A 144,179-nucleotide genomic window follows, 5' to 3' on the forward strand; every position below is an offset into this window, starting at 1 on the left:
ATTATAGGTTCTTTTTAATGCAATGTTTAAATAATTGTAATAATCTGAGTAGTTTCTTGGAATTCTAGTATGTTTTCGTGTGGCATTAATGTGAAAAAAGGTCAACCTCCTATTATGCATTAATTCATTTATTCAGTACTACACTACTCTTTAGTGTAGTTTCATTAGTAGTATGCATTAATTCATTTATTCAGTACTAGTACTCTTTAGTGGTACACTAGTACAATATTTCATTTAAACGTCAGGCTATCATTGTGAATCTTTTTAAAGATATCAATTCAATAAATTATGCAGTAATTAATTTCGCTAGAGCTTATTTCACTCGTTAATTCTTTTTTCATTAAATTAGGAGTGAATTTATTTCAGTCAATATGTAATTTTGTAGACATTGGATAATGAATTATTTGAAGTGCTTCATCCAGTGCTGACTATATAAATCTCTCTTTAGTTACTCTTGTTTCATATTTTTTTTAATATATAGGGGAAAACCTCTATACGGTTGTTATTTGTATTGTTAGCACAAGTGATGTTTCTTATTGCAACAGGTGACTCTGCATAAGGCTGTTGCACTGGAGAAGAGGTGCATCCAAGTGTGTATCAAGAGCCGAAGACTGAAGAAACTGAAGAAGCAAAAGGCCTGGACCCATGTTGTATTCATCAGTGGACTGTGAACTATTTTAGTGTGCTTTTTTATTGCTGTGGGCTTCATTGTAATTTTTTTATTGTAATGTGTTGTTTTTTACAGCATGGAGGGAATATAGGCAGGAGAGTAGGAAATTAGATTCTTAAGTCGTCGACATGTGTATCTTATCTACTAGGGGATGAAATAGTACCGACTTCGTCCTTAGATGACATAGGTAGGGGCAGTAAATCAGGTCCGTATTATTTTCGACATTAAGGATCGCTGCGATGATGGGTATCCACTTTAGATTATCATTGGGTGTATCGTAGGTGTGTGAATGTTGTTTGGTATGAGTGAGTGAGTGAGTTTGTATGCTTGTAGTAGTAGAAGTAGTAGTAGTAATAATAGTAGTGTTAGTAGTAATGCTAACACTAACTGTCCCTTCCTTTACTGTCAATCCCTCCCCCACCCTCCCTCCCCCTCAAATCCAAACTGCTCCCTCTACGTGGAGAGGGGGAGTAACAGAGGAAAGTCTATACCATACCATTGGTAATGTGAATGAATTGTTTATTTGGGTTAATATCTTGATTGGTGATAATAGACTTTCCTCTGGCTAAAGCAGTGTGGTATTTTGTGTCATCTAAATGTCTTTGTAGGTCTCTAGTGACAGTTTTTTAGTCTAATTCTATGCATGTTCTGTGTACTTTTTATTTTTTATTTTGCTTTTATTTTTTTCTCTTTTAATGTTTCCTTTTGGACCGTTTGCCTTGTGTATTATTTAATGCTTGAAATACGTTTTATAATTATTCCAATTGTTCACTTTTGTACTTTTTTCCTGGCTTTTACACTTTCTATGTATGCACCAATTTTTGGTTTTTAGTTTTTTTTAAATATTTTCTTATTACTATTATCAGGCGAATAAAAGTTATTGCATTTTTATAGGATTTATCTAATTTGCAATATTTATACTATAATTATTTTTCACTATCTCTGGAATCGTATTCCAACGGAGGTTTTAGTGATACATTTATTTTAACTGCTCTCAAAAATATGATAATGATATGTGATAGTATGTTTAAAATAAAGGGACGTTTCCAAATTTGCTTACCAATTGAATATGTTTTTTAAAACAATTTTTTAAACCTGAGTTTTAGTTGGTTGTGGACTATTTTCATGATCTATGTGGTTCATTATAACAATTATGTTTATATTTTGCCGGCCTCGGTGGCGGCGGGGTAAAGTCCTCGCCTGCCAACCCGAAGGTCGCGGGTTCGAGTCCCGCCTGGGTAAGTTACCCTTATCCAGGGCATGGATGTTTGTGATTGTTAAATGTTATCAACCCCGATGTAAAGGCCAAACAGTGCTGTTTTCGGTGGTGTGTGAAATAAATAAATTATCTTCCTGCGTCCTCCTTTCTGTAAGTATATGCAGAATTAGCTGTAAAAATTAAAGATTTGAAATACTGCGCTTTTTCCATTTATTTTTGCCTGATGGCTTTTCTTCAATGCTGTTATTATTTAACCAGTCTGAGCGTGTCTCCAAAGCACTGATGCATCTGAACTATCCAAGCATCATTGTTCCATTTTTCAATTGTTTTTCCATGTTTGCAGTGGCTGAAGTTATTTTTTATGCATTCATGTTGATGGCTTTGGTGGAAAATATCGACATTGCACTATTATTTGAATGGTTTTGATTGGTAAGAAATACATATATTTGTACAGCTTTTGCTATTTAATTAAAAAATTGCACAGTAGAAAGGTAAATATTTCTGACCCCATAATTTGGGTGCATATGTAAAATTTTATTTAACTTTTTTTGTTTTGAAAAATTAAATCCATGGTACCGTCCGCATACCAGTATTTTCAGCTTCATAAGTATGACGTCATGCGTAGGTCTAATTTCTACGAGGTTTCTTCCGCACTATCTGGACAACCATCGAAACTAACCAAAGGATTTTAGATTGCCAAAGTTATGGACGAGGTCCATAGGTCCCTCTTGTCACCCGGTCGACTTCCAACGGCTTGAATGAGGTCAATGGTCTCTAAAGTATTAGGTGGAGTATACGGACAACCATGGTGTTACTCTCTTCGTTGTTAAGGATGAAAAAGTCAATATAGATGTCCTTAGATCATCATAGACTATCATTTGGTCATCAGCTGTCGAGCAAGGCTATCTACCATAGTGTTACTGAGAATGATTGAAGTTATTTTTAAAGTGTTTTACCGATTCAGGTAGGTTTACATGAAGTGTTGAAGAGGTATTTTGGCAGTGCCCCTTCCCTTCACTGTTCCCTCTTATAAATACGGCATCAAATTGCTCTCGAGTTGATTTCCGATAGGGAAATAATCAAGGGGAAATAGGGAATGGGTAAGACGCCGCTATTCGGTAGCGAGGAGAATATGAAATTGTAATAATCAGTAGTTTCTTTCATTGCTTCAAAATGAAATTACTCCGTAGTTCTAACCCAGTTATTTAACTCGAAGTTTGGTTGAATTGGTGAGGATGGAGATAAAGCCACGTACATGCGAATTTCATAATGAGGGGGTGAGAAGCCAAAAATGGATACAAGTGATTTTTTTCTGGCCCACTACGAAAATGAGGGAATGAAAACGAACGAGTTCAACTAGATAATATTTAATAGTGCATTTTATTTTCCGATCAGTGTCATCTACATCTACAAAATACCCTGCGAGCCACATCCAGGGTGTTTGGCAGTGGATGAGAAATCATCACCATGCAGCATGCAATTGGACTCCCACATGCACACCACACGATCCAATAAACATCACGCACACTGAAAAATTGTACTACCACATGCCGTTTTAAATAAAAATAATATTGAGTAACATGCCATATAGTATACATAAGTTAGTAGGCTACACTACAAGTCATCTAATCTATTTATGAGTGCTAATGCTGCCGTTATAATCTCTTATTGATCGTGGAAAAGAAGACATTCTGAATCTGTTCGTTCTACAGGCTATCTCTCTTATTTTATTTGTATGGTCTGATCTTCCATAGTATGTTGGCGTCCGTAAGATATGGCTAACTTCGTTAGAAAAGACACTGCCCCTGAATTTATCTAGAAGGTTTAGTCTATTTTTCAAACTAAGGTCTGACAGAGGTTCCCATCCGAGTTTATCTAAGAGGTCAGTGACACTAACAAGGCTATCGTAACGACATTTCACGTGCCTGTCAGCTCTTCTTTGCACGCATTCTAACTCTGTCATTAAACCTTTTTCATGAGGGTCCCAAACACTGGCAGCGTATTCTAAATGGGGTCTAATGAGAGAGGAGTGGCTAATTTCTTTCATTTTGTCGTCGCACTTTCCTAATATTCTTTTAACAAAACCCGTTTTACGATTAGCTTGACCGGTTATTTACCGAATATTTTTATTCCACGACAGATTACAATTGAGTCTCTATAACTCCTAGATATTTCACGGATTCGTTCGTTAGTACATCTATATCTTTGCTGGAACAGATTTCTCTGAAAACCACAGCGTCGTCTGCAAATAATCGTAGCTTACTGTGTACTATTTGACCAATGTCGCTTTTATAAAGAAGAAATAGCAGTGGCCCAATGAGACTACCCAAGTGTACTTAGTGACTCTAACCTCGTTGGGGACTGCACCATCTAGTAATACTCTTTGCACGCGGTCGCTCAAAAGTTCTCTTATCAAGGAAATGGCATCTTCATCTAGGCCATAAGATTTCAGTTTTATTATAAAATTTCCGTGGGGAACTTTATCAACTGCTTTTTCCAAATCAAGAAAAATCGCGTCCGCTGGAATGTTGTCTTCTCCGGAGACTAAAATATCGTGGGCGAGAAGCGCTAACTAGTTTGCGCATGATCTACTTTTTCTAAATCCATGTTGAGTTCTCATTAACAAGTTATGCGCGTCTAGGTGTTCCATTACTGAGCTGACTGCGATGTGTTCAAGGGCTTTGCACGAGATGGACGTTAAAGATATCGGTCTGTAATTAGATGGCTGTTCCTTGTCTCCTCTTTTGAATATTGGCGTTACTTGTGGAAGGTTTACTCGGGATTTCCACCGAGTCAGGTTCTCCAACTCCATCTCGGCCGACGTTTCGATGAACGAGTTGTCCATCTTCATCAGGGCATGTCGAATCTTGGAAATCGTCCGCCTTATAAACGGATGACGGCGGTATCAACCGGGGCAGATGATTGGTCGAGAAATTCCCGCCTTTTTGCTCGTTCCTCACGAATGCTCCTCAGCACCGGGTTTCATGAGTGTAGCCAGTGTCACGGTTCATGGTGGTGTCGAGACGAATTTCAATGGCCTCTCTTGCCGGTCCTTCCCAAAATTTGTCTATCCAACAAAAGGACCTCGGTCTTCTCCCAACAGATGGCGTGGTCGGAGGAAATGCTGTGGTCGGCTACAGCCGATTTTTCACGCTGCCCGAGTCTGAAATGTCTTCGGTGTTCTTGTTTACATGATCCTCCCTGTTTCTCCCAGGCCCCATTTGCATGGTAGATACCCGGAGTCTAAAGTCCACAAGGGTCCTTGGCCGTCACGGGTTGGCCTCTTAGTTTAGGCGGCGGGCGAAGATAGGCTTCAATTCCATGCCTCTTGAGGATTCTGGCCATTTTTCCTGAAACGGTGGATACGTAGGGCATACCAGCCCTGGCAATGAAACTTTCCCACATACACCTAAAACGTACTTCTATCACTTGCTTATTTATACGGTCTAAATGCCAAGTTTTCTTCCTCGCAATTAGATTCCTATTCATACGGACCCTCCCCCGGATTTCTATCACACCCTCGAATCTTTCTCTCTCATCATGAATGATGCATTTCTCCCTTGCGAAGGGCCACAATCCTTCCATTCCGTCTCCTTTAACTGATCCCCTCTGAACCTCTTATTCAGTCACCTCTCTCCTTGTTATCTTATCCATTTCACAAAAAGCCTGTGTTCTTTGAGGTGTATGGCTCAAGTCGGGTTTTTAGACAAAAATATGATACATGGGGGACCCGGGGCAGAATGGGGTATCAAATTCAAAACATGAAAAAACAGGTACGGAATGGTTTCAGAAAATTACCTCTCATTTTTAATTGACCTTTTGAAATGTACTGAACAAAATAAAATAACACAATGGAAAAAATCTTAATTATATATTATTTCCCCAAATAAAAATAATATGTCATTTGCCCCGTACTGCCCCAGGTATGGGGTTGAATGAGGTACTGTGAAAATGGATTTCAAAAAGAAGATAAATATGTGACACAAAAGAAAAATGCAACTTGTATGTTTTTTTTAATTAGAATGAATTTTTAGGTGCAATGCACTTTTGCTAAGTCTTTTTGGAAGCCTCAGCACAACATTCAATCACATGTACAGAATCATCTGCTTCGCTGTCCACTTCTCCTCACGAGTTGTGAGCCGATTCCTACAAATGGAACCAGCGACCCCGCCTTCAGCTGATTTTCAATGAAAATCGTCGCAGTATAAACATAAAAGAGTTGTTTCTTCATCCCATCATTCTTTTTTCTTTCATCTCCGTTTCGCCCCATGAATACGTTTACACTTACCTAGGGACTGACGCTCAAAGATAAAGTTTCTTCAGACGTTCAATTACATTAAACTAACGATAATAATTAGACGTAATTTAAACACATACCAATAATTATTGTAATTTAAACGCTTGAATATGACTTACCATCGACTTAAAATCTTTAGCAGTTAGAAAACAACGGCTAAAATTCGAACAGCTCACAGTGTAAATGTTAACAGTCAATTAACTGAACCAACATGGCTACAGAATGAACATGAATGTGGGGGGTTTACGATTTATAATGACCGAGCGAAAGTTTTTTTAGTTTTTTAAATGCTGTTTTACCATAGCCATATGCATCTGGTAAAATTAATCTTTTATTAAAGGCAAAACAAAACTATTATATGAGCATTGTATATTTACCTGGTATATTATGGTGAATGTTAACGAGGGAGAAATATATTTAGTCGCATGGCCTCGTTAGAGCTAAAGTGGTAAAAAAATGCGAGGAACTAATTGGTTAACCTAGTTAATCTGCTCGGGAAGTAATATTCGTTGTAGTCAAGTCAGGAATTTATTTTGATACTCATTGAAAAGAGGGAACGAAGTCTATTCGCTCGAAATCGTTTCCTGTTTCCTTGCATCGTTAGGTAATTTTTTCCTTTACTGAACGCAAACATGTCCACAACGCGGCGATGAGCGATCGATTAATTCCGAATGAATGCATTTTGGATTGGAATAGCATCGAAATATCATATCGTCACAAATATCAATTTCGGTTTGCCATCCTCGTTATAGCTTATTTTTTTCGTGAAATTCGGATCTCTCTGCTCGTCAGGGACGCGAGTGACGACTATTGCAAACACATTTGAATGGGCGGTATGTTGTAGCGTTACATGTAAAGACTGACTGTGGAATCCTCATTTGTAATATTATCGGTGATACCTTCATAGCAGCAAAAGCAATATTCGTGAGTAGGTCTACTCACGGATATCACCATGATGAAGGGTTCTCCGGTTGGTCTCTGGATATGTTGTTAAAGTAACCAAATCACGTGTTGAAAATGGAATGATAGTTAAAAATGAAATGAAATCGACTTAAAAAATAATATAATGGCAGAATACGTGCTGAATATTTAAATAGCTGTGACTACGTAACGAGCTGAGCGAATTGTGTATAAATTAACATTGGAGCTCATGTGTGGAGCACTAACTTCCTTCGTCGACAGCACGTAAGCAATGGCAATTAAACCAAAGAATTACTACGGATTGCAAAACGTTTCCGCGATGCATTCATATTTACTATACGAAGTTTTATTTCAATATTTTACATGAGAAAAGTTCCCCAATGTAGGCTTTCAGGGAAAATGTAGGCTTTCCTATTGTAGGCTAATGTTCCAAGCTTGCGATAACCCACTGACATGAGTTACCGCGTAATTCAATAATAGTTATAGCTTTAAATGAAAACGAATAATACTATATGTTTATATTAGCGGTTCATTTTCTCTAGTGGACTGCAAATACAAATAAACACTCCTAGTCGCAATTGTTTTCCACACATTATTCGATACCTTCTACAAAACTGGAATTTATGAAAATATAATTCGAGAAGTCGACTGGAATTGCTTACTTGAAAATAAAGGATTTCTCCAAGTATTAATAGAGTTTCCGAACATGTATGATACACCAGAGAGGTTTAATGCCATATCCACGAACTACATAATGCAGTATTTATCATGTGGACTTCAATACAAATTATTGCCTCTATAAGCAAGACTGTTTTTCACACTATTTAGATTCAGTTTATCGGCACAGTTTGGGGCCCATCAAAATTTTTCAATAAGCATATTAGAATCAGCTGATACGAAAAAAATAATAAGAGGTGACACAAAAGCACTTTCCGCATGATTCACTAGTGTTAGTTTCACCTGTTCACAGCTGTTCCATCCTTAAATTCACCATCACCTCCCCCTGCTTTTTCCAAATATGTGGATGACACATTATGAGATTATACCATTATTATGCATGAAAGTAAAGGTAATGTCGCGACGTAACCTACATTTCCTAAACAAAGAATAAACACTGAACATTACGGAGTCATATATGTGCTATAAAGCTATCATTAGAAACGCAAGCTACTAGATCATTCAGTCAAGCCATATCGTCACGAATAACACTACCGAAGAAGATTAAAGCGTCAAATTAAAATTTACAGACAATATCCCAATTTACTTTTATTTCTATAAACGACTGCTTTCAATTTTGACATGAAAAAATAAACAGACGCCGATCCGAACACCATTACGAAGAACTTCAAATATCTTTTGTTTTCAATGCTTACTTTGCATTCCACTCATCTTACGTTGGACAACCGAGCGGATATGGGTATTATGTCCATATTTATTCCCAATAAATATTAATTATTATTATGAAATAATGGCTTAACCCACCTGTCCGAAGCAATTGTGGAATATATCAGAACAACAACAAACCTCTGATTTCCAGAATAAGATTTTCTAAGCGTATTATAAATATCCAAACATCTACATCAACATCTACATAATACCCTGCGAGCTACCTCTAGGGTGTTTGGCAGGGGGTGATCAATCACCAGCATGCAGCATGCATTTGGACTCCCACATGCACACCACACCGTCCAAAAAACGTCCCGTATACTAACAAACTATACTACTATATACTGTTTGAAATAATAATTGAATTAAGAAACATACATTAATTATTACATAGGTTAGTAGGCTACACTACAAGTCATGCAATCTATTTACGAGTTCTATTGCTGCCGTTATAATCTCTTATTGATCTCAGAAAAAAATGACATTCGGAATCTGCCTGTTCTACAATCTATCTCTCTTATTTTATTTATTCCAAAGGTTAATTCCAATATATTTTATTCCAAAGGTTATATTTATATTTTTTTAAATGTAAATAAAGCCAATACTTAATTTTGCAAGTCAACATTCGGTAGAATACAGAAAAATATATAAAATCTCCTCTCCCTCATAGGTTGCGAAAACTGTTCAGAAAGTTTTTCATACTGGAAAAGGCGGAGTTTCCAAATTGCTCGCGCGAAAAATAGTGCAGTGCTATTCCGAAGAAATTTATTACACCCAGTTTGGGGAGGATTAAAACTATTGTATGCTTTCGACTTATATTAACTACATCAGCTCAAAGATAAAATTTTGGTGCTAAAATGATGTAAAATGTACTTCCAGTCATGTCTTTTTTTGAAAAATTCCCCCGTTTGCCTGAGAGGGGGGGGGGGGTCGCCACGCCAGGGCCATCTGGTACTCCCAAAGCATATTCCTAAACAAATGCCATTGATTCCCCGCTATCATTCAGAATACGGGTCGGTGTAAAGATGACCTACGAAATGGAAACCGCTATTTATTGCGACCCCTTATCGAGAATAGCAGCGTTTTTTATCTCGTTGGGTTTGCCGTATTCAGCGTGTGGATAGTGAGTAATCGCGCCCACGCTTTCTACGAGAGGCTTCCGCCGGATGGGGAGAGGGGAATCCCCCGGGAGGGGAAGCCGGTTTTGGCGGTGACCCCTCCCCTCCCGCTCTGATGTGAGGCCCCACTCCCCTCTCGTTCGCGCCCGCGCGCGACGGAGTCACTGCCAGTCGGACGAAGTGAGTCTCGGAGCCGTGCTCTCTCGTGTTCTTCCTTCGTGGGTCATGCTTCGCCAGCAACATGCTCAACAGGTGAGCGATGTGCACACGGCACACTGCCCCCTCCTCCTCTTCACGCCCCATTGGATCTTCAGCCTCTCTTTATTTTCTCGTCATCCGCACTCGACTGGAAAGCTCTCTCTCCTCAGCCTGGGTGCTATTTTAGTCGCGTCGTTTGGGGGCCGTCCGCGTTAACGGAGCTGAATTGGACCTGTTTTTCCAAATATCTGTAACCGTTACCACTACTCGATGTATCGATATAATTCAAGACTAGAGTGTCGAGCGTAAAAATTAAAATTTACTGACAATTTCCCAATTTACTTATATTTCTCATGACGACTGTTTTCAATTTTGCATTATATTTAGGTGGATCTTGAATGCCGCATATCTCACGCTAAGTTTTCCCTCCGAATACTACCTTATTAATTGCTAAGCTGTTAATCCATAAGCCAACCTCAAGAGTGTAGGCGCGAGAGCCCACCGAATTCGTACGTTGCTGCATTCCGTTGTGTTCGGTGTTTCCTTCCTCGGCTTTTGCGTGTTTTTGTGGCCTTCAGTCGGATGCCCATGGAAGCAACACCTTTTGCTCAAACTTATATCTTCCTTTTTTATTTATATTTTGAAATGAGAGTGTAATCATACGATGTGTAAGATAGTGTCTCATTCCAAAATGTGCCTTCGGTGTATTGTAACATCGATCCTATGTGCACTTAATCACCGTTTATTTGCTCCTACTTCTGCTTTCTTATCGGATTAATATTCCTTTTCCTCTCCTGTTTCCTTTCCTTTTAAATATCGTGCGCATGCGCCGGTCGTGCCTCCATATACGAACAGAACGAAAAGAGGAACTGTGAGCGAAGTTTGGAAATTACGGCGAAAAACCTGTACCCGTGGCCGAATGCCCGATGGGAAGATGAGGAATTGGGGATGAAATCCCGTTCAAATGTTGCGCGGAAAGAATTTCAGTCGCAGAAATTCTTTTCGGGTTGTCATCCAGGTGAATGTATCTATCTCCAACTTTTCGGCGGCTCACTCTGCTATCATTTTCAGAGGTGAAGAGTGCTCAGGTTGAATTGCGGGGTGAGCTGCCGAAACTTCGTCGATGGAGCCATTCAGCCAGTCGGCAGAAACGCAATAACAATTTCTGCATATCCAATTCTTTCCACGTTTGTTTTTCGCTGGATTTCAACCCATATTCATCCCTTCATACCCTAGTAGGGCTTTCTGCCGAACGAGCAAATCAAGACACCATCCTTAGAATCGAATCATGTGACCATATCGATACTTTTAGCCATCCGATTGCATTGCATTCCGACGGTATATTTCGTCCTCCTTCCTCTTCTGTACGAGGAATCTCGCGCTCCGCATCGTCTGACGTCATCATGTCTGTGGAACCACCGCTCCGCGTGGATTCACGGACACGCGGAAGCGGTGGGAAGCAGGTTTCGTGCGCCCAGTGAAACGCCGCCTTTTTTTCTTTCACCTTGCGCCTCCTCGCTGATCGGAACAATTTTTTTCAGCTCGTATTATTCAGATTTGATTGGGACTGGGAGGATAAGTCCCTCACCTCCCTTGCGACAGCTTTTGTGCAACAGAAGGCACAATTCTCTCATCGCAATAGGGTGGTTTCCTATTATTTTTTTATTGTCTTAATCAAAAGATTGTAACTCCTGGAGTACGTATTTCACGCTTTTAGATTTTTAAATGACGATATATATTTTTCGCGATTAAACGAAAAGTGAACATTTTCTAGCGCGCGAAAACGCGATGGCTAAGTAGGAATGATGGGAAAAGTCCGTGTGACGTCGTTCTGGTTCCCGCTCCCGCAAGTGAGGTGACCTTGGGGCGAGGCTTGAGCGCTGATACGACGCAGGCTACTAGCAGGTAGCTGAGTACCCCGCTAGCAGGTAGCGCTTGGTTTAAATAAGGATTACACTGGACGGTATGAAAATCGGCCCTGACACCATTCCTGCTGATTCTTATGTAAAATGACCTCCTAAATCCGAATATGAACTCCGTTTTTCACCATCACCCACCATTTTCGGGGGAGCTCCCCCCCTCCAATTTTTATGACTTTTCGGTCATTTGGATGAATTAAAAGGATTATTTTATTATTGAAAAATTTTCTAGGGGTTGTGAGGGGTGGAAAATTCTAAAAAAAATTAATATTTATGGTAAAGAGGTAGAGGAGTATGGTAAAGTACATCTATGGATTGGCTCTTGAAATATCCGATAGAGGGGCTCTTGTCATAAAAGTCTTTAACATCAAACTTGAAAAATGAGCTAGGAGAGGGAGACATTCAATTATATATTTATATATCTAACGGAACAATACCAAGCATTCCACCAAGTGGCTGATAGTGAGGGTTACTGTTTTTGGGTAACATTATGTTCTTCTAGAAACTTCAAATAATGACGTTTTTGGTGTGTTTCTGGTCTTAAAAAAGCCATTTCAGCTTTCACAACACATTGATTCAGTTCAAGAAGTCCAATAGCCCTCACATTTCCCGCAAGAGTTTTCAAGTGAAACGCCCAGCACTGGACATGTATATGACGTTAGATAGTACTTTTATAATGTCAGCACTGTTGTCACGCAGGGGGCAGAGTCTGTTGTGAACGAAACTACATTTTGATGGTCCACACTTTATTTAACTAAATTTCTACCAAGGATCGAGTACACTCTGAGTCTATGGCCCTCTGGAAATCTTTAAAAGCAGCAATGAAAAGTTTGCAGTCTCCCTCAATCGAAACCACTTAAATAGGACTACAAATACGCACTGAACCTTTCAGTCAGTGGTTTCATCGCTAAAAATCTCTATCTTTCTCCCTTTCTCACTACCTCTTTAAGTTTTACTTCATCTTCCTCTCCGATGTTTTTTAAATGGACATCCCACGAAGTTTTATAATGAGGAAAATACCTACCCCAGGGATATATTTATCCGCCCGCTCCCTAACAGCCGGGTGATAAACTTTAAACTAAAATATATTAGCTTTCACAGAATGTGCCTTTTTTTGATTGTTCTTTCCCTTCCTAAGAAACGCAGTCACAACTTTAGGCATAATAAACCTCCACAAGTATTTATGGATGACATCAAATGAATCTCTCCTTTCCGCCTTTCCCACTTTCCACAATACGAGTTGGACCTCTTACCCCCTCCTTTTTGCTGTTTTCTTTCGAAGTTCTCCAAGTGATACAACTGAAAAATGCTCCAAATTCAATACAGCTACAACGAAGTTACCGACATGCATTTGTGTGAATAAGTTTGTCGAGATTATTATTATAGTATTCTTATAACGATTTAGGTAGGTTTGCATGGAGTACTACAGAAGTGATCTGGGAACCTCCCTTTCCTTCCAGCGCTGCCTTCTACAATTCAGTCTAAGGCCTAAACCCTTTCAATCTATCTAAAAATCTTATTCTCCTCCTTCCCCTCCTTCGTTTACCTAACATTCTACCCTCTAACGACGTTTTCAACATCCCCTCCCCGCTAAGTACTCCCTTCATCCACACCTTCTGTCTCCTCCATATCTCATCTAAAAGCTGCCTCTCCTCACCCACCATGTCCAGCACTTCGTCGTTCCTCCTTCTCTATGTCCATTTCGCCTTCTTCATTCTTCGCCACAACCACATCTCGAATGCCTCCAATCTTCTCTCGTCTTCTTTCCTCAATTTCCACGTTTCCGCACCGTTGAGAGCTACACACACCGGTATTAGTTGCACCTAAACCCCCTCCCCCAGCCTTAATTCCTAGCTGCGCCCCTGTATCTAATATCTCCCCATCTCGCCTGGACTTCTCCTCGTGTACCTTCGCCATTTGTGATTATTAAACCACGTGCTTGTGATGAATAATTTTTTTCTCCTGCAAAATTCTGCTGATTTCTCTCCCTGTAGTTCCGCATTCCTAGTCCAGAATCTCCTATTTTCTATCTTATCGCTTACCTGGGGCCAGATTCTGGTTCTTTCTAGCTATAGTCGACGCGATTTGTCGAAAAGATTGGCGAACGGTGACTGGATTTGTATTCTCATTTTCATTCGCTAGCTATTTCGCCAGAAATGCTTCGCTTCGTCCCTCTGGCGGCGAAAACGTTATTCTCGTTCTGTCCGTCGAGCATGTAGTGAACGTAAACATCAGCCAAGAGCGAATTTTGCTAGCGACGACAGTGAAGTCGCTCTAGCGACTTGGCGAAAGAATAGATGAGAGAACGACTCGTGATTTAATTACAGCTAAACACCATTATTTTGTCATATTTTTGATCCCAATTACTTTAATTGTTATTCAAATGCCTGGCATACAACCTGTGTGTTGTTTTATTCGTCTTGTTGTTCTACGTAATTCAATAGATGGGCTTAAAAGTGGGTTTGCATTTGAATGAACCGTAAAGCTTTTGTCTGGCAAGCGTTTTGTGTTATCGTGAGAGTGCTGTTATTCTGATCATATTAATTTGTTGGATTGCCTGAGAAAACTTGTTGTTTCGGCTCTGATGCTCGTGAATGGTTCATCGGAAATATTAAGAAAGGGACTGACCGGAGTTTTCTTATGTAAGAGCTTTTCTTCTAGTAGATGAAGTAGTGGTGTGATGGATATCACGGTCATCTACCAATCTCAATGCCATGAGATCAATTCCTGCCATCGTATCTTTTTTTCTCTCCTCCACAAGAATAAGGTTCGCATACTATGGTTTTAATCTTCAGAGGTAAGTCACTTTAATTTGCCAAAATATTTCCTACGCACAGGAAAATCTATCATTAGTTGTTCAGCTCATATAAAGACTTACTGAATTTCACCATTGGGCTTTATATTTATGTCCGGCGGAGCTCTAGGCAGCATAAGATGTGTAGTAAGCTGTTATGCCGCCTTTGGTGTTTATCCAACATCAGCAAATTATGTTTATATGAGAATATTTGACTTTATTCCTTAACTATTCTTCCATAATATCTTATGCTTGCCTTACATAAGTTCATTAGCGTACGGAAAGGTGCTTATAATTTTCTTCCGTAAGTTAATCATAGGAAACAGATATCTCTCTTATTTTGTGCCATTTGGGTTAGGTTAAAATTGAGAATATCAACCCATAAGTTTCACCAGAATGACTTTTGGACTCATCGTTTACATCTACGAAAAAGATGAAAAAGAAAGAGATCGGTTTATGTTCAAGTATGGAAAATGACTAATGAATAAGCAATATTGTACAAAAATACTTAATGTAGCAATTTCATAGTCTCACTCAATAAACAAAACATGGCATAATATATTTTAGAAATATGATTTGAACTTACCAACAAGCTTGGCGCTCTTCAATTGTTTCGGGCTGCCGAGGCAGTGTGTTGATCGCTAAAGCTATCTCGTGCCCATTGACTTATGGGTATTCATTATTGCTTACGTCACAATCTAACCATCTGATCGTTGGATTATTCTTCCTCATAGAATAATCCTCCAAGATCGTTAGAACATTAATTGCTTATGCTTGGTTTCTCTATTTAGTGGGCCCTTTTCGCTTCTATAGCGTTGAGGTGTTTTTCCCCGTCCCGTCCCTTCCGCACCTTTCCTTTCCCAGAGGCGTCGTCGGGCTCCTATCGCGGCGGCGCCTCTTTCCTTTTCCCTTCCTCTCCAGCCTCTCCCCGGGTGATCGGGAGTATAAGCCACTGGCTTGGTTCCCGGCCCCGGTGCGTTGTATCCTCGAAGGGCTCCCCTGAGCCCTCACACGTTGCTTACGTCATAGTATTTCGCCAAGAGAACGAAGTTACCCGAACTGAAGCGATAGGCGGGGCGAAATGAACGAGAATAATCGCGAAGAAAATTTTCGCTTCGCTTCGAAATGCCGTGGCCAAGCGAAGACCCGGGCGAAAGGAGAACGAGAATCACCGCCCACTGTTCTATACCTACCACACGCTTACCCATCTCCCCGTTTAATATTAAAGCTACCCCTCGCTGGCTTTCCTCCCCACCACTATACTTAACCCTATAACCATCTCTCCAACCACCATCCTTCCACCTCACTTCGTATAATCCTAAGATATCTATCCTCCCTTTATCCATTTTCATATTATCTAACTTCCCCGCCCTCATCATTGTGCTCACATTCCACGTCCCTACATTTAGAGCCGACTTCTTCTTCTCCATCTTCTTTGTCTTCTTTTCTCTTTCTTCATTGCTGCTACTGCTGCTGATGATAATTCACTACAAGGATTTCGCATGTTGACGATTCCAAGGGCCTTGATGACCTCGCTGCCATGAACGACATCCGCCCTTTGTGGACAGGACCCGTTCGATGAGATTCCGTGGTTCATTTGCTTGTACTACATATTTCAGGGGAGAGATAGTTGGTAGGGTTTCCCACTTCTATTCCAACAGTGTTTTTTACGTGACAACATCACGTGGACTACCTTTCGTCTGGCTCCTACCCTTCGACCTATCTGGCATGGGTGGCCCTACCGGGAATAATTTATAATTAATACCGCCAGCGCAGCCCTAGGGGTTATAGGAACTCGCAAGCCCTTCCACAGCGACAAGGTTTTAGAGTCTAAAATAGATTCTAGATGTTTTAGACCCGACTTTAGACATTTAGACCAAGGTCAAAAGTCGGGTCCAGGTTTAAAATTTAGACCAAGAGAAATGGTGTGTCGAGTACGAAAGCGAAAATCAGCGCTCGTGTGTGGACACCGGCGTTCAATGTGGACATGCGCACCGCTCTTGTGAACACGTTTCATATTAACACTTCAATTGAGCATGAAACCCTCTCACTTGCCAAACCACCATTCACCATTGGCATTCACTGAACTACTAAGGATTCATAAGGATTTTGCGATATATGTGAGGGAAAAAAGAGAATATTTGTTCTGCGCGCGCGCAACATTCCCCCTCCAATAACGCTTCCTTCCCTACTTCGGTAAATCCCCTGTTGAATACAGATACAGATCGCAGGTAGTTTTACACAGTTAAGACATTTTCTCCTGCATTTTTGTTGTGATTGTTTTTGCATTGGTGGTAATATCCCAACTATCGTATTTCTGTGCTCACTTGTTTTGTTCTTCACCGAAAATTTTTCCTTTTAATAAACCGAAGTTTCGCCATGTTTTTCAACACGTGTGGTCGTTCTCATTTTCTCATTTATAATTCCTTGTTGATCTCTAATAATCGTCCGCCCGATCAATTATTTATATCAATTTTTGATTAGCTCTGCTGGAATATCATCTATTCCTGGGGCCTAATGCTTCGGCAAAAACCCTGACCCCAGAGAGTAGAGATAGAAAGAGGCATCAATTGGCGGCTGAAATCCTTTGATGGACTTCTCAGCACCGCATTCCGACACTGCGCTGCTTGCCCACAATGCCGTCTGATTACTGTGTGCGAGGAAGCGCTGCTTTTTCAAGTAGTTTACCGTGAGTCCTCTAAAGCTCAACTCGCGCTTGCGAATTTTTTTAAGCGTATTTACGAATGTCGACCTTCACCAACATTCTGATGCTTAGGAAATCTTTATTTACTCTGGATTATATTTTTTACGAATCGAATTAACTTTTCCGAAAAGTGTCCGACTCAAATATTTTCGGGCTAGTGATGGTGATGGATATCAATGTGATAATAATTGATTCTGTATTTACATATCTGGATTACCCGTGAGACCTTGGTTCGTGTAAATATGCAGCATTAACCATTTTGCGGTACCACGGTGAAATAAACAGCCTGAAATGCCTTTTTTGAACATAGATAGGTCATCGTAATCGGTAGGTGATATAATATTATCGCTTTATCGTCCCTCTAATTTGTCTACGAGCTTCAATTCAATTTTTAATGACAGTGAGGAAATTTGCGAAGAAAATATACATGAAAGTTGCCAGGAGGCAAAAGAAGATTTCAAATAGACTACATTTTTAGTGCAACATAGGTTTAAAAAACAGATAAACGTCTGCAAATGCTACCCAGGGGAAGATATCGTTAGTGATCATAATCTAGTGATGATGAAATATCATCTGAAATTCAAGAAATTAAAGAAGTCAGCGTAGTACGCATGGCAATACGAGAAACTAAATGCGCCAAAAAATCAAAAGGTCTTTCAAGTAGCAGCGTAGAGCAAAAAAGGATTAGATCAGACTAAGAAATCAGCGGAGAAAAGCTGGTCAAGTATCGAAAGAGGGCTTCAGGAGGCTGCTGGAGAAGTTCCAGGGGGAAGAAAATGTGTTAAGCGGATCGGGTTGATATGATGGCTAGAGTGTTGGCTTCCCACACCGTGGGCTCGGGTTCGAATCCTGGCGGTGGCAGAAAATTTTCAGAGACTGCCCGATCCCTGCTTGAATGTTGTGTGGAGGACATTTCAAGCGCAACACTCCGTCCGTCGGATGGGACGTTAAGCCGTGGTCCTCTTGGCGCCTTTCGTTAAGAGTCGACGCCGGGTTTCTCTCCACCCTTCCTTACCTATCCTTCCCTCATGGCGCAAATGAGCTAAGTTGTCGGTCGCCTCCTTCAAATGCCATACCAAAATGTGTTAAGAAAAAGCCTTGGATCAGGGGTGAAGTCCTAGACCTCATAGTAATGCCAATATTGAGCATGGACAGGCTTGCTTCAAGAGAATTAGGAACGAGATTAGGCGCAAAGCGAGGAAAGTTAGAGAACATTGGATGATGAACGGATGCGAGGATGTGCAAAATAACCTCGTGCAAGGGAAAATGGAAGCGGTCGATATAATAGTGAGGAACAATTTCAAGGAACGGAGTAAAAGATGGAATACAATAAGGGACAAATATGGAAATAATTTAATTGAAAGTGAAGACGAAGCCGAGAGATTGAAAGAACATCTGGAAGAATTGTACAACGGAAGCTATCGATAGTGATGTGAAAGGAAAGTGAAGTAGAAAAGAATGACATGGGAGCCAGCATCTTAAAGCTGCGTTTACACTGAGTAATACGCTATATAAACGAGTTACATATAGCATGATTAACGAAAAAGTTGCAAATCCGTGTAACATCTTACACGTAACATTGTGTTATATGCCAAAAAATCGTGTTGTACAAAAAGTTTTTGGTTTCCGAAACGAAAATTTTGTTTAATAACATAAGTGTACACGAATTTGTAACTTTTTCGTAAAACATGTCTAATGTAACTTGTTTATATAACATGTTACTCAGTGTAAACGAAATTTAAGATAGGAATTTGACGCTGCAATAAGAAACCTACGAAAGCATTAGGCCCCAGGAATAGATGATATTCCAGCAGAGATAATAAAAAATTGATGTAAATAATTGATCGGGCGGACGATTATTAGAGATTAAAAAGGAATTTTAAATGAGAAAATGAGAGCGACCACACGTGTTGAAAAACATGGCGAAACTTCGGTTTATTAAAAGGAAAAATTTTCTGTGAAGAACAAAACAAGTGAACACAGAAATACGATAGTAGGGAGATTACCACCAATGCAAAAACAATGACAACAAAAATGCAGGAGAAAATGTCTTAACTGTGTAAAACTATCTGCGATCTGTATCTGTATTCAACAAGGGATTTACCTGGTGACTTCGAGAAGAAAATCAATATTCCTTTACCCAAAAAGAAGAGAAGAGTAGAGGAGTGCGAATATTTTATAGAACCATAAGCTTGACGACACATGCGTCGAAGATTCTGACAAGAATCATGTACAGGAGAATGAAACGAAGAGCGGAAGAATTCCTGGATGAGGACAAATTCGAATTTAGGGAAAGCAAGTCCACAAGAGAGGCAATTTTGGCTCTTAGGCTGCTCACAGAGAAGAGAATGGAGAAAAACAAACCGAATTTCATAGCATTTGACGATCTAGAGAAGGCATTTATTAATGTGGAATGGAATTCAATGCTTAAAATTCTGGGAGAAATTGGAGTGCTCTACAATGATTGTAGAATTGTTCAGAGCTTGTATAAAAACCAAGAGCCAGTGATCAAATGTGGACCTAACTGCGCAGAAGCAAGAATAGGAAAAAAGAGTGAGACAAGGGTGTGAACTGTCTCCCCTAATTTTTTATGTTTACATAGACAAAACCATCGATGGAATCAAGTAGAAGGCTTTGGGAGTCAATAGCCACTGAGAAAAATTAATATGTTGTAATTTGCTGACGGCATAGCAGTCATAGCCAAGGCAGAGAAGGATTTGAAGAAGACTTTGACAAATATGGAAAGGACAATGACCAGATATCAGCTGATAATCATCAAAAAGAAGATTAAGATATTAGTATGCAGCAAAAGAGAGGAGGTTAAGACAAACAACCTAGGAGAGCTTAAGCTTGAAGAGGTGAAAGAGTTTCCTTACCTGAGAAGCCGAATTACCAACGCGTGTACGAAGCAAGTAAGAAATAGTGGAATAGCGCAGGCAGAGAGGGCGTTCTACAAAAAGAAGAATCTTGTTACAGCTGAGAGTAGGTACAAGCACATTAGTAAGGAAACATTTCATCAGATGGAATATATTTCTCATTGAGCCTTGGACGTTGAGAGAATCAAACAAGTCAAGAGTGGAAGCGTGTGGTGCTATTGCAGAATGTGGTGCTATTGAAGTATGATGAAGATAAAAATGGATCGATCGTGTACCGAGGAAGTGCTAAGAAGAGTTGGAGAAAAGAGATTTCTTCTGAAAATCTTAAGGAGAAAACGGGAAAAATTGGTTGACCATATTATGAGGCATGATGGCCTGATGAAGACAATCGTAGGAGGACAGGTGGAAGGGAAGAAGGGCAATGTACGGCCCCGAATGAGTTACATAGGACATATTATAAAGGATGTAATAGAGAAGGAATGCGTCGTTTTGGAAAAGGCTTGCCGATAAGAGAGAAAAATGGAGAGTTGCGTTAAATTAATCATAGGATTGTTGGCTAGTTATGATGATTTTCCCTGCGGTAAAATGTACGTGTACTTCGCCAGGCCGCTACTCTCCTCGTTGTTCGAGTGAATTCCGCGATCGTTGTATAGGCCACTCAAAGCCATGACGTTAATATTGACAACGAGAGAAATTAAATATCATTGAGACAGAAAAACATTTCCATCCGAGGTTGAGGAGGCGTTTGAAACAAAAAGAACGACGAAATGCTGAGAAGAGTGGGAGGAAAGAGAAGTCTCCTAAAAACCTTAAGCAGAAGACGGGACAACTTGTTTGACCACATTATGAGGCATGATGAAGACTATCGTAGAAGGACAGGTTGAAGGGCAAGGGACGGCCCCAAATGAGTTACTTGCTGTCGTCGTCAAAATGATGTGCCGCTGTGATTTATAAAATAATAGATTATACCTAATTCTAAAGAAAAGTTTGTTCTAAATTCCGATTTATTTTTGTATTATGAAAAATTCAATAATGTAGACACGCCAGTGCAATAAATGAATCCGCGCGAAAACGTTTAAATATTATCAGTCCTACAGTACAGTCCCAAAAGGAAAAATAAAACTGATAGAAACACTTTTTAATTAATTCTTAATTTTTTATGATTCATAATGTATAAAAATATCGATACATATTTGTGAATGTAATTAAATTTTATTAGTGCCATGTTACCACACGGGGCCGCGCAGGGCCACTACCAGTTCTCGGGAAGCAATTACCGGGGAAGGCGTGCAGGTTCGTTGAGCCTGCTCCGGCCGCGGATCAGAGAAATACAATGTACCTACTCAACCCATTTATTATACATGTAAAGTATTTGCTTCCACATTACATTGACAATACAACCGTGCTTAAAGGAGTAACAATAGTTCTTATTTACGAATCCATGAAACGTTATCCCTCTACCTCTAATGATAATAAACCGACGGTCATCTGTTAAGCCTTCAATTCAAACAACACAGTATCATGCATTGCAGCATAAAAAGACTGCTACTTCCAAACACCGTCGATATCGGACCGTGACTTGGGAGCACTGCGATTAAGACATAGCAGTGAAGCCATGGCGATATTAGCAGCACCGGAACGCACTTTCCTTAACTTTTTTTAGAAGTGAGGTACTACTCTGTTTTTTATTGCAAGTTATTACATTTTTTTTGTTGTGGTTACGAACGTATATATTAGATATTTTAAGCAAAAAGACTGATAAAAGTTTTATTTGAGTATTATGTCTTTTGTAAACCACCATGACATTACTGATGAATATAAAACTAATAAACAATATTTACTGGGTGTAAATTATTTAAAATTGTTACCTTGAAATAATTTAAACCCAGTAAGATTCCTCATAGTTGCGATTGCAAGTGCTGCTGCTCTCGTCTCCTAAGTCACCAAACGGATAATGGATTCCATGAATTACTCCACCAAACGGTCCTTTAATTCAATAGTAGTTTTCTATGTGGTTGGCGCCGCACCAAAATTTCATCGCAACATAATCCAGAATGACACTCGTAATATTTTATTGATTCGTAGGAAATACATTCACTGGTCTACCACTCGCGGATTTTCAATACTGCGGGCTAATTTTTTAATTTTCAGAATGAGAACCCCAGCCTTTTTTTAAAACCACCTCAGCATTTGACTGGGGTTTTATATGGAAAATCCTCTAAACCCGACTTCAAACCATCCAGTTCTTTGATAATTGTCGGAAATTCTTTGACAACCTATGAACCATCTTATCCTCTAATGCCAACAAAACTCCGCGGAAGAATTCCTTATCGTTAATAATGCAAGCGTTTAAGATTTTTGTCTATTTTTTGGAGGGATAGGATATGCATATATAATTTGGCGAGGACGTCTTACGTGTCTCAGCTTGTTCTTTATTCAAGAAAATAATCGCTGACTTGCCAACTGTGTACCCTTGCAGAGTCACTCAAAAGTGCTCGCTAAGTTTGAGAAAACCACCGGGGAAATATCATTTGCCTGGACCTGGAACCCTCAGAAGAAAAAGCTGCAGAGGCAGATACTTGGTAGATCCAACTCGGGAGATCCGGAGTCGTATCCCGGTCGAGGCGAATGATTTCTCCTCGGTGGAATTTCAGCATGGCTGTGGGAGACGCCTTTAAGGTATTGCGTGGCCGCTGGCTGGTCATTTTCTTGGACGAATCCATTCGCGGGGTCGCCCGCCCGCAACGGGCTCTTTGCAGTTTGACCTTCTGGCGAGGAGATCCTTCTCCACATAGCAGTTATTCCGCATTTCCTTGTGTTGGCTCAAATTCGGATGGCCTCGCAGATTTAGCGAACTACGGGCGTTGTTTGGAAGTTGAATAAGGGACCGCCTAGGGCGCGCGAATTACGGTTCACTTCCAGTGCTCACATCTCGGGAACGGTTCATATCCGTCGTGTCATCGTTGTTGCTACGACCAAAGCATGACTCATTGAACGATTCATTTGGTGATCCGGCAGCTCTCAGAACTTTGTTGATTTTTAATCGGATGTACAATTGAAGAGACCTGTGACCATCTTGCAGGCTTTCCAGCGCAGAGGATTACTACAGCGCGTACTCAGTGCCCGTGGGCAGCGATGACGACGATTGGTCGGAGGGAGGGTACGAGACAGCGGCGGCCGAGGAAGATGGCGCCGCGCGCAGCATCGCCTTGGACGTGAAGACAACAGCCAGAGGGGAGGAACGCACGGAGCCCAACGGGTGAGAGCGAACACTCATCAGATGAGGAGCACATAATATGTGGAGTCTTAGAGAATGGAGAAAGAGTCAACCTCAAGGTATACCCGACGGCTGCGCCACGTACGGCTAATATTGGTACTGCTTCCATTTTCTAATTCCCGTTTTCGCAATAAATAAGACTTATTGATGAAATCTTGTAGTCTACCAGAAAGGTTGACTCTTTCTGTGGTTTTCTTTTGATTACATGCTGTGGAATTGATGAAAGGTAGTAGTCTACCAAAAAGGTTGACTCTCTCTGTGGCATTGTTTTGATTACATGCTGAGGAATTAATGAAATGTAGTCATAGGCGGATCCAGGGGGGGGGGGGGCACGGGGGCACGTGCCCCCCCCAGACCCTCAAAAATATGCAAGATTTTTAATACGGTCCCATTATGATTGCGTTCGTTTTGTATTACGAGGTACCGTTGTGCCCCACCCAGAACAAAATCCTGGATACTGCCTTGCTTGTGCCCCTCCCAGAAAAAAATCCTGGATCCGCCCCTGAATGTAGTAGTGTACCAAAAATGTTGACTCTTTCTGTGGATTAGTTTTGATTAAATACTGAGGAATTGATGTCTATAGGAAATAGTCTACCAAAAAGGTTGACTCTTTCTGTGGATTTGTTTTGATTACATGCTGTGGAATTGATGAAAGGTAGTAGTGTGCCATAAATGTTGACTCTTTCTGTGGCATTGTTTTGATTAAATACTGAGGAATTGATGAAATCTAATAGTCTACCAAATAAGTTGACTCTTTCTGTCGTATTGTTTTTATCATATATAAGAAGTAACTGATGAAATCTAGTAGTCTACCAAAAAGGTAGACCCTTTCTGTGGATTTGTATTGATTACACACTTAGGAATAGGTCTCTGGACAAAATTTTAATATCCCTTCAAATACTAACTAAAAATCGTAAAATATAGTAAAATTGTCCTAAAGGCCACTTTAACGCACTTATTTTACATATTTTCTTAAGAATTTACAAAAGAAATGACCGAAACAGTTCCAAAAAACACCCACTTCAAAACGTAATTCCATTGGCCAGCCGGAAAGTGACGTCAGCTCATGCAATCGTGTGGGAAATCCAGTGGCGTTGCGCATTGTCACCAAATTTCTCGGCTTATTTAACGACTTTAAGTGAGGTTTTATGTCTTATATATCTTTCGGAGGTTTTATCGTAAAAAGCAAACGCCACGGAACCTGGTTTCACCAAGGCTGACACCGGAAACTTGCCGAAAATGACAACGGCAGCAATGTTTACTTACATAAGCAACAGAAATTGCTACATGCATGCTGAAAGCCGGGGAGTGAAGATGCATAGCTATGGAAATATAATACCACCGGCTCTTGTAAAATACATATTAGATGTGTTTATGAAATTTAACAATGAAATTACATTTATTAGGGTCGGACGAGAATATTACGCTGACGACGCCATATGTTTACATATGTTTAGACTGCCATTGGTTGCGTGCAAATTATGCACAATCAAAACGAATGCATCGCTCGAGCTCGTGTGTGCCCCGAGCACAACCTATTCTGTGGAGGCACGAGTTTTTGAGGAGGACGGTGAGGTGGAAGTTAACAGCCTTTCTTGCAATGATTGCATAGCTAGTTCTGAGAGCAGTTCAAGTATTATGTAAGTAGGGCTGGGCAAAATTGTAATGCACAATACCAGTGACTTGGGAGTTTGAAATCTAAAACAGTATTTGAAATACTTTTTGAAAAAAAAAAAACATTTGTAAGCCGGCCGGTCGACGGCCGACAGGGGATTCGGTAATATTTTTACACCTTCCCTAGGTATTTCGCTGGAATCCTCATTCCATGGACAGGTGAAACTTATTTCAGCTCCAAAAAATGTCCTCAAAAAGCAAACCACGGCATCACCTTATTCATTAATCTCCAGAATTTTCCCTACATAGTGAGCAACTGACTTTTTGCTGCTGAATCTAGCCAGAATCCAATCTCCACTTTGAATGTTAGTCGCCGATTTTGTTAAGCTTTTTCGACTCATGCTATCTTGTTTCAGGCATTAATACCATGTCGTCTACATCCTCCTCGTCAGAAGATATATCCAATGCCCTATCATAATCAATCAACTAACTGAAGTAAGCTATCTTTATCAGATAAACCTTCAAAATAAAAGTTGATGAGAGGACTCTAATTAAAAGACCTAGTTTTATAAACTTCGGTGTTTTGCAACATTTATTTCAGAAAGTTTAACGCAAGAACTGCCAGACAGAAACTAAAAGTTTAACGCAAGAACTGTTTGACAGAAACTAAAAATTCAATCCATACTTTTACCCCAGGTAACGTGGTCGCACTTGCCCCGGAAGGTAGGAATGAACGGTTACGACGGGGAAAGTGCGACCCCCCATCTAAACTAAATATAATGACCCGAGTTCCTAAATTTAAAGTAAAGCAATGAAAGCCAATCCATGAAGAAGAGAAAACAAGATATAGTTCTTACCTAACACCTCCGATGCGTTGATTCAGAGGGAACTGCGGTTTAGCCTCTCCTCACAACCAACTAAGACTACGAGATGAACGGACGGGTATATTTCCCAAGCATGTGGAACGAGAAATTAAGGGATAAGTATTACAAAGTCGTTGGCTCTGGTTTCATAACAATGTGTGGAATATGTTGCACGACCGCCACCTGCTTCGAGAACGGAATTGCGATTTTCCTGAAGGGGGGTCGCACTTACCCCACCTCACCTCATGGAAACTGAGAGATCTTAAAAAATATTTAACCTGTTTTTGCTCGTAAGGATAGTTACAAATAGTACACGAGAAAGGTATGTTTTAAAAATATATATTTTATATTTTAAAGTAAAACTTCTCAAATGTTGCTCTATATGGTTGCATTAGCCTCCGCGAGGAATACAATTTTTTCAAAAAGTGTCGGACAGAGATCCCCTCGAAGTGGATAAAGCCAGCAAGTGAAAAAACTTTCCACTGGTGAAGATGAGTAGGTATAGGATTGCGTCAAATCTGATAAACAATGCGTTAATATTAGAATTAATTTTTTTCATTCATTCACATTCGTCGGCATTTTCTCATCCGAATCAATCTTCGTTCTACGTCTTGGGTGACCGTATGAAAATATTTATTTGGAGCATTTCTAGTCGTATTTCTGCACTTAGGGTGCGATTCATAGACGACACTGAAATTGCTCACTTTACAAAGTCTCTCTTTACGGTAAAGTGAGGCTTTAGCTAAAGTTCGTTTCAGAGTCGTTCCAAGGATCTCACTTTATAAAGTGGAACTTTAGCTCCTAAAGTCTCGATCATGCATTGAAATTTTTGAGTGTTGGCAATGAACGCTGCGAAAAAGTGAAGAAAAAGATGACACACGATATTAAATGCGTACTTGTTTACATGTTTCTGGCGACTGGGTTTTCGTGTTGTATTTTGCTAAGACTTATTAAGCTGTATTTTCTCGTTTTCTCATATTATGTGCAAATGTAAATGAATACTGCGTCATTGAAAGCTTTTCCCCACTAGCTTTTTTGTACGTTAATGACTGAGTTGGCTGAATAAAAGATCACTTTTAATTAGCTTCGTGCATTGGTAATGCCCTTCGATGTTCCCAGCGAAGTAAATATTCAAATGCTGATGTTTTCACGTCATTTTATGATCATTTTCTATGATTAACTGCATACGGTTGTTTGGACTACATGTTAGTCGAAGTTTGATGGTGTACGTTCATTGAAGGTGGGTGAAATAGTGAAATTCTCTCGCGTTAACTTGAAACTGCCAATTAATTTGAAGATTTACCGATCAGTGGTAGTCTCAGTTGGACGCATATTTTGAATGAGGTATGGGTGTTTGTTGAATTCTTTTGTGCTTACCAATATTTTAATTCTTGGAATGTTGACCTAAGGGGTTATATATTCTAGAGAAATCGACGAGAATGTACAGTCAAGAATATCTATATCATCAAAACCAATGAATGAATGGCCACGCAATGAAACATGTTGAATGTGAGAATGGACTTATATCAATAAATATCTCTTTGTCTACTTTAAAAGATGCCTCGACATATGTGAATACCTAACCCGAGTATCCATTCACGAATTTTGTAGTAAAAAATGTCAGTGAAGTCTGTGATGCTGCGTAAATAACATTTCATAACAATCCTACATCCTCGAGAAAACATTGTTTTGCTGCTGATAATATGGCTATGAAGGAAAGTACGTTTTACTTTTTATTGCTGCCTTTCATGACGAGATCTTATATCATCATTGTAAACATGCAAATGTATAGTCGAAAAACGAAACAGAAACTCGACTCTAGTTTCACAATCACAGAAACATGTTAAGCGTGATATGGAGGCATACGGAAAGAGTACATTAAGCAAATATTGAATGAAAACGCTTAAAATGCAATTCAAGGTGTAGAAACTAGTATTTGGCTGGCCAAACGATATGAAAATCAAGTCTTTGTTTACAAAGGCTATTGACGCCAATGTAAACAGAATTTTGCTATCATATTCAAGTATCTTTAAGGAAAATTCTAGAATATGAACGTATAAATAACCTAAGAACTTAACAATTAACTTGTATATAAAATCAACATAAATTATGCCAACCTGTTCAACCAATTACTGTGTTGTAATTATCACACGACCGATAGAGTTTAACTTCAAAATATAAGAATTGGGTCATCTCCATCAATACCGACTCGATATATATTCAGGGAAAAGACATATAGTACTTGTATGGTTATTTCTTGAAACGCGCCAGTTTGCTGCTGAGTTCTCACCAAAAAATTAGTTCATATTCATTTCCGTAACCCAAATATCTTCATATTTCAACTTCAATAACAGCCGGTGCAGCCATATTTATTCATCCGTAAAGGACACTTTAGCCCTAAAGTGAGCTCCGGTTGGGCACTTTACGGTAAAGTGACGATTCGGCCATTTTTCCTCTAAAGTGGCGTTTATGAAACGGAAAAAGCAGCCTTTAGCCCGGCTAAAGTATACTTTAGCCTAAAGTGCCGTCTATGAATCGCACCCTTAGGCACAATGCAGTACTTGAAGCTATACGCTGCGACATATCGAGGAATAACTACGACACGAAAAATACGGCGTAATAACCACAATATCTCCACTGTAAACTTCAATAATGTGCACGGTCAAGGTGGTTAGGAACAACACTATTGCATGAGCTGACGTCATTCAAGATGGCGGCGGTGCGAATTACGTTTTTCCTTGATGGCTTGTAAGACGTATTTTAAATGCTCATAATAAAAAAATAGATGACATTACAGGCATATTGTTATAACTTTTAGCTTAATAATCACACCTACTTTTCAGAAACGTCTTTACCTAAATAGGTGTTCAGAGACCTATTGATAAAATATAGTAGTCTACGAAAAAGGCTGACTCTTTCTGTTGATTCATTTTTATCAAATTTTGAGGAATTGATAAAATCTATGAGTCTACCGAATATGTTGACTCTGTCGATTCATCTTCATTGCATTTATGGGGAATTACGTATTTGTTTATAGTTGAGCGAATATAAAAATTTAACTCTTTCATTCAGATTGTAATAGAAATGTACTTCATGTCTCTACATACAATATCTTCGTTAGCATGTTTCATTCATTGAAATGTTTTCTTATTCCTCTGTAACCTTTCGTCCATTCCCCGCCATTGCTTTATTATTGTTTGTGTGGTTTCCCTGCATATTTTCACGTAGTTCTTTAATTATCCGTTTTGGCGCTGCCGTCGGGTATACCTGACGGTTGACTTTCTCCATTCGGAACGACTCGCACATGTGATGGTATTTCGAGAAACCGTGCCGCGTTAAAGGCAAAAAACTTTTACTGATATCACTTATACAGACTGTCCCTAGTCGGGTCGGGTGTCATTTTTGACCTGTAATTTTAGTAACTATTATTTACTAAGCAATATTCATGAAAATTGGCACACTTATGGGGAAAGGTCCTACGTTTTGTTGAGTGCAAGCAAAGTTTTACAATTTTGACCTTTTGACCTCACAATGTGGGTCCAAACAAAAAATTTGAATTTGCCTTATGGGGTTTCAATGTTAAAAAAATCGAGATAGAAAAAAGTCTGAATTTCATTGACTAAGATGTCAATTCTCAGGTTTTCGGACACGAGAAACCCGAAAATGACATTTTTATAAACGAAAATTCAACTGTTGAGCCAGTAAGGTCACCGTAAAGGTCATAAGGGTGGCAAAAGGAATAGCATACCAACAAAGGTGCCGATCCATGGGTTTTATAGGGTTCCTAAGTCATTAGTATTGTCCAAATACCCGTATTATTCAATAACTGACCTCTGAGGGTCACCATGGGGGCCAAAGGTCATAAGGGTAAGGTCGGGCCATCATGACAACCAACGTGTCAAACCATAGGTTTTGAAGGGTGCAAAAGTCGGTTAGGCAGTTCATAGGTCCGTATTGTTGATTTTTTGACCTCCAAGGGTCACAAAGGGGGTCAAAGGTCATAGAGTTTTACGTCAAGCCATTATGACGACCAAGGTGCCAATCCATAGGTTTTGAAGGGTGCCAAAGTCGGTTTTTCAGATCATAGATCCGTAAAACCTATGGTTTGACACGTTAGTTGTCATAATGGCCCGACCTTACCCGTGTCTGGTCACTGGCAGTCCTGATGAAGGCGATTATTCACTCAAACCCGGGTCGCCTTCTTAAAAACATAAGTGTTATTAGTAAACGTTTTTCCTGGAAGCCTTGTAGCGGAGTACCACCAAGTAAAAGGAAAAATAACGAATTTGGAACCGTTTAATGGCAAACATAATGATAGAAAACCGTTCGTATTGCCCACAGATTTTTATTTAGTGACCAATATTTCGAAAAAATATGTCATTTTCAATGTCCCCGTGTTTTCAATCACCCCCCAAAAATTATATACATTAGTTCGCGTCATGCTTAGTTATACGTTGAAAAAGACAAAGCTTGTGGGACCGGGGTCAGTAAATAAAAATCTTTAGGCCATGCAATTTTTTTCTGCCATAATTTTATCCATAAGTAAAAAAATCAAACGTCGACGGGCTTACTTTATTTTTTCCACGATTTGAAATGAAATAACTCTAAAAAAAGTAAAATATATAAGTTGTTCCCTAGGGACGATTCAAAGTTATGTTTTTAATCCTTTGGCGATAGGCTTTTTAGTTAAAAAGATAGCCTCAATGCTATGGGGATTAGTGGTGTATACATGTTACGTTGTAATAAACAATTTTCCATTGGGCAAACTTGTGAGAAATGAACGTAGACATCAATGGACATAATAATTCAATGATTGACATACTTTGCAAGTCTATTTTTGCAAAACATTTTATTGATGGGTAGCGATCATGTTTATAATCTTAAGGTTCCTTTTGGGAGCGAAGGAACATTTTGGGAGTGGAGTTGCCAAAAACAGGGTTTGAATAGAGAGGGGGGAGTGTATGTTGACAAATGGATTGGAGGAAAGATTGTCTGATAAGCGAGGGAGGGGGGGGGGGAGACGGACATAGAGCAATGGCATTTATTGACTCATTTCAAATACATACTTACGATTGTAAATTTTGTGCTTTAAAATCAGCAAAAAGCGATTCCTAATTCCTGGAATCGTCAGGTGCACTAAGTTAAAATAAATCCCATCTGCAAGAGGGGCGCAGCAAGGAATTAAGGCTAGGGGGGGTTTCAGGCGCAGCTAATAATTGCTTGGCTTGGGGTATTGCATACCCGCCAGGGTAAGCGGGAGGTGCGGAGTCCTTCCGCCGGAAAAAATTAAGATAAATGGTTCATAATGCTGATTTTTACGGCCTTATGAAGGGTATTTTATTAATCCTCCCACTATTCTTTAAACAATATCAATCCAATTAAGTAAAATAGATTTAAAAATTTCTGTGAGCTCTGGGGAGGTTTTATCCCCCAAAACCCCCCCCCCCCTCGCTGCGCCAATGATCTGCAATACCTGTATTTCCATTCTCTCCCTTAGGACAAAGAAGTTTTACGGCGTGGATACGTTTCTTCGTTGAAAACGATGGATATGCTTGATGCTTGAGCCACTTACTGTTCAAATGCATGTGCAACGATGCGATGCTGAGTTTAATTTTATTCGCTGGAAAGTCTTCGCAATTGTTGCCATAAATACATTTACGATTAAACCTGCATCTTCGAGCTGTACCTTGTTGATGAATGATAATCGATGGTATGGTTGTGAACTGAAGATGGAGGTTCATAAGAGGAGGAGAGACGGACAAAATGGTTCGCAACTGCTCCAAGCAAGCCTACTAGCAAAATAGTTAAAAAAAAATAAATTCTAAAAGTTAAAAATACGTTTTTTAATGAATTGCAAAATCGTGGTGGAAAGTGAGAGAGACAACCTGGGTGAAAGAGCAAGAGGAGCGATTAATCTTTATTTTATTGTGAAAACAGCGTTATTATCTTAATTTATTAACGTGCATTTTTTAGAGAAACAATTTAGGCTTTCCCGGCGGATGGCTTGGATTGATTCTTCTCGGGTATTACATCGCGTTACATGGTCCATGTTGGACTATGTTTCGCTGGAATTCTTCACGAGAATTATCCTTGGTGATGGAAGTTGAAGGTGATGTTATCTCAGCCCTTGAGATGCTGAAAAAGAATTCTGTTGAAACGTCGGCCAACATGAAACATAGAACCCGGTGTAATGCCCGTGAAGAATTGGCCCAAAATTTCGAGTTTCGTTGATGATACCGTAAAATAATCATTGAAGACATCGAAATAGCCGTAAAAAGTTATGACTGATGTAGTTTTTTCGTAAATGAAGTAATTCATGGTTTTCATATCCTTTTGAAGCTTTTGATGACGTTGTAGATGCAAATGTTAAGGAGATGAAATGTGATAAATTCATTTTTTAGGATCGAAACCGAATGTAAATATTGTGTGCGTGGTCTTTAGTAGCTGATTAGAAAAACCTAATCGCATACCTATTCGGAAAAGTATCTCTTATTTGTTCTAAAGTTTCCATTGGACCCGGAAGCATATCGACGTGATGTTCCCCAGTCTCTCTCAAAGATTACAGTTCCAGATTTCTCAACCACTTGAAGCCCAGGACGCAGTCTCTGGCTACTCACAACCTGTAAAAAGTTGTGCACTAACTCTCTCAGTGCGTTCATCGCTGCTTTTAATGTACTTTCCTTTGTATTTTTTTAGTATACGGATTGAGTCTTTCTGCGCCGGATGCCATGTGCTCGGTGTGTATTCGAGTTTTGGCCTTACGATTGCCAATTAGAACACCTCTCTCTTTCACGTTTATAACCAAAGTCCAGCCCACCACTCGCTTCGCGCATTCTTAAAAGGACCAAGTTCCGTCGTTATGTCATATCGTCTTTTTTGACGACGCGTTACCATTGATGGCCCAAGTCGGTCATTTCAGCGATGTCGTTCACCATACAACGTTCATTTGAGTGTGTCAATCACTACCAATGCCATTCACCACCATTTACTCATGTTTTTGGCACGAAATAATGAACGTTTGCCAATTATAGAAATTCTGAAAGGATTTATGACTGTGTAGTGGATACGATTACAATAAAATGGAGCCCATGATATCTATATTCTATAAAGCCCTCTAACGACCACTCACTCACTCATTCATTCATTCACTCACTCATACAAATGTTTGGGGTGAACGAGACGAGATACGACAAAAAGTCTTATGAATATCCCCCTCTAAAATTGTCTGAAACCCCCGGAAAAATTATGAAAACAATAAATTTCCAATTATTTATCCGTCTATTCAATTAAAATTGAGTAAGGGGTTTAGTTAAAAAATGGCCACCAAATTCCAATGGCGGCGCGGCAGTCATACAAGCAAACAATCATAGCAACATGTTTGTTTATGCAAACAAGAGGAGCGAAATTGGGAAAGAAGATAAAGGAATTAAAATGAAAGGATGATAAAGATAAGGTAGGATATTTACTCAGTAATTTTTGAAAAGTCAATCTTTTAATGGCTTCTTTCCGTATGAACAAAATTTGATCACTTCAAAGCGTATTTTAAAAAAGGAAAAAGAAAACTTTCAAAGGAAAAGAGGAGAAATACAAGGTAAACAAACCTTCATTAAAAGATAGGTAGGTAAAAATGATTTTGTTTTCATTCTTTGTGATGGCGATAACGTTTTATTTTTATTTACGTCCTTTTTCTGTTACTAACCTTTTTAATGTGCAATGTTATCCGTGAGCTGGTGCATCAATGGCAGTGAATTATAGAATATGGAGAATAAGTGCGATTATAGAATCGAAAGTGTGGTTATTAATTCCATAGTTAACAAGTGCACATAATGTAGATCCTCTCTTGTTGCCAATACACGATTGCAGTAGAAAGATATCTAAACAACCTTTCCTTAAAAGATGGGTAGGTAAAAATTATTTTTAGCGTATTATTTTTCTTTGCGTTCTTTTACTGTTACAATTTTTTTAATGTGCAATTTTATCCGTGATCTGGTGCATCATAGGAAGTGAATATTAGAATATGGAGGATAAGTGCAATCCTAGGTATTTCTTATTCAATTATTTGTCTTACGAAAAGCACGTTTCATTGAGTAACTAAGTTATTTAGCTTAAATATATTCTAAATCATGGCATTTATGATGCCTTGTTCATTAAAAGTTGTCATCTTCTACACACCAGATGATTTAATTTCGCATTATATTGGATATTAAAGCTGTAAGGAGATGTTTGTGTATACCGACACATTAAAAAAATTTATAGAGGTTTTCCTGGAGTGATACATTCGCAATCATGACGAATAATCTTTCAATAAAATCGTCATTTCTAAATTCGTCATACTAGGCCCAATTCATGCTAAGGATCTCCACTTATCAATTAAAATGTAGTTTACTGTAGTTCATTGTATTTCGTAAATTCGTTATGTTATGATATTAAGTAGGTATAAATTGAGTGTTACAGGGGAACATGCTCTCGAAGTTATTTTGTATTTGAATTGAATAAGATATAAACTCTGTCAGACTCATAAAAATCCATTTTATTTTTTTAGTCTCTCAGAAAAACGTTCATTAACATTTTATTTTCATATTGTAACCCACGCACTATACGCTCGTTTTACTTGAAAGTACAAATATTACTTATATCTAATCTAGCCAATTGAAAAGTAAAAGATCCGTAAGTAGCAAGCGGCATACAAAAAGTATAAGACCTTCCATAGCGACCAAAATAAGGCCGAAGGCCTTTTACGGGGGGCTCTGCCCCCCCAACGAGCAAAGCGTCTCTGAATAGAAATGCATAATTAGTCACTGAATGTCATTGTTGTAAAAACCACGATCAGCCAAGGCTTCGGTTTGATGGAGAAATGCATTCGCGAGCGACCTGGAAAACCTTTTCTCAATCACGAATGATTGACACTGGCTTCGATCGCGAAAGACCGACATAAGACGAGAATGATCGACGGACGTATTCGTTTACGAACGGCCAACAAGATTTTGTCGTTCGTCGGATCGATCGTCACAATAATGATCTCGATCGCTCATGTTAGTCGCTCAGAACCGACCTATCACTACGCATCACTCATTTCCAACGTACACTATAATAAAAACTAAACTTTCTAGATACTTAGAGCTGAACTTGGTCATATTTTGCTCGTTTCTAATTTATGGAAGAACAGCATCCGAGAAAATAATGAGCAAAAAATTTCAAATCATAAATAAAATAATAATAATATCTTCATATTTTACTGGCGAAATTATGATGGATGGATTATCGCCTAGCTTATTACATATTTTTATTAGGTAGTTGATGATATATTTTTTGAGTGGTGGTATGTAATTTAGTGTGAATGATGTGAGCGTAAGGTTAAGGTGTTAAGGTAATTTGACCAAGTTCAGCTCTAAGTATCTTGAAAGTTTAGTTTTTATTATAGTGTACGTTGGAAATGAGTGATGCGTAGTTAAGGTAAAGCAGTTGGACAATCACACGCACCCATGTCCTCGGGTGATGCACTACAGTGATAAGTGGATAGCTATTCCTAAATATCTGTGTAAAGTTACGGAAAAGACGTGGAGAAGAAATGCTTTATGACGAAAGCTATCCCTATTTTTTAATATTGTGGTGGAAACCGTTACACCATGGAACCGAAATGGCACGGTGTACTCTGAATGCCATGAACATTTCAAACTGATGCAATGAGTTTTTACTGTGCCACCGAAAGAGGTCGACTGTTTAGCGGGAATGTTCTCATTACGAGGATCGATCGAAGAGAAGTATTCTTGGAGGGAGCGCACCCCTCCTTTTTGTGTTCTTCTCTTCTGACGACGCCAAGCAAAGAAGACTTGTAATGCCCGACGAGAGGAGATGACGCCATTTTTAGAACTCAAGAGGCTCGAAATCCCACGACGAGGACGTAGCAAGCGAGTGGAACGGAGGGGGGGGGGGGGGGTAGAAGGTTCAAACCTCAGAATGTTGGAGAGATACAATCTTAAGGCATGGTCACTCTCTACATTAACCAGCACCCGCTGGTTTATGTGTTAATGAACGGAGGTCGGTGTTGTGATTTCTTCTACTATGGTTGTTGTCCAGTAAAAAATATCCTCGTTTGGTAATTCTTCCAATTGTGCATTGCTGATTAGATTGAGAAACTCTTGGTACCACTCCAAAATATGCAGTAAGTTTCTCAGGCCTACGGAAATCATTAATGTCTCCAATTGTTGCAATAAAAACAGCTGCAGAAATTGGGCCAATTCAATTTATGCTGATAAGATTGCTGAACCCAGGAAGTTGTTTAGCGAAAGCTATAATTTCATTTTCAAGTTTTTTAAGGCTTTCTCGGATAGCTTCTGAATGATAGCTAATCTCTTCAATTTCAACGTTTTTTAAAGGATCCCAATTATACTTTTGAGTAGCACGCTCAAAGTACTAGTTTTAAGTACTTCTTTTTTAAATTTTTATTCCATGATAATTAAAAAGAGGGAGGGAGGGCCTTGGTGGACCGATAGAGATAATGAAGTATATTAGAACAGGTTCTATTTTCTGTTCATGCGTTTAGTGCATTTTTGCGTTCATTGACGCGTTCTTACATTTAGAAATTTACTAGTGCGGGTAAATACACATTGTAACTACGCTATTATTGTCTGTAAAACGAAACTGCGCACACGAAATGGAGGAGCTCCATCACCCTTACGAAGCAGCCAATTTCAATGCAACGAAAAGAATTGGACACACTAGACTGACAATTTTCTTCTACGCTGTGTCTTATACTTTGCCTTCTACTTATGTCATACTTTAAAAGTCCTCTGCTCAGTAATATTTCTTGTACTGGACTTAAAAAAATCGCATCTGACTTTGATAAAAGTGTCTGTGTATTATTATTAATATTACTTTTATTATTATTATTATTGCTATTGTTGTCATCATCTTTTTCACTCCTAGGTAACTAAGGATTAGCTAACAGGAGGAGTAACTGAAACCCATAATCCTCGAGTTAATTTTGTTTCAAAATCAATACATTGATTATATAACCGAGGTTATAACTCAAATATCATGAAAATTTGAATTTGTTATAAATGTTATTGAGTGTTTTAACTTCATTAAACAATCCAACAAAAATATTTTTCAACTCAATACCTTTTAAATGGCACATGGGATGTTCTTATATCTTCCTTATATCCCGAGATACGACATCTAATGCGAGGACGCTGTCGTAAAATTGCAGTTTTACAACATTTAACTATCTTGTTAGCCTTAATATTCATCAGAAAGACTTTGTGACTTTCGTTTTCCAATGAAGTCAAATTTGGTCGAAATCGGTGGCGAAAGGGCCTAGCCGAATTCTGTCGGAATGACCCGGGTATTTATTTCCACTCGTTTCTATTCGTTTCAGAGCACATCTGAAGCAAATTCTGCGAACGCTGACTGCTCTCGACGATTGCGTTTGGTGCACGAACGCGTTCACCGCTGAGAGGCTCAAGGGGGGCAGCGGATCCAGTCATACGCCGTGAGTACACACACTCCCCTCTCAGCACGTGATCAAAATTTGGTGAATTTTTGGGCGTCAATACCATCAATCGGAAGCGGAAACTGAGCCACACTTACCAAGCCTCTGAGCAAAAACAAAAAAATAAATTAAAAACAATCAATTGTGCGTTTATGCGTATTTCAATTTTTTCGACTTCTCGTCAAAAAACGTGCTTTGTGTCATATCTCTGTTTCAACTCCCAATTGTCGCTGAGCCATAATTTATTACGGAGCTTGAATGAAAGTTTTTCTTGGAAATACGTGAGGAAGAGGGATGAATGATCAAGAGTGAACAATATATATTCTTTGTGCGCAATGTAAAATAGCTGAAGAAAGTAATTGATCTTCCGAAAATTATCTCTTGAGTGTTTCCGACTACGTCTTTTTCATCATTCAAGGGCTTTTATTCTTGATTTAAAGTAATCTACTACTATTCATTATAAGCGTTTTTTATCTATTGTGGCCTGTGCAGGTGGGCGTCAAGTAGTTTGTTTTCAAGGGTCAAGCGAGGTAACGAATAGGAGGAAATCGAATGGTAGTAGATCCTTTCATTTCGTTGCAGTCCTTTCATTTGCAGCTGAAATGAATGCGATGAATGCAGAAGAGAAGGCGATGGGGTGAGCTATAATGATCACACCTCGGAGATCAAGAAGAATTCTTGCCAAGCGGAGAAAAAGCGTGCCCGATCATTAGATGATATCAGAGGAAGAGACCCTTTCACTAATTGTGTACGTGTAGATCACCAATTTTCAGTTCATTAGTCTTAAAAAAATCTGCAAAATTCCATGGGCATAATCTTTATCACTATTGAGAGAAAATAAGTTTAGCAAAGAATTCATAACTTACCCGGGTGAAATTAATGTAGCACAGGATTCATGTGAAGTCACCCTCAAACGTCTTCTGAATAATACTGCATCCCGAATCATAACGTGCATTTCTACGCGTAAGTCCATCACCGCGTGTATAGAATACTTTTCTTTGCAAATACGGCTTTCACGGCAGTTCAGGATATGTGCACTATAAGTAAGCAGATGTGAACGAGAGCCTATGTGAGATGAGTTCTTGTTCGTAAGCTCCCCCGCACCCATTCATTTGGAAATGTGTGAAACAGGTAATTACAAAAGTCATCAAAATAATTCTAGATATCCTCTCTAAATTATCACTAATGTTCTGTCCAAATAGTATTCCCATCGATTTCTGTGGCATTTTAAAGAAGTCACTGTTTATTTAGGGTGGAATTTTGTGGATCTTAGACAGTCGTCAGCAAGATTCTGCCGATCAATTTACTTTGGGTATATCAAAGAGGAAAAATAAGTTGAAGACGCAGAGGATTTGAACATACAAAATCAACTTGAACTGTTAAATTAAATTAATGCTGGAAATTATTCCGTAAGCTATCGCTATCACCATGGCAGGTGGAAAGGTGTGAGGCAGTTCATTTTATATAATTAATAATTCTTATATCCCAGGTAAACTACTAATCTTCCGACAATCCCTCACAAACGCTGTTTCGTGGTAGAAATGTTTACGATTAAGACTTAAGTATGTAAGTTAGTGGAGTCAACGATTTATAAACTCATGTAATTACTTGAAGTAATGCCTTCCCAGGTATGCAACGCATTTACTGAAAGTAGTGGAAGCATGAAGTGTTTCGTTTGCGGGATAAAAATATCCGAGATGAATAATCCCAACGAGATTAAGCTGCAACCATTGAGTGGAGATGAGCTGTCGCATGGAATTTCAACCCTACATAACATTTTTAGAGTGAATTTTCCTTGCATCTTGTAATCTTGATTTCAACATATGGCAGGTGGATACACGTCAATTAGGAAAATATTTTGTCATTAATATTTAAGTAGAAAACTTTAATTAAATATCTTCAATTGGCGCGTGGAAACCACTCAGACCTACAACGGAAAAGAGAAGCTAAGCTGCAAAATTCATTTTTTAGAAAAAATGGGATTGATCTTTCTTGGAAATGACCCACTATTAAATAGCAATCGTCATTCGCTGAATTTTCTATTAATTTTACGCTATAATTACTATTTTCTATCTCTATTATATCGATTATCGAGAGTGAAAAGTGAATTTGGCCATATGGCATCCACACGCTTGCCGCGTTGCCGCACTCTCCGCCGCCAGCGGCCAGAACCGGAGTCGTCCGCACGCTCAAAAAACGAAGCAAATTTAAGGGTTGCAAGTACGAACCGCAGCACAAAGCCAGGGGCCCTGCCTCTCCCCATATCCCGAAATGAGAAATATTTTCGGCAGTCAGAATACCGCCTGACACATTGAGCTGTTTCAGTAATTCTTATCCATCTAACGCTCTATCACATCGCTGCTTTTCTGCTTTTAAAGGGTAAGTACTTGCACTGAGGATGGAGGACTGGTATCTTTTTCGTCGCATGGCTGATTTATTTAAATTTCAAATTACAATGATTCAGTCATAATTCATTTTCAATGTACGACATCATCCTTAATTTAAACATAAAGTACGAGGGTTTTCTCAATTATCCAAGCCTAACAATGATCTTGCGCACCCCTTCTAAGACCACTAAAAGCGTCCGCACTAAGCCATCACTGACAGTCACTCATTGTCTAATACAGAGGCGCAGCTACGAATTAAGGGTAGGGGAGTTTTAGGCGCAACTAGACCTGAGGGGTGTGGTACGCCCCCAAGGATAAGCGGGATGTGTGGGGCCCTCCCCGAGAAATATTTTAAGATAAATGGTTCAAAATGGTGAGTTTTATGGCTTTCTGAGGGATATTTTATTAATCTTTACACTCTTCTGTAAGCACAATAATTAAATGAAGTAAAATGGATTAGACTTAAAAGTTTCTCTCAGCTCTGGGGGGGTGGTTATCCCTCAAAACCGCCCCTAGCTGCGCCACTCGTCTAATAGGGGTGAATATCCTATAAAAATGGTTGATTCAGCCCTCTTTGAATTCTGAAGTTGTCTTTACATTTCCGTTAAAACTCTTTTTTCCAAGGTTTTATGCGATGATCTTCGGGAAAGGGGAGAAATGGAATTTACGAAGCACCTGCAACGCTTTGGAATGGTGACCTCAATCTAAATACCAATTTATATCTTTCTTGTGATCGGATACTCTTTGAGAATAATAAATTAACAATAATGAATCCAAGCAGCCTTAACTTCAGGGGGTGGGTTGTCTCTTTCCCTTTAAAATCACCCCCATAGCATTTTCTACTTCAAATGGTATGAGTAATAAAATATGCCACTGCATTCCCTTGCACATATTTCGTTAAAATTATCAGAACGCGGTGTTTAATTTTTTTAAAATTTCCTCATTTCGGGGGATTCATAACAAACCTAGGAAGAAAATTTATTTTCATTATTTTTATTAGTTCAATATTTAAAAAGACGAAATGATGTACAGTCCCTTTCAAAGGATTTAGGACAAATTTTGTGGCGCCACTTCTGCACCTCGAGGAAATTGAGTTTCCCTTACTACTTTGGTTATCATTGGCTACGCACCGCAAATATTTTGTTTGCGCGTTAAGACATTGGCACTCGGAGGCAGTAGCGCAGCGAGGGGGCTAAAACCCCCTCCGGAGCTCAGAGTTTAGTTCATTTAACTTATAGAACAGTGTTAGGATTCATAAAATATCCCTCATAAAGCCTTAAAACTCACCATTTTGAACCATTATTCTTAAAAATAATTTCTGGAGGGCCCCCCCCCCGCAACAACTGATTACCCTGGTGGGTATGCAATACCCCCACACTCCTAAGTATTGATTGCGCCTAAAACCTCCGTAGCCTTAATTCTTAGCTACGCCCGCCCTGCTCGGAGGGAGAAATTGCTTGCAATCGTAAAATTCTGTTTCGATTTATGCTGGATTTAATGATTATTTCTTGTATATTTGCAGCGTACTTGCCCCGATTTTCACATTTGGTATGTATTTTAGGCATCTGACGCGACTGACATCGCGATTAGTTTCGGTGGCCGAGTGGCTGTGGTGCTGGGACCAGTGGCGCAGCGAGGGGGGGCCTCCAACCCTCCCCAGAGCTCAGAGAAAATTTTAAGTTTTATCCATTTTACTTAATTTGATTTATATTACCAATAGAAAAGTGTAAGGATTAATAAAATCTCCCTCAGAAAGCCGTAAAACTCACCATTTTAAACCATTTATCTTAAAATTCCGCAGTTTTACTGATCTCGTACCTACCGCTTATCCTGGTCGGTATTCCATACTCCCACACACCCCGGTATTAGTTGCAATTCCTGTTGCAAGTTGCAAGCCTTAATTCCTAGCTGCGCCCCTGGCTGTGACGGTGACGGTTGTTAGATGAAGTGCACGTCGCGGGAAACATTTCTCTCCCTAAGGGCCCACGAGGCTTCTTCCCTGTGGTCCATGCAGAGCGCCGCTTTTCTGCTTTTGAAGAGTACTCACACTAAAGACGGAGGGCTGGTATTGTTTTCCTCGGATGGTTGAGTTATTTAAATTTCAAATTACAATAATTCAGCTATCATTTGATTTTGAAACCTCAGGATACCGTTCGATTCGAATGAGGTATAATCTGTAAAATTTCTAAAGGAATTAAAAAAATTTATGCTCAGCAAGGCTCCAGCTTCAAGCAGCAGTTCAAGAAACTAAAAAGGGGAGGGGGCAGGCCCTCAGCCAGGGGGGCTTTGGGAGCCCAGGGGCACCTATCCCCTGACATTCCAAGCTTCGATGCAGTTTTATGCCATCATGTATGTCAATGACCAACGATTAATTTAAATATTCAGTTTTCCTCGGAGAGTTTCCCTGAGAGAGACACCCTTGGGAAGAAATGCAAAAATCGTTTGCATGACTATGTTTAAAAGTACTTACTTAGGGGCTAGTTTTTTCCTTCCCCTATTAGCTCATTGCGCTGAAATCCTGAAATTGATGTTGTGCTAACAAATAAATTTGTAAACTCCCTTATGCACACTAAATTACACACAATCATTAGCGCTATGAAAGATATCAATTCTAAACAGCATATTATTCCTATCACTCCAAATATCTCATTTACAGCACACCAATCTCTCATTTACATTAAAACACATACATTCATACTAAACAACATTAACACTAAATTATATGCTCTCATTCACACTGACAACATTCTCATCATATTAAATAAAATATCCTCATTCACACTTAACAACACAATCTGATTGACACAACTAAATACCTGCTATCATTCACATTAAATAAATTTACACTTTACAAAATTATTTACACTAAAGTAAATACCTTCATTTTCACTATTCAACACGCTCACATCGTTCACACTAAATTACATACCACCACTCAAAAAATATATCATCAACTACCTAATAAAAATATGTACATTTTTTTCTGCAGTTGTAGGTTAACTAAGTAGATATTTAGTGGCTAAGTTGTGAAATTTTTCTTTGTTCAAAATATCAAGGAATTGGATCAGAAACAATATTGGTTTTAGCAGGTCCATATTATAAAAACAAGTTTTTACTTCTCATAGTAAAATATAAACTGAATGGACAGTAAGAGTTAAACACATTCGAATGAGACAATATTTACATTTCAAAAATGAAAGACAATGTTTTTTCAAGGCGAAAATTACAAAAGCTGGCATTTTTCATTACTTCTCACAGGGGCAAATTAAGGATTATTTACAGCAGTTATTAACGATTACATATGTGCGTTTCTTAAGATATGACAGAAATTAGCAAAATCCACAGTTGAATAGAAAAATGAAAATTCCATTTGCAGATAGTAAAAATTGGTTATTTGAATTTTATTAATAATGATAAGGCAGACTATTACATTTAAACAAAGAAAATAAATTAGTTTTGGCAGGGTAAGATAAAAGAAATATGCATTTTCAAATTATTTATCATATTAAAACATTAATTAAGTGGATGAGTTCATCAGTTGATTATGGCCGACTGATTACATTTTGTTAAAAATAGCAATATGCACACTTAAATAGAAAATTAAAATGCAATATTTCTATAGGTAGTAAATGATATAAGTAAGTGTTCTAAATTTTAATTTATCACAATAGCACATGGTATAAGATGTGTAAAAATGGTGTATAATGCGATTTAACTGGAAATATCAAGGCGCACAGTGTAATTACAAATATTTATTGCAGATAAAATTGACAAATTAACTAATGCAGATGGGTTTTACCATAAGATTAAAAAATTTGTAAATAAAAAATAGAAATCACTTGAGATTAAGACTGTGACAATTATAAGTCTGATACATGGAATAATTTCATACACACTACCATAAATACACTTACATCACCAACTGCATTGGCCAGCGGAAAGTCATGCGTTTAAACTAATTCACCAGTTTACACTTTGAAATAATTTAAGTGGTTGCGTCCACTTAAAGCCTTCTACTAACGCCGAGAAAAAAATATTACCAAGAAAGACGCTTAATTAATTGCGTCAATTGCTCTGTCAAACATGACTGTCCGCTGTTACACCCCCTCTCCACGTTGAGGACGCAGTTGGATTTGAGGGGGACATGCACTACTCTACACTACCCAAGTCTACGATAAAAATCAAGCACTACATCTACCGCTCAGAAGTGCAATAAAAACCACATAAGCTAAATATGTTTTAATTATTACCCTCATTTAGTTGATACACTCATTCATACTAGAACCTTAGTCTCATTCACACTAAATCGTATACAAAAATTCGCACTTAACGTACTCTCATAAATACGAAATGGCATACTCCAATTCACACAAAATTCCACACCAATGTTCACACTAAATCACATTCACTCATTCACACGTAACATGAACCAAAATTCACTCCAAATGAACCAACATTGGTATCAAATAACACACATTCATGCACGCCAAATCAATACCCTCATTACAGTAAATAACACACTCATTCATACTACCTTGCATACTCTCAATCACACTACAGCGTAGGTATACCGATATTCACACTAAATAACATTAATTCATTCACACCAAAATGAATACCTTCATTCACGCTAAATAACACACTTCCTTTCACTCTTATTAAATGACCTTAATAACTCTTAATATCATTCACGCTAAATAAATACCCTCATTCACACCTCATAATATGCAGTATTTCACTCTAAATCACATACCAAAATTCACACTAAATCACAAAATCCCATTCATACTAAATAAATACTTTCATTCACAATCTATTAAATACCAATCACATTCAAACCAAATAACATACCGATATTCACACTATATAACATATCCACATTCATACTCTAAATAACACACTCCCATTCATACTCAATTAATACTATCATTCTCACTATATAACATACGCAATCGCATTCACACCAAATAACATACCGATATTCACACTAAATAACATATCCTCATTCATACTCTAAATAACACACTTCCACTCATACTAAATTAATACTATCATTCTCACTATATAACATACGCAATCGCATTCACACCAAATAACATACCGATATTCACACTAAATAACATATCCTCATTCATACTCTAAATAACACACTTCCATTCATACTAAATTAATACTATCATTCTCACTATATAACAGACGCAATCGCATTCACATCAAATAACATACCAATATTCACACTAAATAACATATCCTCATTCATACTCTAAATAACACACTTCCATTCATACTAAATTAATACTATCATTCTCACTATATAACATACGCAATCGCATTCACACCAAATAACATACCGATATTCACACTAAATAACATATCCTCATTCATACTCTAAATAACACACTTCCATTCATACTAAATTAATACTATCATTCTCACTATATAACAGACGCAATCGCATTCACATCAAATAACATACCGATATTCACACTATATAACATATCCACATTCATACTCTAAATAACACACTCCCATTCATACTAAATTAATACTATCATTCTCACTATATAACATACGCAATCGCATTCACACCAAATAACATACCGATATTCACACTAAATAACATATCCTCATTCATACTCTAAATAACACACTTCCACTCATACTAAATTAATACTATCATTCTCACTATATAACATACGCAATCGCATTCACACCAAATAACATACCGATATTCACACTAAATAACATATCCTCATTCATACTCTAAATAACACACTTCCATTCATACTAAATTAATACTATCATTCTCACTATATAACAGACGCAATCGCATTCACATCAAATAACATACCAATATTCACACTAAATAACATATCCTCATTCATACTCTAAATAACACACTTCCATTCATACTAAATTAATACTATCATTCTCACTATATAACATACGCAATCGCATTCACACCAAATAACATACCGATATTCACACTAAATAACATATCCTCATTCATACTCTAAATAACACACTTCCATTCATACTAAATTAATACTATCATTCTCACTATATAACAGACGCAATCGCATTCACATCAAATAACATACCAATATTCACACTAAATAACATATCCTCATTCATACTCTAAATAACACACTTCCATTCATACTAAATTAATACTATCATTCTCACTATATAACAGACGCAATCGCATTCACATCAAATAACATACCAATATTCACACTACATAACATATCCTCATTCATACTCTAAATAACACACTTCCATTCATAATAATTAATACTATCATTCTCACTATATAACATACGTAATCTCATTCACACCAAATAAAATACCAATATTCACACTATATAACATATATCCTGACACATATGGAATAACATACTCCCATTCATCCAAAATAATACTTTCTTTCACAATATATAACATACGTATTCTCATTCATACTAAATTAATAACCTAATTCACAACCAAAGATAATACCACCATTCACACTAAATGACACATTCTCATTCGCACTAAATTAATACCCTCATTCACACCACATGAAACACTAAATAACATGTCCTCATTCACGCAAAATAACAATCATTCACACCTAATGATATAATCTAAATCACACTCATTGGCATAGCTCATTCACTCCATATAATACACTCTCCATTGAATGCGCTCAATCCCACCATATCACATTCTCACATTCACACTTAATCACATTCCCTCATTCACAGCAAAACACAGTCATAAAAAAATCAAAAAGGCACATACATTTGAAACAGATACTAAATAAATGCAATATGAAATCAACGTCTGCACACGGCCTATCTTCACCACTTGAGTCTTCAAACACTGAATGTTCCTCTTGAATCTTCGGCTCTTGAGGCTTCAGATCTTCAGGTGTCACTCTATGCAATAAGTTACATTCTTCATTTTCCTGAGTTCCAGGCAGCCTACGATTCCTTTATTCAGAAATCTGCTACTTCAAGGCCCATGACTGACGGTCACCATACTCCGTCTACTGTAGAGAAAACATGGAATGTACTCAAAAATATGATAAAAAAGGTAATGAAAAAAGGGTATGATAATCACAGCTTTCTTGGAAATGAATAATATTATTTTTTAGTCCAGTCATTTGAGCATTTTTCACCTTTAGAAAGTAGAAAGACAAAAACATGCATTGGGGTTGTAATTCGACCCGGAGAATTGAATTCCACGGATTGCAGTTTAGAAAACCCTACGGTCTTAATTTTAAAAGAAAAAGAAATCTTAAGCATTATATAAAAACTTTCTGTATCAAGACCAACACCGTCGCTTTTCTACAGAAGGTATAAACCATGGCCTAATGAAATAGGTATATTATACATTTCTCCAACAGTTAGACCGAGGGCCGTGTTACAGAACGAAATCCAATCCAAACCAGGGATAGCTAACCCTCGATCCTCGATTAAAATGCTTATTGAGTTGTTGAATTCGGGTCGGTATATGAAATTGCATTGTGTAAAACATTCGAAGCGTTTTAATTTTATTTAATATATTAAAAAGCAGTTTGGTTGCCGACTAATTCACTCGAAGGCCAAATGTCATTATGTAAAATTTTTAAATTATTCACTTTAATACTACTATTCGATCAGTTACTATTTAAAAATATTGGAAGTGAACTACACAAGATCGCCTCTATAAGTAGAAATTATATTCCGAATGCCAAAAAACTGATATTTCTCGCCTAGATTATCTCTCTTTAGCATAAATTTTAATCTGACATTGTCATTAGGCAAGTAATCCCAAAATTGTTCGTCACGTTTCATTCTTGAAATTAATTGTCCAAGTACGTTTCTCACGTGTCATTGAGCCTTCAAGGGCCTCGCGTACCGTATCCTGCGAATTACACGAGATCACCGGCAGGAATAATTTTTGCTCGAGCATTACCCTTTCCCGAACCCTTCTTGTAGAAACGACAAAAATTCTTTAAGTTTAGCTACTCCACAAGGACGTGGCGATTGAATTGGTGGGTATTTCACTAAAAAAACTGATTCCTTGGGGCACCAATACCACCTTCTTCTCATAAAAAAGTAAGGCATAAGACGATCGTCGAAGGAGTGGTGGACGCGAAGAAGGATAAGGGACGGCCAAAAATAAGTTACATTGAACAATCTATTTAGAATGCAAGAGTGAAGTTATATTTAAACGTTGAAAGGTTAGCAAATGGGAGGAGCGGGGTGTGTATCTAGTTCAGACCAATCATCAAAATGGTGACTTACGGTGACGAAATAATTACTTATAATGAAACATTTGTGTGATTCTTGATAGGCGGATTTCACGAAATATAATCAGATAAAATATCAGTGAAATTATTCTTCAGCGGATAAAATTTTATTCTTTTAACTTCCGCAACGCTGAAAAAGTACTCTCATGACTGGACCATATTTCCTATCGATAACGAGGGACGAATGGTTATAATAGCATGTGAAACACTGGATAAAAAATAATCGTTTGAAAAAATGTTTTGGAAACATCGAACTGAAAATTTCAAGAATAAAGTGAAGCACGCAGCGAATATGACAATCCATATTTTAAGGGAATTAGCAGTGAAAAATTAAAAAATGATCACTAATTTTGCAGTTTAATGGAAACTTTTATCATTATTAGCAGTAAATGATACAGCTGGTAGCAGTTCCAGGAATGACGTTAAAATGATTTTAAAATGAATTGTGGATGTCGACCCTAATTGAATTAAATATAGGAACATTAACGGTAAAGGACACTCTGGTAGCATGGTAGAGATGTGAAAATATTTAAAACTATTTTATAAATTCATTGATGCTCAACCGTTTCAATGCACTCTAAAATTACTGACAAAACTAGGGATGATAAGGTCTCCAAAATATAATCCTCTATTGGCACCAGCGATTTAATTCTTGCTCCAAAGGTAGCAGCGCAATCGACATATCCAAAGAAAACATCCTCAGGAAAATTATAAAAGAGAGTCAAACCAAAATTAAAATATGGTACTTTCACTTCTTCTTTGATAATTGAAACTAAACTTCACTTAATAATTGAAAGACACTAAAAAAACCGAAAGGACAAACAGAAAAAACGTAATGAAATGTTTTTATTACCGTTTGGCTTGGTCAGTACACCGTCAAAATCCGGATTATCCTGATTTTTCTGCAAGCTGTATGTCCTTAGCCTCCGATATGACTTGCGACTGAAAAGAGATAACTTATATTGATGAAGATATATTGATGCATAAATTGAGCTTCCCTCATGGATTTACATATACTTCATGTCAGTCCACTTAATTTGACTATGACACGAGTAATGACCTCTTACATAGCCTGTCTTAACTTTGCACGAAAAGTTGAATAGGCGTTTCATTTCAATAGGGAGGCATAGTAAGTCTGATTCTGAAGAAGAATACAAGCGGTTTCTTCAAAGTAGTTTACTAAGTTATTGAAAAAATAGTGATCTTTAACCTAAAGTTAAGTCATATACGTTTTGGTACTCTTAATTAAGTGTTCTATAAGTTTAATTCATTTTGCAAAAACAAATATATCTACATTACCATTTAAATAAGATAATAAATCGATTATATGATCGGGAACTCTACCACTGACAAGGAATATCAAAAGTATTTTTTACTTATCAAATAAGAGTTTTCTCTAGAGTTGATATTTAAGAAAAATCAAGTTTCCATTTATCAATAACAAAAATAAGAAGATATATCTAGAGTCAAATTTCATATTTTCGTGCTTAAAGAATGTATAAAACATTTGATTTCATACGAGAAATATACATTTGATTTCTCGTATATAAAAAATTAGTTGATCATATTAAAAATATAAAAGATCAGTTCTATTCCGGAAAAGGACTTATGAAAATGCTTTACTGAGGGAATTGAATTTATCAAATAGGTATGTCAAAAAATCACGCATATGAATTAATTATACTGCAGATTAGTAGAGTACCTAGAATTGCAGAAACATTAATTACAATGAAAGGAGACTGATTACATTCCATGATCAAATCTGGATGAGGCGAAATATTTTTGAGGACCATGCGAATGAGTCAATATTTATTTATAAGAACAGAAAGAAATATATAATTATTACAAATGTAATTGTGCCAAAAAGTAAAAAAATGAGGAATAATTTCTAAATTGCACACTAAGTATCTCGAATTAAAAAACAGACGCATTAGGATATAGTAAAAATTAAGTCAACAGATTAAGAACTTTTCGACGATTACAATGAAAGCGCTTTCCGCGAACTTAACTTGAGCATAAGTATAATACAAACGCCATAACTTAGTGCAATTGAGTTCAAAAAGAGATATATCGAAATTTAGTTGCTTGAGAAACTTACACCGACATTAACACGAGGGAGAAATTCACTGCGATACATAAATCGAAAGTATCATCCTAATATGGAGATAATATAAAAAGAAGTAAAAAATGTCACCAATGAAAAATATTTCAAAACTACGTTCTTACCGATTTCAGCGGCACCATCGAGAGAATATCTTAGTCGACATGTTCCTGGCCTATTGTCTGATGGTCTTGCTCTTAAGATGTCTTCATTTCCTCGGCCGCGTTGATGTCTTGGGCCTAGGAAAAAAGCGGGTTAGTACATGCAAGGAAAATAAATGACCCTTTCCCAAAGGAATTGCACACGCCCCATTACAATATACGGGAAGTCACCATGACACACCTGGAGGAAACACCACTTTTCCATCCAGGTGGCAGAGTAACATTCCCGTACACTGCAATGGTTAACAGCGCATGTAAACCTCGGTTCGACACAAAAAAGTTAAAATTAACGCAAGCTAAAAGACCTAGCCTTACTCGACGCAATGATCACGGCCCTAAGGGCCCAAAAGCTAACCTAGTTGTGAAGCTGGGGTCCTCTTCACGTGAAGTTCCGACGTCTTGAGCCTGGGGAGAGATTACATACAAGGAAAATAAAAAACCCTTCCCCCAAGGAATTGCATACGCCCCATTACAATATACGAGAAGTCACCATGATACCTGGAGGAAACACCACTTTTCCATCCAGGTGGCAAAGTAACATTCCCGTACGCTGCAATGGTTAACAGCGCATGTAAAACCTCGGTTCGACACAAAAAAACTAAAATTAACGCAAGCTAAAAGACCTAGCCTTACTCGACGCTTTGATTCATAGCCATAATGGCCCAAAAGCTAACCTAGTTGTGAAGCTGGGGTCCTCTTCACGTGAAGTTCCGACGTCTTGAGCCTGGGGAGAGATTACATACAAGGAAAATAAATAACCCTTCCCCCAAGGAATTGCATACGCCCCATTACAATATACGAGAAGTCACCATGATACCTGGAGGAAACACCACTTTTCCATCCAGGTGGCAGAGTAACATTCCCGTACACTGCAATGGTCAACAGCGCATGTAAACCTCGGTTCGACACAAAAAACTAAAATTAACGCAAGCTAAAAGACCTAGCCTTACTCGACGCTTTGATTCATAGCCATAATGGCCCAAAAGCTAACCTAGTTGTGAAGCTGGGGTCCTCTTCACGTGAAGTTCCGACGTCTTGAGCCTGGGGAGAGATTACATACAAGGAAAATAAATAACCCTTCCCCCAAGGAATTGCATACGCCCCATTACAATATACGAGAAGTCACCATGATACCTGGAGGAAACACCAATTTTCCATCCAGGTGGCAAAGTAACATTCCCGTACGCTGCAATGGTTAACAGCGCATGTAAAACCTCGGTTCGACACAAAAAAACTAAAATTAACGCAAGCTAAAAGACCTAGCCTTACTCGACGCTTTGATTCATAGCCATAATGGCCCAAAAGCTAACCTAGTTGTGAAGCTGGGGTCCTCTTCACGTGAAGTTCCGACGTCTTGAGCCTGGGGAGAGAGTACATACAAGGAAAATAAATAACCCTTCCCCCAAGGAATTGCATACGCCCCATTACAATATACGAGAAGTCACCATGATACCTGGAGGAAACACCACTTTTCCATCCAGGTGGCAAAGTAACATTCCCGTACGCTGCAATGGTTAACAGCGCATGTAAAACCTCGGTTCGACACAAAAAAACTAAAATTAACGCAAGCTAAAAGACCTAGCCTTACTCGACGCTTTGATTCATAGCCATAATGGCCCAAAAGCTAACCTAGTTGTGAAGCTGGGGTCCTCTTCACGTGAAGTTCCGACGTCTTGAGCCTGGGGAGAGAGTACATACAAGGAAAATAAATAACCCTTCCCCCAAGGAATTGCATACGCCCCATTACAATATACGAGAAGTCACCATGATACCTGGAGGAAACACCACTTTTCCATCCAGGTGGCAAAGTAACATTCCCGTACGCTGCAATGGTTAACAGCGCATGTAAAACCTCGGTTCGACACAAAAAAACTAAAATTAACGCAAGCTAAAAGACCTAGCCTTACTCGACGCTTTGATTCATAGCCATAATGGCCCAAAAGCTAACCTAGTTGTGAAGCTGGGGTCCTCTTCACGTGAAGTTCCGACGTCTTGAGCCTGGGGAGAGAGTACATACAAGGAAAATAAATAACCCTTCCCCCAAGGAATTGCATACGCCCCATTACAATATACGAGAAGTTACCATGATACCTGGAGGAAACACCACTTTTCCATCCAGGTGTCAAAGTAACATTCCCGTACACTGCATTGGTTAACAGCACATGTAAAACCTCGGTTCGACACAAAAAAACTACAACTAAATCACGGGCCCATTTTCCCTGCGTGATCCTCTCTTCCTGATGTCTTCTGTCTTCTCCTCCTAAATTTGGAGGACACAGGAATCATACGCATTTCGTCGTTTGTTCGATCAAAACGCAATCTTCGCTCAAATACGCTACGCGTCGGAAATATCGCAAAGTTCGCACGCTTATCGCCCTTTTCTTCTTTCTTCGAGCTCTATATGTTGTTTTTATTATTATATATCACCCTGCAATAGGGGGATTAGTGCATATACACATAAATAAAAATATTGGAAAATACAATTATCCAAAATCATTGCAAAGTCAAAGAAATCGTAACGCCACACCTTATATGGTACCTTTATGCAAGCATTTTCTAGTTACCCATGCCGGCTTTATTCTTATGTATTACGACCATTTTGTCGCCATACCTATTGGTACCTTTGGGTTTTTGTTCACTTTTGGAATTTTGCATTAATGCTTTTTATACCAATGATTTATGTCATTGTTCTCTCGAGATCTCATACCAAGACCCAATTATTCATGAGTCTATACCACTTCACTCATCACCATAACACTTATCTCTAGTGATTAGGTCCACTCTCTTGAAACACTTAATTAAGAGAGACATTATGTAACCTTCACACCTAGGTGTATACCATGCTCATGAGCGTTTCTTTGGTTGTACTCTGTGGAGGAAATCAAATTATTCACGGCATTTCATAAATAAGTGAATTATATGACCAAAAAACCCTCAGCAATGCGCAGCGTCCTGCACATTACTACAAACCCCGATTTTGATAGGAGTTCCAACTTCCACGAACACGCTTTCCTTATTGGCAGGTATTATATAAATATTGTGTATCCTCCTTTGTATCAGCATTTCCAATGCTTCAGATAACTGCAATTTCTTTTCACTCCTGATAAATATTTTCTTCATCCACCCTGCAAGAAATAAAAATAAAAAAATTATTACAATTTTGAACTTTATTGCTTCATATAAAATTAAGTAAATCACTATTCAAATTAGTTAATTCATTAAATTCATACGCCAAATCGTTAATGCCATTTCATGCTAGTAGCTATAAAATAATTTTATTTCTAATATTCGTTACGTGTCTCGTTATTTTAATTCCTTAAGTCGATTTCTGTTATTTATTAAACAATAGATGAGCTGCGTAATATGAAGGACGTCCTCACCTTCCCATAACATATTTTTTCATTCTTTGGCTAAATTAAATCATTCAATTTCCGTAGCCTTTTATGAGGCGTGGCATTTAAACATTAATAATACAAGTATTGTTACAATAGCTATAAAAGATTTCTCTGGGAAAAAGGTTTCTTTAACGATTGTAAGAAATGATAATATCTTAAGTAATCAACTGATGCCATGCGTTATTATTCCTTTCTTTGCAAAAGAATTGACGATAAGAACGTAACAACCGTACTAAATACAAATTTTCAACGAAAACGTTGATCAAATAGCGTCACAAATAAGGCATCAGACGTGAAAAATAAATAGTGAATATATAATGTAATTATTAAAAATATCGCGGCACAGATATGAAGTTTACTAATGATTTTGTTTTCCTCCGTGCTGATGTTCTCACGCAGTACGTTAATTGCTTACGAATGTATTCTTGAAAAATGAAACTTTAACGCGAAGTGATTGGTCACTGGCTGATCTGACGATGGTCCTTTTAGTTTAAAAGTTGGCAAGCTGAAAAAGTCACAGGAACGCCTAGAAGAGCACGCGAGAGCGATTCGACTGGGGCAATGAACAAAGTCCGCGGTAGCCGAACACGCAGCGCTTGGCCACATCATCGACCTCAAGGAAGTCAAAATCCTCGCCAAAGTTAAAGGTTTTCAACAGAGACTCGTCAGAGAAGCCATTGAAATATCCAAAGAAGATAAGAATAATTTCAACAGAGACACCGGCATTAAAATTAGCCGTACTTGGCAACCAGTAACGAGAAAAAACAAGCAGCAACCCACTCCCCCAACCTCCGGCTCCCCTCCCCCCACCACCTGACGCAGATACCTACATAAAAGAACCTTAATTCCCATCTCTTCACAATCCCTTGAAAAAGCGACCAGCATCGGTCGGGAAACGTTGGGGCCACCCAAGAATTGACGCGGCAACATAGCCCAAAAGTTTTTAGTCATAATGAATTCTAATTGATGTCAGAAATGAATATAAAGTGAGAAATCTCTTATCATTTTTGAAACGTAATGGAGGAAAGGAATGAAGAAAAATCCCTCAAGGAAGGCCAAGAGTGACGTTAATGCGCAGATGAAGAATCACAAGAAGAAGAAAATTCCTATCGTATTTCTTGATAAAAAGAACCTTTCTATTGTATTTCTTGATCTGCTGAAGAAAGAGAGGTAGGAATTTCCTCAGGCAACGAAAGAAACTGACTTGGGAATATTACAGTACACCAATCAGAATTTCAAATATTATCAATATTGAAATTAAATTATTATGTAATAATCGACAGGATAAAAAACTTGGAGCCGTCATTGTTTGTGCAAAAATTTAGCTGATACTGCGACCGTCTGCGGAAGGCTGGAACAAATTGACGATAGAATTTTGTAGTGTGTATTAATTTGAATTTTGTTGACTCTACAGGGTGGAGAAAAATTATGTCACGAAATTTAACCCTGAATACCTGATGCCAGTAGGAATCGAAATTATTAATAATGTTAAGGTGGAAAAAGCACAATTTTTACACTAGAGAAGCTTTGATCCGAGTGCTTCAATTGCTTCAATATATATTCAAAAAAGATGACACATTCAATTCGAGCGGTTCGTCTCACTACCTCATTCAACGGACATAAAAAGTTGTTCCTGATTTTCTGACTGTTTAACGGCCGAGTACCAACTAAAGAGGTACTAATGACGCCAAAAAACACCCACACAATCAAATTAACCACGAAGGAGCTCATTCCTTGGCTAAATGCGATATTATATGAATATGGCGATTCTATGCATGCAAAACTGTGATTTTGAAGGAAATTGTGACTTTTTCAACATATTGGCAGTCCAAGTCAATAATATAAGAAAACGCATACTTTTGCAATTCCCTAAACTTCGATCAAACTCGCTTCGATCGAACGGATGAGCGTCATTCTCGAGTTGTCGAACACCAGCGAAGTGCCGAAAGATATGCATGCGAGCGTAATGCGCCCGCTCCCAGCGGCCTTCCCCCGCTCTTTTCAATGCAGGTCCACAGAGGGATAGGCGCGTTCCTAATATTAAAATGAAGAAAAAAAGGCAGGGTCTTATGTACAAATTTAATTGGAATGTTCATGAACAAATTGAAGTCATAGGACCTCTTTAAACACAACATTGGAAGTTATTACACTATCCTCTGTTAAACGCACATGATGACTCATACTAAAGTATCAACAGGAGACTTGAATGTGGAATCAGCCGCATTTTGATCAAATTCATTTAAAGAATGCGAGATATTGTTGCAAAATGAACAAATATATCAGTTTGTGCACCGTTAACGTCCGGCATATTTACCGGTTTTTGTTTTTTTTTAATTATTTAAAAACCAATTTTAGGCCATTCGGCAAAACATCTCTCTTAATTTATCGCTTCTATTGGACCTGGAAATATAGTATGGTTCTAATATTATGTTCTCTGTGTCGCTCTTAAAGATATCCATTCTCAATTGTTCAATCAATCTAAGCCTAGCGCCCAGCCTCCGAGTCTTAAGCGGCTCCCAGCCTAATTCGCTTAACATCTGAGTAACGCTGTCTGTACACTCGTAGCAGTTTTTGACGAAACACGCAGCCTTCCTTTGTATTTTATTCAGTTCGCGGATTAAGGTGGGTGTGGAAGCAAAGATTCCGGGGGTTTGGAATAAGGAAATTATGAGGATATGCAGTGTGTAAGACACCCAAACACGTTTACCAAATACCAATCAGTTCACACATACAAACACCAGAGCATGGACAACAGGGTCACAGAAGAGGATATAATAGGCTGAGGGGAAAGAAATGATGGGTCAATAATGAATGATTCCTTTGAGGAAAGCAAATACGGGTGAGCAGAAATCAGAATAATGGTCTTGTAACGAGGAACCTCACTAAATAACTTTCGCTTATTGTTAGAAGACCATGTGAGATTGACTTAAGTATTGAAAAAAAATAATCTGTGTTCCGCTATCATAATGATGAAAAATTCCACCTAAGTAAAGCTGATCCTATTTTTTATATTCAAAGTTGAGTTACACCACTCAAGTTATTGTGAACCGGTAGACGCTCTTCTAAAGTTTACAGCAACGAAATCAAGGGAAGCTCAGTTGTTGCCCTAAAACGGCGGCAAGGTCATACATTAGAAGTTGAGAACGTCGGTTGCCGAACCTCAAAGGAAGGAGTTTGCCGGTGGAGGCTTAATCGGTAGCCCATAAATATGTTGAGAAATGAAGGTCGCGGAAGAAGGGTCGGCCGGGTGTTTGGGAAGTACAGCGAGCGAACACAAAGAAATGGAGCATCAAAGGAATGGGGCGGGATTCGCTAAAATATTACTACGGGCGAACAGATATCGCTACAAAGCTTTGGGACGAAGTTACTTGGAGGCCAATGGTGATTCTGCGGCTACGTTCTAGGCTTAGATATCGTGAAACATGGAGGATTGACGTCTATCAAGAGTTACGCCGAGGATAAAACTATATTTTTATGTGGGGCAAAACGATAATATAAGAGAGATACTTTGCTGAACGGATATGTATCGTAATTCAACTTCCCGTGAACAATATCACTTATGTGAACAAAGTTTTTGCCAGAGAAATGGGCCACCATCAAAACACCCAAAAGATACACTTTAAGCCCTTCTCCAGGTCAAGGTCAAGAGCGACGAAAAGGACATAATGCAAAAATGGAGCTATTTTTTAATGTCTGGCAGAAACAGTACAATAAGATCGATACTTCACCGAATAGATAAGTATAGAAATTAAAATTCCCGCGAGCAATTAAGTAGTTGTTGGAAAAAATAGGCCATCATTAAACCAACCTCAACATACTCGTGAATCTCTCCTCCGGGTTAAGGTTTATTTGAAGTCTTATCAGCCCCGCTACGCACCTATTGAGTGACTAAGATTATTAAACAATTAAATGAGACATAAGAGAACGTCATCACCTCCGGTAGACCTGCCATTTTTCTCGATTTTTATGTGATCCAAACTTAACACTACAAAGCGTTCTAAAAATATCAAGAGATAGTAATAAACCCTTATCAGTGTACTTCTTTGGATGGAATACAAAAATCTAGCATCAATATTTTTCCTGCAGAGTTTGTATAAAAACGAAATAACTGCGATAAAATGAAATCAGGGAGAATGCTTTGGATTTCAATATCCACGAAGAAAGAATTAGTATGCTGCGATTTGATGACGACATAGCAGTTGTAACCGAGACATAGAATGATTTGCAGAAGACTTTGACAAAAATGGCAAGGACATTGGGTAGATATCAGCTGAAAATCAACAAAAAGAAAACTTCGACGCATTTATAATGCAGCAAAAGAGGAGGAGAGCATTAACTAGGCAAACAAAATCTTGAAGAGGTGAAAGAGTATTGTTGCGAAAGACGAAGCAAGGATGAAATATTCGGTAGAATAGCGCAGGCGAAGAGGGATCTTCTTACAGCTGAGAATACAAGCATTGATGCAAAAAAGCTATCAGATGCTACATATGGGGAATGTTTCTCTATGGAAGCGAGGCTGGGACGTTGACAGCAGCAGATGAGTCAAGAGTGGAACATTCGAAATGTGGTGCTACCGAAGAATGATGAAGATAAAATGGATCGACCGTGTAAGTAACGACGAAGTGCTGAGAAAAGTGGGAGAAAAGAGATTTCTTCTAAAAATCTTAAGGAGAATACGGGAAAAATTGGTTGACCTTATTATGAGGCATGATCGCCTGATGAAGACAGTCGTAGGAGGACAGGTGGAAGGGAAGAAGGGCAATATACGGCCCCGAATGAGTTACGTAGGACAAAGGGTTATAAAGAATGTAAAAGAGAAGGAATGCGTCGTTTTGGAAAAGGCTAGCCGATAAGAGAGAAAAATGGAGAGTTGCGTCAAATTAATCGTAGGCTAGTTATGATGATTTTCCCTGCGGTAAAATGTTCGTGTACTTCGCCAGGCCGCTACTCTCCTCGTTGTTCGAATGAATTCCGCGATCGTTGTATAGGCCACTCAAATCGATGGCGTTAATATTGACAATGAGAGAAATTAAATATCATTGAGACAGAAAAAAATTTCCATCCGAGGTTGAGGAGGTGTTTGAAACAAAAAGATAACTCAGTTTCGGTCGGGCTTCTTGTTGACGAGTTAATCAATAAATCAATTTCAATTTGAAATTTAAGTGGAAAATTTAATACGAAGCGGCTCAATCGATAAGATTTCAGTGAAATATCGTATTGAAGGAGATGTTCGTTTATAACAATTTTGAATAATGAATTCATATCTTCAGTGGAGTCAAAAACATACCCCACTTCATAGATTTACGGCAATTGATAAGTATAAAGAGAAGACGAAGAGAGGTCTGGCGTTTCCCGACGACTTAACCGCTTAAAATTCTCTTGAGTTTCATACCGGTCGAGATAATGACACATTCATATGTTGAATTGAGGTCCATTATATTCATCCTCAAGAAAATCCCATCCCATCCTCAAGAAAAAATCCGTGAATACGACTCTAGTTGATTGGCAAAGAAATAAAAAGGACGTGACGAACCTAGCAACGTTAAGACGGATTCCACCACCCGCTTTATAGCACGAGAGAACTTACAAGAGAAGGTGTTACTTACAGTTTAAAATCAGTATGTGCTTCGAATATGAATCTCTTTTACGGAACATGCACACTTAATTGCCGTTAAATCTCAACTTGTGAGAGATAAGCTTCATAAGGGGCGAAATTAAATGTAAATTATGACGTACTACGGGATTATCACACAAATTGGCCCTAAAATAGGATTTTTTTCACGCGATAATCCAAAAATCGAAACCATATTTTTACGCACGTTTCTTGGCTCCAAGGCAATGGTTTGAGACTGTTGATTGCTCACTTATTCAATAGATTATTATCTCTATAAGCGCATTATCACCAATTACTATGTATTCATAATAATTCAAGTGGGGATAGAATTGCTTTCGTCAAGATATATTTCGCTCATCTAAAGAATTTATAATTGACTTTGAAGACATTTTCCCTCAATTTGATGTTTAAATCGAGAACGATATCAATAAAATCAAAGAGACAAGATACAACTTCCAAAGAGCAATATTTTTCCTGCAGAGTTTGTATAAAAACGAAATAACTGCGATAAAATGAAATCAGGGAGAATGCTTTGGATTTCAATATCCACGAAGAAAAAATTAGTATGCTGCGATTTGATGACGACATAGCAGTTGTAACCGAGACATAGAATGATTTGCAGAAGACTTTGACAAAGATGGCAAGGACAATGGGTAGATATCAGCTGAAAATCAACAAAAAGAAAACTACGACGCATTATTATTACATATAAAAGTCGACATAACAGTCATACTCCAGTGACAGAGAAGAATTTTAAGGAGATATGTAAATAAAAATGGAATGGAAATTGGTCAAATATCAAATAAAAATTAATAAAATAGGAAAATAAGAAAGCAATAACCGTAAGAAAAAGAGGATACCAGGACAAAAATTCAACTAGAAAAACTAAGGATGGAAGAGGTAAAATAGTTTTGCTACCACCGAAAGCCGGTTCACCAGCAATGAACGAAGAAAGAAAAAAATGGTTAATTGGCGCAGGCGAAGCGGGTATTCTACATTAAGGTGGATTCACTTGCAGCTTAAAAAAGCAAGCATGGAGGCAAGTAAACAATGGATCAGCTGCTGCATACGGAGCATGTTTTTGTATAGGATAAGAGCATGTATTTTCACACCAGTAGATGGGTTAAAGGTGAAATCATTCGAAATGTGGAGTTACGGAAAAATAATGAGGATCAAATGGACCGACCGAGTGAGCAATGGAACGCCCAGCAGCCCGATTCAGTAAATGTCATATCTACGTTTAGCGTGCTTCGAACCACAGTGGAGTTCTGACGCCTCTCACCGTCAAAGACGTTCGAGCGATTCTGCCAGCCAGCGTCGTGAGATATTTGACGGGTTGCGAATGATCACTTGAGTTTCTTATGTTGGTAGCTGTGCGGATCCGAAGAACGAATCAGAATCTCCTACACAAACTTACTTCAGCGGGCAACTGCAACCTCAGTTACCATAGAGGAACATACGCAATGCTATAGCAGATTCACTTCTTAAGGAGATACGACTTTACTCAAAATTTGAGTGAAGTCTTTTCTTTTAAAAGTACCTATTAATGGTAAGTTACGGTTGCTTAGTGTATAGCTATTAACTGCATATTACCTCTTTTATTCGTTGTCAAGTGCTGCGTATCAAAGCCAGGTTATCACGTAGCAACACGTAATTGCACAATTAGCAGGAATTTTCTCATGATCTGGAGCAAATTCTTACGCGGATTGAGAACAAGTGTTATTTTATTATCTCACAATGGTTCATTCTCGTATGAGTTTGAGCCGTTCTCATCATTTCAGTACACAATTTTAAATGCGATGTCTAGCATGATTGTGCAAGCACATGCCACTATTCACGATTTATACTGGTGAAAATGTTTTAGTGCGAATATGAGTTGATTATCAGTAGTTTCTGCTATAAGACGAGATGTTTACATTCTATAATGTCAACAGAAAATAGAATCATGTTTGCCGTGTGATTGAACGGCAGCAATAATGCATGGAAGAGATGTAATCGATGATTAATGTTTACCTTAAAATACTAAAGCATGCCCCGGCAACCCAATTGAACGTCCACGAATAAATCGTGGTGTGAGCTCAGTGACAATTTGCATCGCCAATCCTCGAGATACGCGGAACAAAACTCTTAAATCCTCTTCCCGCATCTCAAACGGATTGCTGATATCGCGTATCTGCCGTCGAAGTATGTGCATCTGTTGCCTCCGTCAGTGGCGCAGCGAGGGGGGGTTTGGGGGATAAAACCCCCCCAGAGAGCTCAGAGAAATTTTAAGTTTAATCCATTTTACTAAATTGGATTGATATTACTAAAAGAATAGTGTAAGGATTAATAAAAAATATCCCTCAGAAAGCCGTAAAACTCACCATTTTGAACCATTTAATTCAAAATTTCCGCAATTTATTAATCTCGCACCTACCGCTTGTCCTAGTGGGTATTCCATACCTCCATATACCCCGGTATTAGTTGCACCTAAACCCCCCCAGCCTTAATTCCTGGCTACGCCCCTGCAGTGCCGGATCCAGAGAGAGGCTATAGCCTCCACCCCTGGGGTATACAACCTAAGCTCTAGATAAAATGGTCATGTACTTTTTAAAATACGGAATAAAAACCTAATGCATTATTGAAACTTACTATGAGGAAAAATGACTAAAAATGTGCATAAATGTTTGTTTTAAATCCGAAATTATATGGAAAATTAGTAATAAGACAACCTTAAAGTTTTGTCACAGGCCTCGAAATTTTGAAAATTTTTCGTAACCTCCTGGACCTCACACCTCTTGCCACTATCCTGGATCCCCCACTGGTTATACAGCACCACCTGCCATGGGGCGTGAGGGGAGAAGTTGCCATCCGGCAAAATACGTGTATTGTCGATACACCCCATTCCAGGTATGCTAGGGCGTCCCCTGAGGCAGGGGCTCAATATGGATCTTAATAATAACATGTTAAATTGGGCAAGTATAAATACGCCCGTAATGGGTGCAGGGAGCGGCGCAATTGCAGTCCGTGGCTCATGGAAATTTTTTGGAAATGATTCTTGCGGCAACTTTCTTTAATTTGAATAGGAACAATGGATTTACAAATAAAAAAGTCACTAATAACAACTAAAATATCCTTTTTAACAAAACCGCTATTGTTTACTGTTTGTACAAAATACCATGGAATATAACGCCTCCGGGGCGGTACTGAATGCAGACCCTGATGACTCTTCTACCGGACCCCCGTGCTTCTTAGCCTGACGGAAAATCCTTATAATATTTGGAATTTGTGCGTTAATATCTCTCCGTAGACATTCATTCCCCTATGGTATGTTTGATGAAACGAGAGAAAAATGGAAGTAGACGTACGGTCCAATCAAGGCTGGTTCTTGACATCATTCTAGCGTAAGCGAGCAACAATCCGCCCTCCCTTTCCCCCCTCATCCCCAAAACGGAGGGCCGCCCGACGAACGAGCCCATTTGGTAATAACAATAACCCGAGTATTTGGGGTTTGGGTATCCACTTTACGATTTAACCTTACTTCTACCATATTTTTTGTACCCTCATTTATCTCCTTGTTTGATTAATACTGAACATTGGACTGAGCGCTTAGGCGCCCCCTTTTGCTTGGCGCCCTGCGCGGCCGCGTGCTTTGATCACCGCTTAAACCGGCCATGGGTTTAATAAAGACTTCCTCACCCATTTGCCCTTTTCAGTTTTCACAGGTTGGCTCATATGTCAGAAAAATTTCGCCAATGAATTTTAAATGCTACTTGACTCAGACCCTTACGTGCAAATATACGTGTAAATAGTTTGAGGCTCAAGAAATCGCTGAACGTAGCACAGTTTTTGAATTCTAGGTTGTGCTTAGAAAAGTGCTTAAACTGGACTATTATTTCCTTTGACAGTTGTCAGGTCACGCAGTTCACTTTGCTGCTCGGTGTTGATTAATGTTCGGATCAAAAGCTCTCCCCGTCTCCTGTGCCGATACTCTATAGATTAGTGAAGTTTCCGCTCATCTAGCCAACTTGAACCCACACTTTTACCGAATGACCGATTCATGGCAAGCCCCTTGCTAGAAAATTATGGATACACTTAAGGCTGTATCTCCGAAACATTTCACTGGGGGTTTGAATCCCAATAAACTGCTCCTTTCTAGTGGCGCAGCGAGGGGGATTTTTGGGGATAAAAACCCCCAGAGCTCAGAGAAATTTTTAAGTTTAATCCATTTTAATTTATTGGACTGATATTACTAATAGAAGAATGTAAGAATGAATAAAATATCCCTCAAAAAGCCGTAAAACCCACCATTTTGAATCATTTATCTTAAAATTCCGCATTTTATTAATCTCGCATCTACCGTTTATCCTGGTGGGTATTCCATACCCCCACACACCGCGGTGTTAGTTGCACCTAAACCCCCCCCCCAGCCTTAATTTCTAGCCGCGCCTCTGGCCTCCGTAGATGTTGATGCTCATGCAACAGTGCGGAACTATGTAAAGAGCCTCTATTCTCCTTAATAAAAATGAATTGAAGTCTTGAACTTACGGAATGAATCTGTTAACATTCCATACCGCACAGTGCTTTTTACACAGCACCTTGTTTAGCGCAGTAACCATTGGTTCTACTCCAAATTATAATGAGCATTAAGTTGTGAGTATTTGACTTGTAAATTCTAGCGGTTGCGGCTTGCCCATAAGGGCTCTCGGACGCCGCCCCTCCCAAAGATTTGAAAAAGGAAAAAAAATTAAATACACATTCAATTGTAATTATACATCTCATGAACCAAAGTGTTTTTTCAATCGCATACATCGAAAATGTAGGAAGAACACGAAAAAATAGCGCGAGAAGTTCGCATTTGTAGCCGCGGGGCGCTTTATGAAGAGTGGTAGTGGTGGGGGCTGTTGGTGCTATGACGCGTTTAAGCTTGTGCCTTATGGAAGTCTTGGGACGCCGCCCGAGCATACGCAGAGCAACGTATCTAGTGACGGCCGTATAATCTTGGTGTTGCAGTGTTGCAGAATATCTCGTTTTGGTGACCAGTTGACTTATTATGTGTAAATGGTTTTAATGTAAATAGACCTAGTTGTTGTTGAGTTAATCGAGTTAGTAATAGTGATTGTTTTGTGCATTAGTGATTTCTAGATTGCCTGAAAAACTCACTAAAATACACAAAATATTCATAAATTTTGACCCCCCGGTGGAGTGTGCCCCTCCCAGCATTTGACTCAAGAGCCGCCATTGCATTCTAGTAGAGGCACAAATATAAGATAATTGTCAAACCCTCAACGAAAGGTTTAACTTCTCACCAACTTCAATCGCAATAAAGGCGAATCAATTTAAATAGTACGTGGATGTAAGTTTAACTTTACGCATTTCTTTTATTTATTTTTAATACATTTTATGTATGGGAAGTGACAATGTAAAATAGCCACCATCGTAATTAATTAATAATGTGCTATTAATAGACAATCATAGCGTAAAGTCATAATTAAAAATGTGAGCATTGCCGCGACGAAGCTTCCACGAGCCCTACTTGCCGTGAATACTTTCATGGACGCGGCAGTCAGTGTGACGTCACTTAAAAGTTTCAGAATCGCCCCAGCATCGCAGCAGTCAATAAATTGACGAAATCCGCTTGTGACGGCCGTATGACATTTACAGAATCGAGCTGCAGATTGAGTTAAATACATTAGAATGTAATACAGAAGGCATACGCAAATATATTAGCTGATAGGAAAGGGGATAGAACATCTGTGTCGAACCCATCTACGCATTGATGACTTATGACGATAACTGTGGAAAAAAACTGATATTTCTTAAAATTTCAATGACTTACGTCCTCGTATAGATATATTCATACAATGTAGGTTGTTTTTGTATCATGATAATTAAAACAAAAAAAATTTCCTGAGTAATATTTGTATTGCAAGTTAACAAGATATTATATATTTAGAAAGGTATAAGTGTGTTTTGGGGACGCACTTAATTTTTTCAAGTGAAACTGCGAAAATAAATACTTAGATTGGATTCATTTTTTCTTACAAAGAAAGAAGTTAAAAACGATAAACGTCTTACATCTACCCATTAAAACCAATAATAAACATTTTGCAATTATTATTTCGGCTATTATTTTTATGTAATGGTTGTAGTAGTGTCCCTGCTTCCAAGTTGAATCGAGCCTTTGAGATCAACGGGATAGAATGTTAGTTTGCCGTAAATATAACATTGTGTTATCTGATTTGGTGGCATTCCATTTCACAAAGTTGATAGCAAATAATAATTTCTACAATTCCTCTGAGAGGCTTGAAACACGGCTCTAGTCACAAATTACCGGAGTCATCAGATGCTGTTACAGTATTGCAACTCTCTTCAGGGGATTTTAAAATTTTTATCTTGGTATTTTCTCGGCTAATTTATTTAATTTGAGATACAGGGAAATGATGAGAATGCTATACCTCCTCCAAATTCTCCAAAAAATTCATGATAAACGTGTACAAAAAGACAAAATCTGACTGGTCGAGAGGAAGAAGCGTATATATATATATTCAGTCTGTGATCTCCAGTATGTTCAAGGCGCTGGAGGTTGTTTACTAGCCGAAGTGTTGTCTGAAGAGGCAACCGTTGGAGGAGAAAGGGAAGGAATAATGGGCGAAGATTGCAAGCTAAAAAGTTTTACCACGTCGAGATATCAACAGACGCGTCCGCAGAATAACCCTAGCAAACGCGGCATTTCTAAAAAAAAGTACAGTACTGCCAATTGGTAACCGCCAATAATATAAGCATTGAAGTATGGAAGAAATTAAGTAGGACTTACATTAGGAGCATAATTTTTTTATGGATGCGATGAAATTAAGATGATAGCAGCTGAAATGTCGAGGTTTGAAGCTTTCAAATAGTCCAAATGGATAGATCGTGTGAATAAAGAGTACCTCAGTATTAAGAAGAGTAGAACAGAAGTCTCCCCAAAATCTATGGAAGACGATGAGAAAATTTAATCAGCCCTATCGGGAGACACGTAGGTCTGATTTAATCTGCTGAACGGCTGCTTAGTAGCGATCAGTCACGTGACCAAAGAGCAGACAACTTCAATATGGGCGGTAATGTAACGTCCGTTTAAGCTCTGACAATTTTAATTGCATGAGATGAATAAATTATGATCAATGGTTCGATTTAATTCAAATTGAGGCCAGATTATTAAGAGGAAATTCGAAAAGGAAATAAACAATTCAATCTCAGTATTATGACGCAAAGTGACCATAGATAATCATAAGCATTAAGGGGTAAACTCTGATCCGTCCGCGCCTGTTTTTATTATTAGAACCAAGAGAAAATTCTCCGAATATTAAACCCGAGGGAAACAATGGAAAATATTCTCAGAGTTAAAAACATTTCAAATACAATTTGTGACCTTTGCTACAACTTAATATATGGTGCATTTAAAATTATAACTTAAGTAACTAATTATTTTATTTATTTTATGACAAATTTGAGGCCAGTTTCCCATGTATAACTTCAAAATCTAGCATTTCAAACGTCACTTCTCCATAAACATATTTATTCGTGACTATAGCAAAAGACGTAATGGGCGCAGCCATATTGCTATTAAACATGTTCCGGATCACAATCGGGGATTTTCTCCGGTGGAAAAAAATGGCGTCTGATCAGTAACACCGCTGATCTGCCATAGGGCGTTCAGAAGAAAAGATCTCCCCGGTTCCACAACGGTCGAGTCTGCTGAACGCGACCGTTGAAGGGCAAGTGGTTCAAAAGAGCGAGAGGCCTCGAATGAGTAGCTGTCGAATGTTGTGAAACTAAAGAATTACTAGCTATAAGATGAGATGAACAGGGAATTGGGTGGAGAGATGCGTCAAACCAATAGTCTGATCGATACTTTCTGATGAAGATGTTGAGAAGGCCTTCGTAGTACCTAGCTACAAGACATTTGTCCCGACATTTTCGTCTCGAGTTGTCATCCACTTCGGAGAAATTGCATCTGAATGGTATGGTCAACATCCATAAACTGAATCTACCCAGTAGACCAATTATATCCGGCATACGAGTTCCGGTTCACCCAGTCACGCATGGCCTGTCAATCCTTATTTCGAATGATATCCGTCAAATGCTATATCGCTCTAGTTGTTTGTGATTACCGTCACCCTTCGTCCTTCACCGAACACCTCCATCCTCTATATCGAGGCCTCCCTTTCAATACTCTGACTAACACATACGAAAGCCTCTTTTATGGGAAAAAATTTTTACCACGAAAAATGTAACCCAGAAAACTTGGCGATGAGTGACGTAGGTGTATGTGTATTTGGCACCAATTTCCTAATATCTTGGGAAACCACTGACAAGTATAAAATACCTCGTGTATTGGATTACTTTTTTATTTTCCGCATAAGCTACCGTTTCACTTTCGTTTGGGATTGCTCTGGTAGTCTTGGATCATGAGATCCACTTACCACTTACATTGCAAATTTTATTTCGAACTAATCTAGCGTATTGTTTTTGGAAGTCGGCTACAACTCACTATTTCAGACAAATCAACAATATGGGTTCCCGATCCGCCTCACCACCGTGCTATAGTAGAGGCTATTGAAGTGAGATAAATGGAGTACGCCAAGTCGATCTGTTGCTGTTGGCTCCTAGAACTGCCTGAGTTCAATTTTCAAGATGTGAGTGGAAGCAATTTAAAACAGAACAGGAAAAGTTGAGGTTTCTCAATTTTTGCTCGAGTGAATGGTTAACACTGTCAAATTCTTTCCTGAATGCTGAGGACCATAATGGTTACCATCCTACGATCCATTGCACAACGGATATCATCAGTAACTTTAAGCAATGCGGGTTGTGAACTGAACAGGTGCGGTTTGGGGTTATTGAGGGCTCATGGTGGGGTCCTCCTTAGCAGGGTATTCGGGGGTCCTTCCAAGAAAAATTTTAGGAAATTGGATGCCCGTAAATGGGTTTGACGCAATTCTGGCTCTTAAAAACTAGATAAAAGTCAATAAAAACTAGCAATTTCGTAAGTAAAAATACTCCGAATAGTGAAAATTTCCCACCGAGTAAAGTTTAATAATGTATTATGGTTCAATCATCTATTCATCAACATATCTTCTTCCTTGAAACTGCAAGGAAATCTAAATAAAGTGTCTCCTAAATAACCTTTTCGAAAAATCCTTTAAAATATTAGGCTTTCTTTTACTTTCTGACACCTTTATTTTTTTATGTTATATTTTCACACCGAGTATTTTGTAAATATGTTTGCTTTTTCAATATTCTGGAAAATCTGAGTTGGATGCAGAATATTTGAATATTTCAAGCAGTTATGACGACAATTTTTCTGGGAATTTACGAATGAAGAAATTTGAAATTCCATCAACCCCGGATAAGAGGGCTGGGGAACGGGACAGTGGCGGTAGCGAAGGGGGAGGTCTGGGAGGGGGGTCCGAAACCCCCCCATGAAATATAAAAACACAATTACTTTTCTTGGTAAAAGAAAACAAAATTTCGAAAAATCATGAATTTACAAAGGGTCGACAAATGAAGTTTTTTCGATTATGAAAAGTGTTTGAATTACTTGATTAAAGCTTTCGCAGCTCAATATCTCCGACGTTTCATGACCGACTGCTTTCGTCACTTCTGAAGTGGGGGAAAAGGGCAATAATTTAAAAACCATCCGAAGAAGACGGAACCACAAACGAAATTTTTCTCGGTATGACGTCATGACGTCTAAGTCACGCAGTGCTTTCAAGCCAATAACATACTTGAGAATAAAACTAAATAGTGATATCATGCTAGAGAATCAATTAAAGAAAAGTCTCTTCGTAAAGTCCAGGGTTAATGGTACTTTGTTCGATTCCCCAAAGACGCAGGGTTACAAGAAATGGGCAGACCGACAAAAAATTAATTGAGAAATTACAGCAAGAAGCCCAATAGGAAAAAGAACTAACGCAAAAAATCAAAATAAGAAAGCAACACTAGTCGGTTGCTTGATCATGCATCATAACTTCATACATAGTATTATAGAGGGAAAAATTGTTGGCTAAAAACGAATGATGTCCGAAAACTTTATACCAATAAGTATTAGCAATGGAAATGGGATGCACCTTTTACAATGACATGAAACATGTAGAAAGAAAAGGTTAAAAATGGGGTTATGTTGTATATTATGGCTGCAGCAACGAGGAACAACCTATCCATGATAAAATATAAACTACTAATGGTAATTTCTAATGCTTAAATATAAACTCCAACTCCTAATTGCTACGTAATGCTAGTAAGGCAGTTAAGGCTAATTGTAAGTTACATTTTAAACTCTCCATCAAATTTCGCGTAGCCAATCTCAACGCGTATTTAAATAACCAGTGATTGAAGTTAGAAGTGAGTCCCAAGTACGTCAATCTGTGCTGTAAATAACCCTATAGGCAGTAGAGTTTTAAATTAAAGTGTTGAAATCATCATTTGTAGTTTATATTTTATCATGGATATGTCGCATCTCCACCAAGTCAAGTCTGAAACGATTACACTCGAGGTAAACCTCCAGAAATGAAATTCTGCAACAATTACAGAAATATCTGTCAAATATAGAATATTCTTCCATTTCTGCACGAACAGTAAAGGTTGTCCAGGTTTCACTAGAAAGCCTTCCTTCTTGGAGTAAGCGTGTACTCTCCCCCTCAAGAGTTCGGCGGATAGAACACCACGGGGATATAAGGATACACAATAATATACACATTAAAATAATACCACAGTTCCTACATGACACTGCAAAAGCCTTTGAAAACTCCCTACAGAAATCACAAAACACACTATTAACACCAATCTGGACATATCAAGAAAACCCACACTTCAAATACTACAGATCCAGAAGAGAACTCACTCATCCCACACAGTAGCACAAAAATAACCATGTAAACACATTACCGCCGATCACGCACACTACCAAAAGCCGATTACCAGCAACAGCTGAACATCAGGTTAATAACTGCTACCACAGTTACAAAAAATGCGAGGGTACCGGCTGAAGAGCATTCGACTGCAGCAACGAGGAAAAACTGTGGAATAAGAAGGATCTAAACAAACCCGTCTTTCGAACTGAAAAAGTTTTACAAAAGACTAAATAGCCACCTCAATAACTCTGATGGTCAGCTTCTCTCTTCAGCGAAATTCAGGAAGCAAATGTGTGAGCAAGTAAGTTACAATTATTTAATCGTATTTTCAACAAAAATTTTCAGAACATTATGTTTTATTTTCTAATTGTGTAGGCAATGCTTATCAAAGCCTCCAAATCAGGAAATATGTGACACAAGAATTCCAATTTGAATATCCTTGGAAAACGACAAAGTGACAATAGGTACTATAAACGTACTATGAAGTGACTACAAGCTTGAAAAAAAATCCGAGTATGTTATTTAGCTGTTACATCCAAATACATATGACAAGGATCTCTTATATATACAGAATCCTCAACTGACTTAATATCTAAATGCATTCGGAAGAATTGAATGATTGAGTTAGGAGACATTGCCACAACCATACTGCATAACCATAATGCCGTTTAACCATACTGTAGATACTAACGCAAGGAAATATCAAATGCTGTTCGCGGTTCAAGAATTGGGGCTTACTTCAATAGAATTTCCGTCAGATAAAATTATTAAGATTATTTTATTATTGCTAAATGTGGTCGCAAGCTGTAGAACCAATAATGAGTAGCATCGTGACATAAACGTCTTCCAAAGGAACCGATGTACTGATTCACCCAGTGCCAACATGCTCAGAAGATCATTCGTCAAGCGCATTCAGATGACGTTGATATTCATAACGAATACTCAAGTGTAGTTAAATTATAGAAGCCACTTTTGAAAAAAGTTAACTATGCAAAGGAAAATCCGTCGCCTATATCATTCGAATTGCATAAAAAAGAACCTAAACGCACAAATTTCCATGCATCTTTTTCAGTATTTTCCCTGGAATTCGAAATTTTTAAGACCTCCATTCAAGACGGTACAAGCCAAATAAAAACTGTTTGTCCCTAGACTAAAATATATAAATAACCCCGCGAAAAAATCTTCTATTTCAAGTAAAGACTAAGGATTAGCAATGGCAACAATTTGGCATATGACATAATAATATGTTGTGTAATATTGAATATTGAAATTAGCTCACCATTCATTCCTCAGGACCATTCTCCAATGTACAAGACTTCCAAAAAATATCACTCCTATAACTGACACACAACTTTCACATGTACTGGATATACTGAAAATAATCAGAGAAAGACACAAATTAACATAATGGTGTTATCATTCACGAACCGAGCGTACGAAATGCATTAAATTTGAATACTGAAATAGTGTCATCTGCTATTACGATGACGGAAAATCTTAGGTAGAAGCGAATTTGATGAATAATAATAGTTAATACACTAATTTATTCGATAGTGCTTCCTTTATGGTTGCTAAGGCCATGTACGAGTGAGTTAATAAGTAATCAGCTCGTAAGTTACCGGTCGGGAAGAGAAAATTTAAGAAAAAAACCGAAAGGTCTTGGTTGGTTAAATTCCGAGGACATTCCCGAATATTTACGATAAAGTTAAGCAATTACAACTACTTACCGACTTCAACAAAGGAGAGGCGTCTATTTATACTCTCAAAACGAAATATTCACGAATATATCTTGAAGGATTGACGGATAATACTATGCCACTGATAACTGCAAGGTTAGGCAATCTGCGGTGAAATGGCACAGTCATAGAAATATTCAACCATCTTGGTGACCAAGTCCCGATAATTCTTTTACAACTTTCTTGCGGTAAGAGCTAAGACGACGTGGAAACTCGATCACAATGGCCTCTAGCCAACGATGGGAGACAAATAATTACATATTAGCTGTTCTCAAAACCCCTAAGAAATCACTCAAGTAGCTTGCGCGGATGACCTTCGAGCACTTCAACTGCGATGCACGAATACTCAAATCAGATAAAATTATACAGTACATCATAGTAACTAAATTATCACAATATGACCACTGGATGGCTGCAATGGACATTTTTCCATCATCCAATACGTGAGAAATGAAGACAACAAACTTGAACTAACTAGATTACTAGACATCGTACTCATCGATGAACAATTTGGACGTATCCCGTATCACAATAGCAATCGGACCGTGAAAGTGAATTAGCGATAACAATAAGACACGGATTGAAAAAATATCCTCACTATTCTCGCAGTATTGGCAGGAACAAAGAAAGCGTAGTAATCACGGGCGAAGATATCACGAAAACACATTCTTCAAATTTTGAGGTCCTTATTGAGGGCATTATTCACAGAAAAATCACTGATATCTTAAACACTAAAAATAAATATGGCATAGATATGAAACAGGGAACCCGTAACTTAAACTTGGCTTGGCTACTTACCTCTTATCTCGAAGACGACTATCACCAAACTGAGACGGGTCGAGGCTCCCGAAGATTCGAAGATATAACAGGCACGTGATTGGATAAGACCTATGACGTCACGAACATAAGGTCGATGTATTTTCGTAAATATATTAAAAGAGACTTAAAGTTTTAAATAAATAAATGGAATATTATTGACATTAATTTTTAAAATGTAATATTTTATATAAATTCATTTAAAATAATTAAGTTTTCCAAATAACTCGTATCCTTTCCAAGTGTTGCGTAATAAGTTCGATAGTTTCACTGCCTGAGCGCTTTTGACTCCCCAACGGTTTCAGTGCTCTATTCAACCAGACGTGGCTAAATTCCATTATTAATCCTCCCCACTCCCTCACTTTGGCGGAATTTCTTGTCTTGTGACCGTCACAAGACAATGACTCATTCTCCAGTGTCATTTCAAAAACTACTTCCACACTGTTAGTGTCGCAGTGACTACACCAACGGACCACCGTCCCTGACTTCATCAACGTCGGCGTGCACACACTCTTGAAATTCGAAAGGAGTGAAAAAATGTGTGCATGTGAGGCTAGAGTAGGATGATAACCTGTTGCAAACAGCGGCTTGCTGGGAAGAAATTCACGTGATTGACGGTGATTTAGTGAGTGAGTAAATTATTATTATTTTGTGCGCTTTTTATTGATATCATAATCCTATGAATTACTTGCCGTCAACATAGATCAGCCATCCAAAGATGGGTTTGACGCAGCTCTAAACTGAGTTAGCCTATGATCTATCATTTTCATATTTACGTCCATCCACACCAACCTTTGGTCTGAGGCATTGACTGAGCGATGACATTAATTATATTTTTGTTAACCCCCTCAACTATAGTTCTACACCCAATCCCAAATTTTCAACGGCGAACTACGTGCCGTCGCCATAGTAATAGTAATGTACAACCCCGATTAATATTCCCTGAATTTATCAGGTTGCATTGGATGGACTATCTGATTGTTTTTCGCTGTTCAGTCCCAAAAGAATTTTTAGTATTTCTTAGATTTCCCGGATTACTTCTCTGTTTCTCGAGTTAGATTTAATTAACTTCCGACAAATGAAGTCAATAATTGACATTCTCAGATACCGTTTTTTTGTATTTAATCAGTGATTTAGATAAAGATGATAATTTTATACTAATAATTTATAGAAACCAAAAGATTCATACTATTAATATATGGTATACCAACTTCCAAAAATCTTTCTCATGTCGTTCTCTTTTGTGTAATTTTGCAGTAACGCTGAACTAAGCGTTTTTCTGGGCATTAATCCTAGTGTTCGTCGGGGTTGCTGTCACAGTTATGAGCATGAAGTGGGACAAATTTTGGTGCGAGAAGAGCATTTGGTACGAGCACGCCGGTGGAGCAGAAATTCACTGGAATAGTTCTGAACACGTGAGTGAAAAAATAAATTGTCACTTACATTCAAGTGAAATTGGAGTCTACTGGAGTAGGCTACCCATCCCCTCCAAGGCTCTGCGTCGTCTCACGAATCTGAATACTAAATCGTCGAAAATCAGATGACTCACCTCCTGTCCCGTAACTTTTCATTCTTAGCTCAACAGCCCACTATATCTCGCTGGCGGCACTCTACACCCATCAAAAGTGATATTTTTGGCAAAATTTCGCAGTAATTGGTGATTATACCTAAATTAGTAGGTACCGCTGAATATCTCAGTAGATATGAGGACGGGGAGTGGGGTAATTCTAAGCGAACATCCCTGCTGAGGGAGTAAATTTATCCTTAATTAAAGTCTATTTATGACTATTTCCCTTGCTAACTTTCGCCATTTCTCACATTAGTACCGAGGTTGGGGTTTCAATGTTGACATCAGGTTATTGGAATTGTGCGTATCTTGTATATAAAATGGAAGAAAAAGATCGAAATTTTTATTATATTCACTTTAACATATGTCCTCCGCCGACGCAATCTATGGAAGGAATAAGCGACTATCAGACCGATTATCTTTCTTCGGCAACCTTCCATTCTCAGCACATTTATAGGGAACCGTTTGAGCCCCCGCCTACAAACTCCTCCCCCACACCTAACATAGCCGACGACCTCAAATTTGAATAAATGGCCTTGTCTCCAACTAAAATCCCCAACCCCCTTTTTTCCAGCTGATTGCATTCGTTCAAAGTGCAATAGAGCGTCGCTATATGATGAGAATTGTTTAGGGATCAAGTCAACATTATCAAAAAGTTTGGATATACCTTAAGTTCAATGTGAGAAGGAGAATACGCCGGAATGACAAGCAAAATATTCCATGTCGGCCTATTTTCACTGATAGAGAACCTTTAATGATAATGTATCTAGGGAAAGTCTATTTGAATTCGTGGATGTTTTATGAAAAATTTTTAGGTGTGGATGCAAGTGGAGATGGCCGCTTATTCTATGCATTTTATAGAAAAATGAATTCACATATGATCAACGGAATAAGGATTGGTAGAGTGACGGTGACGTAACCACTTTGGTCCCAACATGCGTCTAGCGTCAATGGTAATTCGGTATTGCCACACGTAACTTCCATGCAATCAGCGAAAGAGTGGATTATTTATGTGTATTTGGGTGCCAAGAACTACCATTCGAGGTAAGCTTAGTAGCCTTTCATCGGTGAGTCGATTTAAAAATATTTTACGAGGATGAACTTGAGGGGATGTTGAGGGAAGAATGTTAAGTAAGGAGGGAGAGGAAGGGATGGAATGGGATTTATAGACTAAATGAAAGGGAATGTGAAATGTGAATGGAAGAATGCTTGAAGGAAGGGAGGGCTCCCAGAATACTTTATAAGTGATCCAGGTAAACCTACCAAAATCGGTTGAATACTTTAATAATCCACCTCAAACAAAACGACGAACAGACAATAAGTAATTGAGTTCGTCATACACTTATTCGTATTCATTCGTTCGCTAAGTTGCGGACACAAATATCACTAAGGAAGCAAACATTTTCTCCAGAATTGACTAATTATGAATCAGATCAATCAATGGCTTATTCTTTAATTAATCCGCATTATCATATTCGTCTTTAAATCATCCGCATATTCTTTAAATCACCGCGCATCCATTTTACTTAATGTAATATTATTTTAAGAGGAATTTTGGGTTACACCAGCTTTAGACTATCCTAAGCAGAGTGATGTAATTTTAAGTTCTTGCGAACCAACAATAGTATAGTCGTATGGTCTCTGATCTACGCCTCCGCATCGGAGAGCAACAAGCCCACAGAATTGGGGTCTTTTCTTCGGTATGCTGCTCATCCAGGGAGGAAGTTTGACCATCACAATGATTTTTATGATACGGCGACTCACGTAAATGCTTTCCGCTGAAAAAGTGAGGGCTTCAGGCAATTCGGAGGGTTTTTCGTTCTACGATACGAAGGCGTGGTTCATCGGCGATGCCAATTCGGCGTCTATTCTGGGCAACAATTTCGGCTCCTGCTTTGGCAGTGTGCACTGCCGCACGGCAATTATCGTTTTTGCGGTTTATTTTAAGTAAGAGGAACAATATAAACATTTCCTTACACGAAAATTTTTGTTATATGTTTTTCATATAGCATTCATAATTTCGATATTCATGAACTTTTCTACACTTCGGAAATTGAAATCCACCATTCGGCCATTTTTATAAATCGTGGGTAAAATTTAACTATTTGTGATGCGAAGGTGTCGTTCTCTCTATAAAAATACGATGAAATGTACCAATAAAATAGTTAGCCCGTGACGAGACAAAGAAGACGACCGTTTCGCCATTCTCATATTTTTTCGCGTGTTCTGCTTCACTCTTTTGACCGTAGCAACTAAACACTTTCGTTTAAACAAATTTAAACGATGCATTGTTGTAGTCTAATTAACAATGAGTAAAACGAGGCATGAGATGACCCTACAGAGCTTCGACAGAATTTCATACAAATGCTTAAAGTTCAGCGTTCTACCTTAGTAGCGCCGATAGTAGGTGATTTTTGTGTCCGGGATGCACTAATGCTACACCGTGAAGAATTCTAAATACACCCAGTGTGATTAATAAAGCCATTATAACTGTTTTCTCCCAATCGACTGTATAAAAAATATATAAACAATTACGAGTAGTTTTAAAAGGTGTAAATTACCGTTACTTGGTTGTTTCCTTGGATCTGGAGCCATTTGACTCTTTCCTGGAGAATGAAGCCAAATCCTAAGATCCATGTATCATTATTCCTCTTATGTAACTCTCACGGTAACACAAAAAACGCACAATCACTACAAGATGCTTCCACACGCACACCATCCAATATACATAACAATATATCACGCAATTAACCAGTGATTTCCAAATTCAGATATTTTCGTACTCCACAGAAACCAATGCACTTCACTGTGCCTAACGAACGATTAGTGTGTTTAAGATGGACACATTACTTCCTTCATGTTATTAGAAATTTGAAATAATCACTTCACAAGACAGAAAAGGCGCACCACTCCGAAATGAATTCCGACACTACCGTCACATTGCTCAGCAACTGAACTATTTTCTGAGTGGCTTCGCACCGATCCCAAATTTTCTCCACCCTCAACTCTGAACTGCGTCATGCTAAAGGCCTGAAGACACGACCTCTTTTTACGGGTAGTACAAGACGGCAGTTCACAAACTTTTTAGTCCCTAAGCAAGAAAGCAAATGCTTCCGGTTGAGCAGGAATAATGGGTCGTGTTAACCGCACGAGTCAAAGCTAACGATTATTCATGATGCCTTTGTTCGTAATCTAGGGTAATTCTTCCCTTTGAGAGCATTTCCAATTATAATATGAAGCGAGGAATGAAAGACCAGCCCTCACCGCGGCATACAAGGTATGCTCGTCCAGGATATTCAAGGAACCCTTCTTTCCCTCAGAAGCAAGGGAATTAAGATCTCCTTTATGTGGGTACCCGGACATACGGGTATGCCTGGTAACGAGTGCGCAGATAAGGCAGCAAAGGAGACACTAGATTTAGCTGAAATCGAATTGGGATATGATGACTGCGGAGAACCTTAAGGCAATGTTTCGAAGGGACATAGTTAACAAATGGCAAAATTCGTGGGATGAGACTAATAACAATAAGCTCCGAGCTATAGAAGCGGCGGTATCAGCGTCATTCCATCAGGAGTAACCGGAGAGAAGAAGTCGTTATCACACGCCTGAGGATAGGCCACACTGCCCTCACACACTCATACCTCTTCACTGAAGAGAAGAATCCACCTTGGTGCGAAGAATGCGATTCACATTTGAGAGTGATAAAGATTACGACGGAGTGCGATAAATATTGATTCCCTCGAGACGACCACAAGGTGAGCCGTGCCCTAAATCATATCCTCGGTGATTCTCCGGAGCGTTTGTCACGAGTAATTGCCTTTTTAAAGGAAATCAATCTTTTTTAAAACTGTAAATCAATTTAAATAGACGAAACAAATATTTCATTTTTACTATTAATACTCATAATAATGTGTCATTAAACACTTAAAATTTGTTTTACATAAGGACGGTTGTGGTGCAAAATGACCTTTGTCGACGCACTCCAAAAAAGAAACTAACTCGCATGTTTGAAAAACAACATTACAGATTCCAAAACTCATCGGAACTGCCAGTGGGCAGGCTACTGCTGAGATTGATCACGGCTTAGTTAAGGAGTGGTGATTAGAGAACAAAATTAAGGCATATTCAATTGATTCGACAAGCTTACATGCAAGCAACTAGCTGTTTTCATATCTTAGGTTCTCGTAAATCATATTTTCTTGGGATTTTCAGCCTGAAAATTTTTTTACCATATATTAGGTACGAATAACAGTGCTGTAGTTATTTTAAAGGATAAACTACAGCATACGCATGGTGTGAAAAATGTAAACATGGTATTCGACTCCTCTCCTCTTCCGCTGACTCTCGTTAGGGAAGGTGGGAGGGGGCGTAAGGCATTGAGGGGCGCAGGACCTATAAGATGACCGTAACTTTTTTTTAAGAATAATGTTTAGCAATTTGTTTCTTCCATCTAAATCAGATGCCCAATTAAAACCGACAGTCAGGGAAGAGAATAACAGGTAAAATATTAGGATACATTTTTTATATTTTAATTTATTTTGAAATTGATATATATATTAGAAAAGCTGTAGTTAAAAAATTATTTTCATCTGTAACTGTGAAATATTAATAAACCCAATCAATAATTCATTTTTTTTGGGCTTTCCTTCAAAGTGATTGTGTTCAGGGACTTATATAACTACTCAGAAAATAAATAATTACAACTTTATTAAAACCATTAACTTGTACAAAACGTAAAAATACTAAATTGGCAATTTATGTCAACTCTAAACTATTGAAGTTCTTTAAATATTGCTGATATTTGACGCGAAGCCGAATTTGAATTCAACAGTCTATCCGAAAACTACCTTCAAATGACAGATGATCTAGGTTTAGAAATATCAACACAGAGAACATGATTGCTTTTAGAGGATTGATTGATTTTAATTGGCGTGTAATCTGACCGAGATTTAATATTATAGGAAACCCACGTACCAAAAAAGCCCGCCCCTTAGAAAATTTCTTTCCACGCATCTGCCTGGTTCTGGAGATAATAAAAGATCAAATGGATAGATGGGTCTAGAAATTGGGAGTTGTGCAGAAGATAAGAATATGATGGGAAACCGTGGAGTAGCAGACGACAGGGAAGGAGTGATGAGTGGATATGAAATAACATGAGGGTCAGTAGTTACGTTATCTTTATGACTTGCAAGGGAGGCAAAAGTCCCACTAGGAAGACCTAGAGATAAGTGTGTACTTGAGGCAGATAAAGAAGGACGTTGGAAAGACAGACGCTAGTGGGGGCTGAAAGAACTAACTTTGGACAGAGAGAAATGAGGGGCTGCTGGAAACCAATGTAAGGATTGAAGCAATTTTCTTTTGCGTGCTCACAGTTTTAACTATGTACGTATCGTTCGTATCCATTACTATGAATCATTGTCCTGAGGAGGTTACTTACAGCGGAGACGATGCTGTTGGTAAGTATTTTAGAGACGCAGGTTTCACGGTGTAAAGAAAATCGCTTGGGCATGAAGGGCCGCTGAAGTTTTGATCAATTGAATGTGAGAATTGTAATACTTTGAATTACTGGCTATTTCTCTAGCATAATGATCAATATTTAAGTGTACTTAAATATTTTAACAAATGGTGATGTATTTTTCATCCCCAGACAAAACCTATATCCAGACGAGGACATCAAGAAAGAGCTAGAGTACATAGAGTTCCTGTGCAACACGCTTCTCCGACTGCTGCTTCCGCTGTTTTGGGAATCAGGCGAGGAGGATGGGACGGACGAGAAGGCCCTGGTGGGCCGGACATGGGCCCTCATCTCCACCCGCGCCCCTCCAACCACCTCACCACTCCCCGGCCCATGGACTCCGGAGCTCCTGGGGGCCGCACTGCGGGCCATCGAAGCAGCCGGACCGGACGAGGGCGCCCTGCGATCCCTATGGGGCCTTCTGCAGGAGGAGGGGGGCCCGCCGGCGGCGGACACCCTCTTCTCCTTAGAGCACGGCTTCGAGTGGGAGGAGGATCTCAGGAGAGTGGCAGCAAGGGTGAGGTGCGGCGTGGGGCTGGTCAACTTCCTCGTGCTTCGGTCGCGAGAACGCGGCTGGGGCTTGTTCCTTGAACGGGAGGAACACTCCATCGAAGGTGAGCCCAGGAATAGTTCAAAATCTCGAGGCGGCAGTCAACTCAAGAGTAGGCGACTGAAAGTTCTTCCTGGCGAAAGGCAAAATGATAGGTCACCCTGGAGATAAAAACTCTTTAATTAGGTACGTTCTTGCGTGTTAGAGTCCTCATTCCCCGATTGTCCGTCACCTCCACACTCCACACGTACCTCGCAATTCCTCGTCGGCGTGCTCTCATGCAATGCCGCCCTTTGTGGGTGGCCGGTCCTTTTCCCTTATCGTCATCTTCCGATCGTGGGGCGCCGTGGCATGGCGGGGGCCGTGGGGTCGGTGCCGGGAAGTGGCTGACGGATTCAAGCGATCTGCTTCTTCTTCTACTTAAATGGCGATACTTTTGTGGAAGGGTTAAAAAGTAAGATGAAGACTGAAAACGTTTGCATGGCCCTCACTTTTTTATTTATCGACCCAGACTTCGACAGACGATGTCATTTTCAAGGTAAGCATGATGCGAGCTAATTTGTACAATTCGTGGAGGTGGTCGGAAGTTGGAGTTGGGTGAAAGGAGTGTCGGAATTGTGTCTCAGGGGCTAAGATTCGTGCACCGGAGGGCAGGAAGTGGAGAGGAGACGACAGTAGAGGTGACTACATGGGTCTTAGCTTATCTAGTCTTGTAAAGTTTCTGAATGGATGTGCAGGCATATTCACCTCCAACCAAATTACCCAAAACCCCAAACCCTTATTGCGAAAAATATGTTTGATTTTTGCGCGCTTTAATTTTTTCCCTTGTTTGCAAAAATGCTCTTCGAATCAAGCAACTCCTCTCTCTTCATGTGGTTCTATTGCTGATATGGCTTTGCTCATTTTAATGCGAATGCATTTTTTGAGAAGTAATACTTGGGTATAAAGTTTTGAAATCATCAAATTAAAGTGTCCACTTTGTCAAGTTTTTATTAGAGCCATGAGTATTTCTATTTGAACAAAATTACCCTTAGATGTCTTACTTAGGCATATAATTGGCAACACATTTTTTCATATATCCAACATTATAATGCATATAAGAAACAATGCCTTATAAGTATGAAATAATACATTTTGACGGATTACCTATGTTCATGCCTTGATGAGCTAAATTTATGTGTAGAATTTGCCAATTACAATAAAATATAAGAACTTTTGAAATGAAAAAAATTGTTTAATTTCACATTCGGTTCTTATGTCATATGTTACACGACCGATTTAATCATTTGGCGCAGGCACTGAAATTGCACGCCTTGAATACATTCCGTCGCTGGGCATATTCGGTTATAGAGTACTTATTGCTGCGCATTTCCTGTGTCTTTACCGGATGATGTGGCAGAGTGACGATATCGGTCAGGTGAAGTAACGTACCTATGTGAAATTGAGAGGGTTTATTTCTTCAGCCTAAATCTATTTCAGGGTGTCACGCCGCAGACAGCCACAAATTTCGTTTGCATAACAATTACAGTTAAAATAATCGTTTGTTATTCATCTACATTGTTATTGCCACACATCAAGATGTGTTAATTTATAGAATCGATTGTCTGAAGGTAGATGCCCCAAGGATAGAGGCAGATGTATCGGGTAAATCGCAGCAAAGGAAAATTGGCGACTTAAGGCCACAAAGCCCGCTCCCTGGCTGCATGCCTGATGCTCTATAATTATCAAACATTGCATATTTCGAATCTCAAATGGCCGAAGGCGGCGCTGACGTTATTCGCCAATATGGCCTACGCATCGGGCGCAGTGTTGTGGTGACATAACATTAATGTAATGGCACAGAGTATATACTCTGTGGTAATGGGATAATTCGTCAAGCCATTGCAAAAGATAAAGTAGAAAATGTCAAGGAAGAATTTTATTAGTTTGAAGAGGTATATCGATATCTAGGGGCAACGACAATTAATTGCAATAAAGATTCAGGAAGTGTTAAATTATTGCTGAAATATCCGCTACTAGCTCACGGCAATCACTTAATGGGTTCTTAATCGCTATCAGCGTGTGACTCCTATAAAATCACTATACAAGTGTAATACGTTGGTTACCTTAAACGCCATACATGAATATGAATGCATGAAATGTATCACTTACGACGTTTTGACAGCTTAGTACGCACAAATTAACCAGAGAAAACAGACAATACCCAACAATGCCTACGATTTCTCAACGTGGTGTCTCAAGGTAATTGCTTGGTTAATCCCTCCAAATTCGGCCCATGGTTATCGTCTTGCTCTCGCGAAATCTCGTATTCTATCCTGGTTCTATTCATTTAGTTAAAACGAGATTTTGACGTATTATTTTTGTACATAATGCACAGAGAGCAGTTATATTTTGCTCATAATTTCACTGCTGTCGACATTCCAGAGACTTCTGTGAACGGAGAGAAGAAGAAAGATGCGAGCTGCGGAAGACTCAAGGACCTTCTGTCGGCGCAGGATCTTTCATCGGAGCGGGACCTTTTGTCGTCGCGAGAGCGTTGGCGCGCGCAGGTGGTGCGGCGGCGCGGCGCCGACCCCTCGTCGCACCCGTGCGGCATCGCCTTGCCACTCCCCTACGGCACCTTCAAAAGCGACACCCGCGCCACCTACTACGGCATCAAGCGCAAGAACCTCCTGGCCATTGCGCTGCAGACGGCGGACATGACGCGCGGCTGGCGTCGGAGGGGCGCGGCCCGCGGGGCTTTCGGACTCTTCACGCTGCTCCTCTCCATCGGCCTGTATGTCGCGGACCTCGGTTCGGACCTCGCCCTCGCCCTCGACCACCTCTCCCGGGGCAACAAGGGATACTCTGGGCTCACACTCGCCTTCGTGCTGACGCCATTCCTCTCAGAAACACTCAGCAAACTGATCCTGTGAGTACAAGTACCACATAGGTACCTACGTAAAGAACTAGACAGACGTAATGAAAATGAAAAAGCAGGAGCAATTTCCACAATTTTACATTTATTAATACTACCGGTTTCGCTTTTCAGCATCATCAGGTCACCTGGTGTATCGCGGGTGGTCTCCTCAAGAGGGAAAAGTTTTGGGGAGGGTGCCTCCAAAGCCCCCTTGGCAACGTGCCTATTCAGATTTCCCCGACTTTACGATGGGTCGAAAAATTCGGCATACGATCTCAACTCTGATTTTGCGCGCAACTTTAAAATTTCAAATTTCGTGGATGTCGTTTCAACTCGTGCAATCTTTTATTAATGTCCTGTGTCATTCCACGCCTTATTTATCGAGGAAACTCCTTCTAATATAGCAATATTTACATGCGCTTATGCTCCTTTCACTGATTTCTCGTCTGGAAACGATGCATATTGAACATACGAGCGGACGAGTACTCTATGATCGGTCCTCAAGAACGATTTTTTATCGTAAAGCGAGTATCTGGTGTATTTGTGAAAACATGCCCACGAAAAACCGTGAGTCCAAATATGAATCTAAAGAGAAGAAAAACTTCGCCACGGAGCCCGGAAGTAAAAATTCCGACGGCCCAACGCGTGCATAGAATTTCATCGGTGCATTCCTTTCGCTGCCCCTGGAGTATGTTTCGCTGGCCCGATAGCATCCAAGTCCATCCTCGTCGGCTCTGCGGGGCGTAGCTGAGCAAAGGATGCAGCTCGCCACATGTGCCAACCTTCCAAGTTTTCACCGGTCTGGTCCCATAAGTATGATGGAAGGGGTGGGTGTCTACATATTGATGTAAATGATTGCATATAAGTCAAATAGTTGAATGCCCTTAAATGAGGGGGACCCGGGGGGGAGGGATGGGAGTGATGGCCATGGGGGATGCGTGATTGTTTGGGCGATTGGATTCCTCACGAACAACGACAGCAATTACGTCAAACCAAAGACCATGAGTTTATAAAGAAAAAGATAAGCGACATTTATCTATCGTTAAAAAGTAAGAAGATGTTCATGTCCATTAAAATAAAATATCATTCGCTACGTTAACTCAGCAATTGAAGCGTTGACATCGCTAAAGTTGTATGTCAGAAAAAAAATCAAAATTTCGTTTATTCATGGAGAAGGTAGTTCATGCAAATTGCATGGATAAGGTAGACAGTCAATTAGTGCAAAATATCAATGGCTGCGATTGACGAAGTCTATGCACTAGTATAAGCTTCACAATGATGGCAAGCCTCTTTCTTTCGTCTCCTGTAAAATTCACATTTAGTGACTTATTACCTTTCCCATTTCAACGCTTCAATTCATCCTATTTTTGACCTTTTCATACCGTTTTATAAAATACAATAGAGTATTTGCACGTTTTTGGGAAGTGATCTTAAAAAAATTAAAACTCAATTAAGCTAAATTCTGAGTCTGAGGATAGTGAGGTACTTTTTATGTGAGATATCAATTATTAAAATTTGCAAAATTAATGATGCGCTGAAAGACCAGGCAGCCATATTCCCAGAGCTGTGACGTCATTCTGTTCTATGTGTTTTCAGGCATACCTTGTTCTTTAGGCTGAGCCCCTATACAGCGTATACTGAGTTTGGAAAGAAGCCATGGAATGACTTATGGACTAGATTAAACGTGTGCACATACCATCAACTACATCTTATAATTTATTTATTTCTCGGTTACGCTGACGACTAGTGTCTGTCAACTTTTCTACCTTGAACTATATAATGGTATTTCTGGCTCTTCGTTTCTCGCTTTTGCGTTCGTTTGCAGAATTATATTGACATTAACATTTATTCTACGGAAGAATAAATACTTCGATAAAAAGTGCGTTTTGTTAAAGAAATGGAGGTGAGATTATTGCTTGGACTGGACCAAAATGTAACTCCAGTTATTTGCGCCTGCTTTTCAAGCCTTAAATAGCCCAGAAGTTGCGGCAATGGGGTGTTTGCATAAAAATTTTTTGCGCTTAAATATTTCTTCATTGTATAGAGGAAAGGAATTAGATGAAGAAAACATAGGTTTCAATGCAGTAAAATGGAGAAATATATTATTAAATGAATAATAAAATCGCTAAAATGCCAGGGAAATCAGCGGGAGAAGATACGGTTGGTGACGTCACTTGCCCGTAGTTACCGGTATAAGGCCTCATTGCGACTGGGAAAATTGTCGAAAACATGGTATTAGAGGTAATTTTTGATAAAGGAAATATAAATAATCTACCAAAAGCAGATGTATTTATGATGGCGGAGTATTTGAAGGGAAATTACTGCTTCAGCATTCCGGAAGTTAGAGGAACGAAGGCACTTCGGTAAGTTACCTGATGATTTCATCTCCTTAGTACAATGAAAGGTATGGGAAGCTGCCTTTTTATAGTCACCCTATAAGGCAATAGATCAGTTCCTTCAATGTGTGTGCCAGGATTGGCACAGTTCTGTTAAAAATTTTGCATGCATGGCCACATAATATGCAAAATTGATCCGCGAGCCTATCAAAAGAATCATTTACCTTGATTTTCATGAGAGTAAATACAATGTCTCTATGGCCAAGTTTAGTGTATTTCATTATCAAAGACATTGCATGAGGAAACCACTCATCTGGCACGCCAATATACATTTTGGATTTCCTATTTACACAAGAGAGAATTGCATTAGGGTCCTGAAATTCATGAGCAGACTCATCACTCTCAGATGAGCATGGCTCATATTCACTCCCACTGCCATTTTCCACACCCTCAGTTGTTGTGACAGATTCCAGTTCCTCTTCATCCACAGCCCCACCTATTCTCTTCAGTGGAGATGTCGACTTATCTCTCTGTGACTTGATGGGTGATGTGGTAATGTTAAATACTTCCTTTTTTATCATATTGCAATTAATATCCTTACTCCTGTGAGAAACAGAAGTTTGGACACTAGCATCACTAAATGTTTTAGTAAGAGTCAATGGCTCATAGTTGGATGCAGCATTTCCACCCTCATGAGCTTCAGAGCAGTCTAGTTCTATGTCCACTGACTCCTCATCCAAATCATGACTGGTTATATGGGGAGGGATATGTTTATCAACCTAAAAGAAAAGCATATATTTTATTAGTTGTATAATTCAGGCAATAATTTGCAAGTAACTGACATACATTTAACGAGACCCTTATCTCCATAGTACCAAGTTGATTTTTTTTTAATTTGAGTACCTGAGCAGCACCAAACTCTTCACTTCAAATTTTCAATAATCACTTGAGCTTATATGAAAATATTCAAACTCCTACTGGGCATATAAGTATAGAATTAAATATACGATTAACATTTTATTTCACTTTCAACCTTATTATTTTGCCCATTTTATTTCAGATATGATGTGGTTAGAATCCAAGTATAGCTAATAGTTAGAAGCCAAGAGTATGGATGCCACATTTTAATATGAAATATTTTTCAGAAATATTAACTGTTCTGTTGTTATTAGGCTTCAATGTTGCACAGGGGCGGATCCAGGATTTTGTTCAGGGGGGGGGGGGGGCACAAGGATACCTCGTCATACAAAACGAACGAAATGATAATGGGACCGTATTAAAATTCTAGCACATTTTTAAGGGTCTGGGGGGGCACGTGCCCCCGTGCCCCCCCCCCTGGATCCGCCTATGATGTGGGAGGGAACCTCCACCTACCCCCCTCATGCGCTCACCCCCTCCCTTCACCCTTTCCCAGCGACCGGCACAGAGGCACGATCCCGTTCGACGCCTTCTGCGTTTGGGCCTTTCCCGCGTGCCGGGGTCCACCCCTGAAGGATTTGGGTGAACATACCCCGACACTTTGTCGCCTTCGCCTTTTGTCCCCTTTGGTCTTTCCCCGCCCGCTCATGTGCACCTGCTCCTAGGGAATACCCCGGTCAACGAACCGCGAGTAGCGGTTTTCGGGCGACTCCCTGCGTCATTGATGCCCGGCAAAAACAATATTTAAGCGAGCATCGAAGACGCATCAGGGCCATTCCCGCCTACGCCTTTTCCTCGCTCACGGCAGAACCCCTTGCTGGGTCGTCGAGGCGCTCCCTTCGGCCAATACACCCTTGCCGGTCGCGGACTCTGCACCATTACCTTCCTCGGGAGACCTCATCGCTGGGTCACCATTACCTTCCTCGGGAGACCTCATCGCCGGGTCACCATCCCCTTCCTCGGGAGACCTCCAGTTGGGTCACCACCACCCTCGCAGAGTGAGTACTTCCACCCCCCTCCTTCACTACACCCCCCCGTTAGGCCTTACGCTTTGATTGGATTGGTATGTTCACACCCTCTATACTAATTATTTCATTGAGCAGCAATAAACTGTGTTCGCTCCCTATATATCTGTACTTATTTCTTACGTGCTCCCCAACCTAATCACGACGCGACTCGCCACCACGACAATGATGTGGCAGCATATCATATATTAGTCAATCTGTACCTGTAGAACACATTTATGTCTCTGTAACTGTTTCTATTTAGTGATTATCATTTATTTTATTCATTAAGTAATTAAAATATTAATTTATTTAAAGGGCAATTATAAACAATGCAGTCTACACTTAAAGTAGGTACCTATAAAGAGTTCCCATAATAAGACTGCAATATTCATCAATTCACATTGAGGCTACAAATATCTTTAGAACCAGCCTAGGGAGGGCTGCATATGGATAACTTACACTCAGTGCGTCTTCTATTAATCTCTGCTGAGTCCTCTTCATGGGTAAATTTCGGGTGGTTGACGCAAATGCTCTCTGTCGATCTTCCTGGCATGTGGATCTTCCTGGATACGTGGGGAAAAGCACATTTTTTCAATAGCTTATGCCCTCCTACCATTTTGCACCTCATGAAATTTCCCATGTCGTCCTCCATCTATAAACAAAAGCATTAGGTATATATTTGTAACTGTACATACCAAAATCATAGCTCAAACTGTTTACTTCTGATCTACTAGATGCTTCTTCCAAGGTTTTCTTCGTCAACAATTTTCATCCTTTGAACTGCAGTTTTTTGGAAGCATCTATTTTCCATTTCATTACGTTGGCTATTTTGTACGATTAATGGATTCATTCAGCAGATGTTAAAGGCTCTTCATCATGAATAATTTACGTGTCATACACATACATTAGTATCTATTCAATAAGCGTCAGTAATAAATATTAAAATACCTTAAAATGGTCCTCGCAGCAATAAAGGGTTGATTTCAGAGAGACATTGAAGTCCCTTGTTGCAGCTCTAAACCATTTCTTCCTCCGTTTCTCTTCCTTCGGAACCGCGAAAAACACTTTGCTAGGGTTCCTGCTGCTTGTATGTGTACACTCTGGTACAAAACACCATTTATATGCCGAAATTGCGCACAGTTTATCTCTGACTTTCATTCAAGAGAGCGCGTAACCATTAACTACAGCATTACCGTACGGCAAGTACTCGAAGTTACGGGCACGTGACGTCACAGGCGGCCATGTTCTTTTTCTTGTTTTCGCGGACGTTCAAACCGGGTAATTTTTAACGCAGCCAGAAATGGCCAAAATTACCCTAAATTTAAGTTTAAATAGCATTTCCGTATCTAGGATGAAGTGAAGTTTCCGCATATATCGCTAAAAAAATCCATGCAAACACCCCATTAAAGAATGAATCTGGGTATTTATTCAGTCGCTATGGGCCAACAATCACAATGAAATATTATTTTTTCGCTGATAAGTAGATTAAATAATAATAGAAGAGAAAATAGTTAAATAGATAAATTAAATTAAGATCGGTATTTATGTGATACAAATATAGATACGTACTTGCGACACTTCTACTTTCTCAAACATTCGAATCGTGCTTTTGGCCAATTACCGTATATCTCCGAATATAGTCCCCCCTTTTTTTCCAAAAATGACCGAGGAAAAGTAAGGGGGGGGGGACTATAATCGAGTGTAATCCAATTAAGCATACTAAAGGTGACCATAAAGTAATAAATAACGGCATAATGGCTAATGTTCTCGTAGTCTTTCTATTTGAGTATATTTATGAGGATTATAATCGGAGATATTAGTAAATACTGCCACGTTTTACCGGAAATTAAGACAATTTTTACCACAAATGTTGTACAGATACGATTATTCCGATTCAAATAGCATATCGAATATGCGTTTTCACGGAATCCATCGGGTAGCCGCTAATTTTTCTTGGAAAAGTATTGTTAGAATAATTCAATCGACACTGATCACTTAATGACGCAAAACAGTAAATAATTAAAATGAAAACTAAACACACACTATCATTACATTAATCGAACACTAGAATTGAATCAATAGTATATGTACCCGTCGCTCATTTAATAACTACACGATTTAAATAAATGCGAAAAATAAACAGATAAAGTGAACCTTTCGTGACGATTTAGCATTTCATTGCGTCCGTAGCTACTATACGTCCGTGCGGTTCGTGTTTGCAACCACTGCCTTTACCGCCTTCACAGAACAAGAATGCGCAATAGGTGATGCATTTGTTTCTGAAAAGGCGCAATAATCGACGACTTTAAACCAGAAGCGCCGGCATTACTGCATTTGATCGAAATACAGCGACTCAGCATCGAAAGTGTAATCAATTTATTGAGGAATATCTTCAATTCGTCAGGGTAAATAGGATCGATAAATTACGTCGCATAACGTTTCGCAATTATTTCCGCGATATTTTCTTTATTAAAAATAATTTTACGTTCAACAGTGAGGTGATGGATCAAGTAGAAAGATGAGGATCAATCCTGCCGCAGATTAGAGGCCTTCAAAGACGGAGTTTCGATGCCAATTTAAAAATAGCCGTTGCAGAATACGCCGTAAATCATAGTATTTACAGCGCTAGCAAAGCGCTAATACATCGCGGAAGTCATTTCGGGGGTCTCGATGCGGCAGATTCAAAGAATTAGAGGAAAATATCGTCGAATTTGTGCGCAAATGCAGAGCAGAAGCTCTTTGTGTAACTTATGCAATGATTCGCGACGAGGCATTGAAAATTGATATAATTTTTTTTCAGTTTTAATGTTTGTTGGAAAAAGTTTATTTCTTAATTTTATTACTTTGATATTTGTAAGTCCTGTAGTTTAATTGTTTTGCTTAGCAGGCATTTGATAGCAATATTTTTATAATATTTATAATTTATTTAACACAATTTTATTTAGATTTCCTAAATTCTTCAGGTCACTTGGATTTGTGATGACTTGATGGGTGTGTTACACTGGATCTAAGGAAGTTTCAGGGCCAAATGCAATACTGTTTATGGGCTTTAAGTTAAAGCTTATATATTGACATTGTCTGTAGTCATTTGGAAATCAAAAATATTAATAATTTGTGAAGGTTTAAAAAATACAATAGCCTTGGATACTTAAAAAAATTTCTCATTTCTTCATTACATCTGGTTAAGGAACTATAAATTACTGATACATGCAATGGATCACAACATGTTTTAGGTATAGTTATTTTGTTGTGATGGAAAATATGTGAACAGATTTGTTCTTAATCTTCACAGAAAATAATAGTTTTCATCGAATCTAGAATCTTAACTTGCTAACCACAGAAAAATTGCCTTCCTTTACATTTTAAAATTTTTCCCAAAACTGAGGTCTCAAAATTGGGGGGGGGGACTATATTCGGAGATATACGGTACATACTTTTACAAACACTCTTACCTAATTCACTTTGACCTAATTTTTGATGAGGTTTCTCGTTGATTGATCTTTATTACGAATGAGGCTACACAACAACAAAGCTCCAGTGCAACATTAAAACTTTGTGCCGTGGCATTTGGTATAGTCCAACATTATCAGCATGGCCAATCATTGAAGCAACCACCTTCGGAATATTATTGGAAGTAACCTTCACGAAACCCTACGCCATGTTATGCATTTAAACGTATTTTTCTCTACACCGATCAGATCCACCTTCGTTTTCCAATGCACACGTAGTTCATCGTATCATAAACACCTTGCACGATGAAGAGATTGAACAGAATGACGTCACATACCGAGGATCCAATAGCTGAGCGTTTTCGTCAGCTCAATATCGATGCGAAAACAATGCATATTAAATGTTAATTATTACACAAACTAAGCAACAATTGATGCTGTCAATCGAATGTTATCGCATTTATGATACACTTAATCGAATCAACTGCATTTCAATCGTAATCCTCCTTTCAATCACAATCACATCAAAATTGCCTGTATGATTGAATTCAAATAGATGATTAGTGAACGTAGACGATTGATTACAGAAGATAAGCAGTTAGCATATATATTGCATCTAATTTAAGTACTATTTTTTCCAATATATTACCCTCGAAGGTTGCATTTTGTAGAGAACCTTTGGTGAAGATGTCTCGGGTGTCTTACGGGGTGAGTTTTTCCATCTCTCCTTCGAACGTTTCGACCAGGGAATAGGTTATCTCCTTGGGGGATCCACGTGCATTTCTTGGGTTACTGGGCCCAACACATGGATTCCTGAAGACGATGAGCGTGTCGCTTGTCGAAGGAAAGATGGAAGACGTCGCCCTGTAATCTGTGTCGCCTTCACTCATATCGTTTAGCGGGAAAGCACCAGAATTAGCGACCAATTTCTCGCTGTTTGATGAAGTCTCCTTAGTGTCCATCTGACGAATGAATTGTTCTCTTTGAAGGAAAGCCCTCAGCTGGGACAAGGAGTACGGGCAGCTTATGTGGAGAGATGTCTTCAACTTCAACGACTTCAAAATCATCAAGTGGTGAGTTGTATATTGATTTATTCCCTCGAATGAACGAATATCTTTTTGATTTGGTTGATGTGGGGTCATTCATTAAATTTTTGCTCGATTGAAGGTTTCCTGTGGCATTTTTGTTTTTATTTTGTTTTTCGACGAGGCTTCTTTTTATGAGAAAACGCTCTTTTAAGCTGTTTAAAATTTTGAAATGAGGTTCTGCCTTAATGGTATTGGAAAGAAAATGTTTTACTTAAAATATTTTTTGCAGCTAGTCTGACAACTGGAATTAAATTATCATCGCGAAAAATTACTAAGTTAACATAGTATTGGAAAAAGAATTACGCTTTCACGTTTCCACAGTAGCGACAGATTATCAGATGTTCCTTAGTATCGTGTGAACGCCATCTACCGGCAAATAACCCGAAGTTACGTTGTTCTCATTTTGTAAGATTCTAACGCAATAGTTGGTCGTCACATTGACGCAAACATATGTTCTTGGTAGAGGGAAAAGTACAGAAATAGAATGCCAAAGTGTGCCACCAGTGAACTATGCACAGTAAACGCGATATTTCGAATTTTCGAAAAATGCGGAAAAATCCCCGCTTAGCGTGCACCTAAGGGTTAAAGTTCCTCACACCCGCAGGTTAAACCATGGTGAAAATAAAATGTAGGCTCGCCATCATACCGATTTTTGAGTTATTTTCAATGCTGTAGTTTGATCGGTATTAATTTTTCTGTATTGTTTCGCGTGTATGCGACCTAGAAGTAAGAACACGAGGTACATCGTCAAGTGGGTGTTTCATGCAAGTGATTCGACTCTAACGGAGGGACCGACAGTGTTTGCCGCGTGCGAACGTCATAATGCCAAAGTCCTCACACCCTCGCGGTCCCGCTTCTGGGTCCCAACGGCTCAAACGTGGAACGTGAAATTCCACGAAAAATATATAAAAGAATCACTTACACAGAGAGCGATCCCTTCCCTGCTGGTGAAGGAGTTTGGTGGAGAGTCAGCGGAGAGTTTTGCGGGGTTTAGACCGCGTGTGTTCAGACGCGAGAGTGTGGCTGGCATTACAGGTGGCTGTGAAGTGAGCCTAAGGAGCCAGCTGCATGCTGGGAAAACTGTCGTCTACACAGAGGGACTCGCGCGGTCTTAATCCCGAAAACCGCTCTGCTGAATAAATCAGTTTCTTATAAAAGCACTTAACTTGCACGTGAATATATTATTTGAATAAGAAACCAGGCAATACAAACAGCAAGCAAGTATTCCACACAATCGAAAGTCTCAGCAAAAAATACATCAGTAGATCACTGAATCTTGGAAATGTTCAGTCAGTTCCAAATTTGTTGAATTTTTCCTCTCCCGACTTCAGCACACCCAATCCTTGGAATACACGCGACCCCTCTGCTGCGCTCTGCAAACGCTGCACTGTATTGGGATAGTCTACGATGAGATATAGGGGAGAGTTGCCTGAATCGCACCGCCTCCCAAATCGCACCACCATCCTAGAAACAAATGTATCAAATATGTATGCAATCCAATGGCTGCATTTGGAACTTCCTGGATCACCAAGCACACCACACTTCAATTGTGGCCACCAGTGTAGTGACAAGTCAGGTACGTAGGTATTAAGAAAGGAAGGGTCTCTTCTGCTATTTCTTTCGTCTTTTTACAAGAATATTGAAAACAAAATGAGTTTTATTTACATAGTTTTAGCTACATATCATATTTTTCAAGTAAATTTTGTTTCATTTAGCGGTATTAACAGCGTAATATAGAGACATGCTTAGGCAGTGGAAATGATTTCATATAAATTGGCGGTCGCTCCCAAATCGCACCACGTCTCTCTATACCTGTGCGATGTAAGAAGTCTTGAAAAAGCTGCCGAGAAAAGACTATTCCAAAGCATAAAAACTTCTACATAAGACTTTTAAATTTTGTCTCAATTATTGCCGATTTTTTATCGAGTAAAAAAACTATATCTATTATTAATGTCAATATGACTTATTTAACTTTTTTTCGTTCCTTATGTTACGGGTGTTTAGATGCACATGTTTGTTCTGTTAAGGGATCTAAAAAATAACCTTAAATAACTTGCCTCTCATTGCCGTTGAAACATCATTTCCTAATTTTGGCCCTCAGAGGTGCGATTTGGGAAACCGGTAGTCTAAATCGCACCTTTTGCAGGGGTTTGAAATTGAGTTTGTATACATGAGTTCAACTTGGAATTGATTTTCCCCAAAAATTTTGAGAGAAGTAGACATTCCTCCTCAGATTAAGCAGCATTAAAAACTTATATTGCGTCACTTATTTTTGAGTTAATTCGTTTATTTCAAAAATTGGTGCGATTTAGGCAACCTTCCCCTAAGCCATATGAAAAATGTTCAGTGGTCATCCTTAGGTATTAAGAGTGACGGATAGGCAATGAGAGCGCGTCTTTGAGCCCGACCGGAGCGTATCGCCAAACCGGAAGTGGGTGGAACGTAAATCAGTTGATCACGACCCACAGTGGGCTAGAATCGAAAAAAGCTGTCCAAAAATGATTTTTTTCACTTTTGATTTAGGGAAAAAACGATTATGTTATCTAATTAAGGAGTAATTTGTGGAAACATCGCTGAAATAAATTTATTTCTTAGTCATTTTTTTAGAGAAGGAGACGTCTGTGAAGTTGATATAAAATGATCTCAAAATGTTTTCCCTATTTTTTAAGAAAATTAACTGAAGTATTTTGCTGCAGCTGCATTTTGCTTTAAAATGGCCAAATAAAAAGTATGCCATGATAAAATTGAACATTTTTAGATTTTTTTTAGTAAAAATTTTTATTCTATCCATAGTTTTAACTACTTTTTATTAAACAATGAAAATGTCCTATTTTCACATATTTTTGAATATTGTGTAGAGGAAAACCTTATGCTTTCCAATTTACTCTACAAAGTGTTTTAAACCACGTCATACAACAAAGTGTCTACTTTAATTCCCAAAAGAAAAATCTTACCCCTGTAAACACCCCTTCGACTTTTTTGTGATGATTCAAAATGATGTCGGGAGTTTCTCGCGCCCCGCGTGACCCGCAATACACGGAGTAAGCCCCCGGGTAAGAACCTTGCATGATAAGCGCAGCAGTCAGCTTAAGGGACTGGATTTTCAAAAAAAATCTGGAGTGAATTGAACTCTATTTCTCATTATTTGCGGTGCCTTTATGATATGTATCCTTTTCTGACGGTTTTACCCTCTGGTTTTACTTTGATCGTGTGAAAATGTTGCCATGCTACAAATTGGGTTTTCCCAAAGCATGCCGTCTAAACGGTTGGCTCGCTCATTTCCAGCCGTGTGCTCATCATCAGTCCCCCTTCAGTATGTTGAAATTTGTTGTGAATAGTGGATTTCTGAAGTTTGATAAAATTTGGTGAAAACAGCGAATAGCACTTCTTGCCTCTGTGTTAAAATATCTCCCATATATCTTCGAGTTGGTGAATAATTATTAATCGACGATCCTAATAGAGTTTAAAATCATTTTCAAAGAACTTTGAACGACGTAATAAGCGATTTTAAGCGACATAAAACGATAAGCAAGGCAGCTTTTTCCGATTTCAGCCGCGGTCAGCAAATAAAAACTACGGTAAGGGTTTGGCGTATGTGGCCTAAATAATAAAATATCAGAGTGGATATCATGTTTACTCTTAACTAAATGGAACATTGTTTATTGTATTACTGAATTTAGTACTTGTATTGAGTCACTTGATGTAATTAAAAAAATTGAACAGTTTGGTACCTAGTTATCTAGTTATCGGTACAAATTGAGATCCCGTAAGAATATATTTTGCTATTCAACTGGGAAAACTTCAATCTCGCGGTAAAAACGCGAGTTTAATGTGCCAAATATGATATCGGCCTTCAACTGTTTTCGTCTGCGACTTGATTTTGTTTTTTTTTCTTACGACTGCGGGCTCCCATTGTAGCCAACCAATTCATTACGGGTATTGTCTCACGTCTCATGTTTGCTTATGTCCAATTGTAGACAAGCCCTCAGCTACCCTCTCGAGTTAACGCCCACTTTGCTCCCCGTTCATGCTTGCCCAAGGAAATCGAAAAATCGGTTGGATAGATATTCTTTACTTTAGTGTTCACTTTGATTTGAATTTAGAGCTTCTTCCTTTGAAGGTTCTCATCTAGCCGTTTAGAAATTCAACTTCATTTTTGAAATGAGATTTTATAATCCCTTCACCTGCTCAAGTTTGTCTAAACTATGATTATTCTTACAGATTTTTTTTGCCGAAAAGGATATTTGATCAAAATCTTTAACTTATTTCTCACAAATACATAAATATTATAGTCTTTATATTGCATGTATCATGCGTTCGTAATGCTCCGCATCATAATGTTTAATGTAATTGATATTTTTAATCCTGTGACTGTGTAATTGATTTTGTATCTGTGACTATGTAAAATAATTCTTGAATTTATTTATTATTTGGACATGCGAATCCTTGTAACTATTTTGCTTTATTTTAATGCGTATTGGATGACGAGAGGGACTTCACATTCTCATTCCCGCCCCAAAATGGGTGTTTAATTACTTGTAAGTATTTACTAGGTACCTGAAGAGAGAAAATCTTCCTGTTACGCACATGTGTTTCTTTGCGTTCCTCAGGATGGCTTGCAGCGTGAACTACTCGGTGCGGTCGATGCTGGACTACAGGCGCCTGGCGCCTTCCTACGCGGCGCTACACGCCCATCGCCGCGCCAAGGGCCGCATGGAGGTGCGGGGGGAGGAGGAGGAGGAGGGGGAGGGGGAGCACATCCAGCGCGTGTTCTGCTCCCTGCTCGCGTGGAACGAGCGCTTCACGCTGCAAACCAAGCTGGCCGAGTGCCTCAACGAGTCTGCGCCTCAGCTGCTCCTCCAACTGGTCATCGTCTTCCAGCAGATGGCCTCCCAACAACCTATCGGTCAGTGCTGCCCTCTTTGGTCGATCAACGGAATTTGTTGCAATTGATCCACTCGTATCGTCAACAAAAATAGTCGCACTCTGACATCGAATCTAGCCGTTGATTTACCTTTAAAAAGGAATGGACCAATAATGGATCCCTGATGTACTAAAACTGGCTGTTTTCTAGGTGCGATGGAAACGATAAAATGGGAGAGACATTTCGCCGAACGGATATGTATACCAATTCGATTTTACCTCAAATACCAAAGGAATTTATTAAATATTATGTGGGACTCACAAGGGACACTCCCGAGGTTTACTCATCACATTTCGACAAAAGCAAAGTGATTTGTGATAACAGCCCAAATGTGAATTTTTCAGTGCCAAAACGCCTTTTAGATATTATTTATTCCTAAGTTCCGGGCTCCCCACTCACTATCTGCCGAGGGGAGTGGGAGGGGGGGGGGGGTTCGGATCGGGGGCCTGATCGCAAGGCGGCGTCGAGGGCACAGGGGGACCTTCCCCCTCTCAACGATGGTATTTGGGAGATGAACTCGAGAATCCTTTGCTTGATTATTCTTTGCTTTGGACATTTAAGGAAATTAAGGATACCTACTCTTAAGATTATACAACCGCTGAACAAAATGATTAATTCTATTTTTCTTTACAAATTTTCATCCCTAGAAATTCATTAAGACGAGAATTCATAGGTCATAAGGGTGTTGTAAGAAGAATTTCATTACAACTCCTATCGCTATGAGTTGAAAAGAATGTGAAATCCAAATTTGAGTGACACATAATAAACTGTCAAAAAACTTAGTAATTCCTCTTAAATTTAGTACTTTACGATTTAAGTTTCGAAGTGGCGCGTCATCACCTGGTGCATTTGTATCGAAGACATAAATAAATAGTCATACCTAAATTCATATTTTTTAAATTCCGAAACCCTGCGGTCTGAGGTGTGGGTTAAGGGGTAGGGAAGGGAAATTTCTTGGGGAGAGGGGTTGGCCAGGGAGGCAGGGAATGGGTTTAAGAGCATAGCTTTGGTCAAGGAGGAAGGAGAGGATTCCGTACTTACATTGTCTTGAAAATGAGGGGGAAGGTAGCAGCAGTCTGTGGAAGGGAAGACTCCAGTGCGTTTGTGAAAGCATTGTAACGTGAGGTGGTTGGGGAGGTAAGGTGGGAAAAGGGTAAGCTTTCTTTAGGTGTGGAAGGTCTAAAAGGTGAAGTGGAAAGAACACAAAATTTAGTTAACAATAAAATCCATATTTTGACACTTCTTAATGTTTTCAATTGCTCTAATGTGTCAAATATTTATCCCTTCTCTTCTATGCGAAGGATCTCTGGCACAACGATTATTGCAGGAATAGAAGGATCAACAACTTTGCTATTTCCCCATAGTAATTTATTGACACCGACCATGGTTTCGTTACAGGGTAACATTATCAAGGTCCTTGATAATGTTACTCTGCCACAAAACCATGGTCGGTGCCAATAAATTACCATGTGGAAATAGCAAAGTTGTTGTTCCTTCTATTCCTGCGATTATGGATTTCCACCAAGTCACGCCCGCTACTATTAACTATATTACGATGATTATTGTCCAGCAGATGTTTGGCAAAGAGAGACGTCGGATCCTTACTTTCGGCGCACGATTGGTGCTCTTTAATCAGCTCTTTAAATTTACGTCCGGTCTGGCCGATGTATGCTGTTCCACTGAGGAAAACTGTTACAATATAAAATTGGTGCGGAATTACAATTTTTTAAAAGTTTCATTATGTTAATGCTATTCCATGAAGTAACGCCCGAGACAAGGAAATGGGCGACACAGTTAATCATCGAATGGTTTCATTGGAAATTATCACTATGAATTGATTTTAAAAAGTGACTTTGTTTTCAATTTCTCATTTTCATTGAATGTGCAAAGATTTGGTAGAGATAGTGATAAATGATCACACATATGAGGTAAATATGTGCCATAGTGTCAGTTTAAATTTCCTATACCCAGCCGATGGTAAATTTTCAAAAGGCTGCTGGAGTCGTGGACATGGGATAAGTGGACTGCGAAATGCTTGGACGCATGAAAAATGTGCTCGATGTGGATCATTTGATTATTATTTAGTCGTGTTCCATTTATCGCTTCTCTTTTTCAGGGCTGGAGCGTTACCATAGTGCGTGGGCACGCCGAGGGTGGTCTTACACAGTTACCTCTTTCACTCACCTTCGTCTTGGACGATAATGACGACTCCCAATTTCTAGAATATCTGGATAGCATTTCAAAGTTTGGCACATCCACCGATCGATTTGCTCGCCGTCGATTGCAATCCTGCTTTTTCCTTTTATCGAATCGTCGCTTCTTTTATGTCGTTTCGAGATCGTCGTCTTTCACCCTTTCGCAGATAATTTGATGACGTCACGAACTCTTTCCGAGCGGATCTCAGCTTCTCCTCGGCATCCTTGGGCGTGGATCTCGCGTGGTTCTTTCATGCCCGAACTATTGTGAGCGATTCCTTTCCACAATGAAAGGTTCTCCTTCAACGAGTCTTGCCGATCACGATTGAAAACCAGAACTCTAATCATATCACCACAATGCACGGCAACGTTTGAATATTTTTTCTCTAACTTAAGTGAGAATGGCTGAATGAGGACGACTTTTTTCCGCTTTATTTCTCCAATGCATTCGTCAATGGATTGCTATTCCTGGGCTGAGTGAACGGTACGAGAGTCTCATTCATTGAGAGTAAATTTGATAATTATCCCGAAAATGCTATTAATTTCTTTTGGTGGGCCATCCTCCTTCGGGCTGTGAGCGAGTGACCCTTTATTTTGTATCGCTGTACTTAATTTGCTATCAAATCCTAGACCAATCTCAGATCAAAGCATCGTTCATATTTTTCGTTAACGCGTATCTTGTTTGAGCTAGCCGAGGATTTTACATCAAAGCTTTAATAACCTTGATCAAAGGTAATGGCTTTTTACTGGTTTTAATGGTACTGTTTATCGGCCCTTTGCTAGTGAGCTGTAATTCGCTGTTGTATCCTTTGTGGTGCGCAGCATGCTATACACTTTTACGTAGCGTATAGCATGAGCATCAGGAGATCATCGTATCCAGTGATGTGACAAGTTGGTCATTCCATAGTCGATCTACGTTCACCAATTACTTGTCAACCGCGTAAAGGTTGATCGTCGGTCAACAGCTTATGTCAACCACGACCAAACGGTTACTACCTCTGCCTTGGTATATTTAAACACGTTTTCTTCGACTCTTTTTCTTGTTTGTAAGCGTGTTTGTTCTCACGAAGAAAATCTTACCTCCTAAATTTCGACCACTTCAGCGCTGAAATTTTCTGGATAGCTTAGAAGTCGATGAAAATGCAATGTTCTTACATTTGTACCTCGATATGAACAGCATCTCGAATAATACTGAGAAAGTAAAATTAAGTAGGTATGCAGGATAGTTCCAAACATGGCCACCAAAATCCAATATAGACATTGCAATCATTTCAGATGTAATCAAGTCTCTATAAAACTCTGGGTAGCTAACGTTTTTAGACTTAAACCCCATAATTTTTTAGACATTGGGCGAAATTCATGACGAAAAATAGACGTAATGCGGCTGATACAGTTGAAAGCTTATTAAGGGGCTGTAGCAGCCTTACTAAAGAAAAATGGCGGACAAGGGCGAAGCATTTGACCACATCATTTGTTCTTAAAATATAATTTCACCTACCTAAGCTGAACTTTTAGGTTATATATGGTTTTTAAAATTAATACACTTATCTTTAAAAGTCACTTATAGGGAAACTTTCTCCTTGTTTTTTACTCATATGTTAACCTGGTGTGTGCGTGAGCTCCCAAAATTTTCGACGGGATCTATTTATTATGTTTTGGTACATTGTATGTATGTACATTTTTTTATGTTCGCCGCGATAATTTTAAATAGTGTTTCAAATTTAAATAGAAGATTGCCATTTTTAGTATTTCTGTCTTTCAATGCATTACTTATGTATGCAACGTAAATCAGATGTGAAGCTCTTGGTCGACAAATGTCGTCATCCACCCGGCTGACTGATTAATGCCTCCAAGCTTTCTGAGGACGCAACGTTTCTATAAGCAACGCTTAGTTATTCTTTGACGGTCTACACACTTCACCATTTGGATCCATATCCGATGCATTCCGATTCCGACGGATATGCATTCATATACATATCCGTCGGCTCCCTAAGTGATCTCTGATGGTCCATAGTTCGTAGACGGCCGCAAGCGCTTCGATCGTACTTTTCGGTTTGATAGTACACTCCAGAATCGTAATTACGTAAGTTCATATATGGTATATACTTAATACTTGGTGGTATATTTGCATTGGAATCCGGCATCTCTCTCGCGGAGATAACTCTAGATGTAAGTAATTATTAAATACGAGGGGAGGGGCCGATCAAGTCCGTTGACCAATTTTCAAGGTTTTGGACGATGTCTTGCGAAAATTCGCAATGGGATTGATCTCATAAGCAAATGGTAAATCTTCAGAGTAACCTTTATTCGACCTACCTATAGCTGATTCAGCTGATTACTACCGTTATTGATCGCCCAAACCTCCCGAGCGCCAATCGTACATTGAAATAGTGATTCACCTTGCTCTTGATGAACTACAATCAGGATATAGAAAAGAGAACAGCACCCAAACGGTGCTTATAAGAGCAACTGACGACATTAGATCACCAGTGGACCAAAAAAGAGTCACTATGATGGTAATTTTTGCAGATTTTTCTAAACTTTTCGATTCCGTAAACCGTGATGTATTACTCACCGATTAGAATGCATTTGACTTTCATGGTCCGATCTTTTATGGTTTCAATCTTGTCTTTCTCAATGTCAGCGAGCAGCAAAAGATCCTGACTGAGAGAAAGCTTCCTTGGCGTCCGTTTCAAATGGCGTGCCACAGGGTTTGAACCTCGGTCAACTGCTGTTTGCTGTATTCAAAAGACACCTCAAATTATTACTCTTACGTGGAAGACTTTAAAATCTACTGCGACTGTCATCATCATCATCATCATCATTAGTCAACAATCCTAAGATTGGTTTGACGCAGGTCTCCATTTCTCTCTCCTATCCGCTAATCTCTTCATAGCTACATATGTATTCTCTTTTACATCCTTTATAACCTGTCCTATATAACTCATTCGGGGCCGCCCCTTGCCCTTTTTCCCTTCCACTTGTCCTTCAACGATTGTCTTCATCAGACCATCGTGCCTCAAAATGTGGCCAACTAAGTTGTCCCTTCTTCTGCTTAATGTTTTTAGGAGGCTTCTCTTTTCTCCCACTCTCCTTAGCACTTCCTGGTAACTCACACGGTCTATCCATTTTATCTTCATCATTCTTCGGTAGCACCACATTTCGAATGCTTCCACTCTTGACTTCTCTGCTGCTGTCAACGTCCAAGCCTCGCTTCCATAGAGAAACATACTCCATTTGTAGCATCTGATGAATTGTTTCCTTACTTCTATGCTGATATTTTCAGCCGTAAGAAGATTCTTCTTTTTGTAGAAAGCCCTCTTCGCCTGCGCTATTCTACTGTGTATTTCTTTCTTGCTCCGTCCATCGCTGGTAATTCGGCTTCCCAGGTAAGAGAACTCGTTCACCTCTTCAAGCTTATGCTTTCCTAGGTTGATGTTTGTTTTAGCCTCCTCTCTTTTGCTGCAAACTAATATCTTAGTCTTCTTTTTGTTATTTTCAGCTGATATCTGGCCATTGTCCTTTCCATTTTTATCAACGTCTTCTTCAAATCCTTCTCTGTCTCGGCTATGACTGCTATGTCGCCAGCAAATCGCAGCATACTAATTTTTTCTCCGTGTATATTGACACCCGAAGCTTTCTGCTTGATTTCGTTGATGGCTTTCTCTATGTAAACATTAAAAATTAAGGAGAAAAACGCACAACCTTGTCTCACCCCTTTTCTTATTCTTGCTTCTGCACCGTTTGGTCCACATTTGATCACAGCTACTTGGTTTTTATACAAACTATGAATAATTCTACGATCATTGTAGAGTACGCCGATTTCTTTCAAAATTCCAAGCATTGAATTCCATTCCACGTTATCAAAGGCCTTCTCTAAATCGACAAATGCTATGAAGGTTGGTTTGTTTTTCTCCATTCTCTTCTCTATGATCATCCTAAGAGTCAAAATTGCTTCCCTTGTGCCCCTGCTTTTCCTAAATCCGAATTGGTCCTCATCCAGGAATTCTTCTGCTCTTCGTTCAATTCTCCTGCAAATGATTCTTGTCAGAATCTTCGACGCATGTGTCGTCAGGCTTATGGTCCTAAATTCTTCGCAATTCTCAGCTCTCTTCTTTTTGGGTATGGGAATGATGATGTTTTTCTCGAAGTCACTAGGTAAATCTCCTGTTGAGTATATATCGCAGATAGTTTTATGCAGTTGAGTTAAGACCTTATCTCCTGCATTTTTTATTAACTCTGCTGGAATGTCATCTATTCCTGGGGCCTTATTCTTTCGCAGGTCTCTTATCGCAGCGTCAAATTCCGATCTTAAAATGCTTGCTCCAATGTCATCCTTTTCAACTTCACATTCCTCTCGAGAACTTTTGAGCTAGGTTTGCTCCCGTTGTATAATTCCTCCAGGTATTCCTTCCATCTCTCGGCTTTGTCTTCGTTTTCAATTTGAGTGTTTCCATTCCTGTCCCTTATGCTATTACATTTTGTGTTTCGTTCCTTGAAATGGTTCCTCACTATTCTATAGGCCGCTTCCACTTTCCCTTTTACGAGGTTATTTTGTACGTCCTCACATTTGTTCCTCATCCACGCTTCTCTGGCTTTCCTCGCTTGGCGGCAAATCTCGTTCCTTATTCTCTTGTAGCAAGCCTGCCCTTCCTCAGTATTCGTATTCTTATACTTCCTCCGTTCTTCAATGAGGTCTAGGATTTCATCCGTGATCCATGGCTTTTTCTTAACACATTTTCTTTTCCCTAGAACTTCTCTAGCGGCCTCCTGAAATCCACTTTTTATGGTAGTCCAGTTATTCTCAACTGAGTTTTCAGACTGATCTAGTCCTATCTTGCGCTCCACTACTTCTTGAAAGGCCTGTTGATTGTTTGGCTCCTTAAGTTTCTCCCATTGCCAGGTGTTCTTTGCTGATTTCTTCAATTTCTTGAATTTCGGATGGCATTTCATCATCACTAGATTATGATCACTGTCGATATCTGCCCCCGGGTAGCTTTTACAGTCCTTTATCTGGTTTCTAAACCTCTGCTTCACTAAAATATAGTCTAGTTGAAATCTTCTTTTGTCTCCTGGCATTTTCCATGTGTATCTTCTTCGCATGTGATTCTTAAATAGATTGTTGGCAACCACTAATTTGTGTTCTGTTCCAGAACTCTAACAGCCTTTCTCCTCTTTCATTTCTATTTCCTAATCCATATTTTCCGGTTATTCTTCCATCCTGGCCTTCGCCAACGACAGCGTTCCAATCACCTAAAACAATTAGGTTTTCTTCAGCCCTTACCTTTTTGATTACTTCATTTATATCATCGTAGACGTCTTCAACTTCTTCATCCTCGTAGTCTGTCGTGGGCATGTAGACTTGTACCACTACGGTATCTACTGGCTTAGTCTCTATCTTCACCATAACTATCCTTTCATTGTACTGTAGGAAGCTTTTCACACGCATTCCGGCGCTCTTTCTGAGCATTATCCCAACCCCAGCATTACCGTTCATGGATCCTGTGTGTATAATCCTATAGCTTCCACTCCAAAAGTCTCCCTTCTCAGGCAATTTCATTTCGCTGATTCCTAGGACGTCGATATTCAGTCTTTCCATTTCCTTTTTAAGGTTTTCTAGCTTACCGCAAGTCCTGAGTGATCTTACGTTCCATGTACCCATCCTCATAACTTTATCACAATTGACCGATGTACCCTCTCGGGTAGTCCCCGCCCGGAGATCCGAATGGGGGACTAGTTTACCTCCGGAATTTTTACCTGAGAGAATTCCATCATCACCACTGCGAAATACCGAATGGAATAGAAGCAGTGAACAGAGATAAAGGAAAAATTTGTAAATGGATCTTAGAAAAGACATCTTACGATAAACCCAAAGAAATCAAGTCATCGTAATTGATGGTATCGCACGTAAAATCAATAGAAATTGACCAGTTAACAAGACTCAGAGTAAATGGTGTTGATATCAATTATTCGAATGCTGCCACTAGTCTTGATATCACTCTGAATCGTACTCTAGCCTGACCAGGTCATGTAAAAAATATTTAAAATAAAGTTCATTAAATATTGTGTTCAATAAGGCAATATAGAGAATAAATTCCTCTTTCTTTAAGATTTGAATTAGCCACCACTCTTATAATGCCCAATGTCAGCTATTGTTAATTTGTCTACTCTGGCATTATCACAGATTTAAAGTAACTGCTAAAAAGGTTACTAAACTGAGGCATCAGATACATATTAAATGTTCCTCTTGATGAACGTGTTAAAATATTAATGATGCACTATCGTGCTTGAAGATTGATAAGCGACAGTAATATGAAATATATGTATATGTTGGTGCATAAACTAATCGAGAGAAGCTGCTACTTAGTCCCTCAATGCAACAACCTAAAGTGTAAATTAGTTTATCATAAATTAGCATGTATCTGCTGTGTATGCAAAAAATTATTTCATTTTGTGTAACTACTGCTGCATTTAAATGATTTAAATATGCATTTAATATATTTTTTAACGGTTTCGTCATCTTTTTCATTATTTTATTTCTAAAAAAGCATGTTTTCAAGATATGCATGTATTTTTTATTAGTAACTTTTGTCAATTTTTGGAAGTTGGGAATTATTATAATGATAATGTTGCATTGGAAAAAATTTGCTGAAATTTAAAATGAAACTTGATTTTCCTTTATTTTATGATCTCACGCACACTTCCCAAGGAAAATCAAGTCCCAGAACAACGGGAAATAGATACATGAATATTATTAAGTTGTTGGACAAGCATAGTGAACTCTCCAGTGTAAAACTCACGATGAAAGCGGTCGATCCGGTGATAAAAAGATAGATAAAATAGATGAGCGAAGTTATTTAAACTTGGAAACAATCGCAAGAGACACTAACCATAAATAATAGTTAGAATATAAAATACCACGGGTGTCTCAGCAGCTGAACCATCATCCCCACTGAGAGAGAATGCATGTTTCTTAATTCCATTTAATCTATTCCATTCTATTGATAATGTAGCGGATTATCTTTGAAGTAGAGGAGGTTTAAATGATTGTTTTGGTGAACAGTTCACTTTGATCCCGCTCAGTAAGAATAATCATTCCAAAAGTCTCATTTTGACGAATGATTGTGATCATTCAATAGGAAATATTTTTTTCGGAAAGTTAAAGCAAGGAGACTAAACAGAGGAGGCAGCAGTTCGTCCCGTTGAAGATTAATTTATTTTTCCTCTTAGAGCGCATATAATCGGTTTTTAAAAATAACCGCAATGCGGCGATAAAGAGAGAGCGATCCGCTTATTCTCGATATTTATTATATAATATTTACGATTGCGAGAAATAGCATTCGAAAGTTAAGTATTTGAGAGATAACTTAATCACGAATATTAATATCGGTTAATAACCCTATTTAACACCCATACATTTTTCGTCCGTGAAATTCAGATCGCTCTTCCTGTCAGCGACGCGAGCGGGGTTTTATGTGAACTCATTAAAATGCGCCGTCATGCTTAGAGGCCGACCGACGGAGAATCATCTGTTATTGTAACATTCGGCCATTGACAGTTTATGCTTCATTATTTTTGGATCATACGGTTGTCTTTAATTGCAAATTCAGAGCCAACCATTTTCCTTGCTGTCGTTGTTAGAGAAAATCTGGTGTCTATGTGCAGTATATCATACATGGTGAATAGAGATCCCTGTGGTCGCCATTTGCCAAACGTGTCTGTTTACGTTGGTGTGTTTTCGTTTCAGGCTTTAAGACGTGGTTCAGCATCGTGACGTCGACGCTAAGTCTTTCGTGGTCGATGCATCTGTCCCACTTCAACCGCCACTACCACCCAGGGGGCAGGGTGCTCAATAATTCATACCAGTGGAGAGGGCGAATCCTCGAGTTGCTCGGCAACTGTTTTGTCTACGGTAAGTAAGGAGGGCGTTCTCCTGCCACTCTTCAAAAATAACTCATGACCCTTTGAAACAGAGATATGGAATTCACTTTGTCCTTCAGTTCCACATTCAATATTTATGGATACAGACTATCGTTTAGATACTGTTATGTGATTGTTAAGATAAACATATATGTGTCCATTTCTTAAGTATCGGTAGATCAGATAGAAAGAGAGAGAGCGATAGGTGGGTTCAGGGGCGTGAAATATATTTCGGTCAAAAGAGATTTACCTGGTAGTCGCGTAGATAATAGACATGATGCTTTGATAGCCTGCTTCGGCATAAAGAATACTTTTTCTGATTCCCGATGGCTACCCCAAAATAATGATATTACCGCAACAACAATATAAACAACAACATAAAAAATAACATTATAAACAACTCCAACAAGCAAAAACAACTTAATTATTTTAAAACAAATAAAATCGCTCGGACAATTCGTTAATAGAAAAAGTTCAAATACGAAACACAAGCGACAATTGATGCTGGACAGCCTGGCAATTTTATAAAAAGCTAAATCCCTTTTGACCGTAATGGATGTACTTTCTCCTCTATGTATATATTTACTCTCGCAAATTTTGAAAAAACCGACTCAGGATTGTTTTTACGCATGCTGAAGTCCATTTAAATAACAACAATTCCCCTCCACATTGAAAAAATTATTTAAAAATACGAATTGTAGCTCATCAAATAGTTAAGTTAAAAGACATAGTACCTATTAGCATAAAATTAATGATTTATTTTGCAATGGTGGAGAAAATATTAAGATATGGAATCACTGTCTGGGGAATGGTGTTAAACATAATTATAAAGAACCAAAAGAGAATATTGAAGTTAATTGATACAAATGGTTTCAACTATTGTTGTAATTCTGACCTAAAATCACTGTGTACTAAATATAATATATAATTTAAAGTTAAAATGCTGAATTGGCTCATTATTTTGGATAACTATTTCAAAAAAGAGCAGAAAATTAAATGTAATAATACACATTCTATGGTTAAACGTAACAGTCCTTTGTTGAAAACGCCTTGCAATAACATGCTTGGTAAAAGGCTGCTGAAGTATGTTGTACCTCATACCTTCAATTATATGCCAAAGGCTCTATTTAATCTAAAATCCTTGGTCGACATTAAATAAAAGTGAAAGAATAGTTAATAAGTGAAACTGTAAACTTGTAATTTCCTTAATTTAATCGGAAATGTATAAATTATATTAAATTGTCATATTTTTGTTTCAAAGCTCCTAAAACTTTTGTGGCATGTTATTTTTTTTTTGTATATGAAGTTGAAACTTGTAACGTAATATAAATGCTATGCTTTCAATGTTGCCACTGCGTAGGATAAATGGAACCTTCTGACAAGCCATATGTCTTATAAGGACCAAGTTTGTATATGCTAATAAAGATAATATATAAAACAAAATGTGAGGAAAGCGAAGACGAAATGGTTTAGGTCGAAGAAAGTTTTGATGAGCCTGAATAATTTCTTTCGTATGGCGCCGAAAGCAATTCATCAGTTTGGTCATCAGCAGGCGACCAGATTTTCATTTGCTAATTTTTTCCATTTCCTGAAAGAACACTAATGTTGGGAGTTTCCAAGTTTTCCTCGCTGGGCTCTTCTTTGATGCGTATGTTGAACACGGTGTCTCCCTCTCTCTTTCAGGGTCTCGCCTAGTGTCCCTTGCCGTGGCGGCGTCCCTGTTCGGCCTCTGGTTCCTGCTCGCCGCCTCCCTCTACCTCATCGCCGTCTACCTCGCCATGGTCTTCTGCAGCGGACGGAAGGACATCTACCGGGCACTCCACCGCTACAAGACGACCATCTTCTGGCCTCTCCACCGCCTCTTCACCGTGCCCTACCGCATCGGCGTTTGGCGCATGGACAGCGTCGACCACGCCCTCTTCTACGCCGAGGTCGCGTTTCTCGCCCTCCTGCCGCCCGCTGCCGCCGCCTGGGCCGGCCAAGGTGGCGCCCGGGCGGACCGAGATGGCGCCGACGCGTGGGTCGTCGCGGGGTCGCTCTTGGCTTCGGCTTCGCTCGGCGCCGCCCTCCTCTACGCCTTCAAGAGACTCGCCCATCCCTACGGATACGTCTGCGAAAATCGATAGCACGAAAATTACAGCAGATGAGATTCATCAGTCGGCCGAGAAATTTGTTGTCACACTCCGCGAATTTAAATGGTTTTGAAAAGGTCACCACTCACGGCGCTGACGGCAGAGCGATCCGAATTTCACGGGCAATTCAGCTACAGAAAGGGGGCTGTTACCAGTGGCGTAGCCAGGAATTTCGTTCGGGGGGGGGGGGGGGGGTGGGGGGGGGGGAGGCAAAATCAGGGGGGAAAATTTTTGAAAAACAGTGTACTAAATAATGGGTTTTAAACTAATTTTAACCCTTTCATAATCGAAAAACTTCATTTGTTAAAGAAATATTTTTTCAAATCCACGATTTTTCAATATTTTGTTTTCTTTTATGAAGGAAAATAATTGTATTTTTATATTTCCGGGGGGGGGGGTCCGGACCCTGGCTACGCCACTGGCTATTAACCGAAATGAAATACCCTTCCCTAAGACACAAATAACCTTATTTGCCGGTTGCCTCCTTCAAATAGCATTAATATTCATAAATTGCAAATGTTATAAGACTTGAGTGCAAATACTCTTTTGAAAATATTGAAATGAATGGATCGCTATGCACTGGTCGCCACGCTGCGGACTGTTATGGAAACCGGTTAAAAAGCTAGCCAAATGGCAGCATAGAGCAAGCTCCCTCGGGATGGTGTACTCAGTGTAGCCCCGCAATAGATCGATCGATCGTTCGTCTGTTGAGGTATGCAAGCCGCGAATCCTTGGTCTGCTCTCTTCTCGCCCGGTTGAGGCCGTGCACACTGTCACTCGGATATGACAGTTCGCTTTCCAGCCATCTTAGCGTGGGGTTTGGTCGATTTTGAATGATCAGAAAATTAATGTGAATTTTTTGTAACGTGCAGGGTCGTAGTTAATTGTTGAAGTGTTTCATGCGCCTTTTAGCCGCTTTTTGTTTAATTCAAAGCATGAATCATGGAAAAAGACATCTTAGGATGATACATAAAACGGGCGTAACGAGAATGGATAAGTAAAGTCTGGTCACCGAGGCAGCCGAAAAACCAATCAACTCAATTTTAAAACAGTGCGCGCGAGCAGTTTGCGGTTAGGTCTTCAGATTAATGATAGATTGCGTCCAGTCATGCTTATTTTTTTCTGTAAACGCCTCAAATCCATGACACTAAGCTATAAAGACTCCATGTGATACTTTATATTAAAATGTATATAATTACAATGATGATGATGATAATATATTTGACGGGATATCTCTATATGTCGCGGAATTGCTGTCGCGCGTGATTTATTAATCTAATCCAGACCGCGGGACTTAATGTTTGCTTTATTTTCCTTATTTCGGGAGTGGGGGGGGGGGGGTGTTACCAATGCTATGGCATCTCGAAAAATCATTGAACTAAATGGAATGCTGGTCGTCACGCCCCGATATTCACCATGGGAGCACTAGAAACTGGGACGAGGCCTCAAACACGGCCGTCTCCCATGTATTTGAAATGGGAACAAAATTTGATTGATGAATAGTGCATTTTGAAGTGCAAACGCTGTCGCATGTGATCTGAACAAAATATGAATTAGCGTGTGGTACCATGCGTCCAAATGGAGCGTAATTCTGGAGGTCCTTATGATGCTCTAATGGGCAAAATCGTCGCTTCACTAGATTTCAGAATTCCATTTTTTCAGATTTCAGTGCGGAAAATGTTAACCGAACGCACGAATCATCGTGAGAGTCTTGGGGCGTTTCGTGCCCAAATGCGGCTTACAAACGCTTTGAGTCCACTTTGGACCGATGCCACTACTTTGTTTGGTTTATTTTTTTGAGTCTTAAGTATACGGGGAGCCGGGCGATGCCGTGTCGCTCATCCCCCTCAAAAAATAACGGCTGACTTCCGCACTGCCAGCCTACCTCATTGCTCAAATATTTTTATGGTATTTTTGAATATTTTACACTCATTAGACTTAATAACCAGTTGATATACCTCACTCTAGGCGTGATTGCCTCGCTTGTGATGACACTATAACATCTGCAAGAGAAAGTGCTGGTCCTTTGCTCAGTGATTCAGCCTGAATTTTGGTTTGGGTAGGTGAGGGTAGAGCTCACCCCATGCTACACCCGCAGGTGAGTGTATTTCAACAAATTCAGGTTTAGGGTTATTCCTTTCCATAGGGCCACCTCGCGCTCTGGGGATTTGGATTTGCAGGAGTCTAACGGGATATATTCCTAGGATCTTACGATCAGCAGTCAACCGCTCAGCCCTCTTGGCTACCAAAAGTGCTGATGGCATGGCAATGAAAGCAGTGTTTACTTGGTCTAAGCTCCATATCCTGGAGGATGTGGTGGAGGTTGTATCGCACGCTCTCTTTCATTTGTTATCTTTCCGGTGTGCCAGCGGACATAAAGTGTTTGCATGAGGTTTCTCGGATGCCTCAAGTCATGTGTTGTGCAATATTTTAAAACTATTTTATCTATACAATTTTTAAAAAGTTTTTTACTATATATTTAAAAATTTATTTATTTTAGAATAATGTACTATTGCTAAATTTGATATTTTTCTCTCGTTAATTCGAGTTACATGAATTGGAGTAATATACCTAATTTGAAAATATCTTACAGTGTGGTTTTAATACATACAGTTAACCTCATCCAAGCCTAAAAAACTAAGAAATATCTCTCTTCTTTCACGGCACTGACTCTTAGACCATCATCATCAGCAGCCGTCATTCCTAAGGTAGGTTTGACACACTCCCCCATTGAATTTTCATTTCGGCTAATCTTTTTTTAGTGCTTCCATGGTTCCTTTGATTTTCATACTTAATCAGTTGCTCATCCGCGGCCTACGTCTGCCGTTCTTCACTCCCGCTATTTCTTCAGCAATAGGTGTCCTTAGACTCTATCATAAGACAATCTCACTAGGCTTTCAAAAGACTTCTCTCCCACTCTTCTTATTGTTACAGCCTCCACATTTACACGATCTATCCATTTGATCTTCACCGTTCCCATGGCAATGGTAACGAGGCCCTTGGTACAATTGATGCTAGCCACTCGTGTTGCATCAAGGATGGAGAGAAAGGACTTCAATGAAGTCACAACTGGTTGAGAGCCTCAAGCGAGCGCTGAAGCTACATGAATTGCCACGAGGAAAAATTCCCCTGGACCGGGAATTGAACCTCGGACCTTCGAATTTCCGGACCCCTACACATATACCACTACGTTATCAATTTTTCATCCACTACGTTGCTGAATTTCCAAGTCAATTGTTCCGAGGCTCATGGTACTAGATCTGAGGTAGATTGTGCGAGGCCTTGGCTTTTAATTCCGAATCTTACACGTTATACCACTTTCTCAAAACTGTGTACTGAGGCTAATATTCGAACTGCACTTTGAAGGAGGCTTTCGTACGATGCGCAGCGGAGAATTCGGGAAGTTAATTTTCGTAAAATTTGAAATATTGGCTGCGATTGGCTCACTTCTTTCTTAGCAAAATTACATCAAGTTGAACTTAACGAATTCAGCTCCGAAGTGCTCAGAGATGATCGTATTAGCGAATGAATAAATAAAATGCATACTGCCGATAATTTTCTTACTAGCGCAACCTTTTAGTGACATTTTGACGTTTTTCATGTGATTTAGGTTGAAGTTGACCGTACCATGGCCTCTTTTAATACCATTAAAGGAAGCGATGACCGTAATCGTCAGTATAGACGTACGGGTGAAGTGCTCCCCCTGCTAATATCTCCAAGAGGCGCAAAAGTGGCCTCGATCTGAAAGCGTATCTGAAATCATCAAAGGGCTTTCACGAAAAAGATGGTCATGTGACTTGGGCTGTAGTAAACTTCAATCCTAAAAACACAAGAAATAAGAATTGGACAAAAGGTATTTAGTCGCGTGGGTACACTAAGACGCCTTCAGTACCACAAAAGTAACGGTAAAACTGTATCGAAATATTTTTCATATTCTATATTAATTACGGCATTTACTGTATTAGACACAAGGGAGGAGGGGCGCTCATGATCACTTTTGGACGAAAAAATCCCAAACACGCCTCCACGGTCGGGTAAGTATTGAATTTTCAATTTTCCACTCGAAATTTTGTGAAACATTAAATGTCATTATTACTCTCATCATCATGAAGTAAATCCACGAATTTCAAAGAGAAATTATCTGTTAAATCATTGATCGTCAGCATCTGCACTCGATTTTTGTATTTCATAAAAACTGGCTAGCATTCGATTTACATCAGGAAAATAAGGGCATCGTTTAGCGATATCGTTAATTTTCCTCTTCTGCAGTTTCACTTACGGCAGAGAATGCGCGACGGTAAGAATGAATGATAAATCTAGATATCAATACCAGATCATGTGATTTTACAACTCCATAATTTCCGTGAACAAACGTTTTTGAATGATTTCCCCACACGTTAAAGTGTACTGAATATGCATGAACTGAATGGATTCAGACTTAATTTGATGGGACTGCATTCTTACGTAAAATTAAATGAAATAAAAGAAAAACAGTAGGTACGTAGGTAGGTAAAATATAATGTTCAAAACCGGTGTTCACCTGCTCTCTTGTTAGCCTTTTTCAAGTTTCAAATCAGGGACGGATTTAGATATCTTTTTCTATGATCTTTTTCTACGCGATACTAGATCTTTGTCTTGGAGAGTGGTTAATTACTTTCAGCAGCCCCTTGGTGGTATAAAATTCCTCTAGGCGTTAAATTGTCTAACAATGAGTTCTAATGTGCGTGGTACTCAGTGGCGCCGACTCCAAGGGGCCTGAGGGGGCCCGAGCCCCCTCAAAGATTCGTTAGGGGGGGCTGAGCCCCCTCAATAGTTCAAGAAAATAATTAAGTTATATTATGCTTTGGGAAAATCACAAAAATATATTGGTATTTTCCCATGTTTGACGATAGATACCTTTTAAAATGCATTCAATACTGTGTTAAAACAAATAATTTTAAGGTAGTAAGCAGGTTAACTGAAAACAAGTGGTGTGAATTATGATAGTGCTACGGTGCTGAGACACACTTTGAATTTAACCTCTTCCCGGGGTAAGACCCCCGATATGGCCCCCCCCAATATTTTTTATAAGTCGGCGCTCCTGGTGGTACTCAAGTGGCTTTTAGATACTCATGAATTATTCCGACACATTGCTTGTAATGCCGTTGAAATAAAAAAAATCTTTTGAGAGCCACCCTAAAAATTGCCATTTTTTCCAGAAAATACGTTCAGTGCCCTTCGGTCCCCCCTCTTCATCCGCCACTGGCACAAACCAACAATCATAAACCTCTAATAGTTCTTAGTACATAATTTTGTTTGGGTTTAGGCTGTGGCTGTAGTAAGTCTTGTGAGAAATGTGCATTTATTATGGCAACTAAATTAACAAGAATATAAGTAATTTCATCGCCGCATTAGATATTTACTCATGCTATGTGTAAAATGTATAACAAAAATGAGAATTTATGTTGGGTATTGTTGTGCACGGTCGCGAAATACATTTTGCGCGAAAATAGGAGACTCTCGTTTTCGGTCAGATAGAAATATATATTTCTGTACTTAAGAGTCATAATAACACCAAATTCCGTTAATAATAATAATATGCTTATTAAATCCAACGCTAATTGCGTTCATACCTTTATAGTTTTGGACTCACGCTACTTTATTGTGTCGCTTATTTAGAATTAAGCGATCTATGGCTGCAATTATCGACAGATCGAAAAATTATCGACAGATCTCGCATTTGGTGGAATCATGGAATTTCTGAAACCTCTGAAACTGAACGAGTTCGGTGGGATGAGTTGATAGTTTTCAGTGATGGTATATGATGGTGTGGTTATGAACCAGTTCTCAATTTCGATCGGAAGGTCATTCCGGCACCTCTCAAGGAAAATTGGGTCACGTCAAAAAAATTCATCGTTTTTTTTACATTTGGCTACACACTATACCTCATTGTAACCTTTTTTATTTAGGAATGGCGTGGAGTAAATGTGTTGGCATGCATTCCGGTTCCTAATATTTTGGAAATTAAGTGCTTAATATAACTTTCGAGGAATTACGAATTGGTCGTGTGCTGGTGATGGTGGATTGCTAAGGACAGGCGCGCATTAGCGCGACCACGGCCACGACCAGTGGCACTCGACCAGTTTTAGCATTGCAACAAATGGAGCGACGCGCACTAGGCCAAGTGCGACTCGTTGGTCGGACCCGAGTCGTCCGACCAAAATTTTTGAATTTGGTCGTCCCCGACTCAGCGGTCGATGCAGCCAGAAATTACACACATTCTAATGGCGCGCCGCGCACTGACTCCGACTTCACTCCGACCCGACCATACCGACTGAGCAAGTGGACGGTGAATGTGTTTTGCTATCGTGGGTATGGTCGTGCTCTAGTCGGAAGGTGTGCGACAGAGATTTGTCGTGGTCGTGGTCGCGCTAGTGCGCGCCTGGCCTAACTCTCAAGAATCGGTCGTACAAATTTTGGCCCTCATCAGTGGTGTGTCGACGGTAGGGCGCCGTGCGGATCCACAAAGGCAGAGCCCACTTTCGGTGAGTGCCACTACCACGGAAGGACTCCTCCTTCCATGCCATGGAAAGCCGAGGAGTTCTCCTTCGTCTATGATACTGCTGCGAGGTGACATGGTTTTTATCACGTGTGCCCCAACGAATTACACTGTCGGTGTCCGATATTGCTTCTATATAATACCTTTCGAGCGTCCTCGCTAGGGCGTTTGGCTGGGTGTGACCAATCTGTGGCGCAGCGAGGGGGGAGTTTTGGGGGATAAACCCCCCCCCCAGAGCTCAGAGAAATTTTTAAGTTTAATCCATTTTACTTAATTAGATCAGTATCACTTATAGAATAGTGTTAAGATTTATCAAATATCCCTTAGAAAGCCGTAAAACTCGCCATTTTGAACCATTAGTCTTAAAATTTTTCTGGAGGAGGGCCCCCGCAACTCCTGCTTACCCTGGTGGGTACGCAATACCCCAACACTCCTAAGTATTACTTTCGCAGACCTAAACCCCCCCTAGCCTTAATTCTTAGCAGCGCCCCTGCATATGACATTCCTCAGTAAGGGAGAGATCAAGTAGTGCATTGGAGAATGTGATGGTTTGTTTGGAAGTCGATGTTTGAACGGTTTCTTTTAATGCAGAACCATGTGCTAAATCCTCCAGATATGTTTTGATGAGGTTGATTGAATGCCTTATGCCATGTTTTTGGATTATATTTGGAATGCTGCCAAAGGCTAGGCCTAGTGTGAAACTTGGCCAATGTGAAGCTCAGCCTTATTAGTGCCTCTTAGTGCCGTGGGCCGATGTATCGGTTTTTGCTTCCATGCCAAAAAGTGTCATGAGCCGAAATATCGGCCTCAACACTTTAAGTGCGGATGACATACATATATGCCATGAAGGCTTTTCCACTCAGGCGGAAGACATAAATGTGTGTCTTTGGGAGTTTGTTTTTCCGCTGGTGACTAGGGTGCTCCGAGTGCGCCTAGCGTCTCTTTTTCACCCTCCAGCAATTCGGAAGTGACCTTACGCCATTGCGGAAGTGTCCGTTTCGTGTTCTAAGTGTTCCTACATTTTTTGTGTTTTTTGTTTACTTTAGTGCTATTTTTTAAACAAATTGGCAGGTTGAGATATTTCTTTTCATTTCCTTCACCTCTCTTTCATTATTCTTTTTGAAAATATCCCGTCATGCCTTACAAATGGATTATTTTTTTAATTAGTTTACGTTTTTTTTTAATTTTAGTTAGTTTCGTTACGATTTTATTTCATTTTCTGAGTTATTCATACGTATTGGGGTTAGTTGCAGATTGTCTTCCTTTTCATAAAAAATAACATGTTAATCAACAATGCATTACATAATTTACAGTATTGGGCTGTATTTTTTTACTTACGTATCTGTTTCCTAAGCTTTGTAAACAAAATTGCGGAAATGAATAGATAAACTCAGAGGCATTTTAAGCATTACAGCATTTAACCATTATTTATTCCCTTGATTTAGTATTTTTATCATATTTCTTAAATTTAGTTATATCTTATGTGCAACCACAAAAATTATGATCAGACATAGTTTTTGTTAATAACGTGTATGCCCGTCTCAATACTCACTATTTTATTCCAAAATGTTTCAGTGCGGTACATAAGTTCATATTTTACACTTTATTTACTTTACACTATATTTAATAATATTTTTCATCATTATTGCAAATTACGTTCTTTTTTTTTTACATATTTTGAGTTTTTTTCCTAATTTCACGGCATATTTTCACCTTCGTTGCTCCACATCAATTACTTGTCCTCTGTTCATTATGGTGTTTCCACTTTGTTGGTCATTAATACGTTCTAGTGTAAGGTAATGATACAGTCTTACTTTTCATAAAAACTAACATATTAATCACTTATGCAACACTCCATTACACAAATTGTAATATTTTGCTGGATAATTTTTAAGGCTCAAGGTTGGAGACCCTCCCTACCGGCAGCACTCCGAGGGATTATTTCAACTTGCAAATGAAATTTTCTTTGAAATAATCCTCTCGTAGACGGAGAAAAATCCAGAAAGCATTTTCCCCCGAAATCCTTCACCAAGGGCCTTCACTATAAGGGCATAATGGGTTGGAAGCCGTTGGACAAGGAAGGACTGGAAACTTGGCTGGGCCTTCTTCTCCACATGGGCGCAATTAGGGTTAAAGCGATTTCTAATGATTGGAGGAGGCCAGAGTTAGTGCAAGTGCCGATATTCGGGGAGAAAATGAGCCGTGATAGGTTTTTAGGAATGATGCAGGCTCTCCATTTCTCCACAAACCCTCGAGAAAATGAGCCATAACCTAGCGATAGGCTGTATAAAATTAGACCCCTGCTCGACTGTTTCCAGCAGTCCATGAAAGACATTGTTTTTCCGGGTAGGGAATTGTGAGTTGACAAGTCAATGGTGCTTTGGAGGGGTTGGCTGATATTTAGCCAATATGTATAGGGTAAGAGTCATAAGTATGGCACTAAAACTTACATGCTTTGTGAGCCCTCTGGCCTTGTGTTGAGATTCTTAGTGTATGCTGGAGCTAGTGATATTGAAGTCATCGGTCGGAGCCACGCAGAAAATGTTGTCCATAAATCGATGCGTAACTTCAAGGATATGGGATACAGTTTACATATGGACAATTTTCATAATAGCGTGAAGCTGACCCAAGGCCTACTCGAAGAACGAAAATTTTGCTCTGGAACTCTGCGGGCAGGTAGAAAAAATAGCCCGCTTGATGTCAGCAGCGCAAAATTTAAGAAAGGGGAGGTCATTGTCTGCGACACCAATGATGCGATTTGTGTTTTCAAGTGGAAAGACAGTGGGGACGTTCTCCTCTGAATTTGGATGCAAATTTGTGGTTGTGCCTAGCACACGAGGGTCCAAGCAAAAGTCTGAGGCGATTGCCAAATACAACATGAACATGAGAGGAGTTGATCATTGTGACCCACTCTTGTCTTATTACCCTTGCGAGCATATATCCCTTAGGGGGTATAAGAAGCTGGCAATTCATCTAATTCAAATGATAGTTGTAAATAGTTTAATTTTGTATAACAAATTTAGTGGGGCTAAGAAAAGCCTATTTTTATTTATTATTATTGATTTTAGGTTAGAGTTAATTGAATCCCTACTCAAAATAGGGCTGCGGCCGGCCCCTCCTAAGCCCATAGCTACCTCCCACTTTCCTGCCAGAGAGAAACACAAGAAGCAGGAAAGTTGCAGAGAGTGCCTTAGTGAAGGCATCCGTGAGGCAGTGACTACGATTTTCCAAGAATGCGAAGGTCAACCAGGGATGTCTAAGGCCTTGCTTTGCCAAATATATAATAAAAATTTGTAAGAATTTTTATGGAAATTTTTCAAGAACTCTAAGGTAACATAGATTTCCTTTCATTGAAAAAAATGTTTATTCCATGAATTTATATTTTTTCTTGCTGTTCATTGTGTGTTCTACTTCTGTGACTTGAAAAAATTAAATCTACGGCCTTTAAAACAAAAAAATTACGCGAAAAGACTAATTCCAAGATATTTTCGTCGTTAATGTAGGTCATCAACGGTAGAAGAAGTATTATAAACGGAAATATGAATGGTTTACTACTTCATACAAATAAAATTACATGTGTGTAATGCGGGTTGCGTGAATTGTCAATTACTGGTGCCGGGTGGCATACATGTATGTCATTAACGTTTTTTACAAATTGCGTGAAATGGAAACGCAAAATTTCGCAAAATCTGTCGTATTACTTCCAACACTAACAACAACAGCACCAACTTCCAACACCTTTATGGAGGAAAATCGCCCATCCGTCAATGGAGGTTATGGCAAAAATATCATCCGCATTGAATGTGTTAAGCTAGTTAATTGTTCAAATTAATAATTACGAAGAAAATAAACTCTTGAATAAAAATCAGGATTAATTACACAGTTAAAGATTAATATTATGTGAGTAAAATTTTAAAAACAGTATATTGATATACCAAAGAATGACAGAATATGACAGAATTTTTCTTTTTCTAAGATGTTACAATTTATTGGAATATGTACCTTTGACATTTCTCGCCAGTGTCACTCCAAGTAGCTGGCACATAGAGGGTTAACCATATTACTATTGTGTGCCAGTGGCAGGCAGGATAAACATTGGGTTAGCCCAAGTGACCAAGAAAGGGCACCTGGCGAATGGCCAAGAGGATGCGTTGGCTATTTGGGTTCCCGCTGGTTGTCTCGCCTGGTTGCTGACACATAAATGCACTATCTGGAATACAATTAATTCTCCTCCAACAATATTTCAATCAAACACATCCACCATTGGTCTATAGTAGGTATGTGGTTGATGCATCCCCTCTGTAGACGAAGCGACAACGTATTGGGGAGGCCTTTGCAAACATGATGAGCTCTGCTTGAGGGGATGGGCCCGTTGGCTCACTTTTGACCTCCTTCATACCTTAGTCATTCTCTCCCTCCACAACCCTCTTGCTTCTCCTAGCCAGTGGTGTAGCCAGGAATTTTGTTCAGGGGGGGGTCCAAAACCAGGGGGGTAAATTTTTGAAAAACTGGATACTGAGTAATGGGTTTTAAACTAATTTTAACACTTCTTATAATAAAAAAAAACTTGATTTGTTAAAGAAATATTTGGTAAATTCATCATTTTTCAATATTTAGTTTTCTTTTATGAAGGAAAAGAATTGTATTTTTATATTTTGGGGATGGGGGGTCCCAAGCCCCTGGACCCCCCTGGCCATGCCACTGCTCCTAGCCCTCCTTTGGATGTACGCATATTAACATTTTGCATTCTGAGGAAGAGGAATGACATATGTTCCTGAGTAGAGGTGTTGACATTGAAAATATGTGTGTGCCAATTTGGGGAACTGCCTTTGGCTAAAACATTGTTAAAAAGCTAATGCTTATAATATCATTATAACTTTACCTAATTGAAGATTATGATACATCCATTCATTATGAGTAACAAGCAAGAATTGAAAAAACAATATTTACCAATTCCTCATAGCATGCTTAAAATAGTTTCAGTTGACATGCCTACCTGATGATAATCTTTGTCATCCATCTGGAACGCACAGGAAAAAATGACTGAGAGTTCTTGCCATCTGTATGCAATGTGTTAAGACATTCACAATGAAGAACTAGTTGTACTTTTTCATGGGAATGATGCATGATTGGTAAAACCTGTTGGGGTTTATCAAATAAAAAGTCCCATGGAATTTGGAAAGTTTCAAACTATTAATTTAACAATGTAGTACACAAACTTGGCTAGCAAAATATTGAAAATGTAAAGTAAATTCTCCTTCAGTCTCATTAATTGGGAAAGTATTGGCTGAGGTGAGTGTCAAGGCTGCACGCCATTGCCATTACTTTTAACGAGTATGTGAAGGGGATGATGGCGAGAGCAATATATTAAAAGATATCACAGCAACCACCAAGGCAGTCAATTTTTTATAAAATTCCCCTATTCAGAATAATTCAAATATGTCCTCTGACAAAAGTGCATTTTTCAGTGTCTTAAAAACATTACCAATCACAACTATGAAGAAGTAATCATTTTTTAAGCCATTTGTATTGATAATTTACACAGTGAAGGCACATCACAAAATTTAGAATATATGTAAGTGACTGAATCTTACTGTTTTGTTCTGAAGAGATGCATAATCTTGTTTGTACCTAGAATTTACATAATTTGTGACCGAGAAATGCGTCTTGTGGAGAGGTGTGTTGAATCATTATCATCATTAACTCTGGCTAACAATCCTAAGATTGGTTTGATGCAGCTTTCGACTGTTTTCTATCATGTCATCTTTTCACATTTTTGTATTTTACATCTTTCATCATCTGTTCCATATATTTTATTAGAAGTCTACCTTTTGCATTCCTGCCATATACTTGTCCCTCGACCATTGTTTTCAGACCATCATGTCTCAAGATATGGCTGATTAGGTTGTTTTGTCTTCTTTTCTAGGTTATCATGAGGATTCTGCTCCCTCCTACTCTTCTTAGGACTTCTTCATCATTAACTCAGTGGATCCATTTGATGCTACAATTCTTCTCTAGCACCACATTTAGAAAGCCCCTACTCTTGATTTCTATGCTGCTTTCATTGTCCATTCCTCACTTCCATTAAGAAGCATACTCCAAATGTAAGTTCTGATAAATTTTTACCTCACTTTAATGCAGGGGCGGATCCAGGATTTCTTTCTGGGGGGAGCACAAGCAAGGCAGTATCCAGGATTTTTTTCTGGGGGGGTACAAGAATACCCCGTAATACAAAACAAACGCAATGATAACGGGACCATATTAAAAATCCTGTCTATTTTTTAAGGGTCTAGGGGGGGCACCTGCCCCTGTGCCCCCCCCATATCCATCTATGCTTTAATGCTTAAATTTCCAACTGCATGCTTTGAACTTTTAATGGAAAGCATGTCATGTGTCACAAATTTCATTGATCGTGCAAAGAAAAAACTCATCCAAAATATTATTATGTTATGAGAACAAAACAACCATCCAAATCTTACAATTACATGAGATGGTGTCAATGGTTTAAAACTTGTTTGAAAAGTCACCCCTATAAGTATTTGTGGGTTAAAAGGGATAGAAGATAGAGGGAAGAGTGTGGACTTTATTGAACCTTTAATTTATGATTAAATTACTTAAACAAGTGTAAGAGTGGCTAATGTACGTAGCGCTTTTAAAAAATTTTGTTTTCTTTTACTTGCATAAAATTAATTTTCATAAGGTGTAATGTGCCATTGAAAAATATTTCCCATTTCTTTAATAGCTGTTGTGTCAAGGCAATAAAATTACAACAATTTATTCTAAGCTTAAACCTTTAATTGGACCACTCATATTCTGTTTCATGTTGTTCAATACTTGTTTTGTGTGGGATCCATCTCAGTAATTCATGCAGCTATCTTTGCTAATGGATTCCAATTTTTCAAGCAAATAGTTGGTCGTCTTTACCATTTGATAATATAGTGTTATATGTATAGTCCAAAGTAAAGGAAGCTTTTCATCTTTTACAGTGAAGAATAAAATGCTTTTCATCTTTTTTTTTTGCCTTCATTGGCAAAAGTCCTCTAGTGGAAACTGAAAATAAGAATCATAGAGAGTTTAGTGAAGCAAAGTACCTATGTGTTAGAAACCTCGTTAATTGAAATCTACCTTCTGGTAAATCACGTTCTAGGAAGTACCTTGGTGTAAATTTTTATAGGTAGTATACGTAACCCAGTGAGAAATGGGTGGTGGAATCCACGTGGAAATTATGGTGGAAATTAGGTGGAAATGTAACGTGGATACCACGTGTTTTTGGTCGTGGAATCAACGTGGAACCCACGTGGAAATTTGGTGGAAAAATTAAAACAGCAGTAGGTGCTGTCCTGAAACCATTAAAACCTCAACCACTCTATATCTAAATCGAATACCCAGCAGCTAATGTCCTTCCTTATACAATTCCAAACAAAATTCCACCACTGAATAAGCAGTAAATTTAAATTCTTCCCTAACCATGTGCAGATAGTTCTTCATGATGAAAGCAAATGTGCATTGCAATGCTTTGGTTCTTCTCATAAATTTTTAAATTAACAATATTTCATAGATGAGATAAAGGATCATCATAGCATAAAATATCCATAAAATATTTTGTAATAGCTTCCAGACATTTTGTACCCAGTGAGAAATGGGTGGTGGAATCCACGTGGAACCCACGTGGAGAATTAACGTGGATACCACGTGTTTTTGGTCGTGGAATCAACGTGGAACCCACGTGGAAATTTGGTGGAAAAATTAAAACAGCAGTAGGTGCTGTCCCAAAAACCATTAAAACCTCAACCACTCTATATCTAAACCTTCTATATATGTGTCTACAATTTTTCATGTGCTCTCATGGCTGCCTTTCCACGAATTATATAAAAATAGAATGTGCGATACATTTTCACATAACTAGCGTGGTTTCAGAATGATAAATGACGCAATGTCAGCAGAGAGTTAAGTTCCACAAATTAAAAATTCTGTTTAACATTTTATGATAATCACCACAAATCCACTTGAAATCAACGTGGATTCCACGTGGGTCCAACCACTCAATATCCACCACCACCAAATATCCACCACTCAACGTGGATTCCACGTGGGTTCCACGTGGATTCCACTACCCATTTCTCACTGGGTAGGCTTCTGAATGTTCCCTTTTCTGATATCTACAAGATGTCTTGAGAAGATATTTTCTAGATAATCATATTCAAACTGGACCCACAGGGAAAATTCAGGATAAATGACATGAATGTAATATTTCTGTATTAGATATGTTTATTTTTCAACTGACAGCCTGATGGTGGAGCAGAAAATGATGGTATCCCCTATGAAAAAATTGTATAAACCTGTTTCAAATTTTTATACATTCTTATGCATTGCCATGGTAATGTATAAGCATGTTTCAGGGCTGCACCTACTGCTGTTTTAATTTTTTCACCAAATTTCCACGTGGGTTCCACGTTGATTCCACGACCAAAAACACGTGGTATCCACGTTACATCTCCACGTGGGTTCCACGTGGATTCCACCACCCATTTCTCACTGGGAATGATTTTAGCAAGTAAAGCTAAACATTATGGCCTGAATATGTGCATGCCTGGAGAAAGGAGGCATTTACATATTTGGATCCAAGGGAGCTTATCATATAGTTGGCCTTCTTGTGGTATTGTAAATCTTTCTAGCCTATTTTTCATTTTTAATAATTCAATTTCTCAATGGTGTGATTATCTGAAAATATGCAATATTGACTATTGTTGGCTGGAAAATTGGGTCCTGATTCCTTGTCTAAGAGTGAATGGGGTGATAGAGCTCAGACAATCATTAACTGGCCTTTTATTTCAGCTGTTAATGAATTTGAAAATCCTATTTGTTTTTCCAATTTCAAAAGAGGGACTTCTTTAAAAGCAGATTGCAATTTATACAATTTGTTAAGGCCGTTTTACACGGGGCACGGGATTGCGCAGGTTAGAGCTGCATTAATTTCTAAAATGGCGTGGAATTGCGCGAATGCATGAACGAAATTAGAACAAGGGCTATTTTGCCGTCTCGCATCCACGCATTCTCCCATGTGTTCTAGCAATTCACTGCTTTACACGACGCAATTTTGATTGTGCCTTTGCACGTATGTCATATTGCGCAATTCCGTGTACCGTGTAAAACGGCCTTTAGTCTCTGCCCTCCTTCACCAAACATTGTAAGATGTTTTTTTTTATGTGAAGGTATTGGCTTTCTGTGGAAGGACCAATGCAGATTTGCACATTCGGTTGTTTCATCTTCTTATCAAGGTTTTTCACGAGGCTTCTCATCCCTCCTACATTTGACTCACTTAAACTTATCTTCTTAGGACTTCCTCATTACTTACTTGGTTTGATTTATTTAATCTTCATCATTCTTCTGTAGCACCACATTTCGAAAGCCTGTACCTTTGATTTCTCCTCTGCTGTCATTGTCCAGGCCACACTTCTCTGGAAGAGTGCACTCCAGATGTAAGTTCTGATAAATTTTTTCCTTACTTCAATGCTCAAATTTCTTGCTGTAAGTAGATCTTTCTTTCGGTGGAATGCTCTCTTTGTCTGGGTTATTCTAGTGATAATTTCTTTCTTGCTTCTTCCACTGCTAGTTATTCTACTTCCAGTGGTGTCATTGTGCCGGAATGCGACGGTACACTGTCCCAGCACTGATTAAGAAAAGATGTATTAGTCAAATCCCAGTGAGAAATGGGTAGTGGAATCCACGTGGAACCCACGTGGAATCCACGTTGAGTGGTGGATATTTGGTTGTGGTGGATATTGAGTGGTTGGACCCACGTGGAATCCACGTTGATTTCAAGTGGATTTGTGGTGATTATCATAAAATGTTAAACAGAATTTCTAATTTGTGGAACTTAACTCTCTGGTGACATTGCGTCATTTATCATCCTGAAACCACGCTAGTTATGTGAAAATGTATCGCACATTCTATTTTTATATAATTCGTGGAAAGGCAGCCATGAGAGCACATGAAAAATCGTAGACACATATATAGAAGGTTTAGATATAGAGTGGTTGAGGTTTTAATGGTTTTAGGACAGCACCAACTGCTGTTTTAATTTTTCCACCAAATTTCCACGTGGGTTCCACGTTGATTCCACGACCAAAAACACGTGGTATCCACGTTAATTCTCCACGTGGGTTCCACGTGGTTTCCACCACCCATTTCTCACTGGGATAGCGCTTCTATCAATTTTGGTGCCTCAAAATTCCTATTATATACATCCGTAAACTAAACAAAATTTTTTATCATGAAATGAAAATAACAACTTGCAATAAAAAACACAGTAATATTTTACTTCTAAAACGTTAAGGAAAGTGTGTTCCGGCACTGCTAATTTTGCCATGACACCTGCATTCTCTACTTCCCAAATAATAAAATTCATCCACCTATTCCAGTGTTTGTTTCCCTATTTTAATATTAGTCTTGATTTTTCTCTTCTACTGAATAATATCTTGGTTCTCTTAGTGCAATTTCTCAATTGATATCTACCTATTATCCTAAACGCATTTACAGGAGCTTTCGTCACATCCTTGTTGGATTCTGCTGTGTCAGCTATGTCATCGACAAATTGTAGCATGCTAATCTCTCTCCATGGATATTCACCTATGATGCCTTCTCTTTGATTTCATGGATGGCTTTGTTGATGTAAACATTTAAAATTATGAAAATGCACAGCCTTGTCTCAATCCTTTCTTTTTATTCTTACTTCTTCACCACAGCTGGGTTCTGATTTTATCACTGGTATTTGGTTTATGTAGACACTGTGGATGATTCTGGTATAATTATAAAGAGCTGCAGTTTTTTTCAGGATTCTAAGCATTGAATTCCTATTCATGTGATCAACTGCCTTCTCTAAGCCCGCAGACACAACGAATATGGGCTTGTACTTTTCCATTTTATTCCTTACTCACATCGTAAGAGCCAATATGGGTTATCTTGTGCCTTTGCCTCAACAGTTCATGGATTCTAATTTAGCCCATCCTTACCCAGAGCTGATTCCGGGAGAAAGTAAATTTGAAGACTTCTCATTTTAAAAATGTGAAATTTTTCTACTCTTTGATAGTTATAGTGTGACAGCTACATATTTCACCATTAAACTTTGGAGCACAAAAGAACACGTAGTTTAAACATTTCCTGAATAGAGCTGAAAAATATACATTTTTGATGTTACTTAGAAGCAACATTGGCTTATAATAGGTTAAAAACAAATACATACACCAAAATTCAATATTTTTTTGTCACTTTTGTAATTTTGTAAACCAATACCAGATTTGCATTCATCTCCGTAAAAACCAACAAATCTTAGCTAATCAAAAGTCCTGGCAAAACTTAATTTTGCCATAACTGCAAGCTGTCTAGATAAAATATACTGAAATGCATGACATGTATGACGGTGATGTGTGCCTCAGTTAAAGTCCAGCATCTATCACCCACTTTAAAGCACTCTAATGTAATAACTTTGCTCATCTATCAGACTATGAGCCTATTCTATCCATGAGACAAGTATGCCATCATGGCACATGTATAGGCTATATGTACATATACAGTCAATAGAATATCCAGATAAAAAAAGAGCAAACTGAATTTTCAAATTCAAAGCTGCTGTGCTCAATCTCAATCTCAATGCAGTTCCCACATTTATGAGATATTTATAATAAGCTAAGAGAAGCAAGAGAATAACACCTTGTGATGGCCTCAGAGCAAATCTGAGCGTTGAGGTGTGCACTTTTTCATGATATGTACTATGTAGTATTGGTGGAAATCCATTTATCAAGAACTCAAGTGCGTAAGTAATGGTAAACAATGAAAAAAAAAATGATTTCTGTATGCTGTGCAAGGGATTGGGTGATTCCCCACTCCACAACATTGATCGTTATGTGTGTGTCCATATGTGCATAGATCAAAAATGTTGTGTAAACGCATACTCCAGCTAAAAGGTTTGCTCCACCTTTACCCTACTAAAGACAAAAATATGCGTCTGGACGTTTCTTGACCCGGGAGATGAAAGCCACAAATTTTCGTCAGAGATTTTCCTTCGCAGGTGAACAAATGCCGAATATATACAGTAGATTTTGGTTAATGTGTCCACCAATTACTTAGGGCAGCCATTACTTGCCGACCTCGGTGGCGGCGGCGTAACGTTCTCGCCTACCAAACAAGAGGTTGCGGGTTCGAGTCCCGCCTGGGTAGGTTTCCCCAGTCCAGGGCATGGTCGTTTGTGTACGTTTACTTGTTACATTTGTTGAATGCCCCGGTGTAAAATGGCCAACAAGAGCTGTATCCGGTGGTTTGGGAATAAAATAAAAATAAAATAAAAATAAAAAGCTTTTTGTTTCCAACATCTTGCACAAAATTCAACTGACTCATGTGGTCTATCCCCTCTCACCCATTTGCACTACACAACTGAGCTATCACCATCAGAAGAAGTTGAGAGGGCAGAGAAGTGAAAATTGAACTAACTGCCCATTACTCCGGAATATTTACATTTGCAACACCGTGAAACGGGGCTGACTTACCGAGCAACACCAAATGGCTTTCTTTGTAGCAGTGATGTAGGTCTAACGGGTTTAAAAAAAGCGAAGGATCACATGTTTTGTGTTGCTCAAATTTTTCGGGAACTGATAAAAATACTCTGCCGGTTATTGGGAAAAGGTACTTTAAAGGGTTAAGAATTAGCAGTTAACCAGTGGAGTACCACGCAAATAGCAATGCATGAATGACTGCGAGCCTCTTTATGCAATGGTTGACCAGTTGGGATAAAGAATTAGCACAAAATAAGAAAGGTTCCACTTGTACTTGATAACTGTGCAACACATCCTAATAGCTCAAGTGATTAAAAAAATATTCAGTTGAAATTCTGCCCCCAAACAGACCATCCTTGGTGCAACCATTGGATATGGGATCATAAAAAATTTGAAAACACCTTGCTGCGGGAAATTAGAAGATTGTAATCTAGAATCAAGACAAAATAACCTGACATCGTCATCCACCGCCTACAAAGTTCAAGGGTGAACATTCTGCAGGCGATAAAGTTCTGGCTGGAAGCTGGCAAGATGTCACCTGTCAAACATTCAAATTTTTTTTTCATTGTGGTTTCAAACATTCCAACGCAATTTTCAACATTCTAGCATAATCTGAAAGTGAATTCAACTCGAAACTGTACCAAATAAAAAGCGATGAAGAATTCGATAACATGGACTACAATTTGAACCAATGAAAATTGTGAAGATGGTATATTGTTGAAACCATATTATACAGGCAACATGGTGAAGCTGAAGGTGAGGATAGGTTCATTGAGGGGTTACGGCTTTTCTTTACGCTAGAGGGTAGGGAGGGTAGTGACGAAGGTAGTGCAATGTTGTCACTGGATGTCTGTGCTGATTTTGTTCAAATTTATTCGATTTTGTGAGAATTTATTAGACAAATTCCTTGCATGAGGGGATATGATTTGAACACTATGTACTCGTATTTTTATAAGTAAATGAAATATGTATTTAGGAATCACATTCTTAACTAATTACCCATGAGTTTTTCTTTAATGATTTAGTAAAAGGCATTCATCCAGCGTCGTCTGAGGCTGTGACAAATAGTTTCAACTAAGGTTTACAGCATTCTTAAAAGTTTTAATTATTCAACTATTCTAGCTGATTTATTAACCATATTGATAGTATAATAAACGTAGTTTGCCTAATTGGGGCAGCCGCTTAACTGGGGCAAAGTGTGACTGTCCAGATATGTCCCTATTAACTGGAATCTACTGTACATGATGCCTAGCTCTCCCCTTTTTATGACGGTCGCAGGTGTGCGATGATTTTTTTCGGGACCCGACACTGCGGGGCTTAGGCCTTACCCTTGAAATCCAGGAGCAGATACCCGGACCCCTCATTCATATTACCTTTCTTAGCGGTAAGTGACCGCGGTCATACAATTGTTTATCTAGTCATTTTGCAAAATAAATATTTTTTCCTTTCTCAAAAAATATAAACTAAGGGCCGTATTAATAGTCCTTCCCCTAGGGCTCCCCTAGGAGCACCCTTCCCAAGGGACTCCAAGGGGAATCTTCAACATTGGTATTAATAGTCGTCCCCTTGGAGTCCCCTAGTAAGGAAACTCCGAACGTGGTAACTATGGGCCGTAACGACAACAGGTGTTTATTTACTTTATTTTATAGGTGTTTTTGTACAAAGAACTTGAGATAGCGGCGCGAAATGCTTCGTTTTCAGCAACGGAGAAGAAAATATTGTGAGATTTGATTGAAAAATATAAATGTTCCATTGAAAACAAGAGAACGGACAGCGTTCAATGCGAGGCGAAGAAGAAGGCGTGGCTAGCTGTACGGAGTGAGTTCAACTGTCACCGCGATGTCGTTAGAAGAGATGTAAAATAACTGAAAAGGTAAATAAAAAGGGTATGCCAGTAAAGGTAAGTTTAGGATGTCTCTTTCAGGTATTTATCTGCAGGTTAAATGATTTTACGTAGTTGGTAATACAATGTTGAAGTACATCCTCGCCTTACCGGATTCAGCATTTTCTGTCGAATTCATAATAAGATTGCAGCATACCATTTTAGCAACAGAATATTTGAAGTAAAGAAAGTAAAATGTGCATTCATTCTGAGAGGATCCAGTAATGTGGGTTGGAGTAATATGTGGAATGTATTACGGTATGAGGTTTTACGTGCTGATGGGAGCATATTTATTTGCCTATTGAGCCTGAAAAACGGTGTTTCTGAAATGCGGGTGCTTTTTTTGCTCTTGCATTATTTACTATTGGCTGTATTAATTTCTTTGGTGTAATTAGATGTGAATTTGCTAATTTTAATCATAATGAATAATAGTCCTTAATATGCCTTGAAAATTAGCTGGGGTAAATAGTGCTAGTGTTTTGATAGCTAGTAATATTGCATTATTAACTTAAATGATATTAACCGTTGGACTCGGTGCAAATTCTATCGAAAATTATTTAAATAGAAGCTTTGGGAGGCTGTGGAGTAAAATTTATAACCATATAAACGACATTTTAATATAAAAGTTTTCGAAAAAAATATGTCGTTTAAGTCACAATGCTACATTTTCTGTGATTTAAAAAAAAGTTGAAAAATGATCATGCTTTCAGCTCTGTTTATTTATTTTTCCTACAAAATGATGTATGATATATTGTTGTTAATTTATAATTGGTTCCTGGATGCTTTCAGCCAATACTTCCTTGGACATTGCTGAGAGGGAGTTAAGGGCCAGGTTGGAAATGATGGAAGAGGAGAGGAACTATTTACGAAGATTGTATGAAATGAAGATAAAAAGATCCCTGGAGAAGGACAAAATAACAAAAGATAGACTGAGGCAAGCTGTGGCTGCTAGAAAGCTGGCGGAAGCACAACTGAAATAGTTTTGTGGAAACGTGACCCCTAATTTGTAAATTTTATTTTTATAAAATATATTTACAATTTTTAAAATTTGCATATAAATTTATTCCTTCAACTCGTTAATTCCTATCATGAAAGCATGAGATAATGGCTGAACATAAGGAAATCGGTGCCTGTTATTAAGGGAAATGGATTTGGAACAAGTTTTGGTATCTAGCAACAGCCAATAAACATAATAGACTACAAAGTTGAATAGTGGTAGGTCAAGGTACATAATTTGCACTGGTGATCAAAAGCTCCAAGATACAAATTTGTTGTGGCACAAACACTGATAACTGAGACTGAGGAGGTAATGTTGCGGAATAAAAACCAGATATGTGGCCTTTGTGTTTAAGTAATTGCATTCCCAAGATCGAATAATACAACTAGTACGCAGTTGGATAGATTTCCTGGTTCCGTCCGCGCTGTCATTTTGATGGCGACGTTTCACCAACTGTGCCATAGATGTCCTCAGGCCAGGCTGATATGGAGAGTGCTCCTGGTTGCCCGATGTTTATACGGTGGCGCCAGACTGAGGGAGCGCTTGACCGTCGCTGATTGGTCCCCATACGGGGCAGGGGGGTCCTTCTGGGGTCCAGAAACAAGCGTTTCCAGGTGCTGGAAAGAGTGTAACTGTCTTCCCGATTAATATTTTATGGTCTTTTGGTACCTAATTTACACCGATTCTCTGATTATTCTACTATGATATATAGCATTTCTTTGGCCAAGATTTTTGCTTTATCAAAATTGATTTCATGACCTGGCTCTGACAAGACATGTTGAACAATTTCTGATTTCTCTTCTTGTCTATTCTTCAGTGTTCGAGCATGTTCTTTTATTCAGCATTGTATGGCCCTTTTAGTTTGATTTCACACAGATGTATTGAACCTCGTATACACTCTCTAACCTGGGATTCACTAAGGACCGACGAAATGAGGCCGCACCATCTCAAGCAGAGGCCCTCTCACGGCTTCCTTAGGAAACCGGTACCGGTGCAGGAACTCTGTATCTCTAAAAAAATCGAATGGATTTTGGCCATCACGAATGTAAAACTTCTTCAATCTCAGATGTTGGTTCGCCAATTTATCGAGACGACGAACAAAGGTCTCCAGGCTGCCCATCCTCGTCAAAGATAAACCAAATCACGGGTAAATGGGAAAATATGAACGTATATAGTACAGCGAAGAGATACACAGGAAAAGGTTGAGATGAAAGGGATATGGTGAAATTAATGAAAATGGATGAAAACTAAATGATTTTTGAATGGGCGAATGAGCAATGTGACAGAATGAATAAATGGTATGGTATGAATTAATATGGAGGTGAATAAAGGCATAAATGAGTAACTTTTTAACGAGAGCACAACAGCAACGAACGTATTGGAACAAACTGCAACATGAAGTCAATAAAATACGAAAGCAACTAAAGATTTCTGCTTACAATTCCAGTAGTAGGGGAGGGTGGGGCACAGTGAAACATGGGGCAGGGTGAAACAATTCAAATTTCCCTCCTCCTGACAATTCTATGAATTAGTGCTCTCTGTGTTATATTAAGGAACTAACACCACAACAGCTGCTGCAGTCTCATGGCTTGTGCTCTTCTAGTCTCCTGTTGATGGATCAAAACCTATTTTAAGGTGAGAAAAGTAAATAATTCCAAAGAATTATTTCACACTGACAAACTTTTCCTTTTCATGGGAAATCTTAACTTATCATTGTATTTACTGTTACCATTTCTTAAGTTTTGGAGACCACCAAACATATTTCTATATCTTCATTTGTTTTCATGCAGTAAGTTTATTTATTCAAGATGGCCTGGTGGGGCACACTGAAACAAGATAAATGGGGCACAGTGAAACATGTTTCACTGTGCCCCATGTCTCATTTAGGAAGAACTATTTGACTTGAAATATGCAGTGTGGATTACTATAGTAATTATTATTGTTATTCTGATGGAATTTCATTATTTTCAGAATAAAGATTCCAAAAATGAGGAATAGAATAAGAAAGAGCCATATTGGATCCTTCACAGATGGTGAAATGCGCGCTGCAGTTCATCTTGTTCTGCATGAAAACTATTCAATCAGGAAAGCAGCCAAAGAATGTAATGTCAATTATGTAACACTCAGTCGGTATGTTTATTTGTTTTTTGCATGTGAACATCTTGTAACATTGAAAGTTTTCTGAAAATTTTTTTAAATTTCAAATAAACAGTAAACGTAAACTGACATTCAAATTTTCCAAATAATAATTTTGAAAAGATTCTTTTCAGGTATGTGAGTAAGCAAAAAAAGGCTAGTGATGAAGGGACTGGTGAACATGTTCGCATGACACCAAAATATCAATCCAGATTGATTTTTACAGCTGAACAAGAAAAGTGCTTGGCTGACTATTTGATAACATGCTCAAAACTCTGTTATGGTCAGTCGACTCGTAACACTCGAGAGCTAGCTTATGAAATGGCAGTGGTGAACTCTATACAAGTGCCAAAAAACTGGCATGATGACTCTGCTGCAGGTTTAGACTGGCTACGATTGTTCTTGAAGCGAAATCCAAATTTAAGCATTCGGCAGCCTGAAAACTGTTCTCTTTCTCGTTGCACATCATTTAATGCACACACAGTGAAAACATTTTTTGACAATCTTGGTGCAGCCTTAAGACGTTCAGAATGTTTTGGTGATGGTTCCAGAATATGGAATCTAGATGAAACTGGTACCTCAACAGTCGTAAATAAGTCTGCCAAGGTGATTGCAGAAAAGGGATCCAAAGGGGTAAATAATGTAACAGCAGGTGAAAGGGGAACTCTAGTTACTACATGCTGTTTTGTGAGTGCATCCGGAAACACCATACCCCCTGCATTTGTTTTCCCAAGGGTCAAGTTCAGTGATCATATGTTGATCAATGCCCCTCCTGGCTCTCTTGGACTGACATCGAAAAGTGGTTGGATGACAGCAGAAATATTTCCTGAAGTTATTAAGCACTTCATCAAACATACAAAAACAAGTAAAGAAGACCCTACACTGCTAATAATGGATAATCACCAAAGCCATATTAGTATACAAGTAATAGATTTGGCAAAAGAGTATGGCATAATGATTGTGACTCTTCCACCTCATTGCAGTGCCAAATTACAGCCCTTGGATGTTTCCTGTTATGCTCCATTTAAGACCTATTATGCCGCAGCAGTTGATTCCTGGAACAAAAGCAATCCAGGTAAAGCTCTTTCCATCTACCATATTGCAGGATGCGTCAATTTTGCCCATCAAAAGGCTATGACTCCAGCTACTATTATTAATGGATTCAAAAAAACTGGAATATATCCATATAATAGGCACATTTTCACCGAGGCAGATTTCTTGAGTAGTTCTGTAACAGACCAGCCTTCTCCTGAAACTGAAGAGTGTGACTTATTGAGCCAAGAATTAAGAGCAACTGCAAGTACTTCCAGTTTAAACAATGGTCAAGGTGAAGATAAAAGAACTTTTCAAAGTCCTGCTCAGTTCAAGGGCTATCCTAAAGCCGCTCCAAGGAAAAATTCAACCAGGAAAAGAGAACCAGGCAAAAGTATGATCATAACAGACACACCAGAAAAAATCCGTATGATGGAAAAGAAAAATACAGCTATAGGAAAAAAAACTTCTGAGGCAACTAAATCATGCAGAAGTTTATTTAATGCCAATGTTGCCATTGATAACTGTGAGGGGCCCCATCAAAATTCAGACACCACGTCAGAGGGAGGACTTTCAAACCCCTTGGAAGGTAATGAGGATATTTTAGAAGGTTTTGGAAATAAAGTAGGTACAGTAAAAGTTGGTGATTATGTTTTGATTGAGTTTTCATCGAAGAAAAAATTCTACTATGTAGGTAGAATAATTAAAGAAGCAAGAAAACACAATGGCGCTGAAGTTACATATTTACGAAAAAGTTCCAAAGTGCCAAATTCATTTTTTTTCCCACATATTGAAGATATAGCATCTGTCAGCATGAAAGACATTAAATTAGTTTTACCACCTCCTTCTTATCGCAAAGGAACTGCAAGAATGAAAAGGTTTATTTCATTTAAAATTTCATTTGCCAATTTAGATGTTCGTTAAGCTTCTAATTATCACTGACTAAGGTGCAGTTTGTTTCATGTTTTTTAATCCATTACTGTATTCATGCATTGTGAGTTTCATTCTAGTGAAAATATTGCCAAAGGTAAAAATAAATGGTATTATAAAATCTGAAAAAATGTGTTTCACTGTGCCCCATAAGTAAAAAAGGCCCTGTTTCACTGTGCCCCACACATGGGGCACAGTGAAACAATTGACATATCACTACAAAAATTGATGTAAATCCATTGCTTTTTTAAATAATTCCATTTTTTAAAGTAGGAATAGTGAAGAAAATGACAAGCACCATTTATATATTTTCATTGTTATTTTATTTTCAAAAGCAATGTTTTTATAGGCAAAATAATAATTTTTGTTTCACTGTGCCCCACCCTCCCCTACCTGTTTTCTCCGCTTCATGCACATGTCGCAAGGTAAGGCTCACTCCGCTCCCATTGTAGGGGACTGCAAGGGGGCCCCTACAGCCTAGGGGACGACTATTAATACCAGATTTGGGCGTGGGGGACTGTAAGGGGATACCTAGAGCTAGGGGACCCCTGGGGGTCGACTATTAATACGGCCCTAAGAATTGAATTATTTGTCTTCCAAGCAGCATTTACAATTTTTAAATGAATTCTATGATAAATATTAACTTATATCTCGATTTCAGTATAAACATCAACATGGAAATTGTTGCTGCATTAAATGCGTTTATATTGACGGTAGAGTTTCATTCCAAATTTGGCAATTCTCAGGATAAAACTAGGAATTCAATTTGAAGTCTGGAAGTTTGGAACCGTGAGCATAACTATACCTCCCACTCACGTGTAAGGCATGACTATGTTTAGACAAGCCAATGACTTACGTTACATCAATTATTTTCCATCTCAAAACTCTTTCTTCTAAGAATCCTCAGGAAAATTCATAAGAATTTTAGAAAATGTGTGCCAATTTGTATGTCTTCATTTATGCTATCTGTACGTTGAATTTATTGCCTAAAATGTTGTTTATCCAAAATTATTTTTTCAAATTGGATTAAACCAAAATTGACTGAGTTTTTGATCAAATTAGCAAAAATGTTTCTCTGAAAATCTTTTCTTCTACTTATTAGTTTTATTTTTTACTTCCCAGGTGCTCTGTTATTATGTTTGAAATTCAGTTCTGAATCATACATACTATACACATATGTATTGCTTTCATAAATACCACTTGTACATATATCCCTTTTCCAACTTTTGCCTGGTAGTGTTTGCATTCATGCTATTTCTTGCATAGTATTTTGGTACATACATTTGCTATTTCTTACATAGTATTTTGGTGCATAAATGGTGATGTAATTTACATGAATTGCCGAGAAAAAATTTCCCTTACCAGGGAATGGATCTCCCAAGGGAATCACAGAACCCGAAGGATAGAGATGTGGTCTGCTCTGCGGCGTCAGAAGGAAGACCATGGGAAAGCCATTCCTTGTCCAGGAAAAATTTTTCTTATGGCAATGTTTTTCATTAATTTTTATTATGTAGTGTAGCAGCACACATTCTCACAAAATGTTTACTCTTACACAACAATGAATTACATCTTCAATAAACAAAATTAAAATACCTTTGCATGGCACTACCTGAAAAGGATAACAGAATCCACAAACATAGAACACTTGGGAGCAATTTTTAACTTTTTTGTTGGCTTCAATTTTTGAGCTGTTTCAGCTTAAAATAAGAATGATGATTTTCAAACTGTAGTTAATTTTCTTCTACCACATCAAGTTTTCTCACTATTCCTTCTGTAAGTGTGACCACACACAGCTTGATTGAACATAGGTTGCAGGAGACATCATTGCTCTCCAATTGACTGACATTAACCTAATGTGACTTTAGCCAGGTGACTGATGCCTCAGGAGGCATATGTTTGTGTAGTTATTCAGGAGATATTATATTAAGATGCAGGCAAATGGTCCGAAATTTGCTCAATAGGGAGCTTCAATGTTGATCAGGTTGCATACACTGATATTTTGTTGTCAATTCACATGCAACCATCCCTTTGAATGGATCACCTATAAATTTTGTTTGAATATTGCTGAAAGTTAAATTCATCGTTGGTTATTGGCAGGTATATGTACTATACTATGTCTGAAAGTGAGGGGTCGGAGTGCAGGAGCTCCAGGGCTAGATTCTGACGTGGATTCTTTTTACAATGTTGGCAGTGTTTAGTTTTAATCCATGTACGAACAGAAAAATTTCCTGTCTTGAATTTTTTTATTTCAATATGCAAAAATTCCACTCCATCACGCTTGGACCTTCGAATTTTCTGTCTGCCTTTGTTAGTCGGCATCAAAAGATAAACAGCAATGCACTGCTCCCAGTGCATTATAGGTGGTGGAATCCCTGTGGAACCCACGTGGAATCCACGTTGACTTGTGGATATATGATGGTGGTGGATATTGATTGGTTGGACCCACAAGGAATCCATGTTGATTTCAAGTGGATCTATGGTGATTAGTATAAAATGTTTAACGGAATTTTGAATTTGTGGAACTTAACTCTCTGGTGACATTGCATCATTTATCATCCTGAAACCATGCTTGTTATTTTGAAAGGGAATAAATTACCCAAGGCCGCATTCTTTGATGGGAAAAGTGGAGGGGGTGGGAAGTTAAATTTGTGTGCACGGGAGGTGTGTGAGTGAGTGCGTGTTTTTCTTAATTTTATATTTTTGTCTATTTCTTGTGTGTGAGTGGGTCACTGGCATGAGCGGAGGCTTCGCAAACCTGAATGTGTGCGTGATTGAGACCTGCGCGGAAATTTGTTCCTTAGAGCAAATCTGCAAGGTGCGTGAGTGAGCTGCACAATTGTTTTGTGTTACAGTGTTTTAGCTTGATTTCCCTGTTTTTTACCCCCCCCCCCTCCTGTCAGCCCTTTAACTTCCCACCAAACTTCCCACTTTGCCCATCAAAGAGTACAGCCTTGGGGAATTTATTCTCTTTCAACAACATTCTGTTCAATGGCCGTAGATTGTTCAATCACTTATTCATGCTTGTTATGTATATAATATGCATATAACACAAGAGTTCAGTTTCTACTGTGGCTTCAGTCTCCTAAAAATTTTCAGAATCTCAATGATTCACTTTAGATGCAGCACTTTCATTGTCATCTTCATTGGAACTCTCGATTGGCTGGTAATCAATATCATTGTCACTCATTTCTCCAAAGTTCAGCAGTTTTTGTATGCCATCTTGAGACCAAAGCTTTTATCTAGCCGTGATCTAAAAAAAAATATTTAAATTTGTAGGACTTATCTAAAACTACAGATTACTTCCTTAGTACTTTCGAACATTGGATCTTTCCTGAGCATTGATGTCATCAGGTTCGTGAAGGATACATACTTGAAAATATTTGCCATCACTCTGATGGCCGCGTTACTTTTGCGCAATGAGAATAACACATTGACACGGTAGTTGCGTATAAAAACCAGTATTTTTGGACTCAGTTATGTATGTGCAGCAGCTTGTATGCCTTCATGTGCATTGCACAGTAACACTTTGCCAGCATTGTACTCTTGTCGGCATGTTTGCCATAGTTTACATGGGGAAGGATATATAGGAGGGGAGGGATATAGAGGTGATAGGGGGTGGTAAGATGGGCAGGGGGTGCAGGAGAAGGAGAAAACCGGGAGGATGGACTGTCACCAGCGCGTTTCGATTGGGAAATACCGAAGGATTTTTAGGCAGGTGATAATGAACAGGAATGTTCAAATTCAAAGTGTCATCATCTGTATGCTTTCAGAATGGCAGGAGATATGCTTTCCTTGATTCCTTATGTCCACTGGTGGACGATGCAAAGATATTCTGAGGGTCAATAAGTTTTTAGGAAACACCTTTTCAGTGACCATTATCTTCAGGTTTCTTGGTGACTCAACCTGACTGATGGAAAAGTTTTCTTAGCATAGGTATGTCCTTTGGCGACCATGACAGGCAGCATTAAAAATAAGCGAAAGAATGAAAAAAACAATCCCAACCCTTGGTTTATTGATGCGGTCAATGATGTATTCTTCATTTCTCACTCTCCTTCACCAGGATTTCCCAACCCTTACACATTGGTGACTGTCCAGTGTCCACCCTTCTCTATATTCCCTTTTCACCTTCCCCTGCTATCTGCCCCCATCTCATCTCCCACATTACCTGGAACATCATTCTCTTTACAGAATCTAGATATTCAATTACACCAGTTGTAATTTCCAGCCTTGATAGCTAAAATAAACTGCTTTATTGAAGCTCACACAAACTTCATGTATGTGCACGTCAATATCCAAGGGCAGAGTTGAACACTCCCATGCTGGTGAACACTCACCTCCTGCCATACATTGAGGTGCCATGGCAAAATTAGCTGTGCCGCAGCGCACTTTCCTTAAATTTCTTTAGGAGTGAAATACTTATTACTTTGGGTGTTTTTCATTGCAAGTTATTATTAACATTTTATTACCTTTTTTTGTTTTGGTTGTGAATGTATGCATTAGAAATGTTAGGCACCAAAATTGATAAAAATGTTGTTTGACTACCATGTCTTTTGTTAACCAGTGCCGCAACGGCATTCCGACATGTTCCGGCACCGTGATACCACTGCTGCCATACATAATTGTGTTAGCTCACAAGGGCTTGTATATTTGTGGCTGTACATGTGGCTGTACATTTGAGTACTGCAAAATGATACTTGTAAAATAACTACATTTTACTATTATATTAACTCTCTCATGATGTGGACTAATCGTGTATGTGAAGGATCCATCAGACCCAGCGTGCCCGCTTATAGTTGTAAAAGTTTAAAATCACATATAAACATTGAAGCAACTTTTTTGAAATTCAATATATAGTTGGACCCATCATGCCCAGATAAGGGTTAGAGACACATTTGTCAGATTTTATTTGAACAAGGTTTGTAGGTTTGAGAAAGTCAATGAGTTTCTTGTACCATTGCAAAGGACCTTGATGAAGGTTGTACAGTGCTTTTGCAGAACTCAAATTTTACCTGGATAGTTGTATCCTTTTCGGAATTTCATGAGGATTTCTTCTTTCAAATCTCCTTAAAGGAAAGCTGATTTGTTATTGAAAGTTCTGAATTGTGGATTTTTAATGACCCCTATTGCCAGATGTGTTTGCAAAGATGCGGTTCGGACAATGGTACTACATACATATATGTATTTTTGAAGTCAAGGCTGGATTTCTTTTGTTGACAGCCTTTTGCAACTAGTCTTATTTGGTATCTGCCATCTTCTTTTATTTTTTTAAAACCCATCTGCTGGTCATTTCTTATTTTCCATTAGTACAGTAATTTTCATTCACTATTCTCATTTATTTCCAAACGTTTTCTTTGTGCATAGCTTTTTTCCACATTTCATTGTCTTTACCTTCCATGCAGTCTGTGAATATTACAGGAGCTTCTCCATTTTCATCTTCATGGTCTTAAAATTCGGTGAGATAGTCTTAGTATTTTGAGGGCCTTTTTGTTAGTCTTATCGGTCTTACATTATCAACTATCAGGGAGGATGACTTACAAAAAATATTGGGGGGGCCCAAACCGATGGTCTTGCCCTGGGAAATTTTATAAGTAGTGAGTTTTAAGTTTATTCAGCATTTTAGAAGAGTCACATGATCAACATCAGAACCCTGATAACTTGGATCTCGATATCTGGACACTCCGGGGAAAATCAACAAGCCTGACACATTTTTTCCTTGCAGCCATAAGAAATTTTTGAGGGGGCTCGGGCCCCCTCAAGCCCCATGGAGTCAGAGCCACTGTCAACTATTTCTTGATCCTCTACTGTGTTGCCTTCAGTTTCATATTCTCTGTCATCATTGTCTTCAGCAGGAGGTAAACCATTAATATCAGAAGAATGGACCACTTGGTCCGCATGTAAAGGTTCTTCGAATGTATTTCCTTCTAAATTTTTGAGATTTTGTACTGTTATTTCTGTTGTATTGTTATCTTCTAGTTGAAGGAATGTACCTATGAAGTCTATCTTTCTTGATATGTAAATTGCTCTCTTCTTGAGATTCCATACTCTGAATTCATTATGTGCATAACCTACAAACAATCCAATTCACTTCTATCTCTATTCAGTTGGTATACCGCTGTGAATACAGCAAAACACCACATTTTTTTTTTCTTTAGTGTGTTTTTGTGAAGCATAGCTCTTACTCTGTTCATGGAGGTGAAATTAATTCTTTCTGTTTTTCCATTCTGTTGAGATGAATGTGTCCCAATTTTCAACTCATTGGTTTGATACTCGCCACTATTGTCACATTAAATTTTTTTCTGCCTTAAAATTGGAGTTGAAGTGTGCTACAGCTTCATAGACACAATCTTTAAAATATGCTTCAACTTCATCATGGATCTGTATTAAGTATACTTATAGAAATTGAGTAAATAAGTCATCAAGGCATAGTAGGAAGCATTCTCTGTTCTAAGTGTCTGGTGAGATCTTTCGTCACATATCTCTACGAATGATTTGCAGAGGTCAAGTTACTGTAGTTCTCTGGTAATTGAAAGGGTGTCTGACCAATTTAGCGACAGTGCAGGATTAACAGAATACATTGTTGTCACAATGAGTTAATTTCTCGCTCACGCCAGTACACGCATTAGGTATTTTTCTTAAATCACTGAAGCTGAGATGATGACAAAGTTTATCACATATCACACACCGTGGCTGTTTGTGATACTTCACAAAGTGATTTCCCTTTTGAGAATTTTCTTTTTCTATGTCAATAACATAGAGTCCATGCTGTGTTTCTCTTTCTTCAAATTTGATATACTTTTGCTAATAATTGATTGGTGCACGTACTGTTTTCACAGTAAAACAAAAATTGTTGCCAAAGTGCAAGATTTCAAACAGAGACTCTTCAGAGAAGCCATAAAAATAAAAAAGTGGAGAAAAACAATTTTACCATGGACATCAGCCTTAAAATAAGTCATCCTTGGCTGCCCGTAATCCAGAAAAATACTCAACAACCTACTCCTCCAAACTCGTATCACCTCACCCTCTGACATACATTCCTATATATATGAATAAAAATTCCCACCTCACCAGATTTCCTTGAGAAAGCAACCAGCATTGGCTGGAAAACGTTGGGGCCACCCAAAAATTAACGTGGCAACGTAGCCCAAAAGTTTTTATTTACCATAACCTGTTGTTTATTAGTTTTTATTATATAGTATAGCAGCAGTTACTAGTCTTTCACAATTTTTAATCTTACTCAACAATGAATGTTAGATTTTTAAATACACATAACAACATATCTACAATAATACCATATACCTAATAAATTATAACTTTAAGATGTTGATAACAAGAGGCAATTTATATAAACTATTACATACGTTCATTAAAAGGAATCCAAGAAATTGATCTAAAAATTTTACCTTGCTTATTTTTAGTTCCTAGACTCAGGCCTGGAGTTACCTTGAGCACTCAAGGTCAAACAAAAAGCTATATTTACAGTTAAAAGAATATGAGGACATGATTAATCAAATGGTAATATAAGTAGTATAATTTTGCGATTTGTAATAGAATGACCTCCTTATCTCCCCCTCAAAGAAATTTAGTCAGGTCTCAAACCACCTCGTAAATGATTTTCCTGTTGATCCTGTCATTGCTAATTCCTCCTGCCCCCCCCCTAATTGGGGAATTCCACTGAAAATGGATGATTATGAGATAAAAAAAAACCTCCCCACTGAAAACTACAGTGAAAGCAGTTCTTCTCTAACCTTCGTTATATTCGTAAAATTCCACTTTGAAAATTGTATGGTAATCTTGCTCTCCAAACGATCCATCGCCATGTTTGCTGAGCGTGACGTCAGGGTCCAGTAAACAATGCGTTTACGTGGTGCCAGTAGACTCTTTGTCCCAGTTTTAGAAAAACCTATGTTTCTCTCAGTACAATTAATTTTTTTCAAAGCAATGCGTGTTAATTTCATCATCAGTCAAGTGAAAGATCTATACCGAATAATTTATTGGTTAAAAGAATGTAAATAAATCTAAATGCATTTGCTACAATATTTGTAACAGGTATATAATTGACTGGGATGTGTACTACCACTCAAAGGATTGTCACATGTATGAGTGTTCGGATTGTTTGCCCTTACAGCGGATCAAGCGGATCTTAGTTTCAAGTATCTTGGAATAATCCTGGATGAGTGTTTAAAATGGCGTCAAAATGTTGAACATTTTGCAAATAGTATGAGGCAAACTATATCTAATTTTTATTTCATCTGTAACAAATGCCCAACATATTTTTTGAAACTCATTCATAGCACTCTAGTAAATACCAGGCTAAACTACGGTGTATTTAGTTAGGGTGCAGCTTATAAAAATTCTATAAGATCCATTGTTGTACTGCAAAAAAGGCTTATTAGAGTAATTAAAAAAAAGAGCCATCTTGAAAGTTCCTTTCCTTTATTTTGTAGTATAGGTTTGCTTCCCTTGAGACATCTTATTATTTACAAGGTTTATATCGATTTTTCATGAGAAGATGAAATACATGGTTATTATGATACAACCGTCCCTCCTTCACCCTACGAAGATCACGTATTACTTTACCAAGGCCTAACCTTAAGCTATATATTATTGTTTAATATAATATATACATTGTTTCTTGTTCATAGGCCCAAAAGTATATAACTTATTACCTGATTCATGTCTGAAATCAAAAAATAATAATGCAATTATGAAAAAAATATACAGTCTTGGTTGTTTAGAATGCAAAATATGGAGGATATTTTTCTTTTATATAATACCATGTAATACATGTAGGAACTTACTTCAATTCAAATAGCTGTGCCTAAAATGTTTATATGTCAGCATGACCCTTTGTAAGTGATGGTAGCCATAAAACAGGTTGTCCTTCATGGCTATCTATAGTTACTCCTTTTT

At 38.8% G+C, this 144,179-nt stretch overlaps 2 protein-coding genes across 3 annotated transcripts; both read left to right on the forward strand.

Moving 5' to 3' along the window:
- Positions 1–9,777: 9,777 nt before the first annotated feature.
- Positions 9,778–109,382, forward strand: LOC124153272. The gene is made up of 9 exons (XM_046526370.1): positions 9,778–9,863; positions 23,185–23,361; positions 37,234–37,347; positions 79,921–80,402; positions 82,763–83,249; positions 91,937–92,020; positions 96,646–96,941; positions 106,902–107,066; positions 108,758–109,382. The coding sequence occupies exons 1-9, from the start codon at positions 9,853–9,855 to the stop codon at positions 109,198–109,200; spliced, it is 2,259 nt and encodes a 752-aa protein (XP_046382326.1). The 5' UTR covers positions 9,778–9,852; the 3' UTR covers positions 109,201–109,382.
- Positions 109,383–132,625: 23,243 nt separating this feature from the next.
- On the forward strand, positions 132,626–135,382 carry LOC124154690. Of its 2 annotated transcripts, XM_046528572.1 has the most exons (3): positions 132,626–132,806; positions 133,143–133,301; positions 133,442–135,382. In XM_046528572.1, the coding sequence occupies exons 2-3, from the start codon at positions 133,159–133,161 to the stop codon at positions 135,261–135,263; spliced, it is 1,965 nt and encodes a 654-aa protein (XP_046384528.1). In that variant the 5' UTR covers positions 132,626–132,806; positions 133,143–133,158; the 3' UTR covers positions 135,264–135,382. The 2 variants fall into 2 exon arrangements, with proteins under 2 accessions (XP_046384528.1, XP_046384529.1); XM_046528573.1 differs by lacking the exon at positions 132,626–132,806 and having other exon boundaries at positions 133,211–133,301; positions 133,431–135,382.
- Positions 135,383–144,179: the final 8,797 nt, after the last annotated feature.

The sequence above is a fragment of the Ischnura elegans genome, chromosome 2, assembly GCF_921293095.1.
Source record: "Ischnura elegans chromosome 2, ioIscEleg1.1, whole genome shotgun sequence".
Classification (NCBI taxonomy): Eukaryota; Metazoa; Arthropoda; class Insecta; order Odonata; family Coenagrionidae; genus Ischnura; species Ischnura elegans.

Coding starts and splice junctions, on each gene's coding strand:
- LOC124154690 (XM_046528572.1), top strand. CDS start 133,159: ATGAGGAATAGAATAAGAAAGAGCCATATTGGATCCTTCACAGATGGT. Junction 133,302..133,441: donor AATTATGTAACACTCAGTCG/GTATGTTTATTT, acceptor GATTCTTTTCAG/GTATGTGAGTAAGCAAAAAA.
- LOC124153272 (XM_046526370.1), top strand. Junction 23,362..37,233: donor GAACGCACGGAGCCCAACGG/GTGAGAGCGAAC, acceptor TATTCGTTTCAG/AGCACATCTGAAGCAAATTC. Junction 92,021..96,645: donor GACTTCAAAATCATCAAGTG/GTGAGTTGTATA, acceptor TGCGTTCCTCAG/GATGGCTTGCAGCGTGAACT.